General features: G+C 32.9%; 5 protein-coding genes and 2 long non-coding RNA genes across 10 annotated transcripts; 3 read left to right on the top strand and 4 right to left on the bottom strand.

The window, feature by feature from the left end:
* Nucleotides 1-39,367: 39,367 nt before the first annotated feature.
* LOC148606472 (protein yippee-like 1) lies at nucleotides 39,368-57,505 on the bottom strand. 3 transcript variants are annotated; one of them, XM_088544171.1, is made up of 5 exons: nucleotides 57,008-57,110; nucleotides 47,857-48,082; nucleotides 46,899-46,942; nucleotides 45,836-45,944; nucleotides 39,368-44,336 (listed from the first exon to the last, which is right to left on the bottom strand). In XM_088544171.1, the coding sequence occupies exons 2-5, from the start codon at nucleotides 47,959-47,961 to the stop codon at nucleotides 44,247-44,249; spliced, it is 348 nt and encodes a 115-aa protein (XP_088400297.1). In that variant the 5' UTR covers nucleotides 47,962-48,082; nucleotides 57,008-57,110; the 3' UTR covers nucleotides 39,368-44,246. The 3 variants fall into 3 exon arrangements, with proteins under 3 accessions (XP_088400297.1, XP_088400296.1, XP_088400299.1); XM_088544170.1 differs by lacking the exon at nucleotides 57,008-57,110 and adding an exon at nucleotides 57,366-57,505 and having other exon boundaries at nucleotides 43,102-44,336; XM_088544173.1 differs by lacking the exon at nucleotides 57,008-57,110 and adding an exon at nucleotides 57,226-57,304 and having other exon boundaries at nucleotides 43,102-44,336.
* A 5,582-nt stretch (nucleotides 57,506-63,087) lies between these two features.
* Nucleotides 63,088-70,958, bottom strand: LOC148606471 (3 beta-hydroxysteroid dehydrogenase/Delta 5-->4-isomerase type 3-like). The gene is made up of 5 exons (XM_088545691.1): nucleotides 70,860-70,958; nucleotides 70,273-70,422; nucleotides 67,494-67,658; nucleotides 66,229-66,441; nucleotides 63,088-64,589 (listed from the first exon to the last, which is right to left on the bottom strand). Exons 2-5 carry the CDS (start codon nucleotides 70,403-70,405, stop codon nucleotides 64,024-64,026), a joined length of 1,077 nt encoding a protein of 358 aa, XP_088401817.1. The 5' UTR covers nucleotides 70,406-70,422; nucleotides 70,860-70,958; the 3' UTR covers nucleotides 63,088-64,023.
* Nucleotides 70,959-71,677: 719 nt separating this feature from the next.
* On the top strand, nucleotides 71,678-84,653 carry LOC148606470 (aspartate dehydrogenase domain-containing protein-like). The gene is made up of 8 exons (XM_088545814.1): nucleotides 71,678-71,833; nucleotides 73,091-73,226; nucleotides 74,977-75,061; nucleotides 76,773-76,916; nucleotides 78,934-79,045; nucleotides 81,672-81,792; nucleotides 82,275-82,432; nucleotides 84,481-84,653. Exons 1-8 carry the CDS (start codon nucleotides 71,788-71,790, stop codon nucleotides 84,516-84,518), a joined length of 840 nt encoding a protein of 279 aa, XP_088401940.1. The 5' UTR covers nucleotides 71,678-71,787; the 3' UTR covers nucleotides 84,519-84,653.
* Nucleotides 84,654-95,010: 10,357 nt separating this feature from the next.
* On the bottom strand, nucleotides 95,011-102,175 carry LOC148606469 (uncharacterized). Its single transcript, XR_015914983.1, has 3 exons — nucleotides 102,100-102,175; nucleotides 98,116-98,184; nucleotides 95,011-96,526 (listed from the first exon to the last, which is right to left on the bottom strand). It is a non-coding gene; the product is annotated as an uncharacterized LOC148606469 (long non-coding RNA).
* LOC148606468 (uncharacterized) lies at nucleotides 97,075-106,412 on the top strand. Its single transcript, XM_088544207.1, has 3 exons — nucleotides 97,075-97,234; nucleotides 97,917-97,992; nucleotides 102,323-106,412. Exon 3 carries the CDS (start codon nucleotides 102,425-102,427, stop codon nucleotides 103,874-103,876), a length of 1,452 nt encoding a protein of 483 aa, XP_088400333.1. The 5' UTR covers nucleotides 97,075-97,234; nucleotides 97,917-97,992; nucleotides 102,323-102,424; the 3' UTR covers nucleotides 103,877-106,412.
* Nucleotides 105,857-120,745, bottom strand: LOC148606467 (uncharacterized). The gene is made up of 3 exons (XR_015914984.1): nucleotides 120,619-120,745; nucleotides 118,931-119,037; nucleotides 105,857-106,656 (listed from the first exon to the last, which is right to left on the bottom strand). It is a non-coding gene; the product is annotated as an uncharacterized LOC148606467 (long non-coding RNA).
* Nucleotides 120,746-130,551: 9,806 nt separating this feature from the next.
* On the top strand, nucleotides 130,552-143,038 carry LOC148606466 (uncharacterized). 2 transcript variants are annotated; one of them, XM_088545950.1, is made up of 2 exons: nucleotides 130,552-130,708; nucleotides 140,458-143,038. In XM_088545950.1, exon 2 carries the CDS (start codon nucleotides 140,620-140,622, stop codon nucleotides 142,339-142,341), a length of 1,722 nt encoding a protein of 573 aa, XP_088402076.1. In that variant the 5' UTR covers nucleotides 130,552-130,708; nucleotides 140,458-140,619; the 3' UTR covers nucleotides 142,342-143,038. The 2 variants fall into 2 exon arrangements, with proteins under 2 accessions (XP_088402076.1, XP_088402075.1); XM_088545949.1 differs by lacking the exon at nucleotides 130,552-130,708 and adding an exon at nucleotides 132,269-132,398.
* Nucleotides 143,039-144,179: the final 1,141 nt, after the last annotated feature.

The raw sequence follows: 144,179 nt of genomic DNA, 5'->3' as shown, positions 1-144,179 counted from the left end.
ATCGTCTGAATATAGCTGAAATATTGCTGCTAGGACGTTTAACTCCAACAATCCATCAATCAATCATTGACCAGCTGAATATAGATTCCTTTGTTCCATATCCTTTCTTACTCTTTTACTTTCAAGACATTGATTGCGTTCTTCCATAAGCACTGCCATTTAAACAAACAAATCGCTTACAAGATATGTGACCAGACAGACAAGCATTTCATTCTCTTGAATATAATTTTATAACTGATGTAAAGGATCGTGTAAAAAATGTACATGTAAAACGTGAAATGTATATGTGTAATCCGTTCGACAAAAAAATCATACTAAACAAAAGAAGAAAAACTTATCATTAGTCTAATAAACTTATTTAAAGCAAATACACAGAGAAAACAACAAATATCACCGATGATCCTTTAAAACGTAAAATAAAAATAAAAATATTTTTAAAAAATCTATGAAAAGTCATATGAAGCAAATACAGATACAAAAATAAAAACATGTGTCATCAACCACCATCAAAAAGTAAAATTAACCCAGAAAATGTAAACATACAAACATTTGTACCCAAATAACGTCTAATAAAGTATAAGAAGGGAAGTTTTAATAATTTTACTGTTTTCTAATGTATTAACCTGCGAAATATACATTTACTGTAACAACATTTTTTGTAACAATAATTTGGAAAAAAACAATTTGATAGTTAATGGTACTGTACTATTTTCTATTACAAACAATGGATTTTGTGTTGTTTATGGTGATAGATTCTCTTAAATACCCAGGGTGTTCTTTATATTAGGAACAGACCTCCTTTTAATTAACAACATACCTCTTTGTTTTTATTAAGAACAGACCTTTTGTTATTAAGAATATACCATTTTTTGTTATGAACAGACCTTTTGATATTAAGAACAGACCTTTTGTTATTAAGAATATACCTTTTTTTTTATTACGAACAGACCTTTTTATTTTATTAAGAACAGACCTTTTGTTATTAAGAACAGACCTCTTTTTAATTAAGAACAGACCTTTTGTTATTAAGAATATACCTTTTTTTTTTGTTAAGAACAGACCTTTTGATATTAAGAACAGACCTTTTGTTATTAAGAATATACCTTTTTTTTATTAAGAACAGACCTTTTGATATTAAGAACAGACCTTTTGTTATTAAGAATATACCTTTTTTTTTATTAAGAACAGACCTTTTGTTATTAAGAACAGACCTTTTGTTATTAAGAACAGACCTTTTGTTATTAAGAATATACCTTTTTTTTGTTAAGAATAGACCTTTTGATATTAAGAACAGACCTTTTGTTATTAAGAACAGACCTTTTGTTATTAAGAATATACCTTTTTTTGTTAAGAATAGACCTTTTGATATTAAGAACAGACCTTTTGTTATTAAGAACAGACCTTTTGTTATTAAGAATATACCTTTTTTTTTTATTAAGAACAGACCTTTTGTTATTAAGAATATACCTATTTTTTTTATTAAGAACATACCTTTTTTATTAAGAACAGACCTCTTTTTTATTAAGAATAGACCTCTTTTTTATTAAGAAGAGGTTTTCCAACAATACAGATTACACGGAAATGGTTTGGAAATAAAACGATTATTTGCGTTTCACAAAACAAAGAAAAGCATGTCCGTCCTCTGGAAACAAATTCCATAATTGTATGATATATTTTTTCTATGAAAAAAGATTGTCTTCTCTCGACTTGGCCTGCTGAATATCCTATCGCAACAATGAAAATGTCGTCAAACAATTTATAAGCATGAATTTTAAATCCAATTATTATTTTTGTAAGTATCTCGAAATAACCATTTTGCTTTAGTAAGACATTTCAGTGCAGATATGCAGTGGTGGAGAGATCTGAAATTGAATTATTTTCTTATTGAAAAAAAATGACCTTTTCCCATTTAATTAAATAAATAGTTCTGTGGCTTCAATTGAATACATCAACTATAATAAAAAAAATATTCATACTCAGTTCTAAATATTTCTTGACTGTTTTCATTTAAAACGTGAATTTTCGAATGCAAGATATATATTTAATCGTCATACAAATTGTTTTACTTATTAAAAATAAGTCTCTGTAAGAATCATGCAAAACGGAAAATATCATCAACGTGCATTTCGAAAAAAAAAAACACCAATCTGACGATTTAAATTCACTCGAGGATAAGTTCTCTATTTGAAAAACCACTGACTAAGTGTCCCTGGATTTGTTCAGAAATATTTTGATAGAACTTTAGGAAAGTGGGGTTTATGAGTTATATGCCCTTGAAATGTTCATTTTCAGTGCATTGCAATGAAATTATACCGCGGTTTACCGAAATAGTATGGATAATCTTGTCTTATTTTCATGATCCTGATGGTGCAAAACACAGTGGTGTTTTAATTCAATGTTTCACCCACTGCCTAACTCCTATAGAGACTAAAACTTAGTATTATAATTTTAGAAATTAAATGACAAAGTGGAGGCTAAGTTCATTACCTGAAACAAGAACCAAATATAAGTTCTAATAGTAGCATCAACAAATTTAAGATCTTACTCTGACTTACAAAGAAGATGACACACAAAATAGATGTTCAAGCAAAGGACATTTTACTTGGTTTCTTTACACGATTACTAAAAATTGAAGAAAGATGAGAACTTAATTTAGGTTTGGTTGGGCAACAAATTGTATTATACAAAACTTACATTGAGATGGCACAATTTAACTTCTATTATGTTCAAAGGATGATTTTGGAATAACTTCATGCCAATTTAATGAACTACTTAGTTGTTCTTCGGGATCCACTTTAATTACAGGTGATAGTAAGGGACGGTACCATTTTTTCGGCACAAGTATTTACGGAAAAACATTTCCGCATCAGACAAATTCAAACCAATGAGATTGAACAATTATCAAAAGTATTCGACACATTCGTAGAAATGTTTAAATTTGAAATTATAATGTTATAAAAATTGCTAATGAAAGAGGGAAAAGTCTTCGAAACGCTTGTCGTGTTTGCGCCAGATAGTAGATTTAACAGTGGAATTCTGAAAAAAAAGACCGTGTGAATATGTTTGTTTTGTGTGGTTTTGTTTGGGGTATTTTTGTTATTGGTTTTGTTACTTTTTGTTTTTATTTGTTTTGTTCTGCTTTTGTTCTTTTATTTGTTTGGTTTTGGGTTTTTGTCTTTGTTTTTGTTTTTGTTTTTGTATTTTTGTTGGTTTTTTTTTTTTTTTTTTTTTGTTGTTGTTTTTGTTGTTGTTTGTTTTTGTTTTTGTTTTTTGTTTTTTTTACTATTATTATTATTCATCCCTGTCACATGCGCTTTGCATTGTATTGTTGATCTATATAATGAAATATATTATCATTCATTCCAATATTCTGATCTTAGAAGATAATACACATTGAAAATCCAATAGTTTCTCTTGTATTTTTGTGTACAGAGCTATGTACCTTTATTTTGAATTCTCTAGTACATTCTGAATAATATTTATCTCCAAAGGGGGGCACGTGTTATATGAAAAGGCATATAATATTTTCTGTTGACTATAACATTTTAAACAAAATATCAAAAATAAAAACGTGTAACATTTCCAATCATGAATCGCATCTGCATGACTCTTACCTCGAATGCTACTAATAAGTTAATCTTGATTTGATTCAACAATAATATCTTTTAGAATTCATCGACATTCAATAAATATTTTATTTGTATGTCGTCAGTAATAAGATCTGAAATTATATTAAACTAGATAAAATATACAGTTACATTTGTAAGGAGGTAAACCATTGTAAGGGACATTGCTCTTGCAATCGGTGATATGTTTGTATTTTAATCAATACACCAAAGCCTATTAAGCTTTCATTTGAGACAGAATGAAATCAGTCCAAGTTACGTTGATGCATGCATGAGATTGATGTAAAATGCTGAATACAAACGTTCCAATAATTTGAAAGAGTTGTGTCCCTTGCCTTAGGTCTACCTCCTTAATGTTCAAACATGCATCAGTTGTAAGATTACCTGCCTGCAAAACATAAACAAATATCAGTTTATAAACATGTTTGATTCCTTTCTGCACATGATACATGTTCCAAATAGAATCTTAGAAAATTATAAGTTTAACATAATAGAAATTAAATTCTGCGAACTATAATGTTAATAATAGAACTTATTTGTCCAAACATAATACAATCTACTTGGTTTTTGTCATTAAACGCGATTACTTAATATGGTATGAATGATTACTTCTTAATCAAATTTGAGTTTGGCTTGGCAAAAAGTTTTATTATATAAAACCTTACATTAAGATTATCCAATTTGATTTCAAAATAGGAAAATTTAATTATTCTTAAAGGGAAATGTTGCGCAGAAATTTCGAAAAGTCTACTGCAAATTAAATCAAGGATATTTATTGTTGATTTCTTAAGAGGATTGTCCCTCAAGTACAAGTAGACTAAATTAAAATTGGCACGAGTACAGTGTAATTGCACTTTGTTGGGTATTCACGATAACCACATGATTATCCTACTTATAATATAGATTTTCTTAATCATCTATTGCTAATTTCAACTTAACATCGGCAGATTAACATTTATGTTATGACGTTTTAGTCGGAGAAAATCCAAGAGTGTTTTGATAGAATTTTTCTGCATAATTTGAAAAAATATAGTTATTGTATTTCTACAGTTGATTTTATTTTAGTATTCCTTTTTGCTTAAGTGAGTTGATAAATATAGAATCCTCAACAAGAATAAGTTGATAATGGAAATTTCTCATATCAAGAGAAATAGGTTCTCATAGTTTTAATATAAAGGCTTTCCCAAAATATTAAATCTAAGAAAAATCTCGAGATGGGAGAAATTTCATAATCGACGAGGTGAAGTAAATCTTGTATCTTTTCATTTACAAATCGAAAAATCAGGCGTTATTCGGCATCTATGTCATTGCGGAAATTTTATGACGTCTGAAATGAAATGAGAACAACGTTAAAAATGTTACAACGTCGTTTTCGACCAATGCAATTTTATATACAATGCGATACAATCACACAACAACCTTCTACCCTATTTTATTTCGGCAAATTATGCCTGAGAACTTGAATCTATCTAGAAATGAGAATATTATTTATCGACCCAGTCAGGAGTTGTGAAAATCGATTAGGAATTGAGAAATAATCCCATAAAAACTTATTTGTTCAACATGTCATAGTTTTCGTTTCCTCTTTCTTCTACCCCGGACTTGACTTTTTATGAGCAACTCGGTGGGTGTTTCTAGAAAAGCAGAGGACGTTTATCCTACCGATGCACCTGGTCCATGCTTCCAGTTTTTGAATGAGTCCGAGTTGCACATTTGCTTTTGTTACTTTGTATGTATTATTTAAATTATTTCATGTTCTTTGTTGTGTATTTCTTTTTTTTATGTCTGGTCTGTGTCTCTGGATTACATTCTTTTGATTACCGCTATAACCTTGGTGACCTTGATTACTCCTTCAACATCACCAAAGAGAGCCTTTCATTTCTTGACATCAATTGTTAAATTTAAGATGGAAATATTTCAACCTCAGTTTTTTACAAACCCACGGATGCACATTGTTACTTAAGCTGTCATCCTCAGTCATGCAAAAATGCAATTCCCAAGTCACAATTTCTGAGACTTTGCCGTTTTTGCAGATTTCAGAGCTCAATGTAACACGATGAAATCTAATGTAGTCAAGAGAGGCTATCCGAGCAGAATACTGGATCGAGCAATCACGTCTGTTTCCCAAGAGATATGAGTATATAGAGAAGAGGATGAAAAACACGTGGTCGTGTTCAATTGGTCTTAACATATCATCCTCAAAATGTTGCAATCCAGAACATCCTGATTTGCAACTTTAAATCGATATTTCTTGGAAACGAATACATGTCGTCAGTATTCTATGATTCGCTTTCAAACACTGCCTAAAAAAGGGAAATAATCTAATTAAGCGCACCCTGTTACGAGTTCATTCAGGAGTGCCTCTAGACGCCCCCTGCCAGTTATATAGGCACTGAAAGCGAACATGATGTTCGACATGCCCCTTTACTTGGTCGCCGGGCCAGCAAATGTCTTTAGATTAAAAGACCGTCGCCTAATCTCTGGTTTGCAAACGTTGCGAAATGGTTTCCGTGGAGACCTATCGGAGGTTGGGTGATCGTTAAAGCAATTTTTATCTTGCACTTGATAGATATTTCATAATGCTCAAGATCAATTTTGAAGGGCACCTTGTCTCTGTGGTAGGGGTTGAAAGTTTTATCTTGAATACTTTTTGTCTCTGACGAATGCCGTAAGGCCGAAAATTTGGCCTCATATTTAGTAATTTGTTTGTACGTTTTTTTTTCATATTTTATTTGTATTTAGTTTCATCTTTACGTTTTAAACATGGCTATCGTTCGGAAATTCATTATTCTGATTGACGTTTAATTTGAGCCACTTAACAACATAGATTATTTTAATGATACATTCACATGTAATGCAGTTTAAAACGACTAGTGGAAACTAAATGAGGTAAGACAGACAAGTAACATGACGAGTCCGGTTCACTATTCTATATTTTGTATTATATTACATATCATATTTGGGTATAGCTAACAAATAAACAAATCAATAGTCTTTTTTCATATTCTCGACTTTAACTTCGTTTTTTTAAGATTTTAAGCAAAGGGGAGTAACTTTCTACAAATTTGTCATCCGACAGACTGGTTTACTGTCAAATTGGAGCAATGGATAGCAGTAGACTTAAAAATCAAATATTCAATGTATTAGAGCCGCGGTAAGTACTTTGACACTTTTAAATAATTAATTTCAAACTATCCAGGTACTTATCGAAATGAAAATAGTTAAAGTTTCCAAAACAAATGTTTACTGTTTCCCTTTCCCCCAATGAGACCGCCGGATGTTGGTGGGTTACGTACCTTTGAAAACCTTGCTAAAATGGTTTGCATTCCGTAAATATGTCTCTGTGGTAGGGATTGAAAGTTTTATCTTCAATACCTTTTGTCCTTGCGAAGGCCGTAAGGCCGAAACTTGGGCTCACATTTATCAATTTGTTTTTACGTTTTATATTTTGAAGCTCCTCCTGAACTTTTCAATGAGTTAAAAGGCATTTTGACGAAAATTTAAAAAAATACCATTTATACAAGTATTTGGAGCATGAATGATATTTGTCAAATACTATTAAAATGAATACTACATTTACTATACTAGCTAAAAGTCTGATTCAATTGAAGCTAACATATCATATTTTTTATTTTTTTAAAGATACGTTTGCTTTTTGTTTAGTCAAGTTTACGTTTTTGTATGGATTTTTTTATTTTACCAAAATGTCAATATTTATTGACATCACGCCAAGCGATAGGCAATTTAAAAACAGATAATTGCGTAGTATTAATTCCATCCTATGTAACGTCATACAATCGCTGTACGACGAAACGTTATGGAACAAGGCCTGGAAAACAATTTTGAACAAACGTTTATCACTCTCTTAGAGAAAACTTTTGCAGTCAAAAGGCTACTACTTTTAAATCGACGGTTGCATTAATCAACAGTATAACATTGACATTTCTAGACTACACCATCCTCCAACAGATATTTAATGAGGTGATAAGGCAAACCTGGGCACAGTAAAAAGTACCTAGTATGATAATCATATGTTGCTCCAATTCTATGATAATTATATGTTGCTCCAGTCATATGATTATCATATTTTGCTTAAATTATATGATAATTATATGTTGCTCCAGTGACATGATAATCATATGTTGCTCCAGTGACATGATAATCATATGTTGCTCACATTATATGATAATCATTTTATATGATGTCATATGTTGCTCCAAATTATATAATAATCATATGTTGCTCCAATCCTATGATAATCATGTGTTACTCCAATTCTAGCATAATCATATGTTGTACCGTCATATTATCATATTTTGCTTAAATTATATAATAATCATATGTTGCTCCAGTCACATGAAAATCATATGTTGCTCCAGTCACATGAAAATCATATGTTGCTCAAATTATATGATAATCATTTTATATGATATCATATGTTGCTCCTAATCATATAATAATCATATGTTGCTTCAATCATACGATAATCATGGAGTAATCATACATGATTTTGCAATTATAATTTGAGGTATTTTTGTATATTGCGCCACATCTTTATAAATGAAAACTTATGTTAAATTTATCTGTGATCTTATTTATTATGACTACATTTACGCGAAATCAATGTTATAGTAATCGACTATATGGTTTCAAGCAAGGGACAAAATATCTAAAGCATTGTGTTTCACAAATGGAGATCTATTTTCAAACTTTGCATTTCGTCCATGCGTTTCAAGTACGTACTTCAAGGAAATGTAATGGTTATTTTTTGTGTCATCCTGAGATTACTTCAGCACTACAGACATTATTTTGGATATATTCGGAATCAATCTATATTTGTTATCTCCCACGCTTAGAATTTAAGGACCATAAAGGAATTACATATCTTGGATAAAAAATTGCAAATTTGGCAAATGAATATGGATTCATACACCAAGTTAAAAGGTTTAAAACGTAACTTGTTCGTTTGTGGAAATAATTGCTTCTAAACCCAGCTGTTAAAATTGCATAAGAGGTTTTGTCACGTCACTTTAGTTGGAACACTTTTTGACATTGAATGGATATGAGTACAAAGATTAAAATACATAAAACTTATTTACATGCTTGCTCAAATCATGCGGCTCTGGGAATCAAAAGAATAGGCAGCGCCAAGCTTGTCATTAAAAGCGACTAAATAGTGCTAAGAACCCTAGCCAAGGTATAGTGCGCTCTGTCCACAGAGCAACTGGGTTGTGTGTCCCAGGTGGTGGAATGGGGTAACCCTGGCATTTTACAGGCTGAGGTCGGGTCGTCAGGCCATATTACGGAAAACCTTACCGTAAACTATAGTGGTGCAATGTGTTTCGAAAGATGCCACGTTGCACACATGTTAAAGAACCCTGATATTCGATAGGAGTAGGAACCTTTGCGCTCCGCCAAAGGATGCTAAATTGCCCGACCCTACCCATCCCTCCCTATTTCTAGTGGCAATAAAACAAATTCGACTTTATTATTCTTGTGTCCCATCTCATTTTTCATTTCATCGTTTATGGTATCATTCATTCATGTTCATCACCTAAATATAGCTGAAATCGGGCGTTAAACCCCAACAATCGATCAATCAAATCATATGATAATTATATGTTGCTTCTATCATATGACAGTTATAAGGCAAACCCGAGCACAGCTAAAAGTGCCAAGTGTGAAAATCATATGTTGCTCCAATCCTATGATAACAATATGACGTTCCTGTAATGTAAATTAAGTACGTACTCTTTTGAAACTAGTATTCTAGTTAGATTTTTAGACCTTCAAGAAATAGTTTTACAATGTAGTATTTGAATAATTATTGGGGACACTCCTATACATTGTTTACATTCTCTCTGCGATATTTCACTTCTGTAGGATAACTTTTTGTTCCTATCATTCTTTTTCCCGCCTTGCACGATACAGATTTTGACAAGTAATATTTAACATGTCTTTCAAGTATACGTTAAGTATGTTCCAAGTAGATATGTGGTTTAGGGTAAGCAATACTTGGTCAATGATATTGGGCTAAAACTATCACTTATAATGCATAAACATAAAACTGTGTATTTGTACCTTTATCTGATACATTGCTTAATACGTTTATCTATTACGGTAGGATTACTTTTTGCAAGTGTTATATATATATGACTATCGTCTATGAATCAAATAGAATACAATGCTATAATACACTTAAAACCTTTGATAAGTTTTATTTATGATACAATATATTGTATTTATACAGTTCACTTTGTACAACTAAAATAGTTGTTTATTTCACCAAAAGTCCTATTTATTATCTCTTGCCTCTTCCTAGATGAGTTTTTTTTTCTTTTTATGATGAGAAATATTTTCTTTTGGAATTATTTATGATCGACAAGGTAGTTTCCCTAATTTGAATTTTCCATTTTCCTTCTTAAAAAGAGGCAAAGATTTCCTTCACTCAGATATCCGCCTTGGGTTTATAGATTTGATATTAACATAAGAAACAAAAGTCAATCAGTTTACGGGAAAGTGAAATAAAAAATACCACATAAATCAGATAAGACAAGAATGTAGAGTCAAATAAACTTGCTGTGTATCGTGTTGCTATAACTTAAGTACAATAAGTACAAGAATCAGGTAATGGCTGGCATATCATTTTTCTCAATTTGGTCTTTTGTCTTAAATATATTCAATACATCTAGCGAGCAAATGAAAAAGCAATTCAAATATATTCTGGACAATCTGTGACGAAGGTATTTTCTTACCAGTTATATAATGGAAAAAGTGCGGGAAATATTCCCGCCATTTTTCATAGTGTGCTTCAACAAAATTTTACCTATCAATAAAAAACTTCACAAACACTTTGATGGTTATTTATGGATGTTATATGCATAAGGTGCAAATACTGGGATAATGCAATCAAATCTCTGCGTTGGGAAAGATGCCACGTTCCTCGCACGTTAAAAAACCCTACTGTGGTATTCTCCCGGAGTAGAAACCATAGGGCTCCGCCACAGGAGGCTAAATTGCCCGACCCTACCCCCATCTCCGTATTTACAGTGGCAATCAAAATTTGTCAACCCCTTCATCCTTGTGTCCCATCCCATTTTTCATTTCATCATCATTTCATGTTCATTTTATCATCCACTTCATGTTCATCGCCTGGATATAGCTGAAATATTGCTGCTCAGGCGTTAAACCCCAACAAACAAACAAACAAACCCACTCAAAAACATGATGTAACGTTGTTACTCAAAAAGACGGTACACCTAAATACAAATATTCTTGGTAGAGATTCCTCATACTTTGTAAAAAAAAACATTCCAAATTATTTTCCAAATTACCGAAGAAGATGAATTCAAAATGATAGAATTTGTATTTACATCATATTCGTCCAGTGTGGTAGACGCCTTTTCCAACAAACGACCGGCATTCTGATGGGAAAAACTGTGCCCCTCTACTTGCTGAATTATTCCTTCACTCTTGTAAAGCTGACTTTATAGCTGATCTGATCTAGATCCTCGGTTTCGTTTATATAAATGACGTATTATCGTTAAATTCTGGCTTCGGGGATTGTTTACATCTACCCCCAAAGAACTTTGGATAAAGAATACTACAGACAATATGAGGTCAGCCTCATAGCTTGACCTTCACTTAGAGATAGCTGGTAAAGAAAACTATTGACCAAACTATACGACAAACGCCATGACTTTCCATTATCAACTTTCCTTTTATCTGTGGCAACATCCCTGCTGCACCTGCGCATGGAATTTTCAATGCACAACTCATACGTTATGCCAGAGCTTCCCGTAACTACGCAGACTTTTTGTAGCACGCTAGACGTCCTATAATTAGGCTCCCGGTACAGGGTTTTGTTGTTACAAGAATAATGTCATCACTACACAAGTTTTATGGACGTCATCATAAATTCGTGGATTGTTACGGTGTATCCATCCGCACCATGAAAACTGATTTGTTCAATGTGTCATAGTTTGTATGAACTGTAACTTTTATAGGATTGTTGATGTTTTTGGTTTGTTTTTGTTTTTGTTTTTTTTTTGTTTGTTTGTTTGGGTTTTTTTTTGTTTGTATGTCTGTATGAATATCTGGTCGAATAACTTATTATTGGCTTCCTTTATTGTAAAGAGTTGATCATTTGTTTTATACTGTAAACATTATTATTTTTGCGGTTTCTGTGTCCATTGAAAGGATGTGGAAATTCCGTGAAATACGATGATGCTTGTGGTCATATAATTTCAGGATGGTCCAGGTAGTGATATCTATTGATCAGTATATAGTTTATTGCGTTTTATGGATGAAATAGTAAAAATATTACATGTTTGGTTTGTATAGAAAATCATTAATGAGGTGTAACAAAATCGTTTTAATAATGTATCCATAACATCAGGTTTAATTATTGAGGACGAATTCCCCATTGTGGAAACTTAATGCAACCTTTTTCCTTAGAAACACTGAGATCATGATTTCAGTCTGAGAGGAAGTTCAAGCTTATACCATCAAATATTCCCCTTTCCCTATGCTCCCCTTCCCCATCCCACAATTGATATATTCCCATTCTCCAACAGAAAAATCCTCATCCCTCATACAATCTCAATTTCATATTAATTTGGCTAACATCCTCCATCACAAAAACGTTTAAAAACAAAATTCCCTCATATTTCAAAAACAAATCCATACCAAGTATTTCATATTCCTATACTTCACCCATTACATGCAAAATTTTCAATTATAAAAGGCTATTGCAGAACCTCGAGATCGAGGACTTCAAGGCTAAGCCACCTGACTGTTCTTGCAAAAACTTTCTATTCAAATATGGTCCTTCTGGTCACGTCGTTACGGAAGATTTAACCATCATCGAAAACGAATATCTGCCTAATATCCTTTCTAAAGGTTCCAAGTACCGTGAACCACGCTCCATAAATTGGAATTATAACTTTAAAGTTCTTATGGATGCCGTCGAGGACTATGCAAGAAAATGGATAAAACAAGAACAAGAAGGCATTGATTCTCTGTCACGGCGGTTAAAGGCCGTGAGGTCTTTAATTTTGAAACGAATGAAAGTTTTATGTAGGTCAATGAGTACCAAGGCTACATCGGTTTTCAAAGACCCTGATGTAGCAAAAACATTGTCTACTACACATGAAAAATATGTTTTTTATCAGAGGTAAACGTAGAAAATAATAGCAGCGATAGGACCTATACTGCTACCACACTCTCCAAAGAAGAGATTGTGGAAAACCATAAATCTGTGCTATCCTTTGTTGGTCTATCTACCAAGGACAATGATTGTGATTTACCGTCTATGTACTGGATTCCTAAGCTCCACAAGAATCCATACAAACAACGTTTCATAGCTGGATTTGCAAAATGCACCACCAAACCTCTTTCAAAACTTTTAACTTCTATACTCACAACTGTCAAAGAGGGTCTGCAGTTCTATCATAGCACTTCTTACTCCCGTAGTGGTATTAATTCAATGTGGATCCTGAAAAATTCGAAAGATGGAGACAATCAGTTCAAGACTATTATCTGAATATAATAGCATTAAAAGCTATGATTTTTCAACACTGTAAACTCCTATTGCCCATAATCAGTTAAAATCCCGACTTAAAAATATTATACATCGTTGTTTTTCTAAACAAAGATGGTACACCTAGATACAAATTTAAAGTTCTTGGTAGAGATTCCTCATACTTTGTAAGAAATAATTCCAAATCATCTTCCAAATATACAGACGAAGATGTTTACAAAATGCTGGAATTTTTAATCGACAACATATATAAAGGACACTACAGACACTGTGAAGTCAGCCTCATATCTTGACCTACACTAAGAAATCGATGGTAAAGAAAAACTATTGACCAAACTTTACGACAAACATGATGACTTTGCAATCAAAATTGTCACCTATCCTTTCATCTGTAGCAACAGCCCTTCAGCACCTGCGTATGGAGTGTTCATATCACAACTCATATGTTATGCCAGAGCTTGCCAAAACTACGCAGACTTTTTATATCGCGCTAGAACTCTAACAAATAGGCTTCTAGAACAGGGTTATGTTGCTACAAGATTGAAATCACCACTACAGAAGTTTTATGGTCGTCATCATGAATTCGTGGATCGTGTATCCATCTGCACCATGAAAACTGATTTATTCAACGGGTCATAGTTTTCCTTTCCTCGTTTGTCTACCCCGGACTTGACTTTTTATGAGCAACTCGGAAGGTGTTTCTAGAAAAGCAGAGGACGCTTACCCTACCGGTGCATCTGGTCCATCCTCCTAGTTTTTAGTTGAGTCCGAGTTGCTCATTTGCTTTTGTTACTTCGTATGGTACTTTGTATGATTTTAGTTACTTTATGTTTTTTGTTGTATATGTCTGTTTTCCATGTCTGGTCTTTGTCTCTGGATAACATTCTTTTGATTACCGCTATAATCTTGGTTCCCTTGATTACTCTTATCAAATATTATTATTACCAAATTAAATTTTGTATTTGTTTAATTTTTCAACATTTTAGCTGTTAATTGTAGTTAATTTAATATATTTGTTCATATCAATTTATATTTTAAAACTTAGTTCCCCATCCTCCCCATTCAAAATCCTCATCCCCCATATACAGTAGAATGGGAAGCATTCCCTATATAAGTAATGTAACCTGGAAACATAAATTGATAGTTTTAGTATGTGTAGTGAAATTCTGGTCGGCAACTGGTAATGTGTCTCAAATTCCTTTTCTTACCTGTCTCAAATCTTTCACGAATAGTTCACACTTCAAAGTTTTATAAAATTATGAAGAAAAATAAATTCTAGGTCATGTAAAACTGTAGAAGGTAAAATTATTCTTGAAAATAGTTATATTAACTGTGAAAAAGTATATACTCAGCTTCGTCCTCTTACAAGTTACACTGCATATTATTCTGGCTGCAAATATAGAAAATTAAGATTATGAGTGGACGTTAAATGCAATGAATATATTTTTTTATTAATCTTTGATGTGCTTGTCTTAAAATAGCCAACATTTGAACCTGTGTAATACTAATAAATAAAATAATTCTGTTTCTCTAATTTAATTTACATTCATTTGAGGAAACAATTTATCTAATTGTCAGGAACATGATTTCATATTTCAGTCATAATTAGTATTTTCTTTCGTTATGAAATTGCTTTATTTTTTAAATAATAAGTACTGGCAAAATTAAGTTAGTTTACAGAATATGTTTTTGCTGCACATTGGGAAACTGGTTTTATTCTGCTGCATTTATTTTTCGATTCGATTTTTCGATTTTTTATTATATTCTTCAAATATTTACTTAAATTGATTTGAAATGAATTTTATTGTATGTCATCATGTACAAAATGATTGGTTTATGGTTATAGCGGCTGCACTTCAGACACATCGTTCTTTCAAAAGGGTCTGAAATCTTAACTGTTCAAGGTAATTATGTAGGAAGTTACGAACGTATTTGGAAAATGATTGTTTAAATCATTAACACAGGCGCACCATGTGTTTCCGAAGAAGTTTCATGTGTTCCTTTGGTCGAGACATCATCCATATAACAACATAGCGTAGCATCATCAACATATAATTAAGTACAAATATCTTTCTTCCTTCATTTGAAAAGCCTAAAATCATATTAGCTTTAATGACTCATTTTCAGTAGTTTTATTCATAATATCATGAATAACTGCTCGGCTCAAAATAATGCGCAGGAAAATGTCTGAAATTCACTTAAATTTTACATTTGCTAACATATTAAGTACAACAGTCGAATGATGTAACTACAATTTCATTTTGTCGCATTTGCAGCCATTCTGTTTAATTTCAAATAAATCTTAGCTTCAATTAATGTGAATGTTTTGTCATAATCAATTGTGATATTAGGAATACTAAAGTTCACTTTAATCCTTGCAAAATTAAATGTGTCAAAATAATTAATTGCAAAGGATGAACAAAGTTTTTACTTTTGTAAAGCTGATATCGTTAACTAGATTTGTTTACCATGATTTGCACTACACATAGTATCTGCTAAGATTTCTAAATATCTTTATGGTAGTGTATAGCACACTACGATCATAGATTATTCATTGACTTCAATTTTTTAAAACATATGTCAGTTATTTAAAGAGGCTCGTGGGTCTTAACATTCTTGCCAACTGTGTGATAATAATGTTTTCCGAATTGCGTCACTGTCGTCGGAAAATCATTACTTCGTGAAGATTTGTCAAAAAGGATTTACTAATGACTCCGTTAAACACGATCTGTTAAAATAATTATTTTTCTACGTACAATAAAACTGCAATGATCATACAAACATGTTTTTAAACGTGAAAACAAAATCCTGTAATATCATATGTGGATCTTTTCCTAATTAGCATAATTGTATAATCTTCAAAATAATCTGATTCTAAACTCTCTTCTAATTTCTTCTTTTTTTAAACAAAACCTGCTACAAACAATTGAGGTAAATCTTTGGCAAGGTGTAAATTTCAACGCAAACAATGTATGTACATGTAATAAGGATGTGATTCATAAAACCTGACGTGCCAGTAATGAATCCTTTTTTATTTTCTTTTAATATGATATACAAAGAAGAAAATGCATAGTTTCATATCACTTTCTTTTTCAATCGTATAAAATAAAATCAACCAAACACTGTAACCGTATGGAATGCAATTTTTATTTAGTTTGAAATATATAGCAGGGGTGGGTTAAAATGCTTTTAAAAGTACATGTAGTTAAATCTTTTTAATTACGTCTGAATTCTTGTCATTTACATTACATTGCAATTTCTTTGATTTTTAAAATGTATTTGATTTTTTAAAATACTTTTGAAAATGTAATTAATTACTTTTCAAATACTCTATGTTTTGAAAGACTACAATATGTCACAAATGAACAAACAAATCCCTAAACAGTCCAGCAGACATCATTCACAAAAACAAATTGTGGCAAAAGAATTTTTCCTTAGAACTTATCACTTGAAAAATAGGGGAAAAATCATTTCACTTTTAAAACTATTTATAATTGTTTGTTTGATACTTTCTTAATCACTTTCACACCGTTTCTTATTTCAAATAATGTTGTTATTTAGGTGTCTAAATATGACCTCAGGGCACAGAGGAGACCACGTTAATGACTTGCAAGGTAGATTAATATATTAAACAAAAACAGAAACAAAACTATATAAAGTGTAACAAATGATCAAAGGTGTAATCAATTTATTTTGATGTCTGTCAATATACTCTTTTCAAAACCATAATTGATAGTATATAACTAATCAATATAGGTTTATTGTAATATTGTTCTAAATATGATTATTTCAATTTCTTTTTTATTATAAATTATTCATATTGTTTGATCTTGCCCTATTAGCTTACATAACTACCTCAAGAAAACGGTATCAGAAAGATCAATTTATCACCAAATTGCAATGCATTTGAAATGTAATTGAAAAGTATTTTTAAAAAATCTTTTTTTTCAAAAAGTATTCAAATACTGTCAAATATGTATAATTGAAAATTCTTTCAATTACAAATACTTTGCAATTACCTACAAAAATGTATTTGAATGCATTTTATTGCCTCTACTGATTTCAATTACTCCAATCCTGATAATCTCATTTGATGAAGTAATAAATGGCAGTACACAGGCAAATGTGCCACACATGAGAATCATATGGTTTGCATCATATGATTATCATATAAATCGAGCACCATATGATAGTCATATGTTTCGGTATACATATGATTAGCGCATGGTTATCATATGATAATCATATGTTGTTCACGAACCTATGATTATCATATGTTTTTAAACCAAAATTACCATATGAGAATCATATGACTATCATATGTTCAATATCATATGATTGGCATATGATTACCATATGATTATCATATGTGGCACATTTGGCTGTGTATTTTTAACAAGAGTATTACAATACAAATAAACAACAGTATAGAAAATTTGAAAAAAAACTGTTTAATTATCTTCTACATCTTTATATATGTTTGCAGCTGAATTTGCTCAATCGTTTCATTTTCAAGCAAAACTCCATTTGAAGTTCTATAAAACGCGGTTAAATCCATTTCATCTTTAACGCTGCCTCATGCATCATCGGTCTAGATTACTATGCCAAAAAAGCATTAATTATCGTAATTTCCGATTTCTGTCAACGACCTGGAAGTTAAATTCAAGTTGAGTGCAAGAGCGTCATTTAGATGACAACTGAAACTGACTTTAAAAATTTGACCTATTCTCTTTCAGTAAGAAGTCATTTAATGAGTAATTATCTTATTCATGTAATTTCATTTCCATTTATACATTTAAGGCTGTAAATATCATTAGATATTTCTATATGATTAGAAAAATGACAATTTCAGATCATAATAAGTCCCGAAATAGGACAATGACATATACGCAAACAAGCTCCGAAAGCGTCTGACTTTCGGAATTCAGTTTTAACGAAGCCGCCACTCCTCTCAGAAAAAGTCGAAACAATTGAACGATTGTACGAGACATTATCAGATTGTCCAACGAGGTTTTATTTAAATGATGTCTGAGAATTACGAAAGGCCTCAATGCAGCGGTTAGTAAGAGAAAATATGAACGACAGCCGTTGCGTGGAGATTGATACGCAGATGAAATGATGAATAACACGCTTCCTGAAAACGGGATGTTAAAAGTTGTAATGTTTACAGTCATCAGTTTTGCTGACAATAGGACATTCACGTGTGGTATCAATCTAGTTACAATCAGACCAATCAATCTTTCCTTTCGGTCCCTGCATGAAGGATCTCACAACATTCCATTATCTTTTCTGTTCCGGTGATCTTTCAGAATCAACAAGTTTTTCCCTTTGGAAAATTCTTTCAAACAAACTTATGTTCTCCTTTTCGCACCATGGCGTTGCCTTGTCCGTGGATTTCCTCTCTTTTGTAAAATTATTTTTTTCTACTGTATTGATTTTATTCATTAATGTTTTAAAGTAGCACTCCAAATAAGAATCATGCAAAATACGATTCATGGTTGGAAAACTTACATATTTTTATTTTCGATATTTTGTTTAAAATATCATAGTAAATAGAAAGTAACATGTGTTTTTTCATATAACCCTTGTTCAAAGGAGATGCAAATTATAATAAATGTACTGTTTAAATCTAAATTAAGGGAGATCACTCTGTAAATGACACTAAAATACAACAGAAACTATGGATTTCCCATGTAGATTATCTCCTAAGTGCAGACAGATTTGAATGAATAAATATACAATTCATCGTATAGACCTATTACGCAATCTATCACAAAAATTAAAATATGTAGCCTTTTTGATTTACAGAATTTGTATGGTTCTTACAAAGACTACTGCTTAACTGCTTTTGCAATTCATGGTATTGAATTTGGTCTTTGCAATTAAGTCAGCCGGACAGTATTATGCTTTTTATTTTGGATAGCTTAACAAACACACTTTATTACATCAATTTGAAAAGGAATAGAAATGCATAAAAGCTTTCTATACTGTTAAAAAAATATTAGTTATATATGAAGTTATTCGGTAAAAGAAGAAAACATTTACAAGCTTTGTCAACAATTTTCAGACATAAAAAATAGCACAAATTATTAAGGGTGAGTTTTGAAAAAAAAACGTCAACCATAGGAAAGTAAACCATAAAGTTTGAACCATTTATCTTCAAAACATCATGAATCAACGTAAATATGGTGAAAATAACACGATGAGGCAAATTGAAATTACCGATTTATATTTTAACAATTTTTTTTTTTTAAAAATGCCCAAAATAATGTCAAAATGTAAATATTTATATATATATATTATTTATATACATGTTAACAGGCGCGCCCAGGAAGAGATTAAACTGATGTGAACAATGAGAAAAAAAAACATTTGTCATTTCACTTAACCTTTTGAAATCTTACTAGGACTTCCTACATATTTTTTTTATCTATTTGTAGATCAATACTTTGACTACATAAACTGAAAGCAGTAACGCAGGTTGTATAAGTACTCAAAAGTAATTTGATCGTTAAAAACAACAATGAACACCAACGACAAAATTTTCTGCAAAATTATAATCTTAATAAACAGCATGTAAAAATAGTTTGTTTCACTAGATGTGAACAAAAACTGAGACATTTGTCTACTACATTACAAGGTCACCAATTGCTATGACAACTATCAAATTATTTTTTATAGACCTTGAAATATTTTTGCTCTTTTTGCAATTGACTTCAATGCACAAAAATTAACATTATTCTAAAACTATTTTTAAAAAAATCATCATGAAAATACCAATTGGGTGTAAGACACCAAATAAGAATATTTCTGCCCCTTTTCAACCACTTGTGGAATAGTTGTCACTTTCATTATCGTGTAGAAGGCGTGGGGGGTTTCAAGAAAGAAAATGTTCCAAAAATGGTAAGAATATTGCTTTATGTTTTTGGTTTTTTTTAATATCTACTGCAGTGTTATGTTATTGTATTTGAATGATGACGTGTAAAGTTGAACATGAAATATTTTGTTTGTTAAGATGAGGTAATGATTATTGTATGACTTCCGCATCTCCATCTGTAAGAGTAATCAAGAAAACCAAGATTTTAGTTGTAATCAAAAGAATGCAATCCAGGGACATAGACCAGACATGTAAAACCGACATACACAACAAAAAACATAAAGTAACTAAAATCATACATACAAAGGAACAAAAGCAAATGAGCAACTCGGACTCCACTAAAAACTGGGAGCATGGACCAGGTGCACCGGTAGGGTAAGCGTCCTCTGCTTTTCTAGAAACACCCGCAGAGTTGCTCATAAAAAGTTAATTCCGGTGTAAACGAAAGAGGTAAGGAAAACTTTGACACGTTGAACAAATCAGTTTTCATGACGCAAGCGGATATCCCGGCCGGATAACGATCCATGAGTTTATGATGACGTTATAGTCTCATTAGTGGGAACATAGTCGACTTTTTAAATAAAAATCTCTTCAATAATAAACAAGTGCAAATAAATAAATAACTATGTTTTGTGTATTACATTTATGACAGATTCTAAGCTTAACTCTTCTTGTCCTTCAGGTCTAACGAGCCATGGCATTGATATGATGCTGAGCTTACAAATTATTAGAAACCATAAAAGCATCTTTATATGAAACTAACGGTCATCAGGAATGAATTGATACAGAAAAGTTTGTCCCAGTGAGACGTGTTTATGGGTTGTTCAGGGTTCGACACTAACTGTAATCCGGTAGTCCTATGCGTACCTAATTTCTAGGAGGACTACCTTGAAATATCAATGGGTAGTCCTTTGGGCTACCTAAATTAGTTCTTAAAATTTCATTAGTCCTAAGAACAGGACCACAAAATTACCTAATTATCTATCACATGGTCCTGTGGGCTATCACGAAAAGTTAGTGTCAAACCCTGTTGTTGTACCAAGCCATTTGTTCTGTTTAAATCTTACCAGAATTGTATCGTCATTGTATACTTTTCTCAAATGAATACAAATGCGATATGATGGTGAAATTATATGTATTCCGTTTTCAGAGGACTCGTTAAACGTTGAAGGTGATTGAAAGATAAGTTCACTCTGGACTTTTATAATAATGTCTACTTTGAATTGACGTTACACAATTTCCTACACGGTAGGATACTTAATGTGGCTGTCATTATTATTTGTATTACTAGAGATAAAAAAAGTCATCAACAAAATTTGTTTCTTAATCTCAATAAAACGACGTATCTTTCAAAACAAGGTTGACAATAAAATAAAGATCAATGATAACAATAATGAGTAAAGCTTGGTTTTAAATATCAAAAGACACATAAATAAGAGGATGCAAATTAAGTATTAAAAAGAACAGAAACAGATAAAATCAGAAAATATAAGCATTGAAAAATCAACTTTACGCCTCCTGAAACTCAGTTAAACCCTTATTAATTAAACTCAATTTGGACTTCGAAATAAGTTCCTATTAGACAGACTCCTTGCAGGTCCGGGTGTCAAAGGAATAGGCCTGCAGCAGCGCTAAGCTTGTCGTAAAAGGCGACTAAATAGTGCTCAGAACCCTAACCGGGGGCTAGGGCGCTCTGCCCACAGAGCAACTGGGTTGTGTGCCCCAGGCGGTGGAATGGGGTACCCCTGGCGTGTTACATGCTGGGGTTGTCAGGCTATAATACGGAAAACCTGACCGCAAACCATAGTGGTGTACCGTGTTGGGAAAGATGCCACGTACCTCGCACGTTAGAAAACCCTACTGTGGTATACTTCCAGAGTAGGAACCATAGGGCTCCGCCACAGAAGGCTAAATTGCCCGACCCTACCCACCTCTCCCTATTTCCAGTGGCAAGCAAAATTTGTCGACTCCATTATCCTTGTGTCCCATTCCATTTTTCATTTAATCATCATTTCATATTCATTTTATCATCCACTTCATGTTCATCACCTGAATGTTGCTAAAATATTGCTGCTCGGGCGTTAAACCCCAACAATCAATCAACCTTTTAGACATGAAAAGTGACAAAAAGTGCTTTGGTAAAATAAGTTTCATTTTATTTTTTTGCGAAATGTATTATGGAACGTCTATAATGTACCCAATGGTGAAAATAAAGGTAGAGTATCATTCGATCTATAAAATGATGAACATTATAATCAAAAGGCTATATGAGTTTTCTCCCCTTGAAACTTTAGAAAATATTGACTACGTGATATTGCGGAGAAACTCTTCTAGAAATGAAATTATTGACCGATTTTAAAAGTTTCGTGTGTAAATTTGAAATAACTGGCTCAGAATGGAAGAAAATAATTGTTTCTGATATATTTTGATATTTATGTATAACGTCGTTTTTATTAATTCGGTTTTTAGTTATATATGTGCCATCACGAAAATAGTACTTTTACATGTTACATTTAGATTTGAAATTCGCTCTTGGCAATACGGTAGCACGTTTTTGTCTTAATTATAAGAATTGAATGACAGGTTAAATGCAACAGAAGAATAATGTAATACTGAAATCTCATTTCTTCAAGATTGTTACCAATCTGTCTAATTTCAAATAAATTGTTGATTCACTGCAGGGTTGACTGCTTGTACCAGATTGTTTTTGTGATAGTGGAGGTAGGAAAAGTACTTTAAATGTGCCTTCCATTTAAAAAAATCAAACAAATTTCAACATGTAAACAAAAGAAACAGTAATATAGTACACATAATAGAGAATGCAATGAAATTGATGATACATCTGGGAAATTCGCTTCAGATAATACGAATTGGAGTATAACAGGTGTGTGTAGAGGCTAGATATACTTTATATTAAAATAAATTAATTTGATATAAATACTGTAATCTGATTGGTTAAAATAATTTTGTTATATCTCAATGGATAAAAAAATATTGACACGCCCCTATTCCGTTTAATTCAGAGCTACTTTTCTCATGTTTAAAGATAAAAATATGTTCTAAATCGTGTGTGTGTGTGTGTGTGTGTGTGTGTGTGTGTGTGTGTGCGTGCGTGCGTGCGTGCGTGCGTGCGTGTGACCTGGGGGGCACGCTCAAGGCCCTCAATGAGTCCAGCAAGGCAAAGCCCTGAGGGAAACTCCTGAATTTTAACGATTTTGGAGCCAGTTATTCAGAGCCTATACTACGTTCATGGTATGCATATGTGATAAATAACCTTTATTTCATCTTTAAAATGTGTGTTTTTATTTTTGTTACTTTTTCCGAAAGTACGCAATTGCGTATTTGCGTATAGGCAGCTACGCCCCTGGGTTATTAAAGTTTAATCCGCAACAAAAAGCATTATTCTACGAATATATAATGATTTATTCAGTATAGGAAAACGTCTCCTATTTTGATAGAGGTGCACATTTAACGACAGTCAACAAAATACATTCCTTTTTTTTTTGGTAAGAACGCTATAAATCGACAGCTAAATATCCGTCTCCCATTTTGATACTAGTACGCTTTAATCGACAGTAATATATCCATCTCCTTTCTCGATATGAGTGCGTTTTAATCGACAAAAAACATCATCTTCCCCTTTTGATAGGAGTACGCTTTAATCGACAGTAAACTGCCATCTTTTTCGATAAAAGTCCGCTTTAAACAATAGTACACCGTTAATCAGCCTTGTCGATAAGAGTGCTCTTTTATGAACATCTACCCTTTTCGCGCTTTAATCGACAGTAAACCATCCTCTTCCCCTTTCTGATAAGACTGCGTTTAGATATAAAGTAAATCATCCTCTTCCCTTTTCAATACGAGTGCCGTTATCGACAGTAAACTATCTTCTTCCTTTTTTCGATAAAAGTGCATTTTAAACTTCGGTAAAATATCCATTTCTCTTCTTCTGTTTTAATTCCGAGAAAACCATCCTTTTCCCTTTACCATAAGAATGCGATATAATCGACAGTAAATCGTGCGTCTCCCATTTTGACAGGAATACGCTTTAAACGAGAGTAAAGTGAAATATTTCCGTTTTCATAAAAGTGCGCATTAAACGATAGTGAACCACCATTTTCCCTGTTCGATACGAGTGCGCTTTTATTGAGAGAAAAATCACCAACTTCCCGTTTCGGTAAGAGTGCGGTTTAATCGACAGTCAATCATCCTTTTTTTCTCTTCGATAAGAGTGCATTAAGATGACATAAAACGTAATAGGAATTCAAATAAGATAATTCTTTTTATAAGAATTCTGAATAAAGTTTCATTTATTTCGTCTGAAATTATCGCTGAAGACTAAAACCATGAATTACGTATATCGTTTTTAATGGCTTAGTAAATAAATCAATGGCTAAATTTGAAATTGAACTGTCTGCAACAAATAAAATTATTATCGTTACAATTTCCAGACATTGAATCGGTTATGAAAGGCAGAAGGGGCTACAGACCTTGAAGCATATTTAATTTTTTTATCTAGAGTAATCAAGTAAACCAAGATCCTGGTGGAAAAATAATGAAATCCAGGGAGAAACGCCAGACGTGGAAAACAGACAAACACAACAAAGAACATAAAATTACCAAAATAGTAAATTCAAAGTAACAAAGGTAAATGAGCAACTTGGACTCCACTGACAACTTGGAACATGGACCAGGTGCACCGGTAGGGTAAGCGTCCTCAGCTTTTCTAGAAAAATCAATCTAGATCTTCCTATGTATTATTGTTATAATGCTATTTAAGAGAGGTTCTCTTTTAAACACGCGTACAGAACGCCACAATTTGAATTTTAGAATGGTTTGGGCTTTTGGTTACGGTAAAAGTTAACACCACTTCATTATAAGTGTGTTCTCATTCTAGCCGTATATACATTGGAACCATGGAGGAGTGTGTTTAATATTTATGAAAATCTAAGCACCCATAAAAGGGAAAAGTTAATTGGTACAATGTAGTTTCATCTTAATCGGTTGTATCATATGTCGGTTTGTTACTTCATATTATCACTAAGTTCCGGTTTGCCCTATTAAAGAGTCCAGCCTTGGTTTCAAAACAAAATCTCGAGGTGAGAATTTCCTAAAATTCTGAGTGTCGTCTCAAAACGTCAATTTCTGGTGATCATTGATTGGTGACCAATCATTGATTTAACATTTGGTATACAGCTTTATGTTGTTGAGTGGTATTGTGTGTGTTATTTTCTATTGTTTTCTACTTTCCGTCGCAAAATATTACCAACCCTTCATAGAGCGATTTGATTTCCGGTATCCAGCCTCTATGTGATGTGTTTGAATCGAATGAAAGGTTTTTGGTTTGGTGTAGAAACATATCGTATCCATAGTGGCCATAACATTTTCGGTGTGTCTTTAGTTGTCACAGAAAAAGTGTTCAGAATCATTAACTTTTCTGTTCCTATACTTTTGATACAATTATAATAATGTTGCTACACGATTGAAGTCATCACTACCAAAGTTTTATGGTCATCTTCATGAACTCGTGGATCGTTACGGTATATCCATCTGCACAACGAAAACTGATTTGTTCAACGTGGCATAGTTTTCTTTCCTATTTCGTCTAACCCGGACTTGACTTTATGATTCTAGAAAAGCAGAAGACGCCTACCCTACGGTGCATCTGGTCCATGCTCCCAGTTTTTAGTGTCCGACTTGCTCATTCACTTTTATTAATTTGTATGTTTTATTTTATGTTGTGTTTGTCTGTTTTCCATGGTCTTTGTCCCTGTATTACATTCTTTTGATTTCCTTAATTACTCTTTCATACGAAATAATTCAAACTTTAATTTTCTAAATACCTTACATGAATCCTCCTGTCTTTTGATCTTTTCCTAAGTAATTATACATCAAATAGATGACATCTTCCTTATTTGATAAAATACAACATTTATACACAATGGTATTATATAACACTATAAAGACAAAATATTATCTAAGACCTTATTTCAAATTGTTTACTATTCCCAGAACATTTAAGCTATTTGAAATGCATGTTACTAAAGTTTAAACTGCAACTTAAATATCATACATTTTCTTTTTAATATCCTAATTAATCTTAAAAAGATCCAATGCACTTAAGAGAAATGGAAATAGGACATTACGCAACGAATTAATATCTTTGTTTAATAGTGTTCAATCAGTAAATGATAATGTTCCAAGAATGCGCTGAAGAAGCACTTTGAATAAGATATGACTATATTGTATAATGGTTGTTTTTTTTTGCGATTTTGTGAAGAAACAAATCATACCACATGCGTTTGTAGGGATACATTTAACTTTGTTTTTGAATATTTGTTCTATACAATTCATTTTTTATCTCAATCTTCCGATTGGTTCTATTCTTTTGCTGCTAATAAGAGCTACTCTCTTATGGTTGGTGAGCCAATGTTTAAAAAGTCTTCAAATAACGAAGCTTAATGCACCAAAATATGATACGGCTATATTTGATATCATTTTTGGGGAAAATCATTCTTCTTTCAGATTAGAGTTGTCGTACAAACGTATGGTAGTCAAAATTTGTAAAATTTTGAGTTTTGTGAGGGTGCCCTGTTTCCTCCACAAATACAGGCTGTTCAAAAGTCAATTTTGAGTATGAAAACATAAAAAAAATAATAATCTGTCTTTCAAAATAAGCATTAAGCTTGAAATAAACCCTCCATCGATATATAATTTAGCCGTAATATATTCCTGTGCATAACACGTGTCCAGCAAACTGAAATTTGCAGTATTTATTATTCGTTTTTGTATTTCTAACATTTTTGTATATAGGTCCACTGGGTCGACAATGAAAGATGAGGTTTAAGTAACGCGAACTTCTACAATAGAAATACTACGTTAGAACGTTCGTGCAAAGCGAAGAATCCTTGCAGACTAATATTAATACATATAAAAGTGAAAAAGTAGAGCAATATATGGCAAAATGTCAATTGAAAAAGTATGAAAGTGCTTTCATTACAACAAATCTGAACTAATTGCAAGATTAATTAACCTTATTTGGTACAATTACGGTTCAAATAAAGGTCATTTAATCTTTGGCTGACGACATCCAATTTTTACATATGCTGAAGTTAAAGGAAATAACAATAGTTGTTGTTTTTATTTAACGATATAAGGTAAATGAGCGTTTGAGTTTTGTATAATAAGTGAAAAAGTAATCAAGGGAACCAAGGTTATAGCGGTAATCAAAAGAATATAATCCAGGGACAAAGACCAGACATGGAAAACTGACATACACAACAAAGAGCATAAAGTAACTAAAATCATACATACAAAGTAACAAAAGCAAATGAGCAACTCGGACTACACTAAAAACTGGGAGCATGGACTAGGTACACCGGTAGGGTAAGCGTCATATGAATAATGTCATTTGATTTGTTTTTAATCACAATGCACTTTCCTTGTGGTCAATATATATTTTTATTGTTAAGAGCTCAGAACTGCTTTATTAAATACATAATTGGTGATACATAATAATAGATTTGAGTCAGCAAACTAGAAAAAAACACATATAAAGAAATTTTGCAATCAATGTTCTTTTTAATATATATCTTGCTAGCACTTGAAATAGTAAGCCTGACCAGTTGCAGTTGATTGGCATATGACGGAGTCTGTATGGGTTCTTCATTTTATCACTGAAATTCGACTGCTCAATACTGTCCTGTCACATTTTTTGCACAATTGTGAGATTTCTGAAGCAAATGTGGTTAAACAGCTTTGTTATTTTATATCTTCTGCTAATAAATAATTCTTGTATGTCCCTAGTTTGTTCCTGGTAGGATTCAATTAAATGTGTTGTCAGTTTTTGAAAATATATTGCAGCAAAAGTTATTTTCCTTCATAATGCATTCTTTATGATTAACGAAACGTGCTAAATTAAACAAATACTTTTTTCTCCAGTCGACTTCTAATTAGCGACCAAGAAGGTTCTACAATTGTTAGTTTGCAGCAAAGATAAAACATAAAAGGTATTCATCTTTTTGGCTTTATGCGAAGATTTGTTATTTTAAATTCGTCAATATTGGTGGAATAAATCCCAAGGACGTTATATTCGTACCATAGTAATCTAACTTATAATTATCTTTATATAACCATAAAATGATATATATCTCCATATTCTCCAGGACAGGTTCCAATTATGCTCCATGTTCTTTTAACTATTGAGAATTGATCATTCGGAAAAAATAGATTTAACGTCAACCATTTTTTTTAGTAGACGATCTAGTGGTAGTGTAATCTCCATTAGCGGGATAGGTTTTGTATTCAATCACAATCTTTGACAGTCTCTTTATTTTCGCCATGCCCCTCTTTCAATTGGCATATAAGAGATAGAGCGTTGTGTTTGTGTTAGAATGATGTGTCAGATTCAGTGTGACTAACTAGAACAAAGCAAGTTTGATTGTTTCTAGATAATATTTTTATCACGCTAAAATGCATGAATTATCTATACCATATAATGTAATAATGCAATCGATCCACAAAAATAGCATAATAACATGTTGTTAGAAGATTAAGAATAGTATAGTTTTGGAACAAAAAGTCATTACTAAAATAATTAACAAATAGTGAAATAGTGGAAATGATTGATGCTTGCCTTGCCTTACAACAATGTTGCTCTCAACGATATCTGACAACGTTTCGTTGCATCTTACATCTAAGCTAACAACTACATATATTCGTTTTGATCATTTAGATTAATAGACATTTATACTTGACTAATTTACCCAAGAATTCAAACCGAAAATGATGGTCGACTTCAGCGTTTCTTTCTTACAAAACCAAAATGAGCCTGGTAAAAATACATCGATAATAGTTGCGGCATCACACTTCATAACATTATCCGAACAATGAAAGTGTAAACAACTTTATTGGGGTGTGAAACAGATCTAATGGAGAACTTGGTCAAGAACAAAAAAGAAGGTGGACATGCTTTGACAGTTTTTACTATAACGCAATCGCTACTCAGAGTTTTCCCTTTTTTAACTTTTTACTTTGCATCGGATTTTTGCAAAATCGCTTCCGTCTTTATCAAAACGGTAAAGTCGAAGATCGTATATATGACAAATTGCATCAGCGTGCGAACAATAATCTGTTTTCATTTATGTCAAGATGTTCAACTTTAGTACAAACTTTTAATCATAAACTTGATTTTAAATTAACAATAAGGACAAGTAAGACTAAAGTTACAGTGCAATCAAATTAAATTTAATTTAAGTAAAAGACTAATTACATTTATGGTGATAAATTGCTATTAGAAATGGTAAGAAATAGGATTCATTATGACCTTGTCTGATGGTTTTTCTCTTACGAAATTTATAAAATTTATAAAATGGTTTAACGTTTATAAGGATATTTCTTTGAGACTCAATTTCCACATAGATATTCGGTGAAATATATGTGTTTTATTGATGTTCGTGTCAATTAAAACCTCATTTTCATGAAAATAATTTTGGCAAATAGGTTTAGATATTATGTAATAATGCATAATTCACCATAAATGTTCTTTTTAACAAATTCATGTTTGTATCAAAGACTTATGGACTTTAAATTTATATGTATGTTTGCAATCTAAGTACTTGCATAAGTTGTATTTTGGTGTTGTTATTTTGGCACTTTTGATGGCGGTACATCATAAACAAAAATACAGCTACACCCAAAATATCACAATTTACGCTATTATATGCACCAAAGTAATGTTTCAGACGTATTTACTGATCCGTCTTATTTTACCGTGCTCTGATAATGTCGGACCTAGAGTTTCTCAAAGTTTGATTTTTTTTCAGCATGCGATTCTCATTGAGCATGCTTAATCTGGTACTCTTAGGTATACTTTAGAAAATTGAAAAAAAAAATGTAAAATGGTAGGAAACTGCAAAACAAAATATTTACTTTTCAAAGAGAAATCAAGTAAGCCAAGGTTATAGCGGTAATCAAAAGATGGAATCCAGGGACAAAGACCAGACACGGAAAACAGATATATACAACAAAGAACATAAAGTAACTAAAATCATACATACAAAGTAACAAAAGCAAATGAGCAACTAGGACTCCACTAAAAACTGGGAGCATGGACTAGGTGAACCGGTAGGGTAAGCGTCTTCTGCTTTTCTAGAAACACCGCCGAGTTGCTCATAAAAATTAGACAAACGTGGAGAGGAAAACTATAACCCGTTGAATAAATCAGTTTTCCTGGTGCAGATGGATACACGATAACGATCCACGAGTTCATGATGACAACCATAAAACTTCTGTAGTGATGACTTCAATCTTGTAGCAACATAACCCTGTTCCGGAAGCCTATTTGTTAGAGTTCTAGCGCGATATAAAAAGTCTGCGTACTTTCTGCAAGCTCTGGCATAACGTATGAGTTGTGATATGAACACTCCATACGCAGGAGCCGAAGGGATGTTGCCACAGATGAAAGGAAAGTTGACAATTTTGAAGTCATCACGTTTGTCGTAAAGTTTTGTCAATAGTTTTCCTTTACCATCGATTTCTAAGTGTAGGTCAAGATATGAGGCTGACTTCACAGTGCCTGTAGTATCTTTTATCTCAAGTTCTTTTGGGTAGATGCGATGTATCAAATCCCCGAAATGTTAAGCTGAGAGCAGTATAATTATATTCATTTCATGTACAAACTTGTATTGAAAATGCTTCAATATTTGACCATTTGGTTAACAATTTCTTGTACGAGGAATGGTCTTAAATTTTATTGACGTGTGTTTCGTGTTCTCCAAATTGAATTAAAAGTAACTTTTACATCATTTTAATGCATTTACTTTTCATTAAATATTATCTCTATTTTGTCTTTTCTTAATATTGGGTCACCTAATACAAAAAAAAAGGAATTTACCAAAGATATACTAAAAGCAAACAAAACAGAAAGCTATCACTTGTTCTCAATAACAATTATTGTAAAATGATAAATTTCAAACAAGAATGCATTAAATAGATTTGATGTTTAGATGTGGTTTAATTATTTTTTTACCAATGTCGTATCCGAAACTAGAGAATAAGCTCACTCTTTGTCGTTTTAATCACAACATAAAAGACATTGATGAGGCATGTTTAAATTCAAGAGTAACGAAAATGAAGATAAATGTTATACTAATGTTCCATTGTGTCATGTTCAAAGTAATTAATCTGGTAGTGATAAATTAGAAACGATATATCATATAGCATATTTTGACATTGTCAGAACTTCGTCACACGTCCTTGCAAATTATCTTCAAGATGATCTAAAAGCAATTTGCTCGAATATTTTAAAAGTACTCATTACCTTTTTATCGTTACATTTTGACAGTTATTTCATTTATCGTCATAATTGTTATCAAGATTTTATAAAGCAGAAAATTAATGTATCGTGGTAGTATTTCCTAAATTATACCTTACTGCTCTCAAATTTGCATTGTCACGTCAAATGTTCGTCATAGATAGGCAACTGTCACTGCAAAAATCGATTACAAAACTATAGTGGGATACACTTTTACTGCTATCATTAACGATATATCTGTTTTTACACCATATACACTTATCTTTCACAAAAATATAAATTTGAATCATAAATAAATCATGCAATATTTGGTATGCTGAACACGTGTTGAGCAGAATAATAATCAAACAAATAGGACATTCAATATCCAAAACGAGGCCAAAGTCAACACCGATTGATCATTGACATGAAGTTGATATTCCTCATGAAGCTGCATTATTTTATTGTATACTAATAGGTTTGTTGAGTTATAACTAGATTGGATATTCAGTGGAAGATATTCGAACAATCCTTAATTGAAAAAATGATACATGTAACATTTAAAGGCTTTCAATCTATCAGTTTGCATTATAAAATTACATTTACTTTTTTTGTATTCTGGTAATAACAGGTTATTTGTAACACAATATTTTGTTATTTCATTCCAAAAAATAATGTGCTTACAGTGCCTTACAGATGTTTGATCTGTACATGTGTTACAATCTTCGATTCCCAAATCGCTACAACTAATTTCCAAGCTTAGTATTACAATCTAAATAGTAAAGACAATGATAGAGCACGTCTCTCAATATAAACTGGAAAAAATTAAAAGTGCTTTAAAGCAATCTAGAAAATGACGATAAACGATTCAAAGATATTAAATGTTCCCTTGAAAAAAAGCAAATTAATGTTTCAAAGATAAAGCGTTTGTTTTAAAGTTATGCAATTCGACATATGACGAACAGAGAAGAAAATAAATACTTGTGTCCGTTTTAAATACAGAAAGTCCCTGCGTCTTTCAATTGTTCTGAAGGTCGTTCTAAAAAAAGTAATCAAGGGAACCAAGGTTATAGCGGTAATCAAAAGAATGTAATCCAGATACAAAGACCAGACATGAAAAACAGACATAAACAACAAAGAACATAAAGTAACTAAAATCATACATACCAAGGAACAAAAGCAAATGATCAACTCGGATTCAAAAAACTGGGAGCATGGACCAGGTGCACCGCTTAGGTAAGCGTCCTTTGCTTTTCTAGAAACACCCGCCGAGTTTCGGCAAAACATACCACAGCATTATAAATATGGGGGCAGTTAAGAATCATAAAAATCCAATTACATGGCAAAACGCTACAAAAGAGAACGAGCTGATCTACATACGAAGTTAATAAAACAGCATGAAAACACTGACCAAGAAACCAAGAAAAATAAGACACCTTGCAATAACAAAACTAAAACCTTTCCTATATAAACTCTCACATTAACAATCAAGAGTAAAATCAGGTGTTCCTGAAGGATAAGTATATTCTACTCCACTACTGGCACCTATCACAGTGCAAGTGATTTAAATCCGGTTGGTGCTTTATTTGATTGGTTGTCAATCCGGTTAGACGTGGAATCCGACGCTTACCCTACCGGTTCACCTGATCCATGCTCCCAGTTTTTACATGGAGTCCAAGTTGCTCATTTGATTTTGTTACTTTGTATGTATGATTTTAGTTACTTTATGTTCTTTGTGTATGTCTGTTTTCCATGTCTGGTCTTTGTCCCTGGAATACATTCTTTTGATTACCGCTATAACCTTGGTTCCCTTGATTACTCTTTCAGATATAATGTATCATCTATGAACCAAGATTCTAGCGGAAATCAATCGAATACAATCCAAGGGTGAAGACTAGAAAAGGAAGACACACACAACAAAGAACATGAAATAAAGAAAATAATCCTTATTACTATTTGTCTAAATATGTTTTATGCTCCATACAAGAGACGTTGTATAATTACAATTTTGTGAGCATTTATATTTCAACAAGATATTTCGAATAAAAAAGACACACACTTCAATAATCAAAAGTTGTCATACTGGTTTGTAGAACTTTCAACCATAAAATGGAAAATGTTTGGTCTATGATGTTTTAACCTTGCTTCTCAGAAAGTGTTTATTGGCTCCAACCTTAACAAGTAACATCGCACCAATTAAAGACCCGAGGAATATATCGTCTGAACTTCTATATATTCTAGGTAAGTGTATGTTGCCTGATGGTGATTACGTTTTTTTTTTTGGTTTTTTTTTTTTGTTTTGTTTTTTTGTTTTTTTGTTTTTTTTTTTGTTTTTTGTTTTTTGTTTTTGTTTTTTTTTTTTTGGTTTGCAATTACATAATCGGAACTCCTTAACTGGTAATTACAGAATTTATATAGGCAGAAAATATTTGCAACGTACCAAAAGTCATTTCTCCAAACACTAAACCATACCATCGTTTTAAATGTAAACTTTTGAACTCAATCATCTTTAATACGATTTACCTTCTGGAAATATTCATAAAGCTTCTTTTCAGAAATGAAATTTCATACTCCTTTAGCTTCTGATCAAATGCAGAGTTTAGTCTTCCTTATTTTACAAGTCACTTGACAAAAGCTAGTGATTGGATTTCATGAAAAACAATCTCGGTAAATTCTGGTCTTGACACATATTTTTTATTGAAATTATTGTGCTATGTTCTTAACTCTTGCCTACAAAAACGTGTTTGTCTTTATAATGATGCATGTAGTATATTATTAATGATTTTTCTATTGAGAGGTCATGATTGTTTTCAGCTTATTTAAGAATCCCTTAAGATAAAGGAAACAGTCATTGAAAGTATATATATTTTTGTTGTTTTTACAGATCAAATTAAAGAACCTTACAATGAAAATAAAACACTAGTACATTCGAATGCTTCTATAAAACTATTCTTGATTTTCTTTTTTTTTTTTTTCTTTTTTTTTTCTTGCATTGATCATATGGTTTAGTGCTTTATAAATCAGAATTAACCCACCTTTTATTTTGAAATGCACGTATCAAGTCAGGAACATTACGGTGGTTCTCAAACTTTCCGGTTTTATCCGATTATTGCCATTTGTTATACGGACTTTCCTTTTAGACTATTAGTTTTGACTGCTGCCTAGATTTCATAGGTTCGTAATTTTTATGATTTCTCTTCTTTTGTTAATGGTTCAAATAAAAGGTATAATTTTTTTAGTTCTTTCGTTGTGCTGTATATATACACATAATACTACAAAATATGTGTTATTCGAATGCATGGAACGAAATGCCATGAATTTGCTTTTTTGAAAACTATTTTTATGCACACTATTCTTAAGTTAATATAATGTTCAAAAAGTATGCCGGCCGGGCTATAATGAATGTTTATGATAACGATTACATTTTGTGTAAACTTGTTTTATCTATTATTTGGAAACGGCGTGCTATGGTGTTAGTGCGTTCGAACGACAAACATTTTAATTTCTTTTTAAATCTTCAAATAATTTTTTGTCATATGTTAATTTCTATCTCATGATAGATGTCTTTGTGATATCAAATTCAAAGTCAAAGTCTCAAAAAATAATTGATAATGGCATATGTTTTACGGCAATTGTTCGTTTCCGTGTTTCCGTAATCTTATTTTGTCAATTTCGGGTATTTATCCTCTATTTCATGTGATTTACTACGCTTAAAACATGATTCTTAGTTTAAAAACGATTGATTTTGTGTCAATGTCAATAGTGTTCAACGCGTGTCGAGGAATTGCTTAATTATTACCGGATAATACTCACTGTAAAATGACAGGTGGGGCCGCTGGCGGAACAGGACATGCTTACCCTTCCAGAACACTTAATGTCACCGCCTGTTTATAGTGGGAGTTTAAAATGCTAGTGCTTTATATTTTTGTGTGATGTCTTGTTTCCATTATCTTCAGTTTTAATGTGTAATCTTTTTATTCGGTTCGCTACATTGTGTATGTAGATCGTCTCCAAATCATATGTTCATGTTTGGGCCACGTTTTTGGATTTTGACGTAGTTGAATCATCCCACTGCTGACGTTTTAGATTTTTATCCGATATCCATTACTTAAGAACATTTCAAATGAAAAAAAATCCAAGGAAAGATTAAAGGATTTTGGACACAGCTAAAAATAATCAATAATAGATATTTTGCCAAACGAAACTAGTATAAAGGACAAATAATTTTATATAAATCATTTTACTCGCGACCACTGTCTGTCAATAAAGTTCAAATTTCTTTCACCTAGAACAAATGTAGTACAATAGACGCTCACCTTCCAGCGCACGTGATCATAAGTTTAAAGGGATGCCTTGCTATTTGTTTTATGTGTGTGGGGTGGTATTAAGTGTGTGTGATTTTGTCCTTTGTTTTAAATGTTTCGAACAAAGACTTGTTATGTAAGATTATATCTTGAAACACAAGTACAGCATACATAACTTTACATTATTTGAATTTTCTATTATTATTATTATTATTATTTTATTTTTATTTTAGAACATTTATATATGCCACTGCTGGTGGGCCATAGGTCCCACAAGAATTTACCAACCCCGTCATCAGACTTGTCTGACAACGACCTATTTATCAAATTTTTACTAAAATTGCTGTAGCACAAAATTCGAAACCCTTAAAACACTGAGGCGTCGTTCCATGTATTAACATGTGACTATAATAATGAAACACCTTTGACATACAGTATTCTGGTAGAATTTATTGATACTTATATTGAATTCATATTAAGATATGTTTATGCTCTTATGTTTTCAGCTCTTTTGTATACAACTTGCTTTTAAATTATGAAGTTTATACGCATTTGGTTGTAATGTTGGTTAAAAGGTATTCCTCAAAGCACGTGTACAGTATACCTAAATTTGCAATATTACTATGATTCGTATTTTTGAGTTTTTAATAATTGGTGTCAAATGAGAAATTAATTCAATTTACCATTTGTAGATGTATTAACTAGGGAAAGAGGGATAACTCAAACTTTATTTTAGAATAAAATTAATTTCCAAAATATGTAAAAATATATATTTCATTTAGCTTGATATGTCAAAAGAGACTATAACAGAACGATTTTTCTTTAATTACCTAATATGAAAACATCTTTTTTCTACCATTCAAGTCCATTAATTTTATAAGTCCGAAAATCAAATATTTTGTTTTAGTTTCATATGCCCAAATGATCATATGCCCAATTCATTATGAGCGTAAATAATATATTATAATATTTCGACAAAACGTTTTTATACTTTAAATTTTCAAACAAGACTTCTTATTTTTATTATATTTTTGTTTCACTCTTTATTTTATATTATTTTTACTTTTTATTTGTTTTGTCATAGTTCTTTAATGGTTTCAAGGATATTTTTTTTTATCTTACGTCTCCTCCATAGATTCCAGTGAACAACGATTTCTACTTGTCGTGAAAGCATACGATTATCATCGTTACAGTCTTTCTTAATTTAATTGATTTACCATTATTATAAGTCATTATTAACTTCCTTTTCTAAATCTCTTAATTTATTGGTATAAAATGAATCCTCTCAGGCGAAAAAAAATTCCAATGTAAAAATTCCCCACAAAGCCGATACTGCCATATTGTCATTTTCGAATCATGTTCACTTCAGAGTACATGTTTACAGTTATATAGATTCATTTAGAGAAATGAAAATATCTTTTTCTCTACAAAATTCTCTACAATGAAGACTTAGCTTTACCTTAAGTTATAAATCACTTAACAAAGGCTATATTGTTAGAAAAAAGTCTTGATTACTCATATATCAAATATTTCAAGCAAGTAAAAGATCTTGAGGTCATGTTTACATAATTTCAGCAGATGTTTCTAGAAAAGCAGAGGATGCTTACCCTACCTGTACACTTGGTCCATACTCACAGTGTCTAATGGAGTCCGAGTTGTTCGTTTACTTTTGTTACTTTGTATGTATGATTTTAGTTACTTTATATTCTTTGTTATGTATGTCTGTTTTCCATGCCTGGTCTTTGTCCCGGGATAAATTCTTTTTGATTTCCGCTAAAATCTTGGTTCTCTTGATTACTCTTTCAGTATCAAATTTTGTTTTCAGATAACAACAAAACATTTTTAAGATTAATTTTCAGGTAATCGGGCTAATTCATAACACTATACTCCGTTATAAGTACTTTTCCAATTACAGTCTTCGGCATTCTGGTATATATATGTCGTTATAGCAAGAAACAAACCTGATGCATATTCGGCTGAAGTAGAATTGGTACAATGATAGATAAACATATTTAAAAGACCATAAAAAGAGGTAGGTACTGAAACCATATAGAATAAATTAGTCAATACCATTAAATACAAATATCGAAGTGAAACCTTCGAGAAAATACTTCATTTTGGTCATAAAATTGCTATGGAATGTTGTTATTACGTAAATAACAAAGATTTTAAAAATTATTTTTGAATATAATTATCGGACTTTATCGTATTGTTAATGATATTAATGATATGCCATCGTTAAAGTATACATTTAAACAACACGTGCTACATGTATCTTTAAAATAGACAGCCGACGCATATTCTCGCTTTGTTAATACCCAAAACTGATTAAGATTTTATTGGCGAACTGTGTGATTACTGTACTATGTTTCGCATTTCAATTATTTCATTGGTCCAACAAGTATACTATTTCCAATGAATCAATATATAAAAAAAAATATTTAATACATAAAATTGATTGAAAATATTCCGGACAGTAATTGCCCAGTCAAATGCGATGTTGTAAGCTAAATTGGTTACATTGCCATGGTTAAGCATCATGGATGTCACGTAATGTCGAAGCGGACTCAATACCGACTGCGTCGAATCATGTAAGTTTTGGATATGTACGATTGATGAAAGGAGTGTGCAATTAAAATATGAACAAAATAGGTTCATTTTTTTCATCGATCAAATTTACTCATTTTTTGTATATTATTTTCTATTCAGCTTCATATTTTACGAACAAGTATATGGCGCTTTGATGTTAAATCTGTAAATGTATGGTTTATGCAGTGACCGAAAAAAAAACCGATTCAAACATGTGGTATTTGACTCACCTTAGATATTTTTTTTAATTCCTGATGCGCATTCAAGAGAACCAATAAAACACTATTAAATCCCATATAATGCGCCGAGGAAAATAATTAACAACTGCTTTTACAGAGTATTCGTTATTCGAAATTGCAATATATAACGTTAAAACACCTATTTATTTATACATTACGACCCTTGTTCCTCTTTCAGCTCCCGGGATTTTCCGGATTATCACTCGTACATGTAGATATCTTTAATACTGCTTTTTTTATATACATGAATATATTTCCATTATAATGACCTTTTTAATATATGCACGTTTTAATCTGTCACGTGTGATTACTCCACACGTTATAAAAAAATGTGGTGTATCAATGTCCACCATAAACACATCTTTTTTAATGATTAACTTTTTTAACGTTATTTTTGGTTCACTGCTTGAACAATGCAATATGAATTAAGGATATGTAAGACTCGCTTAATTGATTGGATGGTGAAAGATGTGATAACACAATAACTCTTTTGATTGGATGCCTGTATATTTAGATTTTTCTGACATTTTCAAACCTATATGTCTGCCTTTGCGTGCCTTTGGTTAAAACTCACCTTTAAACACGGAACATCACCACTGCATGTGATAAACACTCGGGATTTACTTTCTTTTTCAAATCCAAGATGCTCATTAAGTTTTTTTTTGTTTCCTTCCATTTTGGAATATTTGGTGACCATACTTTTACCGTTTCATTTGCCTCGTATTTGTCATAGTATCTGCTTATGTATATGTACCCTCCTATGTCATTTCCACGCTCTATTTTTGAGTGCAGAAGACTAATGCATAGATGAGAAAATGAAGTAGGATTTTTCTTATTCAGGATAAACACACCAGTTTACTTAATGTCTATGAAGATAAAATTAAATATCAACGCAACATTCACAATATTAAGTGTTTATTGCAAAGCTGTCCATTTTAATTCATTCATACGAACAATAACAGCACTAGTCATTCAGCCTTCACAGGGATTTCACAAACCCAAAAGTTTAGGTACAGTTTAGAATAGTTACAAAAAGAAATGGAAAGTTGAAAGATTAAGAAACAAGAAAGGAAAACAAAAAACGTTTGAAACCAAAAAAAAATGAAAAAAAAAGAAAATATGAAATTACAAACGTGGGAAGTTTTGTTATGCAAATTTTGCATATTTTTGTAAATTTTGTCATGTATCTGCAACAATTGAACTAAAAATCAAGGGACATATCAGTAAAGTAAAATTAATCATGGCATATTTTTTTTTTCTTAATTTTAAATTAACATTAAAGTATGAGAACAAGTAAAAACCAGTCAAACATTAGTTTCTGGTGAAATAACTATCGTCATATCTAACTTTTAAATAATAAATAGAAACAAATAAACTTCAAACAGCAATACAGCTCGAACATCTATGAAAAAAAATTCAAAACCAACAAAAAATACAATCTGTCAGATTTAAGCATAGACTTCCAATACAATGTATCACCTTGTCACTTCAAATGGAAACATAATACTACATGTGTTCTTTGTAAAATGTTGCACTACATCAATTAATTTGCATATTTCATTATATCAATTAATTTGCATATTTCTTTTCTGAAGAAATGCATGTATATTATTCAGTGAAAGTAATAAAAAGTAAAGTAAAATAAACGACAGTCCTATGATGTTAACCCAACAAAATTAACTCTAATTTTTTCATGTTTTTTTTTTACACATAAAGGCCTGATATAGAAAAATGTTATCTTGTGCACTTAACACACGTTCAAGCAAAAAAGTGTCCAAAATCTTAACAATTTTGTTATCTGTATTAGTACATGAAATCATTACAAAAAGTTTAGCAATATTTGTATATGCACATAAATTAGTTCTTTAGTCCAATGCATAAGTTTTCCATATGTTATTTTTGTCCTGTTAGTCCTAAACATGAAAATGATTTAGAAAAAAAAACATCGACTTTTAAGTGTTTTGAATACATGAAAAATATATGTTGTAAATTTTCCTGTGTACTACGTCTGTACCAATAATAACAAGTAAAAAACAGTACTACATATCATTCATCGAAACCCCATGCTTAAACCAGAAAGATTGTATGGCATATATCCTTAAAAATTAGGATTAACAACAATCAACATTCTTATACATGTAATAACTATCACAATAAAATAACTATCACATTTACACCAATCAAATGTCTCCTCTAATACAATTTATGCAAATGACTTCTGAGTTTAAAATGGAGTATGTGTTACGGAATGGTGGAGTGCGTATGTTGATGATAAAAAAATAAATCTGAAGTTGTGATTCGTTTCTCCATAGACTTCACTGCAACATAAATATGGAATAATGTGTATTCAAAGATTGGTCAGTAGTGGTTTGTTTATTGAAAAATGAAATCTTTCAACACCTATTCTGGTAGTTATTGACATCCTGAAAAGTAAATGCCTTTGAAATGCTATCATTTGAAGGTTCTAGAAGAAACATGAGCCACAAATTATTTACTTTACATAGAGATCCTTGTTTGATAATTTAAGGAGGTAGACCTTGGGTAAAGGACACACCTCTTAAGAATCATTGGAACGTTTGTATTCAGCATTTTACATCAATCTTATGTAAGCATGTAATTAACTTGGATTAATTTTATCCTGCTTCAAACGGAAGCTTGAGAGGCTTTGGTGAAATTGAGTATGATGCAAACATATCACTGATTTCACGAGTTATGTACCTTACCCTAGGTCTACCACCTTAAGCTAAATTCAAAGCCAACTGATTGGAACTGCAGAATTACTTATTTTCTTATTAATTCAAATGACAAAATGATACAAAACTCTCAATTAAAAATACAGCAGATGCAATGAAATGTTTTACTAATGGAGTCGTCCCTTTTAAAATAAATATCAAAATTAAAACATGGTCGATAAAATGAAATGCAGGTTGTTTCTTCTGAAATGAATGTCCTTATTCCTCAAGAAACAGCTTCATCTCAGAAATCACCAACATAAACAATATCCAGAGCAGACAGCTAGGTAGCACTACAAAAATATATGATGATCCACATGAGACAAAAACACATGATATGAAAGACATCTATTTTACACAAGCACTATATCAAAACATTGTCAAATGATGAAACAGAAATGTAACATGTCTACAAATTACAGCCTCATTTTGAATATTACCTCTTTAATATATATAAGTGGGTTTATTCTCAAGAGTGACAACTAACAAAATGTTAATCAGTGTCATGTGTTCCTATTTAATCCATATATTAGGATGAGTTTACGTCTACACCTGTAAACTTCGATATGAACATTCATATGGTTAGAAGGGCTATAAACCATGTGCAGACGTATCTGCCAGCTAGAGAAATGCAGGTTTATGTCCTTTTAGTCATAATAGAAGAAGACAGAATACATGCAGTACTCTCACATTTGAAATTTATTCTTATCATCTTTATCATTATTTTGATTCCATTAACTTTCAAGTAATCTAAAAAGACTTTCACCAACTTGATACTAATGAAAACTGAAATCATACGAAATGTCTGTAGAAAATACACAATTTTTTTTTCATTCTGCATCCCCTCCAGAATTCTCTACCCAGAGTTATCAGTTTGCTCCCCTCATACGGAAGTTAACGTGACCAATAACTCAGTGGAAGAGAGTGTCCCTCCTCCTTGGTTTGATTGTGGTTAATGTCAAAATGAGACTGCATCACTTTCAATTGGGTATGTAAGTCTCGTTCTAGTTTCATTTTCTTTACCAGAATTTATGACGTAGAATGTATTGAAAACCAAAGACTGATCTGCACTTTATTGTTTACTTCCGGGTACCTGGAACGCTGAATAACAATGCAAAATCTTCTAGTTTATGTTTTTTTTCTTAATACCTTTATCATGTAGAAAGATATTTGGTTCTTTTTATCTGTATTTTTTTTTTACACAAAAAGATGTTTTGCCCACAACACTGATCTCAATGCTCTCTAAATGACAAGTCTCCATGCTTTTGAATGGTAGACTAGGACCAAATCTCGTGCAATCACAGGGTCACATGACGAGACTTACATACCTTATTATCAAATTCCAATAATGATCAAAAGATATAAAGAAATGACATATTTACAAGTATGATGACAACAGATGACTGAGATTCAGTAACAATATAGTTATCCTGTGTGGTTATACAACTGAAAGACTTGTGCATTTACTTTTACAATGTCACTTTATAATATTGCATTGTGTTGAAAGGCCAAACAAATATCATCCATTTTTTATCATAAGCAATATCAGTTTTATTTGCTTTTATCTTGAAACACTGATGACAATAAGTTTCAGTTTAATTTGATGAAAAGGTCAAAAACTGAAGAATTATAGTTTGTCAAGAGTCCTCCAATACAAATATGTGTAAGAATCAGACATTCTGCAAATACATGTGGTTTATTTGCTTTGACTTCATACTGTAATTTCATGGTATAACTATATACATCACACTGACAAAATGAAATGCTTAAATTCACAAGATTTCACACATTGCCTGATTCTTACAAGGACCAGTACTGTAGATATTTTGTTTGGCCAATGATATTAGCCTGTTTTAGGCATAACTATATACAAACTTGTTGGAAAAATTCTTATAACACATTTTCTTTTTTTTTCCGTAAAATATACAACACATTTCATCACATCCTTTATGATGTAACACTCTATCTTCGTTCTTTTTCATATTTCTTCAGCACCAAACATTATTTCCTTCAGTCTTTTGGTAATTAGTGATATAATGATCACTTTTATTACACTTTGATAACACAGACAAGTTCAATATTCAGCACTAATATTTTGATAACAAAGGTCAAAACTTAGCAGTATTTCTCCTTCCTCAGATATGCAACACTTAAAATATTTTAGCATTGACACTGGATCAAATATTAAAATGGAAAAATCACTCAAACAAGATCATAAGGATGGATTGAGGATATCAAACTCTCATGTTTTCCCCCTACTGACTTCACTAAAAGCAATTAAGCACACATGAGACAAAATCAAAAATACTGACTTTAGATAAAGCAAAATTCAAATTTTTATGCTTAAATTTCAATCACATTTTCTACTTCTCAATTCCATCCTTACTTCATTATCACATTTTTAACTTCAAACCATAAACCAATCATTGTCTGGATTTCATTTCTTACTTTGGCTATTGGTGAACAATAAAAGACATGTTCTAGCTTTGGGCCCTTTCAGAAATCAGATGCAAACATGACTGGCCTGATTCAGTTAATCAAGTGATTGTGTAACAAAAATCATGGCATTATGGTAAAAATTAATTTCCTGAGATAAAATTATGAGATCGCAAACCAAAGCTGTGAAATTAGAATCAAGCTGACACGCACAGATCTCATTGCTGCGTTCATTTGGATCTTGAACAGAGATTACTGAATGATTCGTGTCTATCAACAGAAATTACTTCTGTAGGACAATTGTGACAAAAGGATCTGGCTCCCATACTCCATTAAAACAACATTAACACACTGCTGGAATACAACAGATCAAGGTTCAGAATAATGGAAATGGAGTTGTCTTTCTTTGCACACCAAACAAAGTTTGAAGACCCGAAAAGTTGAGTTGTCTTTCCTTTAACACAGCCACATTAAATATGTTCAAAATTCAGCTACACAAGGGTAACAACACTACAAAAATAAATCTAGGATCTTTCCAAAACCATCATATGAACACAAGTCATTTTTGACATAAAACCAGCATAACATGTCAATAAAAAAGGGGGACTGTCAGTCCCATCCATTGTCTTTAATCATGTGGGCTAGTTCTATGATAAACTTTCCTTCCTTATATTTCTGACTAGATTCAAAGGCATGTTCCTGTAAAATTAATGAAAACAAACATAAAATACATGTATGAATATGGTTAAACTACATGTATTAAACCTGCTACAATATTGTTGAGTATTTCTTTAAACTGCTGAAATTTGTTCAACACCAGTTATCTATCATTTATACCTCATTCAAGGAATATTGGTTTCTTTTTACATTTTATACATGTGGCTGATCACATTTTTCAACCAAGTACATACAAAAGTCCCTTATAATTTAGATTCTAATGGATTCAAATTTGATTTGTTATAAAGCTTAATCCTGTTCTGGAAGAGTAATCAAGGGAACCAAGGTTATAGTGGTAATCAAAGAGTAATCAAGGGAACCAAGGTTATTGCGGTAATCAAAGAGTAATGAAGGGAATCAAGGTTATAGTGGTAATCAAAGAGTAATCAAGTGAACGGAAAACTATGGAATGTATGAATCACATAGTTTGAACGAATTGGCTTTATAATAATAGGATAATTACTTGGAAACAGTGAATGACCAAAATATAATCACGAGTGCCAAAGAATGCCCAGATTTAACAAGTGTGTGGAACTTGGTCCAAGCACAAGTTAAATCCTCAAGCGTTCTTGGCACGGGTGATTATATTTTGGTTATTCATGATAACCAATTGATTATCCTATTTATTATATAGATTTTCTTCATAATTTATCAATATTTTTAAACATGAATTTAAAATTAAGTGATTGGCAGATATCAAAAAGTAATCAAGGGAACCAAGGTTATAGAGGTAATCAAAAGAATGTAATCCAGGGACAAAGACCAGACATGGAAAACAGACATACACAACAAAGGACATAAAGTAACTAAAATCATACATACAAAGTAACAAAAGCAAATGAGCAACTAGGACTCCATTAAAAACTGGGAGCATGGACCAGGTGAACCGGTAGGGTAAGCGTCCTCTGCTTTTCTACAAACACCGCCGAGTTGCTCATAAAAATTCAAGTCAAGGGTAGACAAACGTGGAAAGGAAAACTATGACCCGTTGAATAAATCAGTTTTCCTGGTGCAGATGGATACACCGTAACGATCCACGAGTTCATGATGACAACCATAAAACTTCTGTAGTGATGACTTCAATCTTGTAGCAACATAACCCTGTTCCAGAAGCCTATTTGTTAGAGTTCTAGCGCGATACAAAAAGTCTGCGTAGTTTCCGCAAGCTCTGGCATAACGTATGAGTTGTGATATGAACACTCCATACGCAGTTATGATGTTTTAGCAGGAGAAAGTCCGAAAGTAAAATTACTGAATTTATTTCACACTGTGAAATTGATAAATTTATCACAATGGGAACATTCGATAAAACATTGCTATCTATGTAATAAACAGTGAATAATCTAAACATCTGTCTAAACAAGACATATAAACTAAAATCCTGTTAAACAAGAACAAAACCAAAGTACCAAAGGGTTTTAGTCTATACATATTTTGCTCTTTCTGAAGGTGTGTATGACAATTACTTATATTTCACTTACATATTTCCACCCAAGAGTGGTTTTGCAGCATTCACAGAATATATCAGCTACAGCATGTAGACCTGTCAATAAGACTCTCTCTTCAGCTGGTCCACACCCTACATTGACACTAAAAAAAACAATGTTATTAAAAGGATAAAGACAAAGCCAAAACAAATAGACACCTCAGGAAACACTGTTTTAAATATAAATGTGTATTTTTTTTAATTGACTATTTTGCATATTTGTCCTAAGTCCTTTAACATAAAATTTCATGTTGACATTATTTGGATGTTTAAATGCTAAACATGTGTTGCGCACATAAATATCCAAATAAAAATGCTGCACAACTACGAAGCCTTGTGTTAGAGGACTAATTTGTTCTCAGAATGCTGAGTTCTCTCCAGGATCATATAGAGCTATGCATTACAGCAATATAACTTTTACCACTAGGCAATTAGAAAAAGATTTTGGTAAGAATGTACTATGGGTATATTACATTTCAGGAAAAGTCTTATCAGCTGTGCTATGCCAGATGTATGGGTAGTTCACAGGAACTCCTACATTGGGGCTGCTTTAATTGGAAATGCCTGTAAGGTACCACAGTATACACAAAGTTACATATAATTTATATGGCTTTTTTACTGAATGTACATGTATATAAAAAAAATGTGTCAAAGACAAAAATTGCTGAATTTTATTAAACAGGATGTAGATGTGCAACAGGCTTGAAATCCCACAATATGGGACCTGTATCTGATGCTGCATGCCAATTATCAAAAGGCTGTGATAAGTAGTTGCAGAAAAAGGTGTTACGTAAATAATTTACCCACCTGCCCGCAACCCACCCACCTGACCATTCAACATTCACCATACTATAACTCAAAACTATGTGAAATACAGCCAACTTATGGTAACAGAAACAAGTTGGAGCATATTTCATGACATATTTCCTCGTACTTTACTCTGACCTATATGTAGTTAACATAGAAAAATATAACCTTCTGATCTCAGATGTAAGAACTTTCCTTTAATCTATTTTTTTTCTGACATAATTAAAGTTTACAATAAATAAGCTACTTACACAGAGTTAAACAGATAAGCCCTGCCCTGACTTCCTTGAAATGACTGTAAAATAAAATGAAGATTATCATTTACAGTAGATTTCATAATCAAAGAAAGATTACTCTATCTCTGAACCAAAACAATATCTGAAGAGTTTTGTTTAATGAAATGTACGAAAGATATACATACCTGAACCAACACAAAGTTTGTATTATTAAAATATCATTTATACAGCTAAATAAATTTTTGTTGACTATTTCATTTTCATGCACTTTACAGTTCTAATTTTCTTTTTTAAAATTGGCAATGCATGCTTGAACAACCCACGCAATCATGAGTTGCTTTTTTTTAAGTTGCAACAATTTGAATGGAAATTCATGCAGTGTGTCTATTCCATTTAGTAAACTTTTAAATAATAAATTGATCCAAACATAACTCTTCATTCAATATTAAGTGTAGCATAATAACTTAAAGAATTGTATTTCATCAACAATAGATGTCTTTAATTTGACATTTTTGTTAGGACACCTACATTCAAATATTGCATTCAATATCAAAATACTTCATAAATATAAAATTACACAATTAGAGGAATTTCAACACATTAATCCTACTCATCAGAAATGCTGAAGTTTCATCATATGCAGGAACTCCCAGTATATAGAACAAAAATGTATCAGATGTCCCTTTGTTCAAGTAAAATAAAGGTCAATGAAATATAGTCAAGAAGGTTCATTTGAGTGACATTTTGATACTTGTTTTGCCAAAAACAGTGGCCATAAATTAAAAATCATAAAGTGAAAAAATGGCTAATTTCAACAAACAAAATATGTACAAAACAAATTAACAAATTTCTCCATATTTTCAATATGTATTTAAGCTTGGTGCAGTTTGAATACAGCTACCAGACCTGCTTTCACCACCATGGAAATATGATTCAGAAACCTTTCTTAAATGATAACTTGTACACGTCATACCTTGGATATCAGCTCATCGTGGTTAGCGAGGTGGGCCCTGCAGTGGACACAGCTATAGGTTCGGTGGCACTTGTTCGGAAGATATGCTTGGAAGGTTTTCACCATGTTGGCTATCTTTATACATTAAAGTTGTCAAACCTTTGACAATCCACAGACCAAACCTTCACACCACAGTTAGAGAAAAGTGTGAATATATCAGCTAGGCTAGTCAACAGCTAAACAAATCCTGAAATAATAAAAGGTCACTGATAGTACAGATGTCCAAAGGAAGTAATTCTTAGATTTTGAAAAACAATTAAAGGCCTTGTTTAAATATTGTTCATCTTACCCTTACCTACATTTGTGTATAAACAGGAAAAAAATCACCATATACAAAAGAGTTAATTGATTTAAAAAAGGTGGTTTTCCTTGTAAAATATATACTTTGTGTCAATTTATATGTACTGGTTTTGGAAATGAAATACATGTGCATTAAATCCAGTCATTGTAAGAATCAGGCAAAATTGATAAATCTGAAACCCTACCCATTAGACAATATGCATTAGTATTTTTGTTCAAAGAAGTGATCTCTTTTTGAAATGACAACTAATTGATTTTTGCACAACTGAATATAATGGGGAATTTTTTTATTAGAATGTAAGAAAACCAGTGAAAGAAATTAGCAGTAGACCTACGAACCAAGACTTAAGTAAAATGAAGCAGGTCTATGATGAAATCGTCTCAATTTCCTTTGAAATCTACAGTACGGTCTACACAAAATTATGAGTCTATGTTGACAAAAAAATAAGTTTCTAATACTGGAAAACTCAGTGCATTTCGATGAAAGCATACCTCTGTTTACCAAAATGATATCCAAAATCATACATGTATATATCAAGTCTATTCCAAATGAAAATTAAACAGTCGAAGACTCCATACAATGTTTGATCCACTAACTGATTCTTAGAGAGACTTACACTTGATGCTCTCTGCCCACCTGTCTATCCAAAACCATTATGGAAGGTTAAGAAACAGATAATTTATTAAGGTTTGCCCAAACTTATAATGAATCCAAAGGAAGAATTTCATTATCAAAGGGCAATTAAATTAAAATTTTTCACAGAGGCAGAGGTCTCCATTCGATATAAAGAAAAAGATTTTGACTGTATTATCTGCATTTTGTTGTTAATTTCCATTACATTGCACACGACATATTCATTTTGAAAAGTGGAATAGCACTCAAATAACTTTATCCTTTAATTTCAATGATTAATATTTTCAGTTGACCAGTTCATTGATCTTGTTTCACAAACTGCCTATTTATTAATAAGATTAATACTTAAAAATAATCCTACAGTTCATGGAGATTCTATCTACATAAACATGTATTTACAACATAAAACACTGGGTATAAGATTAATGACAAAATGTTTGTAAAAACTGAAGTACATTCTTGTCTATGTGGGGTGCTCCACTTCAACAGTATTATCCTTCTCTAACACTAGTCTAAAATGTTATCCATATACATAACTTCCCTAGCCTTTTTATTTTTTGGGGGAAAGCACCAACTTCTTACATATACTGCATCCATTGTACATGTATCAGGTTTACCCCAATAAAGTAGTGCTCTAGCTAAGAATTATGCAAAGTCTGAAATGTGAAACACCCCAAAAAAGACTACATATTTTCATTTTTGTTATTAAGTTGCTTTATAGGTCTATATGGAGATAATCCACACTGAAAATTCAACAGATTCTATTTAATTTTAGTGTCATTTACACAGTTATCTCCCTTGATGTTGAATCTACAGTACATTCTATATAATTGTTATCTCCTAAGAACAAGGGTTATATGAAAAGTCACATGTTAATTTCTGTTTACTATAACATTTAAAAAACTATCAAAATTAAAAATATGCAGGTTTTTCAACCATGTATCACATTTTGCATGATTCTTAGCTGGAGTGTTACTTAAACATTTGCGCCAACAATACAAAAATTGCTTTCAATTTCCCTATACAATTACCGTTGATCTTTTAACATGACAGCCAAACTTGTACAAAAACAATAGATTTTGAAACAATATATTTGAACCAAAACTACACAACCTCGACCTTAAATTGTTTCCGTCTTCCTTTATAATGTTTCTGTTTCAAATCTATGTCAAGTTTTATTGAGGTCTAGAAACGTGATGGATAAAAAAACGTGACACAGCAAGTTATATTAACAAATTAATAAAATCTGTCAAGTGTGAAGCAATGACTAATGTACAAAATATAGAAATCTCAGAATGTGGTCAATATTATTATAGCCCTGTTCAATCTTAAATGTAAATTATAATGATCATGGTAAAGTATTAAATTGAATTGATTTCTTGGAAATTTTTAATAAAGATTTTTGGTAGATACATAAGAATGTGGTCAATATCATATACATGAACATGAACATGTATAAACCATTATCTGTAAAGAGCATAAAAACTTAAGTAGGTATAGAATATATTGTACCATAACGTCTTCTTGTACTTATGTAGCAGTCTTTGTAAAAATCATGCAAGTTCTGTAATACACCCCCAAAAAGGCTACACATTTTTATTTTTTGTTAATAAGTTGCTTCATAGGTTTATATGATAAAATGTATTACTGTTCATTCCAATCTGTCTGTTTATTGTGTTTTAGTATCATTTACAGAGTTATCTCCCTTAATTTTGAATCTACAGTACATTCTGTACAGTTAATATCTATAATGAACAAGGGTTATATGACAATCCACATCTTACTGTCTGTTTACCTTTTAAACAAATTATCAATAATAAAAATATGTAGGCTTTCCAACCATGACTTACATTTTGCACGATTCTTAGATGGAATGCTACTTACATGTACAATACCCAAAATGAGGTTTATATATGTCCAGTTGTAACTGTACTAATTTTGGCCCCAATGAAATTTCCCAGCAAAACTAAGTTTTCCACTTTTTCCCCAGAAATTTGATTGCCACAAATACAAATTTATTTAACTTTGTTTTAAAGTACATGCACTGGTAAATGCTGTATAGACCATTAGTAAATAATTATACTTACATAATACTCAATTAATATCATTTTTACATGTATGAACAATTTGTCAACTTGATTGTCAAGGGCAATAAATTTTAGTTACAAATAAAAGAATCCTTTACATATGTATTTACTAATATTTAAATACAACTTTTTTTTTACAACTATTTTTGTTTTATGCACAATGCAACTATCTGCAAATGTTAAATGTATTGTAAGTTTCTTAATTTTAATATCAGTTTACAATTAAAAAAAAAAACAATTGACTGTGAAGATGCATGGTTTTTTTTCATTTATTAGAACCCTAGGGCTTGACATTTTTTTTTATTGGAAGGAGTAGACAAATTAAGTTCTTTCCAACAGAGGGATTAGAAAAAGACACGTTTCCCAAGAAAATTAAAAAAGTAAAAAAGATCTGAACCTAAAAACCAAATCGACAATTGGCATACTGTGCACAGTGAATATCAGATTATTTACAAACAAGTTTGTATCATCACCTGTTTAGAATTATAAACTTAAATATACAAATAGAAAAGACCTTGACATGTTAAATAAATATACATGATAATACTGAACTAGATAAACTCCTATCATAACATAACAAATACATAGTTATCCCCCCTTTTTCTTTAAATTTAGGTTAAATTCATGATGAGAATTTTGATATTACATAAACAGTACTATAAATCAAATACAAGTATCCTGTTTTTTTTCAACATTAATGCAATAATTACTCGGAAATTCAAAAGCAGGAAAATCCAGCATTGTACATGCTTCATGTACCCAGATAATTAATATATTAAAAACAGAACATACATGGGCATGTTGTATCATACATGTATCTACAAAACCTAATAAACACTGTTCTACAATAAACATCATTTGAAATTTAAATTTTTTTTTCATTTTAATTTTTTTTCTACATTTTTTAGGCTTCTTAATACTCTTCATGGGTTGTATGTTAATTATTAACCCTTCATAGCTGGGGAAAAGGGGGTATACTGACTAGAAAATCATGACAAATTTGGTTCCATGATTGAAAAATTTACAAGCTTGTACAAACAACAAAAAACAAAAACAAAAACATATGCACTCTACCTAAAAGATATTATGACTAGTTTCCAAACTAACATTTATTTAAGTTTTATACAGTGTATGTATATAATGAGCAAAATTGATTTACTGATTACACTAATAATAAAGAACTCAATAATATCAGTTTCTACATAGAACTATCATGAACAAAGGTCAAACTTCTCAACCTCCAATCTTATCTTTCCATCAAACCAAAACTAACATGTACATGTACATAAGCCCATGGCATACTTGTATGGCACTGATGACCCAGAAATCTCAGACATAAGTTCATGGTTTTAACTTATACAGGAAAATAAGATGTATGTATGTTGATTATACTTGAATGGTGACATTTATTTGATCTATTGCAGAAATCACTTGATTGATCACATGCAATTCATCATTTTACTGTGAAATTTTCCTGATGACTTTCTGTTCAATTTTATTCTGTGCAAAAAAATAACAACATGACACAGTCTTTAAACTGAATTGAACTCTGAATGTTTTCAGTTTATTGTCAAGGGGTTGATTCCACTGGGATTGTCACAATCTGTGTTTTGTCATACATGTAAATGTCAGACATGTCTAACAGAAACAACATGGAGCCGACACCAGCGTTGGATCATAAGTCAGGCATGTACTACAAACATGTACATATCAATGTCTTGCTGAGATTACAAGACTTCAAAAATATGAGTAAACTGTGTTTTTCATAAATAATTCTGTGATACATGATCATTTGTATGTATACATGTATGTTGGATGAAACAGATCCAGATAATGCCGATCTGGAAAAGCTGAAAGTCATTTCGATTGTTACAAAATTCAGTCAAATTGTTCACTCTTGCACTTATTACAGATTTTTACTATATGTACATTTGTCACAGCCAATTATATTAGACAGGACACATACATGTTGTTTGTTTACTTGTTCTACATTAATACATGTACATGAAATAGAAAGACATTCCGTTACTACAAAAAACTGTAAGTAACTACAACAATACATTTTGCATGAACAGGTACAGTAGTAAATTAATACATACATGTACATGTATTACAGCAAAGTATTTCAGTGTTCTAGAATTCCTATTTCCCGTTACCCGGGGCAAGTGAAATTTGGGTCAGGGAAAGTTAGGTACTTAGTTACACTTTCCCGTGGCAAGTTGAAAACTTCATATGCTGTAAGGATTTGTTTTATTAGAAAAGCAGTCAGTGACTGTGGGAAAGTTGATTTTATATGGATTTTTCCCAAGGAAACCGCAATTTCTGAAAAATCCTAGAACACTGTAAATGTATCAGCCTTGCTATCTAAGTCTAGTGACCCCCATACACAGTAGATATCAAAACAACTAGAGACATCACTACATGACAACTTGTCCTTCAATGCCCTATAACATAACCATGAAATAAAACAGTCAATCTTATTTATATGTACTGTTTTTGTTTTTGTTAAAATATGACCTTGTTTCTCATTTTTGAACTTCGAAACCTCAATCTGTTAACATGACAATAGTGGTTTTCCCCGGATTTTTTATCAGACTCCATTCTTATTGTCTCAGACGGAATTTCCAATTTCTAAAGCTCAATTACATCACTATGTTTTAGCTTAAGATTATTCAACTCTGAACGAGAAAGACAAAGCCATATATTAGTTTCTAGAGCATGACTTTGACCATAAGCAAGCTTTGTCCATCAATAAAATATTCCTCAGTCCATTCAGGAATCAGTGATCACATCATCCCGATCAAAAGGGACAGATCAATTACCACCTGTATAAACTTTATTGATTTTTACCTGTAAAGTACAGGTATATACAGGTAAACTCTTCCTGATCTTTTGTTATGTCTGATATAATACATTATCAGGCCACAGAAAATCAATTTTTAGTGTTTTAGTCATTAAAACGAAATTAAGTTTAAAGTTATTGATCTTATATTTATATTTTATCCCAGCCTAACAACAGTACAATGTCAATGACAAATCTTAATATGTTTTGAATAAACAGAGATGGTTCCTCCGTAAACAAACATCTAAAAACCAATGTTGGTTGTTCCTGGGTAAACAAACATCTAAAAATAAATGTTCTTTTAAATTTGGACAAGCTAAGAACTTATTTTGTTTGAGAGGCAATGGTTCTAAATGTACATGTACTTGCATTTACATGTATCTATGCAAAAACAGAAATTTACATGTACATAAAGGTTTTCATGTTATTCTTTTATAAACCTAAAATTTAAAACTTCTCTTTTTTTTCAAAGAAAAAATTGGTCTACTCTTTGATATATTTATTTCCATGTATTATGCAATTTGGTGGTAATATTTTGGTTAACCTATACAGATGTGTAAATACATCCCTGTTTCTTTTTTGGGTGTATAAAGAAATATGTACTATGCACTAAATAACCTGTATCAGTGAATGAATCATAAAGGCTTAGCCTTTTTTGAGATGCAGTCTACAAGTACATATGTGTTGTATATCAAATTTACATGTACAATGTACATTGTATGTACATTGTACAACTACATTGTACAACTAAACATTCATGAGACTAAGTGTTAATCAAAATAGATCTTATAAAGTTTGATTTCACAGTTATATGAAACACTAAATATAAGTTAAATGAATGTTTCTTTCATGAAGGGTATTCAACGGGTCTTAGTTTTCCTTTCCTCATTTGTCTACCCGGACTTGACTTTTTATGAGCAACTGTTTCTAGAAAAGCAGAGGATGCTTACCCTACCGGTGCACCTGGTCAATGCTCCCAGTATTTAGTGGAGTCCGAGTTGCTCATTTACATTTGTTACTTTGTATGTATGATTTTAGTTACTTTATGTTCTTTGTTGTGTATGTCTGTTTTCCATGTCTGGTCTTTGTCCCTGGATTACATTCTTTTGATTACCGCTATAACCTTGGTTCCCTTGATTACTCTTTGATTACCGCTATAACCTTGGTTCCCTTGATTACTCTAAAACAAGGAACAGGAGCGATACAACATGGAGCTGTTTTTGAAGACAGACTGTTTAACTAGACACAACAGACATAATCAAAATCAACAGTCAATTGTGTCCAGATAAACATTATCTCTATAAGGCCATGTACAATGTACATCTTGTTTTCCCAAACATGTCCATGTTCATTGTGTCACTCCAGTTTAAAGTGTTACAATACCTGACATATGGTTTGTACATGTACATGTAACTAGAAAAAAAAATAGTAAAACACAAAAAGTACATCAAAACACAATCATTAACATACATGTACATGTACCTAGATACATATGTAAGTCTTAAAACTAAATGAGTTACTAACTGGCCAAAAATACAAATTTGATGATTTTGAATTTAAAATACTGTGTGAAAACAATCTAAAAAAAACTGGCCATAACCAATTTCATTAGGTCAGAACAATGAACAACAATGAGATCTGTTGAACGAAAAATCAATGTAATTTGGCCTAAAACCATGTATTGCTTAATAACACATTATGTACCTGTGTTATTACTTTCATGTTGACCTATATTATTAAGCAACAGATCAATATCAATAATTAGGCCAGAGTGACCCACTTCTACATATAAATTAGTACATATCCTGTACAAGAATTATAGACATTTACATGTACATGTAGCTAGGCCAAACAACATAAGCTACATCTTGTATATTAATTATAACAACATACTTATGTTTATGTAACAGTGTGTATAAATTTTGGACAAGGTCAAATCAAATTACCTGATTAATTTGACCCCTGAGTACTCTAAACATATTTATTTTTCAGTGGTGTACTAATTGGGCTACTTTTGCAAGTGTGAAGACAGTCCTAAGCCTGTGACACCAATTTTTAACACTATAAAATGCTCCTCATATTTCAAAACAGCAAAAATGGATACCAGTGAATATTCTTGACAGAATCTGTGAAAATTAATAAATTTGCAGAAATCCAGAGTCCTTATAATCTAACTTAAGCACTTAAGATCTATGTTATGCAGTTTGTGCTGGGTTGACTCATTGGTCACTTGTCCAAATACTTCAATATAATCTTATCTAAGACAAAGATTAAATACTGGCCTAAATGACAGGTTTAAGCTTGTACAAAAGACTTACAATTCTTCAAGTTTTACTAAAATTATGTACCACGTAGATAAATAAATGGATATTCAGAACCTAATGTTACAGAAATATTATTTAGGTACATTTACATGTACAAAGTTAAGAGGAATAGTTGTGGTTGGTATTATTTATCTTATCCTGACTTGAAGTACATTGTATGTACATGTACATGTAGACATATAAAATTAAAAGTACATGTCTTAAAAAAATCTTTACTCAAGTGGAAAAACAATAGTCACTCTTTGTTTTCAATAAAATGGTTGATGCAGTAAGTGGATGAGTTAAGTGGATTTTAATTTCAATATGACATATACATCTACATATTGTATACATATGTACAAATTTTATGTAGCTGCTGTCAGTAGAATTTGTGGTAAAAGGCGGCATAAAAAGAATTTAAGGCTAAGCTAATCAAAGGAAGACCACTTAAGAGGGTAGAAATTGTAAAAAAAAAAAACAAACAAAAAACAGATTCATGTTAACAATTAAATTGACTATAACATTCCTGATTCCATACCTTTCCTCAGATCTCAAAAGCCAAAATATGAACATGTAAGAAGTGAAATCACATGCAATACATGAAAACACGTTATTCACATATACATGTACCACACAACAATTTTTTTTATTATTAAATGGTGGTCAGGCATACATGTATAATTTCTGTGAAACATGAAAGATGATTCCTCTGTTGAATCACCATCATCAAAATTGAGAGATCATAATTAACTGGTGAAAAAAATTATGTATGAAATTTTGAGGTACAAATGTTCTGCTTCTTGTGGTAAACAAAGACCGTGAGCTTATGCAATATTGAGTTAGTGCTAGCCAAAATATTACATGACTTTACATGTAAACACACATGTAACTGATTTCATTCAAGATCGTTACAAATGTATGACCATGATGATTTATACAAACTTACAGTTGAAAAGGTGTCTATTCTATTCTACAGCCCTCCCGGTTTAGTCACCGTGTGCCAGTCAAAACAAAGCCCTTTGTTTTCTTTGTTTACAGTTCAATGACCCATTTCTTCATTTGACCAATATATGATATGACCAAAATAAAATCATTATATCAGTCTAGACTTCATTATTATAATCGAAAATATGCAAAAAATTACAATAAGAATCAACAGTTTACCATGAAACGTTTTCCTTTTCTCCTTATTTACAATGAAAGGCAATACACAAAATCCCAGTATGGCGACCAAAACAAAACATATCTGATCGAAAGACAAAGTCAAGGTGCTTATTACGCGAGTGACAACACATTTAGCTTACCTCAAATGGAAGATATCGACTCTTAGAAGCAAACTGCAAAGTATTTTTGCTAAAACTTGAAGAATATCTCCAAAAGTTCACAAAATCTTCTGCTTAACTCCCGAGGTCGTCGCAGTGTTTTTACGGAAATGAGGTGACGAAATGAACCACGTGACTTTTCCATTCGCAACGTAAACAAAACCATGTGATTTCAATCAGCTGTTACATTGTCAACAAACAAAATGTATTAAAATGTTACCTCCACAACACATGTGACCCTATTTTACCACAAAGAAGGTCGATTTTCTATATATGTATATTTATTATAACATATAAAAGACAGATCAATTATATAGGACGGCTTAACCTCTGAGCAAACAATAATCTATGGAAAAATCATTTAAAAAGTGAGAAAAAAACCAGAACCCAGACAGCATGCCTTCGTTGGGCCAACGTTGGCTGATGATTGGTTCGTTGGCTTTTAGTTGGCGTTGGCAATACTACGTTGGTCCAATATAGTGAGTGGCTTGTGGACATGTCAAGCCAATGGTTAAACATACCGTTTTGAAATTTTAAATACTTTCATATCATAAAAAGGTTTTACGTTGGCCCAACGTTGGTCCAATATTGGCCCTACTATTCAGAATAACCTTAGCATTTAATATTTTTCTTTAATAACTTTTTAGAAGCTGTACTTGAGAGTATTATTAAATTTCACTTTTTAAATCAAAACCATGCTTACATAATTTGTTTTTTTCTACATAAGTCCAACCCAGAGCCAACGGTGTGCCAACATTGAACTAACGTCTAAACAACTTTGGTGATACACATATTAAAACAGATTTCATATTGAAACAAGAAATCAAATCCGGACATACTGAAGAAAAATTGTGTTGCATCTAAACTGCGATACTAAGTTGGACCAACGTTGGCCCAACGTTCAAACACCAAAAAAATATAGATAGATATATTTTTACTTTTAAAAAAAGCTTTGTTGGCTTTTTCAATAATACTGCTATGTGCATGTTTAATATTTATGTAACGAGTATTCGTGTTTATCATTTAGTACTTAATAACACACAAACTCATTATGACTAACCAAATCTAACTTATAATAACAATAATTTACGTGATTATCTCCCCGTTAGTTTTGTAAATGAGAGCATAATACGCCTTATTCAAATAAAAAGTTGTTTTTATTTCGAACAAACGTATACATATTTTCAATGTGAATTCTACCTAAACATAAAACAGTGACAAGCATTATCATGTTTCTATCAAATGCAAATGATTTGCAAATTTTCAATATCTATTATACCAATGCTTGTTATATCTGCTAATTTGATAATAATTTTTTTGTTTAAATCTTATCAACTGCAATCAACTTGTCATTGGTACATTCTTACTGTTAAGAATATATATGATACACTGAGGGGAATTTTGAGTGCGATCTTTGATATGTAGTGCATAGCATCAGCACTCTGTGACATAACAATTAAACAAATTATAAAATTTAATTCTAATATATCTCAATGAATACCATGTTCAGACCGCTTGGTTGGGTAAACATTGAATTTATGTTGGGCCAACATTGTGTATTCGTTGGGTCAATGTTGGCATTACGTTGGGCCAACGTTGGCTCAACTACTGCTTTCCTCCGTTGGGCCAACGTTGGCACTCTTTGCACTTACAACGTTGAGCCAACATTGGGTACCCCACGTTGGCCCAACGTAAATGACTCCGTTGAACCAACGTTGGCTCAACGGAGGCATACTGTCTGGGAAATAGCTTATTTAATTTTGATAATGAAACGTGATCATACTCAGCCACGTGATAGTGTTGACAGTGGTGGATCCAGACAAAAATTGGGGGTGGTCCCAAATGGATATTGATCATATGAAAAATTGTTTGATGATCTTTAATTGGTATAGAATATACTCTTAAAAAGTTAAATATAGTGTTTATTTAAGAAATGTTTTGTCAGACTATCGTGTGCATGGCTCCGACACCAACATAACACACCCAAATCATCAGATCCAAATAAAAAATAGTAGATACGAGAGGACCTGTTTAGAGGGGTGAATAAACGAAGCCTGTATAAAACTATCTTCCGGCCATGAATTTAACACTGAAAATGTTCTGTTGCGACCACCATACTTTTGTAATGGGAAATCCATACATGTAGGTCTTATTTGGAACGAAGCGGTTACGTAATACTTGATATAGAATTGATTCTTCACTTCGTCCAAAATTGAGACGTTTTCTGGGCTGTATATCGTCATCTTGCCCCGACTTTCGTTCGGAGCCAGGACTGCTGGTTTGATGACCTAAAATATATTAATCTGGAGGTCAACATTTTTCGGGAAGGCGTTGAGGTAGAGGCTTCATGATTTACATTATAATGATAAAATGATACATACTCTTGTACATATGTTGATATATATACGAAACGATGAAACATTACAAAAAAACTTCGATCATCTATGCATGACGAAAAGACAAAGACGGAAACAAAAACATCACATATAAAGTCGAAATCTCACACACACGCCTAAAATTGTTTAACATGCTAGCTGTAGTGTTCATTTATTTTTTTTTTATACACGATGAAACAAAGGTAAACCGGTGCAATGCACTATGGGAATAATATTAGCCCGGTGACCACATTTCAGAAAATGTAATCGTCATAAATAACATACGGCTATATTATGCAACAATCGATTCATGAAAACCTCTATTTCTTTTACAGTGGTCGTCAAATTGACAAATGGTGCAGTTTTCATTATTCGAGTTCAAAGGTCACCACCCCAAAAATGCAATTTTTGTTGTCAAAGTTCATTTTGTTACATGCATTCAAATGATATCGTTTTAAAATCATTTAACATTTTTAATTATTCTCTTTTTCTTTATGTAATTATGTATCTGCATTCTTATATTGTAAGCTTAGTGTCTTTACATTAAAAATAAGCGAAGGGTTTTTATAAAATTTTCAAAATAGGATGTCAGACGTACGGATTAAGAAATAAGCTCTGAGTTTATGCACCCCTCTCTTGTAACTCCATGGTAGAAAGGCTTATTTGCCAATTCTTAATAATTTCTATATTCTACAGCTAATTATGTTCAAGGTAAAATAAAGAATTATACATTTGTATATATATCAACTAAGGTATCGAAACACAATAATAAAAAATATAGAAGTCACCTTTTCATATTCCTTTTACTAGCATAAGCTCTTTTTCCGAATATTGCTTTATAACATAAAATGAGGGTACTACGGGGGTACATACATTTCATTCATATTTTAAATTGCTTCTGTGATCATTATATCAGATTTCACTTACTTTTAAAAGTACAGACATGATTTTCATGAAAACGCTGTGGACTAAGGCATTGAAACAACAATACTTTGCCATTAAAATAACCTTTCTTCCGAATACTGCTTAAAAAACATAGAGAGAGGGTAGGACCGGGGGTTACATTTCATTCATATTTAAAAAAAAAGTTGCTACTCTGATACTTATATTAAAAATATTTCGCTTACAAAAGTACATAAATAATATTCATGAACAAATAATCGCCAAGGACGTTACGAAATCCCTTAGTCGATCACGATCATACGAGTGTAAAGTGGTGAGTATATATTCTTAGCACGAAGACGACAATTACACCAAGTATGGGAACAGTCATGCAGCTGATCGTCAGAGTCACTCATAACGTGCGCTTGATTGGTTAACACAGCGTTACGAAAGAGTTTCGGAAATTTTTGTAGTTTATATCAACAAAGAGAGTCAAATTATATCCTCAAAGCTACGTTGTCTTAGCTTTATAATGAACAAATGAAGGGTGTTACGGATATACGGAAAGTGCAATCTATTTCTACTGAAAGTCTTTATTGTTATAGTGTTCTTTAAAAAGTTTAAAACCTACCGGATTTCGACGAAAGTGTCACCTTATTTGTGATTAAAGAAGGGGACAGGGGCGGATTTAGGCGGGGCGTGGCGGGCGTGCCCCCCCCTAAAATTTGCAAAGCATGGGTTGTCAGGGGTAGATTTAGGCTGTTTTAGGTTGAAACTCGAATTTCGCGCTCGCCAATTTTACCACAAAGATATCTACATTGTACCCACTCCAGAAGAATATTTCAAAAAATTAACCTAAGATATAAGAATTTAATTTTATAATGTGTTTTCTAGTTACATCGCAGAGTGCTGATTCTATGCACTTCTTCCGAGTAAGAGCGCAAATTTTCCCTCAGTTTATCATATATATTATTTATAGTAAGAATGTACCAATGACAAACTGTTTGTAGTTGAAACGATTAAAACAAGAAAAACTAGCAGAGCATTGGTATATTAAATATTGAAAATTTGCAATTTTTTTTGGCATTAAATAGACAAATGGTAATACCTGTTACTGTTATGTGTTTAGGAAGCATTTACATTGAAAATATGTATACATTTGTTCAAAATGAAAGACATCTTTACAAAACTGCATATGGGGGAGATAATCATATACATTATTGTTATCATAAATTAGATTTGATTATTCATAATAATTCTTTTGTGTTATTTAGATCTAAATATTAAACGCGAATACTTGATGCATGAATATTAAACATGCAGTTAACAGAATTATATATATATAGTGATGCAACACAATATTTGCTTTTATACATCCGAATTCACTTCCTAGTTTTACTTTTCTTGAGACCGACATACATTTTTGCATAAAGAATAATATTAAATCTTTTTAACATGTTTGTTACCAAAGCTGTTTCGACGTTGTTTCAATGTTGGTTCAGTGTTGGCTCACTGGTGGCTATGGTTTCGGCAAATGTGGAATAATGCAAATCATGTGATAATGGTTTTGATTTAAAAATTGAAATTTAACAATATTCTCAAGTAGAACAAGCTTCTAAAACAAGTTATTAAAGAGAAACATAAAAATGCAATGGTTATTCTGAATATAGTAGGACCAACGTTGGACCATCGTAGAGCCTTCTTATGATATGAAAGTATTTAAAATTTCAAAATGTCGTGTTTAACCATTTGTTTGTCAACTAAACACCATTTTGGTTAAAAAATAAATCAAAGAAATATTTCCGTAACTATCGACTACTACATTGGGCGAACGTCGTCTTGCGAACGCCAACTAAAAACGAACACACCAACCATCAGCCAATGTAGGCTCAACGGAGGCATGCAGTCTGGGATGTTTCCATTTAATATGCACATATTTTCATGACTTCCTGACCGACCAGTGCGGCATGCATGAGCGTCAAATAAACTTGCAATTTTTAAAAGACCTTACATATTATGATAATATGTGTCATTCCTTGTATTGAATGCTTTAAAAATTGCACATCCCTGTTCTCTCTCGACCTATCAACCCTCTGACTGTCAGCGGAACAATTTTTAACATTTAAAACCGTATCTAAAAAGGCCCACTAGATGTACTACCCAGGTGGTTTTACATGTACCTCGGCTTCCGATCCATTCTTCAATATAACAATTTTGAAATGAACAGTTCTAACAAAACAATAACAATGCATAGAGTATTCAGTCGCACTAAATCGAGAGCGTAGAGATATACGTGTAATAAACCTATAGAAGAAAATAAAATTGAATGCACAAACTAGTCTATAAAACTAGTGTACTAATCTAATACAGAAAATAGCATTCCAAAAACTCATATACCAGCGCTTGCCAGCCCATATGCGTCTCGGATGGACATTATACATTAGTACGTTAGTACATTGGCCGATCCTTGTTTTTTTCTGTCATTATGAAGTTTACTTTGTACCATCACCAGAAACAGACGGCTGACTACGCTTCGTTCCTCACTCCTGACCTACAGCTGACTACGCTTCGTACCCCACTCCGGACGCACAGCTGACTATGCTTCGCACCTAACAAAAAGCCCTCGGCTGATTATGCTTCCTACCCGATTCTCCAACGATAGAGTGAGGTACGAAGCTTCTTCAATCGATCGTGGGTTTCCAACGATGTAATGTCACCCTCTCGTCTGTTAATAGTCACAGCCGAAGATACACGTAAATTACATGTAATGTTCTATTATATTACAAGTATTCAGTTATGTGTTCTCAGCCATGCGCTTCAGTTATGTGTTCTCGGTCATACGCTTCAGTTATGCGTTCTTGGCCAAGTGCTTCAGTTATGTGCTCTCGGCCATACACTTAAGTTATGCGTTCTTGGCCAAGCGCTTCAGTTGTGTGTTCTCTGCCAAGCGCTTCAGATATGTGTTCTCGGCCAGGCTCTTCAGTTATGTGTTCTCGGCCAAGCGCTTCAGGTATGTGTTCTTGGTCAAGCGCTTGTTATTTTTGATTAATTTTGTTGTTTTGTAGTTGGATTTTTTTGTATTTGTTTGTTTTTTTTAATGTTTTGTTTTGTTTAGCTTCTATTTTACATGTAAAAAACAGTTGTCTCTTTAAATTGTTGAACTGATACTTATGATCAGCCAAATAAGAAACTACCCCTTTTAGAAGTAACAGCCTTTAAAAAATATATATACTTTTAAAATTGACTACAATATTGTATAAACTTAAAACATCACCACTTTTCGTTTTTATTCATTCAATTGATTTTGTCTTTGTTTTTGTTCTTTGTTTTTGTTTTTGTTTTTTTTTTTTTGTGTGCTTTCTTCTAGAAATCTAAAAATCCATTCACTTAGTCTTTTTATCGTCACTGAACAACGATTTATAATAATCCATAGAACGTCGCTGACATTCCTCTGGGAGGTAGAGAGGCTTGTATCCTAAAAGTTTATTTGCCTTACTTCCATCATATGTTGCAGTCATGTTCATAAAAGTTAATGTCGCCAAAGTTACTGGAATTTGAAGTCTTTTAGCCGACGAAAACGCCAACAAGATACACTGAACAATAAAAAGTAAGGTATATAAAATCCAATATGGAATAAAAGACCGATATGTAACGATGTTAAATTCGTCGAAATATGCCTTACAAAATCCTAACATAGATTGCTCCGGTGTGTCGTCTTTTAAAAGAAAAGCTTCACCACCAAAGGACGGCTTTGAGATCATTGTTCGCAATGCGCACGCAAATCCCCATGCTACATTTCCGGCATAAACGATATTGCACTTCCCGTTGCCACTAAAGTCAACCATTATTTTGCTCTTAATAGCAGTTTTGACTGCACTGGACACAAAATGATTGTCGAGTTCACCATATATTACCATCGGCCGTAGAGAGGCTGTCCTTATAGTTTTTCCTAGATAAAAAAAAAACAAAGCACTTAGGTTCAAGAACATTATGAAATTAATTCCGATAATACAAGTATTTCAAGTGTAAATATTTAGGAAGGTGTTGCAAGATAACCTAGGTCAATGATGATACATTTTTTGTCTAAATTGATTTTGCTTATCTGCATTGGCGGTTCAAAAAGGATCCGTTAGTTGGAACTCTTTTTATTTGAGCATTTTGTTAAGTTCGTGAGTTTTGAGGGCAAAATTGGCCAATAATCACTCCAGCAGTGCTAGAGGTTGTCTAGCCCCGTGCAGGTCCGGGTGTCAAAAGAATAGGCCTGCAGCAGCGCTAAGCTTGTCGTAAAAGGCGACTAAATAGTGCTCAGAAACCTAGCCGGGGGCTAGGCGCTCTGCCCACAGCGCAACTGGGATGTGTGCATGCTGGGGTTGTCGGGCTATAATACGGAAAACCTGACCGCAAACCATAGTGGTGCACCGTGTTGGGAAAGATGCCACGTTCCTCGCACGTTAAAGAACCCTGCTGTGGTATTCGATAGGAGTAGGAACCACTGCGCTCCGCCACAGGAGGCTAAATTGCCCAACCTTACCCATCCCTCCCTTTTTCTAGTGGCAATCAGAATTTGTCGACCCTACTGTCCTTGTGTCCCATCCCATTTTTCATTTCATCATCATTTCATGTTCATTTTATCATCCATTTCATGTTCATCGTCTGAATATAGCTGAAATACTGCTGCTCGGACGTTAAACCCCAACAATCAACAATCACAGAGGTTGTCTAGAAAGCTATTTTCTGACTTGGTACCATCCTAACCTCTAGCATCTGACATGTTGAAAGCCACCGCAAATGTGAATTAGCTAAACATGTGTTTTAAAATATCTCAAGTCTTTTATTTATATAAAATAAGTTTAACCTACCGGAAATCAAGCGATAAAAATCCTGTTAAATACCTAGAAAACATTTGTAACGAAGACAGTTATCGAAGCGACCATCCATTTTGAATTAAGTCACTGATTTTACGTATTAGGAGAGTTCTTCGTAATGTCATCACTTACCTGTGATTTGGGTTTGGTTGGCAAAAATCCATTGAGTGGCACGGGGCATCAACTTTAAATCAACATAACTTTTTTATTTTTTTAAGATAATTGAAAAATTCTTTTGGTTCCCAAAATTGCACATAAAATTCTTTTTATCCATTTCAATTTTTAAATAAATATTCAGTAATTAGACTTTATGTGCATGAGATTTTATTTATAACTTTATATGAAAATGGAGGTTTACAAATAAATATCATTACAAGTTTATTTTTCAAGTAAAAGATTTATAAATCAACGTACAAAGTATGAATTATTTTTTCTAAATGAAACATTCCACAGAACCAAAATTGGATATAAAGTAACAATGTTATAAAGTTTTGAAAATTGGGATTCTAATCATGAACTTTTCAATTGTTTATTCATTTGTTTATTTGCCAACCAATTTGACACTTAATGATATGCAAATTAGTGAATATGACATCACTAATGAGATTGGCGAACTCTCCTATATACAATATGTTTTTGACAAAACGAACTTAAAGTTGGTAAAGGCAATTCGTGGTAAAATATTACTTATACGACAACCGTGCTTTATATACATATATGTACTATTAGGTAATTGGGTGCCGTTCTTTCTCAACACAGCTCTTTCTGCCGCTTGCTTTGAGAGAGCATAATCCCCAAACAGCAGTTTAACTGGCTTAGTGTTGTCTTCTGTTCCATTAATTGTGTTGTCATACCCCTGCATAACATCTATTGAGCTACAATATAGAAATATCTCCACGTTTTCTTGTTGACATGCCTCAAGCAATACCTCCGTCCCTACAAAGAAGACGTTTTTGGCAATCAGATTAAAATACACGATCTGACATGTGCCAAGTCAATGGAGGGTAGCGTATAATTTAAGATTTAATTCTAATTAGATTGACATTTTTGGTAAATACACATTTGTTACTTCAAGCGGTTTTGAGGAGATAATAATTAAGAAAACGGATATATAAGAGATGGAGATCAAAATCATATCTCCTCCAAATAGACATCATACGGAGTATCATTTAAAAATGGAAATCGGCCATACGCTTCAGTTATGTGTTCTCGGCCAGGCTCTTCAGTTGTGAGTTCTTGGCCAAGTGCTTCAGTTATGTGTTCCCGGCCATACGCTTCAGTTATGTGTTCTCGGCCATACGCTTCAGTTATGTGTTCTTGGCCAAGCGCTTCAGTTATGTGTTCTCGGCCATACGCTTCAGTTATGTGTTCTTGGCCAAGCGCTTCAGTTATGTGTTCTTGGCCAAGCGCTTCGGTTATGTGTTCTCGGCCAAGCGCTTCAGTTATGTGTTCTTGCCCAAGCGCTTCGGTTATGTGTTCTCGGCCATACGCTTCAGTTATGTGTTCTCGGCCAAGCGCTTCAGTTATGTGTTCTCGGCCACACGCTTCAGTTATGTGTCCTTGGCCATTTCGTTTTAGACTATTCCTTTCGACTACTGCCTTGATTTTATCAGTTCGGTAACTCTGTTATTACCCTCCATGTGAGTGTTCTTCAAACCAAATTTAGTTGGAGTTATTTTTTATAAATTTGGTTTTGTTTTTGACTTATTATTTTTTTTTATTTTTATTTTGGTTTTCTTAGTTTGATTATTTGTTTGTTTTTCATCCATTGTTTGATTCCAGTGGAAGATTCAGTCGGAAGGATCCGGAGGTCGGACTCCCTTTCACGTTTTTTTTTAATTTGTACCGTTCGTGCAAAATGTGCGCATATTGGTAAATAATAGCCTATTCTTCTGAACCCCCTCCCCTTCTAAAAATTAATGGATCCGCCCCTGGATTCCCACTATGAAAACGTATCTGAGTGATTATGAATCTAAATACCAGTTCACCTTTCCGATTCACTTCATCAAGCAGTTCCTTGTTCGGAAACAACGCAACATCAATGTAAGCAGCTACATGAATTACGCATGTCACACCAGGTAAGACTTCCTCTAAATGGTCTTTGTCTCCAATATTGCCAAGGAAACTAACAACTGGAATTGTGTTTGGATATTCTAAAAAAAATTACAAAGGCATTGTAACATCGTGGTTACTTATATAAATGATAATTGCGTAAATTTAAATATTAGCGCACAAGAGTACCATGTTTCAAAACATTGGAGGGGATTAACACAAATTGCGGATCCAGAAGGTGAAGGGGATTGGCACTCCTCTTTTTTTAATGGAAATTTTGTAATTTTCATGTGTAAAATAGACAAAAAATGGTAAATAATATCCTAGAACCCGCTTTTTTTATGAACCCCAGCTGGCACCCCTCCTTTTCAAAGTGTCTGGATCCGCACCTGAACACTAGGTGCACACACTAGCTGCAGGAACGAAGATACTCCTAAAATGTAAGCGGTTGTAATTTCGTTCTTCGTGAGGTCTTTAATTTTGATGAAAGTTTTAAGTAGGTCAATGAGTGCCAATGCTACATCAGTTTTCAAAGATCCCGATGTAGCAAAAACATTGTCTACTATACATGAAAAATATGTTGTCATACCAGCAGACAAAGCCCAAAACAACATTGTTTTTGTCAGCAAAACGTTTTACATCCAATGTTTTTTGGAGACAATCAGTTCAAGACTATTATCAGAATATAATACCATTAAAAGCTACGATTTCTCAACACTGTATACTTCTATTTCCCACACTCACTTAAAATCCCGACTCAAAAACATTATACATCGCTGGTTTTTTTTTCAAAAAGATGGTACACCTAGATACATATATATAGTTCGTGGTAGAGTTTCCTCATAAAAATTTTGTGAAAAATAATTCCAAATCATTTTCCAAATATACAGAAGAAGATGTTTACAAAATGCTGGAATTTTTAATCGACGACATGTTTGTCCAGTGTGGTGGAAGTGTTTTTCAACAAACGGTCGGAATTCCAATGGGAACAAATTGTGCTCCTCTACTTGCTGACCTATTCCTTCACTCTTATGAGGCTGACTTTATAGCTGATCTGATCCGAAAGAAAGAATATCGTTTAGCAAGATCCTTTAATCTCAGTTTTCGCTATATAGATGACGTATTATCTTTAAACAATCCTAATTTCGGGGATTTAATACATCGCATCTACCCACAAAGAACTTGAGATAAAGGATACTACAGACACTGTTAGGTCAGCCTCATATCTTGACCTACACTTTGAAATCGATGGTAAAGGAAAACTATTGACCAAACTTTACGACAAACGTGATGACCTTTCATTCAGAATTGTCTACTTTCGTTTCGATCTTCTGTGGCAACATCCCTTCAGCACCTGCGTATGGATTGTTCATATCATAACTCGTACGTTATGCCAGAGCTTGCCGAAACTACGCAGACTTTTTGTATCATGCTAGACTTCTATCAAATAGGCTTATGGAACAGGGTTATGTTGCTACAAGATTGAAGTCATCACTACAGAAGTTTTATGGTCGTCGTCATAAACTCGTTGATCGCTATGGTGTATCCATCTGCGCCATGAAAACTGATTTGTTTAACGTGTCATAGTTTTTTCTTTCCTCTTTCGTCTACCCCGGACTTGACATATTAGGAACAACTTGGCGGGTGTTTCTAGAAAAGCAGATGACGCTTACCCTACCGGTGCACCTGGTCCATGCTCCCAGTTTTTAGTGGAGTCCAAGTTGCTCCTTTGCTTTTTTTTACTTTGTATGTATGATTTTAGTTACTTTATGTTCTTTTTTGTGTATGTCTGTTTTCCATGTCTGGTCTTTGTTCCCGGATTTCATTCTTTTGATGACCACTATAACCTTGGTTCCCTTGATTACTCTTGCATATCCCAACAGGTAAGATGGGACCAAGTCAGAAATAGCTTTCCAGAGAATCTCTTGCACTACTGAAGTAGAACGCACAGCATAAATAACAAGAGCTGGTTTTGAATACTTTTGGTTGAAGATTACAGACGTGAATTAAAACAACGAACTGCAGAGAGATGAAACTCCCCAAGCATAGTCAGATAGCAGTTGAGATAACTTTTGGCTGTCGAATCCATCAACCCAAATCGATGTAAAAAGAAATGGTGTGTGCATTGCAGTGTCAATGGGAATTTTCAGTTTCGACGGACACATGTCAGTACTACATAATCATTATTTTTTATTCATTTGTTCCTTTTTTAAATATACACGTCCTGAGCTTTTAGGATATAACAAAGAAAGACACTGTATTAGCGGTACCATGTAACCAAATCCTAGATGTGCTCGAATGTCGCTGATTAAAATTTGAGGATGGCCTATTCAAATATATTGGACAATAGATACACCATTTATCTATATCTATTTCTACAACAAAGAAATTTTTCTACCACTAACACAGAGAAAGTAGTGGAATTTTAATTTAAACTTTAACTTCCAAATTATATAGACACAAATATTACGTGATGCTAGCAATTACGAAATTTAGAAATTATTTGCAGAATTTTCAACTACATGCCAGTGCAAACATCTACATGTACTTTTACTTGCGAGGCCAGGAATATTAAAAACTTGTTCGTCAGTGTGTTTTAGTCTTGGAATACATGTACTAGTCAGTGTTTTCCTTTCTTTCTCGTGGCATGATATTGGTGTCAAATTATGCGTACCATTATTGTCTTGCGCTGAAAATTTTAATTCGTTGACTTACCAAGTTTCTTTTCGAAAATCTGCATATCTAACACACGAATCTCTTTAACTACATCTGCCATGTTCTCCTGCAGAACTCTGATTACATGTTGTCCAACGCATCCATTCCCACCAGTTATTAAAACGATTGCCATGTCTTTATTTGTCTTGTCTGAAAAATTGTGTATAAGTGCAATATTTGTCCTCCCCCTTTTTCACCATTACGTGGCGGAGTATCATACCCTATTCTTTTTAAATAATCAACTAATTTTTATTAGCATAATAGGGTGTAGGACCCCTCCCTTAATTTATTTTGGATCCGCCTTTGTCAAAGGCAGGGTTCCAAGGATTTTGAATTAGTTCACGACCAAGCACCCTGATTTATCAGTTTGGCTATATATAGGTTTACGAATTGGCTTCTTAATTAGTAAATCTTTGGTAATTATGCACGACCAGTATTCGTTTACACAGCCTAGGATTATTTCTGGACGTCATTTGATGCAAGTAAAATATTGGTAATTCCTTTTACATGTATGTGCTTGCGCGCCAATATCGTGATACAAACACGTTTGAATTGGTTTATTAATCAAAATGCAACTGTCGCCTTACCTCTTGTCACTTTCGTATGTTTTCAGCCACATAACAATGTTATAATCTCTATAAAAAATGACCTTTAATGTTGACATGTTTTGCTTGGCTATATTTAGACATAACGAGTTATCAAGTTCGGTTAGCGGCGGAATTTAAAAACCGGGTATAAGGCCAAGCAGAAAAATAATTATGTCCGTTTAATATTATATGGTAAGTAGGTAGGTAGGTAAAATCTTTTTTTTTTTTAAATTATTTACATACACCCTTATGCGAGGATTTTGTTTTGAGTGGTGCTCAAATAAATAAAATGCTTCGCCGGGATCAGCTGAATACTACCACAGATGTCAAACCCTGAACAGTTGGACACGGCATTCAAACTTGATACAGCTTTAAAATATGATAGCGACTAGACATTTGACACAGGATAAGAATTTCACCAGAATCAAAGTAGCATTTTTTATTTTATTTATTTATTTATTTTTTGTTTATTTTTTATTTACTCATGCCCAAAGGGTTATTTTTTTGTTTTGTTTTTGTTTGTTTGTTTTGTTTGTTTTGTTTGTTTTGTTTGTGTTTTTGTTTTGTTTTGTTTTGTTTTGTTTTTTGGTTTTTTTTGGGGGGGAGGGTTTGTTCGTTTTTGTTTTTTTTTTTTTTTTGCGGTCGTATAAAAATGATAGTTTAACGACATTTTATAAAACAAAAATACCAATTAAGATGTGCTTGGGTGGGCACAATAACATGGTCGATAATGTAACATTAAAGAGACATATTTGTTTTTCTTAAAATTAGCGATAAAGTGACGATATGCTTTTAGTCCGTCCTGGCGTACTTCGTTCACAAATGATTTGAAGTTTCTTTCCCCTTTCTGAGTTGTGCCTCGCTGTCACATTTTATTTCAGTTACATGTATTAATGTGTCTTAAAAGCAGTGTCAGTTTGTTGATGAAATGACAACAAAGAGACGTGTTGGCGTGGTAGGATATGGACATTTAGGTATATCAATGTTTCAGTTTTCTATTCCATTACAATGCACTCGAAAGACGACTTCCACATTCTCCATTTACGTCGAATTTGGTTGAAAATGGTTTATGGTTTTATACTTTACTCGGCTTTACATATATAACATATCATTCATATTTAAAATAAAAATATGTCTACTGTTTTATAGACACCTACCGATATTTAAAATGTGTAAAATAACTTACTCATTCATATCACACAGCACGTCAGCAGCTTCTCTGTAAAATTTGAATTGTTAAAATCAGATGACATTTTATATCCAGATCACAATGTTTACATTGTCAAATCGACCTCGATTTTGTTACCTTGACGATTTTCGTTGTTGGTAGTTTGAGGAAAACAGATTTACTGAAATTCCATCAAGTCAGGTTGCTTTAGCATTTGACATGCTTTTGATCTCTTTTCAAACAAAACCATTTAATGTTTTTGGAATTGGAAATGAGTCTTTTTCAATTAATTGTGTTAAATCAGGCAGTGTATTATCAAATTATTTGCCGAACTCATTACCAGTATTACGAAAAAATGAATTAAAAGAGACAGCTATTTTGTCAGACTCAGTCATAATTACATTATTTGATTCAAAATATGCAGTACTTGGTCCACTAGATTTTGATGGAAGAAATCAAGTTACTGTTCCCTTGGCTCACAATGAAATAAACATTGCAATGGCCCTTAATCATAATTCTGTTGACTCCAGTTGACATAAATATGCTTGGAGAACTTTTCAAGAAAGGCAGTGAATGGAAAAGTTATCTATTCACAATAAATCAGTACTTACCAGTCGGAAATCCTGGGTTCATTGATACTGTAAGCCAACTCTCAACAACGGGCTAATGAAGTGTGGTATTTAAATCAAATACATATGCAAGAGAAACCACCACTACATTTCCAGAATCCAGTACTAAGTGTAAGCAGTGATAAAATACAGTGTCAATGCTTTGAGGTTCAAAATTGCATCTGTATCATTGTCTTCTTTTTATATAAACAATCTGTGGAAGATAATAATTGGACAATTAACGAAATGTTAGTCAGCCTTTTAAACTTTTGAAATATATGTTATTGCATTGTATAGCCAGACAACCAAAGATTTTTCAATTTTATCGTGATATTGTGACTAAGTTGACTAATATATGTATTGTTGCAAATAAATGAGTGATTAGTGATCTGCAAATTTTTTCAATCAGCCACTTAAAAAATAATTTGATAATATCAAACTGCTTTCATTTGTAGGAAAATATTTAGCGGAAAAAATATTAGAAGACAACAGACTAGAGTTGGCTTTTGTTTGGAATAGAACACAGGCAGCATTAGATGAATTTAAACTGAAGGATCTTGTTCTAGAAAAACTGAGCGATTTTCCCACAAGGTATGAATCCTTTTAACTGATAAAAAGATCTATAGGAGTAAGAGTTCATTAGATGTCCCAATGGTAAACATCGTAAGTATTTAATATAGTCCATGAACAGATCTGTACAGCTACAGTCCTTGAACCGATCCGCGCAGCGATTTGACGGATCGATGACCGCTGACTGATTGATCGCTGACGGATCGATGACCGCTGACCGATCTGACCACAGTTTTATAATGTAAAATAGAGGATCATTTGTTTAAAATAACAGAAATGTGATAAAAGATTTAAAGTGATGTTTATTGCATTATATGAATATGCGTAAAATTGACAAAGAAAACAATGAAAACCGTTAAAAAAACCTTGACCGCTTTGTGGTTACGTGATGCAATCACCAGTTTCATGGATCGGTTTGACTGATCAGAAACTGATTGGTGACCGATGACTGATCACAATTTTTGTTGCAAGGATCAGTTCAGGTACTGTACAAAATGTGACAGATAGATGAAGATTAATTTAGAGAACCAAGATTCTAGCGGAAATCAAAAGAATGTAATCCATAGACAAAGACCAGACGTGGAAAACAGACAACCACAACAAAGAAGATAAATAACCAAAATAATACATACAAAGTAACAAAAGTAAATGAGCAACTCGGACTGGGAGCATGGACCTGATGCACTTGTATGGTAAGCTTCCTCTGCTTTCCTAGAAACACCGACAAGTTGCTCAGAAAAAGTCAAGTATGGAGTAGACGAAAGAGAAAAGGAAAACTTAGACACGTAGAACAAATCAGTTTTCACCGTGCAGATGGATACATCATAACAATCCACAAGTTCATGATGACGACCATGAAACAACCAACAGTTGACTGATCACTCTTGGATAGATAATTGATGACCAGTAACCAATCTGATCACGGAATTGTAATCTGAATAACATATAATGAATTTATGACATGTTAAATTCATGTTTTGTTTTTTCATTTTTTATGTGGATGATATAAGAAAGTGGGTTTCATTAATTGCTAAAAAAAAAAGATCGATTGTTGGGATTTAACACCCGAGCAGCAATATTTCAGCTATATGCAGGCGAAACACTTCAACCAACTAGTAGTACTTCAGTGGCAGTATACTAATGTATACCATTGATATATCCCGGACTTGACTTTTTATGAGCAACTCGGCGGGTGTTTCTAGAAAAGCAGAGAACGCTTACCCTACCGGTGCACCTCGTCTATGCTCCCAGTTTTTAGTGGAGTCCGAGTTGCTCATTTACTTTTATTACTTTGTATGTATGGTTTTAGTTACTTTATGTTCTTTGTTGTGTATGTCTGTTTTCCATGTCTGGTCTTTGTCTATGGATTACATTCTTTTGATTACCGCTATAACCTTGGTTCCCTTGATTACTCCTTCTCTCCCAATCATGTTAATATGATGAAACACCTATAATTTAATGTTTGCCAAATTGCATTACAGTCATAAAAGTTCTGTTAACACATTCACTCTGTGTCAAAAACCAACATGTATGAAACCTAAAACACTGCAATATATAAACAACTAAGTGCCTTCATAAGAATCTCAAGTTAAGAATTTCCTCAATCTTCAATTACAACTGATCTGATCAGTCAAATTTATGAAGGATTTTAGGAACATTTTTATTTTGGATTTTTTTCATGAAACTGGGCACAGTGTGGAAAAATTGTCAGAAATGTATTCAAGGTTCAGCATCTATGTTCATTTCAAGGTATGTGATCCTTTTTTTGTAGATATGCTGACCTAATAGTTGAGGTGGCTCATCCCAAAATAACTCAGGAATGGGGACCACAATTTTTACGGCATGCAGATTATATGGTAAGTATTTTTACATGTTCTTCATGGGCATTAGATTAAAACTAGATACATTCCTTAGTAAATGAACATTAATAACAAAATTACTAAACTGAAAAATTCTATAGTCAAAAGGAATAGTCTGTATATTAAAGCCTGAAATCACTGTACTCCAACAACGTAAGTTAGAATTCCATTCCTCCATACCCCAACCTCTTCCTTCCGAGCGCCACATTGCATAACGCTCGTTATGAATTATAGTTAACTATTCACCTTTTATAACGTTTTACATAGTTTGTTTAGCATAACACGTCGAAAGGTGACCAAACCGAAGAAAAGTAAATGACCTACCTGATGAGAAAATCCAGCAATCCTGGAAATCCTTTGTAAAAGCAGTTAAAAGGAACTTCATATTTGGTTTTTAGCTTTTTGAGTGTGTAATTTCGGTTAATAAAATTACAGATTTTAAAATTTGCGAAACGAACATATAAATAAAGTTCATTTTGTCACAAACATATTGTATTCCGTAAAATTAATGATCTAATTCAAATGTTTTCTAGGTATTTAACAAATATTTAGGTTTTTATCGCTCGATGTCTGGTAGTTTAAACTTCTTTCATGTAAATAAAAGACTTAAAATATTTTAAAACACATGTTTAGCTAAATCACATTTGCAGTGGCCTTCAACGTGTCAGATGCTAGAGATTAGGATGGCACCAAGTCAGAAAATAACTTGCCAGTCAACCTCTAGCATTGCTGGAGTAGAAATCACTGCATGGTACGTCTCAGGTTTAAGCAGGTTTAACAGTGCACTTAACCTCCTGCTTCCATTATAGTTATTATTTCCAGTATATTTCAATACCAATGGACAGCATTATTTTGCCACTAGTCAAAATTGATAAAAATCAGTATTCAAAAACAATACAAAAGATATGGACAATAAGTAAGTGAGAATTAAAGAAATTAATTGTAGAGTAAAACCTGTCTTGGCAACCACCTCTTGTAAAAGACTGTGATTATAATATCCTTATGCAGTGAATTATATGTAAAATTAACCTAAATATAAAGACCACTTGTCTGAAGTTACCATGATTTTACTGTAGCTTCCTTGGAGATTTAATTCATTTGTAATAGGTTTGACTGTAAAATTACAATTCAGCAAAGAAGACACCACAATCAGATTTAAAAAATGGAGCAATTATGAAAATGATGCCTTAATATGTTGTGATTTTACAGTCTCCTTCATGTCAAAACTTGTGAGAGAGTAATCAAGGGAACCAAGATTATAGCGGTAATCAAAAGAATGTAATCCAGTGACAAAGACCAGACATGGAAAACAGACATACACATCAAAGAACATAAAGTAACTAAAATCATATACACAAAGCAACAAAAACAAATGAGCTACTTGGACTCCACTAAAAACTGGGAGCATGGACCAGGTGCATTGGCAGGGTAAGCATCATCTGCTTTTCTAGAAATACCTGCAGAGTTGCTCATAAAAAGTAAAATTTTAGGTTTTATCTGTCTCCGATAAGATAATCATCATATTTCTGTTATCTGGCCTTTTTATGAAGGAAGGTTGGGATGTTATCTTGATATACAATAGATTTGTTGTTAGATATAGAATTTCTGTTGTGAATGAATGTTATTTTATTTTAATCTCTAACCTGAAAAAGGTACTTCCAAAATATACAGTATTGATATGCAAATTACTTAATATGTCTCATTACAGATAGGATCTCCAACAGCATTGAGCAACCAGACTTTAGAAACTGCATTACGAGAAGCAGCTACCAACCACAGCCTTTTTATACCAAGTGGTGCATTTTGGGGTGGCGAGGATATAAAGAAAATGGCTGACAGAGGTACCTTACAAGTTAGTCTATATTGCTATTGTTTTGAGTGTCATGAGTGCTTAGTTTGTACTATTAGATTATTAAATTTTTTTTTCAACTCGCGGGAGTTTCTCATGGTGATCTCGAGATGAGCATGAGAAACTCCCGTGAGTTGAAAAATATTTGATAATCTGTTTATCACTGTTTTGCTGAATTGTAAAGTTTTAGTTTTCTTTTATTTTCAGTTTTCTTGACTAAAATATGTAAGATTTATAAGTGCTGCAAAATTTCCTTTCGGGACTAATTTTCAGCGACATGCTGCGTGACGTCACGTATGTTGTGCAGCTGTGATACACAGTTTTTTATTAAAAATCGGTTAACTATGACAGACGAGTTTAAAATTTGTGGAATAATTTTTGGATTTATTCATTCTAATTGGGTTAGTTACTGTATTTAATCATTTTCCATTGTGGACTAGAAAATATTGCCACAAATTAGCCTTTATTTCATATGCAGAAAACAACCAGTCGGTTATTTGGGTCGCCAAATATTCCTACATTGTTGCTTGTATGTCACACAGGGACATAGAAACTAGCAATAATTTTCATTGTGATTCGACTGGCGTGAGTTTGAAAATTATCATATAGCAAGCTGAAAGGGATTTGAAACAAAAAAGCGATAAATATTTATTAAGTGCAGAGTCAGTTTTTAATAGTCAGTTAAAAATTGAAGAAATTATGATTCAGGATCAGGAAAAACGCACAAATTTGACAATATGGACACATACAGTGTAGTATGTTGAATGTCTATTGTAAACAAATTGACTGTTTGTTTGTCTAAGAAATGTAAAAGGATACAGAAAAGTGAAGTCAGTTACAATAGAATGATAGAGGCAAATTGAGTTATCTCCCTTAGATATTTATATAATGTATACATCAAATTACTGACACTGAAAAAAGGAAATAAATGCTTTTTAGATTACATTTTGAATAATATTTCATGAAATGTTTATGTTTTTTTCTGCCATGATTCACCCACTGCCTGATTATTATAGAGAACAGCATACCTTGTTGTGGGATACAGAAATACCTGTGCATGTGTGTTTTTGTTCATCTGTGTGAAATTATAAGCACTTTCAGGCCTTTGTGTTTCATGTATTTTATGAATATGTAGTTTATTCATTAATGAAGCCTCCTTGGCAAGTAAATATGTTTAGTGCCGCTTCAACATTTTTGACAAATAACTGCTGTTTTAACTTCAATCTTTTGCTGAAATTGCCTTATAAACACTATCTCAGTATATTTGATCAAACTTCTTTGGAAAACCTATATTTTGTATTTTGTAGCCTCTTCAGCAAGTCGAATTTTTAATTCCAGACTTTGATTCTTTACAGAGTAATTGTTTTTTTAAATGGTTTAACATTTAACACGCAAGTGCTCACTCTGTTGCATTTATTTACTTTAAAATCATATTATTAAAATCATGTTTTATATTTAAGGAGGTAGACCTAGGGTAAGGGACATAACTCTTACTAATCATAGGAACGTTTGTAAACAACATTTTCATAAATCTCATATAAGCATCTTAATAACTTGGACTGATTTCATTTTGTTTGAAATGAAAGCTTGATAGGCTTTGGTGAAATCGAATATGATACAAACATAACACTGATTTCAAGAGTTATGCCCCTTACCCTAGGTCTACCTCCTTAAATGAAATTTTAATTATCTTATGAATTATGCATGTTGATAGAAATTTTATTTGAAAAACATCCTATTGTATTAAAATTCATTGGTAAGACTAAGGATATTTGAAGGGTGTTTGTTTTAGTATATTTCTGTTTTTGTGAATTTTTATGGATCATTAAGGTTGGAATTTATGATTTTGTCTATAAGAGATATCTTGCTGTGCATTTTCAGATATAAACAGTTTCACAGGATTATCAATACCATGAAAATTTTATTCTTAAAATGCAATAAAGGGGATGGGAAATGGGATAGATTGCAAAATGTACTCCATAAAAGACTTTTATTTATGTAAATCTTTGTTATTTTACAGGCATTAAAAGTGACAATGACAAAACACCCTACAAGTTTTAAACTAGAGGGAGACCTCAAAACAAAGTGTGTAGATTCACAGGTTGGGAATGAGGCTGTTGTCCTCTATGATGGTATGTTTAGTAGTCTGAGTTGCTTGAAACAGTATTGGTGGTCTAATGGTTGTGTAATTGCTCGCCGGAAAAAGATAAACCATCCAAGTCAGGTCATTCTGAAGAATTTGAAATTGGTAGTTTATGCTCCTCTGCCAAACACATGACATATAGGAGATTGAATGTTAACTGGTTGACTTGGAGTCAGAAAAATGTGTTCCAGTTGAGGGACATGCCTTTTTGCAGGGTGATGCTTCTGTGTGTTAGCTCATTAAAATATTAAAAATCTAGCTCAGGATATTAAACTAATACAAAGCATTGACTGTTTCATTATACCCCCACTTGGAAAGAGGGGGTTTACATATAGTGATAGGAGTGTCCATCTTTCCTTCCTTCCATCTGTACTTACTTCCGTTATGCAGAGGCGGGTGGGTCCGTCTCTTGTCTACTACTCCTCCTACACCATGAAATGGACGTAGAAAAGTTTATGACATATTTCTATTGTGCACCTCCTATTTCAGATTTTGATCGAAATCAATTTGAAGGTTTCACATAGGAAAAGGAGGTCTTTACAATTTAATTTAATAAATGTTCTCATCATGAAATGTATGGAATGTCTACATATCAAGCTTAACTACAATTAATCAATGAATGAATTGCTTGACACTATTTACAATCTGTTAAATAAAGTATTGACTTCCAGTATCTGTATGTTTTATGTTTTCTCTAGCAACCCATATAGATATTTTATATACAGTGTTAGAAACTTAAATTTTTGTCAACATAGACCCATCATAATTTTATGTAGACTGCACTGTACATTTCAAAGGAAATTGAGCCAATTTGTTTCATAGACCTGCTTGATTTTACATAGACTTGGTCCATAGGTCTACTGTTAATTTCTTTCACTGTATATAACACTGAAATTTTTGTACACTGACTGAAAATGAATTGTAATTGATATGAATGGAGTTCTGGTTTAGGCAGGATCCTGGATTATTCAGGGTTCAGATTAGACAGACTACTGGTTTATCAAGAGTTCAGTTTAGACAGGCTACAGGTTTATTCAGGGTTCAGTTTAAAAGGTTTTCAGTTTATTCTGGGTTCAGTTTAGACAGGTTTTCAGTTTATTCAGGGTTCAGTTTAGACAGGTTCTTAGTTATTTAGGGTTCAAATTAGACAGGTTTTCATTTTATTCAGGGTTCAGTTTAGACAGGTTAATGGATTATTCATGTTTCTGTTTAGACAGGTTACTGGTTTATACATGGTTCAGTTTAGACAGGTTTTGGTTTATTCAGTGCTCAGTCTCATACAGGTTACAGGTTTATCCTAGGTTTGGTTAAGACAGTTTACTGGATTATTCATGTTTCATTTTAGACAGTTTACTGGATTATTCATGGTTCAGTTTAGACAGGTTACTGGATTATTCAGGGTTCAGTTTAGACAGTTTACTGGATTATTCATGGTTCAGTTTAGACAGTTTACTGGATTATTCATGTTTCATTTTACTCGTTTCACTGTGTTTATACTGTTAAGCTGGGACTTCAGTACCAGTTTTTAAATAGTTCAGGCACTGCCAGTGGTATAGAGGGGATTCATGTTAGTAGTAGAAACCACCAAACTCCAGTACCAGTTTTAAACAGTTCAGGCACTGCCAATGGTAGAGGGGATTCATGTTGTAGTAAAAACCACCAAACAAACTTAAGTACCATTCTGTGTAAGAATCAGGAAATGGATGGCACATCATTTTCCTCAATTTAGTCATTTTTGCCTAAAACATATTCAGTACATCTAGTAAACAACCAAAAAGCTATTTAAGTTTATCCTGAAGGATCCGTGATGTGGATATTTTTTAACTGCTTATATAGAGAAAGAGTGCAGGAAAATTTTCCCGCCATTTTTCCGTTGTGCATTTCAACTAAATTTGACCTATCAATATCTTTAAGAGGAAAATTTTACAAGCACTTTGATGGTTATTTCTGGTGGTTATCAGGTATAAACACTTTGATGGTTATTTCTGGTGGTTATCTGGTATAAACACTTTGATGGTTATTTCTGGAGGTTATCAGGTACATGTACAAACACTTCAATGGTTATTTCTGGTGGTTATCGGGTACAAACACTTTGATGGTTATTTCTGGTGGTTATCGGGTATGAACACTTTGATGGTTATTTCTGGAGGTTATCGGGTATAAACACTTTGATGGTTATTTCTGGTGGTTATCAGGTATAAACACTTGGAAAATGCAATAAAATCTCTGTTTTTTTCCCTTCATGTGCCACAACTTATACACATTTTGCCTGATTCTTAGATGAAGTACTTTACAGTATGTAGTTCGGTTATGGGGTCTGTAACTGTTTTTGATATAGAAATAAAAGCGAGTGTGTTGGAATTTTGATATGCATGAATAACCTCCTGTCTAATTTTTATAGAGACTGCTATTTAAATGAAATATTATTTATTTCAGGATGTGTAAAGGGAAAAGTTCATAATCATTTAACAAAAACTTTTTGTTTTGCCATCTTTAATACATTTGTGCTTATTTGAAAATGGTATGAAAATATGTTCTTTTTATAAAGTACATTACCTCAGCAAAACAAGCATTTTCTTTTTTCTTTAATTATCTTAATTTCATTTTGATTTCAGGACCAGTTCGGGACCTTTGCCCTTTAGCCCCTAACAATGTCAACACAATGGCAGCAGCAGCCCTTGCAGCACATAACCTTGGATTTGATCAAGTTCAGGGGTCAATTGTAGCTGATCCAAGGTAAATTATATGTTGCTTGAGTTTAATTGTCATATTGTATAGGTGTGACTTGGAAATCATGCCTGTTCCTCCAATTCAAAGATTTATAAATGGTCAGTATTGGACTGTCTTTCATTAGTGCTCTAAGTTTCAACTCTTCAGAGTCTGGTTATCTAATTTGCTCAAATGTCATAGGATTGCTACAGACTACATGCACTATTGCACTGTATTGCTATTTTGGTACCAGTAAAAAGTGTAATTGGACTTTGACATTATCAAATCTGAAAGGAGCAATCTGATTAGGTTTGCATTCAGTATCCTAATTTTTCTCAAACATTAACATTTAAATAAAATCCTTAAACATCCAACACATCTACTGTTTGTTGTAAAAACACTGAATTCGATTTTATTTCCCAGCAGTTGAAACAAAAAAAAATAACTGTTTATCAAGTATCCATGCATGCATTATTCTTCTTTACTTATAATTAGTTCACTGCTTACAGGTTGACAGACTGGCACATTGTTGAGGTAGAGACTTGGGGCCCAGGATCAATAGAGGACAACACTGCATTCCATGTTAAAACTGTTCGACGGAATCCTGCAAAAATAGGGGCAGTCACAGGCAATGCTACTTATGCCTCATTCTTCAGCAGCATAATAGGTATGTAGCCTTGTTATTTAGGGTATGTAAGTCTCGTCATATGACCCCGTGATTTCACGAGATTGGGTCCTAATCTACCATTCAAAAGCATGGAGATAAGTTATTTAGAGAGTGTTGAGTTCAGTGTTAAGGGCAAAACATCTTTTTGTGTAACAAATATCCATAAAAATGATAAATATCTATTTCTACATGATAAAGGTACATGTATTAAGAAAAAGCTTAAAGTAGAAAATAGAAGATTTTGCATTGTTATACAGCATTTCGAGTACCCGGAAGTAAATAATGAAATGCAGACCGATCTTCGGTTTTCAATATGTTCTACGTCTGAAATTTCGGTAAAGAAAAAGAAACCAGAACGAGACTTACATACCCTATTCATTATTTGGTTGTGTTTTTTTACAAATAATTTGATTTGTTATAAGCCTTTAGATAGTTTTTTTCTCATCTGGTCAAGATAGCTTATTTTCCATAGACTAACTTGGTGCTGTGATGCTATTAATGTCAATTGGTCCACAGTCTGCAGTTCAAATAATTTCAAACTAAATAAGGCTTTGACAAAGAAACTAATCATAATTTTGACAGGAATGGATTACAAATTTAGTATCAGTCTTTGTAAGAGTCATGCAAATTCTGTAATATGTGATACACCCCCAAAAAGGCTAGATATTTTTATTTTTGGTATTAAGTTGCTTTATAGGTCTATATGATGAAATATATAATAATTTATTATTCATTCCAATCTGTCTGCTCTTTGTAGATAATCCACATTGATAATCAATGTTTCTATTGTATTTTAGTGTTATTTAAAGAGTTATCTCCCTTAATTTTGAATTCTACAGTTCATTCTGTATAATTTTTATCTCCTTAGAACATGAGTGATATGAAAAGTCATATGTTAAATTATGTTTACCATAACATTTTAAACAAAATATCAAAAATAAAAATATGTAGGCTTTCCAATCATAAATCTCAGTTTGCATGATACTTATCTGGAGTGCTACTTTAATAATAAGGATTGCTTTGATATGCTTCTTAAATATATTTAACCTTCTATAGAATTTGAGCTATTGATATCATCTTCTCTGTCTGTCTGGTTGAATTTGTGAAAAATAATGATTTCATACCCAAAGAAAAATGTTTTCCCAAGTTTAGGGGTACTCCCACCCTTGGGTTACACCTAGGGTTGACAAATTTCTTAATGCATACATTTACTTTCCCCTGGATTTTTTTTTATAATAGCTGGTCTAATTAATATAATGCACAAACTTTAATAATAAAAAAAGGGTATTTAATCAACTTTGAAAATTTCTTTAGTGGTGAATAGCAATATTTGCCTTTTAATTTTGAATTTCCAACAAAAAAGGTAAGGCAATTTAACAAGTAATTATTGAAACTGGAGGACTTGATAATACTTTAGCCTTAAACCTCTCTCTTTTTTGCCCACTAACCATCTTTATTATCATTTCAATAAAGTAATATCAAGAAGAATCCTATTCATCTTTTTCATTTGGCTGAAACAGTGGTAACTTTATACAGGCATTAAGTTTTTTTTAACTTCTAGCCTTAACTAGATCGCATGAAAATGGCTATATAGCAAAGCATTTTATGTTGCATCTTTTACAATGCCAAATAAATTTGTGTTTTTTTGTTGTTTTTTTTTTTTTTTTTGTCACTAGCTATATATGCTGAAAACATTCAGATTATACATGTAAGGTTTCAATTGTTTTATTAGTGAAAGTGTGGTCTAGGATCTATATGAAAAAAATATGTTTCTAATTTTGGGGAAAACCTTTTTTACTCATCTATTAAAAAAATAAAAATAATGATTCAACAGTTTTCCATTACTTAGCAAGACAGATTTTCAAATACAAATATTGATTTTCTTTGCTGTTGAAATACAAATATTTTTTGCCTGCCTGGAAAAAAAATTGTCCGACATCAAAACCCTCTCCCCCCTCTGGATAAAATAGTCAGGGCCTGATACAAATGTACCATACCTTTGATCCTGGCATATTGAATCTACACATTATACTATCTTCAATTTTCAGGTGCCCATGGAAAAGGACCAGGTGTCCATCTTTGTTGACAATCACCATGCCGACCATTTCCTCAGAATGTTAATCAAGAAGAAATATAACAGGAATTAAGAATACTCATTATTTTTTTAATTAAAAAATTAATATAAATTTAAATTAATTTAATTAAAAAATATGTCAATACAGTCAGGTTTTGTTGTCTTTCTTATAAGAATAGTTGTCCATTAAAGGGGACTTAGTCCACTTTCACTGTTTGCCTAGTTTTTCACTTGGCTACTACATGTACGTTGAAAATGATAAAATAATTCTCAAGGTCGTGACCAAAACGTTTAGGAGTTTTTGCCCTTGAAAAGTCAAATATTGGAATAATTTTGGGAGCAAATTCCCGGAGTATTTTGTTTAGTTTTTAGCTCACCTTGCCGAAGGCCACGTGAGCTATTGCCATCACTTGGCATCCGTCCTCGTCGTCCGTCGCCGTTAACATTTTTTTCAAAACTCTTCTCATCTGAAACCACTTGACCAATAGGAACTAAACTTGGTATGAATGTTTCTTGGGGTATCCAGCATAGAACTGATGTGGGGATTTTTGATCCGACGAAAAACATGGCCGCCGTTACTTAAAATAGAACATAGGGGTCGGTCAGTAGTTTTTTGCATATATCTCCAAAACAGTTAGATTTAGCTAAATTCTGACGTGGATAAAAGTGTCCAGCATGATGAGATCTATCTGAGGTTAAATTTTCATTTTAATCCATTAAGCCATGTTGGAGTTGTTGTCCTTTTTCAACGGTTTTTGCTATTTTTAATGTTATTTCTTTCAAAAATCTTCTCCTCTGACACTACTTTACCAATTGAAACAAAACTTGGTATGAATGTTCCTTTGGGTATCCTGCATAGAACTGATATGAAGATTTTTGATCCGTCGAAAAACATGGCCGCCATTACTACAAATAGAACATAGGAGTCAGACAGTAGTTTTTCGCATATATCTCCAAAACCGTTAGGTTGTGCCAAATTATTTCAATAGCTGAAATGATCCTTAATTTTAGGACTACGAAAGTCTTCAGGCATAAAAGTTGTCAGACGACTCCTTATAAGAGTTATTGCCCTTAAAATAGGAAAAATGACGGTTTTTTTTACAGTTTTCAGCCAATATCTTGAAAACTATGATAGATAGAAAGAAACTTTCAATTGCCGAAATGATCCTTATGGTAAGTCCTACCAAAGTCTTCTTGAGTCAAAATTGACAACTTCTTAGATTTATTGCCTTTGAAAGATGGAATTCAACCAGGTGATCGATTCAGGTTCCTGGGAGCCTCTTGTTCTCAGTCTTAGATAAATAACCCCGAGTTCATCTGGATTTATTCATATTGAATCCATTATTCATACAGGAGTTGTCTTTCTTCAACTAAATACACGCGTTTGGTTTAAAGCCATAACATTTCGCTTTGTTAGAAGAAACAGTTTCTTAAATTTATGATTATATGTACAATTTAAGGATTTACGATATGTACTGATGTACAATGTAAATAAAAGTGCCCGATAGTGTTTACAATACATGTACGTTTCTTGTAGCCTTCCAGCACTTTATCTGATTCTAATGGTAGATGTGTTTTTCTTTTTAACACACTGTGATTCTTGATTACTGAAGAATTTTTCCGTAACGTTATATGTAGCCTGCACATGCTAAATAGAACCGACAAGGTCCCAAAATTTGACGGTAGGACAGAGGAAAAGACTACTTGCAAATGCCTGGTTGATATCAGTAGTAGCGCCCCCTTTTTTGCCAGAGCCAAACCCTGCCCTACAAGAATAGATTGTTCAAGTTAACCGGCCTGTATTAATACAGAACATAGCAGTCTCATGAGTAAAGGAATGCACACTTTTATCGCCGGAAATATTTTCATTTTTAAGACGGAGAAAGGACCGCCATTCTTGATCATTCCTACATGTAAGTTTTTTTATTGCTGTGTTCAGGGATAAATAAAAATATTTATTGTCATTCTATTGTGATGCAAAATCATATTAAGTTTTTAAGCATTACATTTCAGTTCGTGGTTAAATTACGAAATTCATAGTACGTGTTGGTATTTAGTTAAAGTGGGTGGAAATTTACATTTGCCACATTCCGCCTCATAATGAGTAACCGACTTCTCAAATGATTCAATATTAGACAGGTCTCTCTAAATACCAAAATAAATTTTTATATACTATTCATACACTTTTATCAATGCGGTGTAATAATTCAGTGTCAAAGTGATTTATGAGTAGTACAATTTTAACAAGACTTTAAAGTTATCGATTCTAATATTCAATACATTGACAACCATACCTAGTGTGTCAATGCCTCCAGTGAGTCCGGCAAGGCAAAGCCCTGAGGGAAACTCCTGAATTTTAACGATTTTGGAGCCAGTTTTTCAGAGCCTATACTACGTTCATGGTATGCACATGTGATAAATAACCTTTATTTCATCTTTAGAATGTGTGTTTTTATTTTTGTTACTTTTTCCGAAAGTACGCAACTGCGTATTTGCGTATAGGCAGCTACGCCCCTGGTATTTTTTGTCACCTCTAAATAAATGAGTGATAAGTATTAATAGTCCCCCCCTCAACCTTGCGTTTATGATATTGCTACCTATTTTGTGCAGTAGTATCTATGTGAACAGTCTAGCTGCAGCTTGAGTTTTAAGTAGCACTCCGGATAAGAATCATGCAAAATGTTATTCATGGTTGGAAAGCCTACATATTTTTATTTTTGATATTTTGTTTAAAATATCATAGTAAACAGAAATTAACTTGTGGCTCTTCGTATAACCCTTGTTCTTAAGGACATTAAAATGACATAGAATGTACTGTAGAATTCAAGATTAAGGGAGATAAGTAAACTCTGTAAATAAAACTAAAACATAATAAAATCTATTGCCGTTTCAATGTGAATTACCTCCAAAGAGCAGTCAGATTGGAATGAATAATAGTATGCATTTCATAATATAGACATATGTAGCAACTTAAATAAAAAAATAAAAACGTGTAGCATTTTTTCTTTGGGGTAATGCATCACTTGTTACAGTTTTTGCATGATTCTTACAATGACTACTACTTAATTTGATTTTGACCGACTTTCCTCAGCCGTTACGACAACGTGGAATCCTACTGGTCTTCGGGATTCTTAATATCTTCTGGAATACGCAAATTGAGTTTTACTTGATTTTGACCGAGTATAGTAATACTTTTGGAATTTTGTAAATTTGAACCTCTCAAGCCTTCAGAATTCGCGGTCTAAAGTCAAGTTCCATATATTTTTCTATATCTAATGGTCATTTTACAAAATTATGAGGATGGGAGGGGGACTTACACCTGTCGTCGGTTCGTTTGTGATTTCAATCTTTTTCAAGTGACCCAGAATGGGGACGTAGAACACTTGCAATGCGACGTTTTTCTGTTTTTACAACGCTATTTTTATTCGTATAAACGTCAATATAAATTATACTATCAAAATGTGAATATACACGTACAAGCAGTTGCATCACATATGTATTTCATTTTTAGAACTTCCGTGCTATTACAGCGCTATACTTTTTAGTTGCAAACTTTATACAAATTCAGACAATAGGTGATTTCATGTCCAAAAACCACCGAACTCACTTTTATTTCTTGTTCAGAAGGAGTTTCTGATCAACTCATCAGTGTTAGTTTTCATTTGGTTGCGCTTTTGAGAAAAGCAAAACGTATATAGATTGTACACGAAATTTGCACTTTGATAGCGTTATCGTTCTTGATTTGGTTTGATTTGGATGGTTTTATTGGGAGATGAATCATGTGTGATTTTCTCATAAATACAGATCTGAACACAGAAATGATTATTGTTTTGTAAAAATATAGCATGTGTAGACTGAAAAGGCATCGTTTTCTACATCATGAATTGACAATGTCTGAAATGTGTATGGACTGGTACTTCCTTGTCATCGAGCAAACTGAAGCGGAAAATACCAAAAGAATCTTTTAAATAGAAGAAAATACCCGAGTCAGTTCCGGCACTGCTGGCCTACATGTGTCTTGTCATGTACGTTGTCTTCGTGTGAGTACTGCGACGAGTTAAATTACAAATAAATAAGTAACTAGTCTAAGAAGTGTATTAAGTTGCAGACTTCATAAATATCAGACAGCGGATAACAAAATCATAAAATTTACTTTAAATTTAAACCGGAACGGTCACAGACAATATATACTGCCGTAGTTTGTCATTCGATTGCTGCATTCTGAAACAAACAAAAAAATGATTGTTTATATACGAAATTAACAGCAGACCCTTTTTTGCTAACTTTAAGATAGTCGATGAGCATGCCAATACACACTTCCGCGAGGAAAATTCTTTTATTCTACTGAAGCCCTACCTCGCGGAGGTGTATATTGAGCATGTTCACCAACTTACCACAAAAAGGTCTATATACTGGCAAGTTGCCGATCTTTACTTTGGAAGACGAATGCATAGTTTTATAAAATATCTATATATCTAAAGAATAAAGACACCTATCTAGACGTACCGGTCATTTAAGTCTGTTTATTACAATGACCGTGTGGTGTTCCGAACAATAGGCGTAATGAACCAATACTGTGTAACCTGAAAGGAGCGTTCAAAAAAGATTAACCTTAATTAGAACCTCCCGGATTTTACTACTTGTTTATTTTTCAAAAATCAAAATAAAACAATTGAATTGGTGGTGAAATGACCAAACCACAGGACCATTCGGTGACATGATCGGGATAGTCCTACTGCTGCCTAATAAGAGATTATCCGCCATATTTTCCATTCGGAATCTGTGGGTGGGGAGGTCGTGTTTTGAAAGGCTCAGTGTAAATAGGTCAGATTAGGTTTTATCGGATTAAATAGGGTTAACACCAATTGTCACGTTTCATTGAAACGAAAATGATACGATTTTAATAATAGAATGTAACATTTTTAAACGGATTTAGAATATTTAATATCAAAATATTTAGATTTATCAAAAAAGAAATATGATTCTATTTTTACATCATGGTCTAGCCTCCCAGCCTTTTGAGAACTTTTATGTAAGGGAGATCTCTTGGTCATTCATTTATTAACCCTTTACACTTGCCAATCGAATTTCACACGGTTCTACTTGGATTTTTTTTCGAAATCTTGTCTGTACGTAGGTCTCTTGCAAACTGACTGTCGGGCGATTTGGTCATAAGGCCAGATGAAAAATGTCTGTTTAAGCTAGGTTACTCGAATTTATTTTTTTTGCATTCCCTATCACAATTTATTGGTATTTTTTTTTTTTTTTTTTGAAATGCGTTAAACTATCATTTCAGTTGAGAATTAAACATTGTCATGAAATTCTCTCATACGTGTCGACCTACCCTGTTTTTTGCATCTAATATTTATTTGACAATGACTGGTGGAACCATCGGACTAAACTGAGTATTAAGTAAAGGCACGGAAAAAATATTTTGAAACTGTTTACCTTGTAAATAATATATATATATAACGTAAACTTATAGAAGGGTCTGAAAAATTCCCAACGATGTTAGAACTGTCAAATTTGCGAAGCAAATTTTTGTCGTTCCCTCCGCGGGACTCGAACTCGTACCGCTGTGACATCTATGGCAACACCGCCTGCACTATATATGGATCTGTACATGATTGCAGTATTTACAACGGGCATGCTGTGAAATTGTGTTGCTATTGAAATTCATTTGAGGTATATTGTAGTGAGTAAAAAGTTTCGCAGCTGTCTCTTTACGAATCTTTCTAAAGTTTCACTTGTTTTATGAAGTGAATTAAGGAGGTAGACCTAGGGTAAGGGACATAGCGCTTGAAATCAGTGATATGTTTGTATTATATTCAATTTCACCAAAGCCAATCAAGCTTTCATTTGAAACAGAATGAAATCATTCCAAGTTACTTTGATGCTTACACATGATTGATGTAAAAGGTACCAGTATCGTATTGCATATCCCTGAGCGGGTGTACGTCAAAACATGGATGCTATAAAAATATAGTGCATTTTCTTTTTGCCTCTCTACAAACTAATGTTTTGTCAAAAGATATGAACAATGACTTATAAAATAGAGCAAACATCACACTGTAAGATGAAGAACTTTTTTAAAAAAAAAATCTAACATAATATCATAAAAATGTTCCACTGAAAAGGTTGGTTTGGTGAGTGCAAAACGAAAGTGAAAGTTGGGAAAATGGCTATTTATAGTTCAAGACTACTTTTCTGTCCGATCTTCGTGGACTCACCCTATTTTCTTTGCGGGAAATTATTTTTTCACATGTCCTTAGAAATGCTACATAAGTGAAAGTTTTATTGAATCAATTTACATATTTTTTTAAAAATCCTAAAAATATGCACTTCACTATAGAAGTCTATGGGAAAATTAATACGATACTGAGACCAAAATGCTGAATACAAACATTCCAATGATTTTTAGAGTTGTGTCCCTTACCTTAGGTCTCCCTCCTTTAGTAAAAGGAACCATAAACATACCAACAGGACTGTTTTATGCATCAAACAAGTCTCAATTATATATTTTCCATCCTTGCCTTTCCTTCAAATTGAAAAGCATCATTTACTCTGGTGCCCCAGGCGACCATTTGGGCATGCTTTTTTACAGCTGCCGCATTGGCCTACTGTCATATAATATTGTTATAGTTGAAAGACAAGTTATTAAATTTAACAACGACCTATCACATATTTTTGAAGGCCTTATATTGTTAGTCTAACCTACATTTTTTGATATATAAAACGTTCGTTTATATAAATTTATATGTTTAAAACCCTTCAAACTAAATTTTGGCATACTCTTCCATTCATAAGCTGTATTCCCACGTCCTAAAGTCAATATTTTATCAATCAACAATTTATTTACATATGGCTAGTAATATTCAATAAAAAAAAAGAATTTTTCATTGAAAGCTCCGTTGTTCTTTTCAATTGGTGATATGATAAAGCCGCTGATAATGTAACCAGTCAATTACGGAGTGCAGGATTGGTGAATGAACATAACGAAATTCGCCCCCGAGATTGAAATTCGTGATAATTCCTATATAGTCGCGCAAAATTACCACCTGCTGCAGTTATTTTCGTAAAATGGAACATTTCAAAAGTAAAGTTTTGTCAAATTGTTAATAGAGTTGTTTGGTTGTGGGCGATTTTATAGTTGAGGACAAATTTCGACCTATTTTAATGCCTTCATGAGCAATAATGTGAAAGTAGTTAGTATGTACAATATAGTCCGCTCTCCCCTCTGCACGTGGCCATTCCACTAGCAGTATATACTTCGTGGGGGTACATTCGAAACATTGAACATTTTATGAGCGACTCGGCGGGCGTTTCTAGAATAGAAAAGTACGCTTACCCTACCGATGTATCCGGTTCATGATCCTAGTTTTTGTGGAGTCCTGATAGCTCATCTATATTTCTTTCTATCTGCTTGCTTTTTTTTCTTTGTATGATCGTTATTCCTTTAATATGTTTTGTAAGTCCCGTTAGTTGCCTTGTTAACAATGTTTTGCTTTTATGGATGAGCTGTAAATATATTTTACACTATATTCATCATCATGGCTGAGTCGTACACGTGTTGCTTTTATGACTGAGGCTTACATGTGTTTGTTTTATGGTAGATCTTTTACATGTAATTCTTTTAAGGGTGAGTTACTATGATCCACATACAACCTTCTATATCCTTGTTTCTGACACCGAATACTATTAAAATGTTTTTTTTCTTTTGCAGTTTTGTCTTTTGTTAGACATGATTCAAATAAATCAGAGCTTTGCTTAAGCTAAACTACATGTACCTTCTCTTCGACCTCGATATAAAACGTATATTGTTACGCATTTCTTAGGTCTTATCAGGGGAAACAAAAAAATGGAATAAAAATCATCCGATAAAAGATTCAAATTCAGATAATTTTTTTACACTTTCAGCCGACGCCAGCAACACTAAAGAGCAACCTAAAATAAAGATATACAGTGTAGTACCATTTTACTTCTCGCTAAACTGCTGGGTACAAATGTTATTTGTAGTCAGGTTATTGATAAGCTCTGTTTATATTTTACAAGCTTTATCTAAATGATTTAAAATATTCTTGCATTGTTATTTTATAGCATGGTTCATTTTTACACTTCTGAAGTTTTATGGTGCCTGTTATGGATAAACAATACATCTCAAAATGGCTTTTCGAGACAAATTCTTTAATAAATCATAGACAACCCCGCTGCTGTATACACATTCAGTGACATAAACATTCATACTTGTTCATTCCGTTGTCGGGAAACGGGCAGTAAATGTACCTGCTCCTTTGTTTATATTTCGCTGTCAATAGTTAAAAGATCAAGATAATATTCAAACTATGATGGATTAAATGTGCAATAAATTTGTCTATACTGATAGTTGTAGTGAAATTGTTAAGCTAAACCTATGATAAGATTGTGAAATGGTAATACGACAAATTTCGAACATTTATCGCACAAAAAGAAAATGAAATTGTGTTTTCAGATAGTCTTGTTGAATTTTATTTTTTCATCGGTCCCAACTTCTTGGTGCACGTTACAATTACAAAGCTTTATTCCTATGTGGCTTTGGTTTTGTGCTGGACCTGATATGTTTATCCATCTTCCTACCTATCTATTTAATATGAAATTTCACTTGTATAAACAAACGATTTATCGAAAATATTTAAGTATATAGCACTAGCAAACAGATGTTGAACTTTTTGAACAGTGGAATAAGCTGTTGTGCTGAAAACATTTTATTTTATTTATTTTTTTTATTTTTTACCATGGGCTTGTTTCAATGCTGAGACGTTACGCACGCTATTGCGGCACATTCGGTAACATCAGAATTCGACGTTTGTTGACACTTTTCGTTTCTTGTTTGCTTGCTTATTGAAACACGGGTACAGTAAAGTAAAATATACAATATTTTTTTTATTGGTAGCAATTGAAACATCTTGAATATTTCTTAGAAAATCGAAAAGATTAATTAATTTGATTATCAGTACTACCGGTAAATTAAATTTACACATGCATGTGCACCTCAGCGTGGAATGCAACCGCCACATATATGCACACTCGGTCTGTCTCGAGAGGGAACATAACAACTTTCTTCTGCAATAAGTTAAAATGTACATTTTGATATACAGAATTTGGACCTTTCACAACTTAGTATCTCGATTGAAAGAGCTTTCTATCCATCAGAAAATCGGGCTTTCATCAGCACCCATTAGATAGCCGCTCATTGATTTTATTTTCATTTGCTCATTTGCGTTTTCCAAAATAAAAAATGTTTATGACTCCCTTTCCTGCATTCATTTTATCTATTAGCATTCTGCTTTCCTATACATTTTTAAAGTTCTTGCAACCCTATTTTGCGTTTCAGACATTCTACTCCGATCGAATTCCTTAACTATAAAAAATTATTCTATTCTTTTTTTTTTTTTTTTTTTAATTTTTTGGTTTATACTTTCGTTTGTTAATAACACTTGTTAATAACAGATACTCTTAGTCTTTTTATATCCCTTTGATTTCGATTTTTTTGTCTCTTTCAGTTGCATGTTCTTTACTTGTTATTGCAGAGACTAGTATAAGTGTCTGGTTCTTGTTATCTAAAGCGGAAATTATTTCCGTTTTATTTCCCCATTTCCCGATCGACGGAAAACGTTCAAAAAGTGAAAGTTCGACAAATCGTTAGACATTTGTTTTGTTCGAATTTTATCCGTTTTAAACAGTTTAAACCATAAAAAATGAAATATGTGTATTCCTAAGTGTATGTACAATTACAAAGTATCATTATTTCATAGAAGAAATTGCCAATGGATTGTAGAATTGCCTTATAGCATGACATTTTCTCAAGGAACCCGGAAAATATTGATATCTGACATTTCGCTAGACATTTTCAAAAAGAGGTAACTTTTTTGTTTGTACTGAAATTTTATCAAATTTTAATGCCGACGTATTATTGTTGAAAGTATGTACATTTTTAGGAAACATTAATCGGAAAAGAATATTGTGTAAATAAGTTCTTACATTAATAACAGAATTTGATTACTGAACACTTCTAGAAATTTGACCATTTACCAACACTTTCATTTTTGCATTGAATATTTTTTGGCCTATTATTAACGCAATTTCGATAATTATCTTAAAAAGAACGTATGAAATTATTCTTCCATGCAAAATTTGGCGAACTTCGTACCCTCTGCAATAGCGCAAATCACTATTTTAGCTTTTTTGAACCTACACTGTGTTACACCTGACATACGAAATTTTGACGTTTTTTTACAGGTTTTGGGAAGTTTAATGGATTATAAAGAACTAGACGTACCATGTGTGACAAATGTTCAGAACTTATTATTTGTCCTGATGCCAACAGTATACAGTTTTCACATAATCACAGTTTTGATTGCTAACAATAGTCCTTTATAGTTTAGATAGGTGTGTTTTTTTTCAACACAGCCGCGATAGCGTGCGCAACGTCTGAATATACTGGCATATGGATCTGAGTTAATATAAGGACCCGGGGCGTTGACGCCTGAGCAATGAGGAAAATGTCTATCCAGCCATGATAGGTTGCCCTTTTGACTCGCCTTTTATGAGTAAAAAAAACTAAAAAGGGCGAGCCGTGTTAAATTCCAAGGCGGGTGCTTTTTCAATTTTCGAATACCTCTGCCTGATTAGAGTAATATTCAATTTGTTTATGTAAACAAGCGTTAATGTTTCTTTACAATATTCCTACTGTAATGACAATGAACATAACGTAACTACATGTATATTAAGAATAATGAACCCTTGTGAATCTTTTTTGTTTTATTTGTGTTCTGGTTTTTGCACTGTATACTTGTCGGCTTAGCATTTTCTAGACATAGTTTACAACAACCACAAATATCACACATTCCTTGACGTACTTAGTAAGGCGATTTTGGTATTTTTCAATTAAGCCCTTTCTAGATAGATATGTTTAGATTGATTTTCTGTCAAAATAAACAACCGGACATTTAAAGATTTGATCCTTCCTTTGTCGATGTCCGATTTAACCTAGGCAGAATAGCAGGTGATTGATAAATATTTTTTCTGCGTCATTTCTCCATAAGACGCAATTAGTATTTCGGTTATAACTTGAAATTTCAGGAATTGTGAATTATTGCATAAAAAATCGACATGTTGTGCCCAGATTACAGCATACATGTTTACTTTTTTCCTGTTAAAACACTTTACGAAATGAATATGGTGTGTCCATATAACATCAATTTTATTACTATCATCATTATTGTTGTTGAAACGCTTAAAGAAATCTATATGACGTGTCCAGTTTACACCATATATGTTTATTTGTTTCTATTGCAACGCTAAGTCAAATCTATTTGGTGTCCAGATTGCAGCTTAGGGTTTTTGAGGAGTTAGGTTTTTTTTTTTTTTTTGTCTTTGTTTTTGTTTTTGTTTTTATTTTTTTTCTTTCTTTAAATAGGGGTATCACTCATTTGTGAAGGTGACACAGTCTGTCTAGTCTTGCCTGTCTGTATGTCTGTCCATCCCTCATTATTTGTAGAATCGGAATGAAATTTTCACATAACACTAAGTACATATACCAAATAAATTTTACAGTAGACGCTCTACATATTTGAATCAATTTTAGTTGGTTCGTGGTTAATTAAAACTACGAATTTCAATTCCAAACGAAATATGAAACTTCTGTTGGAAACGGAAATGCGCCAAAGTAGTATGTGAAATCTAAATAATTGCTTAAACTGAATTAATATTGACTAGTAACATATAAAAGAATCTTACAGTTTCTAACAAGTGTTTTATATTTTTTTTCCGCAAACTGAACTTAGAGACACGTACAGTTAGAATAATTCGTGATCGCCTATTTTCCCTTCACTTTCTACAAAAGTCATCTGTTACAAAAATACAATATTGTGAGCTATATATCTCGATAAACTTGGCAATCTCACTGAGAAATGTTTGAACTTCTATTTTGTTTAACCATTCACTACGAATCTTTTGCTTCAAACATACTTTATATTTCCGCTCTGAAAAAGAAAATAGAAAGTGAATTTAAGGCATATTAAACGAATCAACTAAATGTATATTTTCTTAGTTTTCAGTCAATATATTAAGAAACACAACGAGATAAAAAACACAACAAAATTTTGATACTTTACAGCGAAAGTAAAATAAAAAAAAAACAGATTTTCTTTTAAAATCCATAGATTATGTCTTTTTCTGAGTTAATAGCATAGAACACAAACTCGTAATATTTTTTAGTTTTTTTTTTAAACTGGGTATTTTTGCATAGTATCCGTGTATTTCTTTGAAAATAAATATTGTATCTTACTGTCATGGTTTCTGGTTTGTTTTGTTTACCGTGTTGTACTTCTACATGTAGCTACAATTACATACATGTATCCCAGCCGAGTTTCTGACCTCGCGATCCTTAAAAATCTTAATTATATGCTTGACAAGATATTAAAAATTCATAGGTATAATATTTAATCCTTTTCTCACGTCTTATCCTTTTATTCTTGTCAAATTTCACGGATTAGTTCAAAATTGTTATTTTCAAATTAAACAAAAATGCGACATAAATTTGACCGCATATACATGTATTTGTTTGAGCAGTGAAGCATGAATTTCTAGGCCATTTGAGGTGAATAGTGTTCAGATATAGATTCAGTAGCCATTTTGGGGTTTGTGGGCTATCATCCACGTGCATTTCAAAGTCAAGTTGGAAAGTATCGGTAAGTTCATATTTATGATTTTTATGACAATGCAATTACCAAATGCGATATTCATATTATATATGTTGAAAAGGAGAATCATGACATTTCTGACATGATGTACACTCAAGGGGGAAGACGAAAGGCTCGTTTTGTCCGTCAATACCCCAGGCTTTTCAACGGAGCGTCTGAATATAGCTGAAATATTGCTGCTCGGACGTTAAACCCCAACAAACAAACAAACAACAATCAACGGAGCAATCGATAACATAAAACTTGAGCTAGAAAAAATTCTGTATCTTATATTATTTAGGCATTACATAAGAATTCACCCTTAGAGTCTTAGGTTAGTGCAGATGGAATCTTGCAACTCAGTTAAGCTCGTCTCCAAATCTGCACATTTTGTATTAAAATATAACTGGCAGACCGGGAGGGGTGATGACAGGTTGTGATAGCAACAGCCGTCAAACACCATTACATGTACAAATGTACATGTAAATATATTTTAATTAACTGTTGCAATGATACGCAAAATGAAAAATCGGAATTAATCAATTTACCATTTATTTAAATATCACTGAAATACTTAATTATTGCTGTTGAAAATGAAAGTATAATCTGGTCTGCTGTGTTCGTTACATGTGAATGACAGGTGAAATTGATGACAGGTGACGATTTTATTGAAGATATTTAATGTTTACAGTGGAATAAATTTGACAAGTAGCCACTTTAGACCGTTACAGTGTGAGAAGAGAAATTAAACACAGATTTACAACTATGTAAGTATTTGTTAAATTGTAGTATTAGGGTAACCAATACTTAATTCAATTCTAATAAAATGTTTATTGCCATATAAAAAACTAAGTTTTTGTGACAAACATGTACAAATTTAATGGGCCCACCTGAATATTTACTGTCCAACTAAGCTGTTTTATAATTGACTGCCCGTGTGCTCATTCGAAGCGACTTCACTGCAAAATAAATGCATTAAAGCTGGCAATTATGAGATCTATAAATTAAAATTTCATCAGTGGTTAATATGTTAAAAAATGCAAATAAACTGTGTTAGGCAACAGACAAATGAAGCTCTAATGAAATACATGTACGATTTACACATGTCTACCCAAATATAGTAAACCACGAGTATTTATATCAGTGAACATCCAGGTTGAAACATATCGTATGTTCCCCCTACTCAAAATCAGAAATTGTGTCAAGTACAATAATCAGTATTTTTGGATTTATCAAGAAATACTTTTAGAATGTTATATATATATATATATATATAGACTGTTATATATATATATATATATATATATATATATATATATATATATATATATATATATATATATATATATATATATATATATATATATATATATATATAATTATTATTATTTTTGGGGGGAACACATTTTATATTTATCACATATAACTATTGAAACAAAAAATAAGGATTTTATATACATGTATGAATATTGATTTTTGCCATTTGAAGGAAAGATTTGACCTATAAATTTTGAAGCAGATAAATCATAGAGAAACTTACAAAATACAATAAAGATTGTTTATAGTTGCCATGGCAACAAATGGTGACTTCCTTTTCCTCACAGATTTGGCCTCATTCGTTACAAAATTCATAACGGATACCTATAAATCCCAGTTATTTTCTCATGAATAGTTCAAATACAAATTGACATAATAGTATATTTTAGTAGATTAATTTTAAACAGGAAACATTGCAACATCTTTCAAAACATGGAAACGTAGTTTCGTATGGTGTCAAAACGAAAATATATCTTTTTATGCATGTAAATTCACATGGAAACATTTTCCAAAATAATATGAAAACTATTAACTCTTAAATGTGTGAAGTTACATGAAAAAACATATCTTTACCATATGATTTTTACATGTATGTACTTGTTTTTCATGAATTACTTTGTTAATCCTAAACTTATGTTTTCCATACGTTTCTCAGTGGCGGATGCTGCCCACCAACCCCCCCCACCCCCCCCCCCCCATTGTAGAAAAAAGTGTTGAAAAATTGTGTGTGTTAAATTATGAAAAACGCTCACTTCGTGATTCTCACTGGTGATCCCTGTCAAGAATTCCCCCCACTCTTACCTAAAACTTTGGATCCGCCACTGTTTCTCGTGTTGGTCCTTAACCTTCGTTTTTCATGTGTTTTTATTTATAACATATTACAATGTACATATATGAAATTATGTGTTGCAATTTTCACTGTTTTATTCAACGGTATTAACTATCTGCATGTATGCTTGACAATTTATCAGTTGCGCTTGAGCACATTGTACATCCCGTCTTCTTTTTATGTGTGCAATAAGACTCATAAAATATAACTCGGCGAGTAGCGGATAAATGTAATGGAAAACGAAAGGAAGGATCTTCATAATGACAGATATTGTTTACAATTTTAACCCCTCAAAGTATCATCAAAATTTGTGTTCATGTTTCCCCAGTATTAAGTAGATGGACACAAAAACCTTAGGCTTGTATGAAAACAGAGGATTTAGAAATGAATCTAACTAAACTGTACCTAAAAAAATAAATAGTTTAAAATAAAATAATGATCATCCTTAAATTATTGATAAAATTTATTTAAAAAATAAACGTTTAATTACATATGAAAAAAAAACATCAGATACCTTTCTTTGTTGAGAGACTGTTTCGTAATCATACTATTAGTCATAGTTACCAGATTAATAAAAATAATGGGAAGATAAATGTTCCTATAAGATGTTTTAGAGTTTCTTGGAACCAGTGAATTATCCCCTGTATCTAATCAGTAAGTAATTGAATGTTAATTTCTCAAAAGGTGTCCATATCTTGAACATGGCATACCCCTTTCATGGTGTTATTTATAACAGCTGCCAGATTTATGACAATGTCGTGGAACTTCGGACAATCTCTAAATTATGATGGTGTAGTAAAAAAATAATTTGGAATTAACGCGAATTATCTCTATCATTCATCAGTAAATAATTTCATATTTTTTCTCTTTTAACAGAAAGGTGTCCCAACCTTAAAACTGGCGCATCCTTTCCGCTGCACCTTTTCTATATATATGGCAAAATGTTATTATAATTTGATACCACAGTTTACAACAGGTTATATCAACTTGCGCAACATTCTTGTTTAAACCCCCAAATATACATTTTTATAACCTAGTGTTGCATCAAATGTGCGTGCAATTTCGCAATATCTGTAGCAACGATCAAACTAAGAATGTTATCAAAGTTGTTATTTAACAGTCAAAATAGGATGACCGATGTATCACATGTTTATGAGGCAGAAATATTTGTCTTGCATGACAGAACATTTGATTTTACGGCTCATATAACTTTGAAATGAAAACCCCGGTATACCAAGCTTATTGATATGTTTAAGGAGAATCCGTTTGATCGACCAATCCACAACTGGCATGTTGTTCAATGGTATTTGGTAGTATCAGTCCGTTTAATGGTCAGGCAGGAAAGAATAAAATTGAAACTGACCGTTTTGGTTCCTTTTAGACAAACCTGGTAAATTCAAACAAGTCGACAAACAAATTTCAGGATTCGAACTTACACGTATTTTTTGTCGACAGATTCTTACTTACTGATTGGACGAAAACAAATGTGCTTTTTACTTTACATGTATGTTAAATGTGATATAAAAACTTTAAGCTTACGCAATAAATATATTACAAAATAATTGTCTATAAAGCAACAATGAATTTAAAGTAGAAAATGAAATACCCACAACTGTAATTTGTAATTCACAATCTTTCATATTAGCATGACCTTTTATCCCAATATTCTAAAACTACTTTATAACGAAATAACTATGTAATACAAACGGTGAAATGAATTAAAAGAAGATATACGTTTACTTATTTACATGTATAGGCAACCTTTATCTTAGACGGGTATTTACAAAAAGTAATCAAGGGAACCAAGGTTATAGCGGTAGTCAAAAGAATGTAATCCAGGGATGGAAAACAGACATACACAACAAAGAACATAAAGTTACTAAAATCATACATACAAAGTAACAAAAGCAAATGAGCAACTCGGACTCCACTAAAAACTGGGAGCATGGACCAGGTGAACCGGTAGGGTAAGCGTCCTCTGCTTTTCTAGAAACACCCGCAGAGTTGCTCATAAAAAGTCAAGTTCGGAGTAGACAAACGAGGAAAAGAAAACTATGACCCATTGAAGAAATCAGTTTTCATGGTGCAGATGGATATACCATAACGATCAACGAGTTCATGATGACGACCATAAAACTTTTGTAGTGATGACTTCAATCTTGTGGCAACATAACCCTGTTCCAGAAGCCTAATTGTAAGAAGTCTAGCGCGATACAAATAGTCTGCGTAGTTTTGGCAAGCTGTGGCATAACGTACGAGTTGTGATATGAACACTTCATAACAAAATATGTTAATACTATATTAAGTTCCTTGAGGGTATTTACCAACCCAGTGGTCAGACTTGTCTGACCCCGAATTATATCAAATTTTATTTGTCATATTTAGCAAAACATGCAGTAATTACAAATTTCAGAGTACCTAAAACACTGAGGCTTTATTCCTTGTATTGCACATGGTAGAACCTCTCGGTGATGGCTTCGAATCCTTTTTCTATAGTTTTGGATTTAAGTACTTCTTGTATACAATTAATGTTTGGATATAGATCTAATCATATATTCGATTCAAATACTGCTGGTGAGAGGTTACTCCTTGAAACACGTAAACAGCATATCGAAATTTGCAATATATATATGATTATTTTTTTTTGTATTTAAATCGATAAATAGTAACGTTAAACACTTGCTTGACTGAATACAACCTCCTTATTATTAGTCTGACCTGTACATACTTAGTTAAGTGGACGATTTGTATAGTTTCCAAACAGTAGAATCGAACGCAGCCATGCGGTGATCATCAGGTGTATATTATATTGACAGTTGTGTTTAAATCCCTAAAACACGCCCACCATTCTTAATGTGAATGATATGTAAAAACTTTAAACTTGTCAAATATTTCTCAAATACATGTGACAGTTCGACGTTGAAAGGTGAATGTCTTTTTTGTTTTTCCAGAAATTGTGTGCATTAACAAGCTGTTACATTGGAACGGAATTTTAAGTTCATTTTTTGGATTTAAGAATTTTATAGTTTGCTCTCGTGACTAGAACTAGCAAAATGTCAAGATTTTTTGGCAAAAAAGACAAGAACAAGGACACACAGAAGTTCTATGTGGAATTCTTGGGATGGATTGAAACTAAAGGACTGAGAGGTCGGAAGTATACGGAACCCGTCGTGGAAAACCTCAGGCGAAAGCAGACGAATTGGCAAAACCCGCCAAAGTTCACTCTTCAGGTGAGCAAACAAGAAATTAAAATTTCCCAAGACGTAGAAGAGAAGAAGAAACGTAAAATAAAAACTGTAAATTATCCTATCATTCCAACAAGAGATGTCACGTATGTTTCTCAAGCTACGAATCCGGACACAGGCCGTCCGGACGATATTGTCGCATGTATATATCTTGGATACGTCCCCCGAACGAAGAAGTACGTTCACGTTCATGTGTACAGATTTGACACTGCTGAAACCGCTACACAATATGCCAGACTTTTACACAGTATCATCACACAGCACTCAGACAGAACTAAAGAAATAGAACTCAATCTGGCCGCCAAAGGTTTGATCAATGAACCTCGTGTTATCGACTCCGACGGTACAAGTGATCAGAGAACGGACTCGGCCGCTGACTCGGGCGCTAGCACATTTAGCGAAAGCTCTTTTCCCGATATGGATGATATTGAACCGGACCTACAAAGTCTGAAGGAAGTACTTGCTTTTGATAATGTTACTGATGAATTTAAACAGAGACTTAATATGTCGAAGAAGGAAGGTGCGCCTATTCTCCTACCCCCTAAAGATTATGACACTATAAGCCGAGCGCGTGGGAACATGGACAAAGTCGAAAAGCGGAAGTGTCTTAACGAGACCATCGTTGGTCCGAACCGCCCTAGATCAAGAAACCGTTCCGATGAAAGCGGTGTTGATGTTTCATCGCCATCGGAAGACTCCGAAGATAGAGATAAGTTCACTTTCCTGGACAATAACGAAAACGAAAGCCCTATTTCATCTCCTCCTTTAAGTGCACGTGACGTGTACCCACCACAATCTCCACGAATGCCATCTACTCCACGTAGCACTCACGATCCACATGTGCTACAGCGGAATTTGTCATTCCACTCTAATTATAGCAATAACAGTTTCCGAAGCCGGGGTTCAGGGTCTTCTAACGACGGAAGTGCAAGAATATACAAGGGAGAAAGAGTCGAAACTGTCGATGATTTACCGCCTGATTACGACGACGAAGAACCTGTACAGATGCGAAAAGGAGGCCTAAACTGGAGAAACACGAACCTAAATGCATCTATGCCTGATCAACGCTATCAGCGGAATGCACATAGTGACAATTTGAACCAATCTATGCCGGCTCATGTATTTAAAAATGAACAAATGTACGCTGTCGTAAACCGACAAAGACCGAGCTCGACGAAAAATACTAACATTTACTCGCCGCGTTCTCAAGTTCAGAATAACCAGGTCCGCCGAGTACAATCTATGTATAATTATAAGTGATCTGTAAACTATTAACAATAACGACTTTCGAAAACCGTTCGCAACTGAGCGGAAGTGGAAATACCCCCGCGCGTGCTGGCAGTACCAGAAACTGACAATGACTCGCTGTAAAGATTGACAAGTTACATACAGGAAGAGCATAAAATCAAAGTGGAAATGAAAAATCAGGAACTGTGAATGTTTGTACATAAAATTGTTATAATTATGATAACAAGCATGTCAAACAATTGTTATATTATAAGTGGTATTTATTTATATTCTAAGTTTTTTCTGGTGTACGACAAGTGCTTTCCTTGATAGAGGAATTTTATTATGGTGCAATCTTGTAGATATTATTGTTGATTTACATTATTATAACATTTACATCAATTTGACATATTTCATTTTTCATTTCTCTTTTTATCTGTAAATGACATATTGATAGAGGTTCAGTATACTTATTAGGTGTTATTTGTTTATACAGAACATTTTCTACTTCCATGCGAAAGCACATCAGTGGCTTTCTTTTGTTTAAACATGTAATTATTCTGTTTTTGTTATGTTTTTTTTTTTCATTTTGTAATTATGAGAATGATACATCTCTATGCGGAAACTGTTTAGAAAATATTTAAATGGTCGAAATATGAAAGGTAAATTTTCATACAAGTTATTATTTAATTTTAATGGGTGTTCTTCGTAAAGTTTATTGTTGATAGGAGTTTAAATTCAGACTTTGATGTACATGTCTATTAAAGTAACGAGAGTACTTGCTATGTAAAAGGTCACGGCGTTACGATGAAGATTGGAATTCCATTCGGTTATAAAATTTCTCTCATATTTCCCCACTTTTGGTGGGTGCAGCTATCCATGGCATTTTAATTGCATGTCATGCATGATAGTAACACCTGAGACGGGAATCTTATTTTTTTGCAGTTTGTAATCGGGATGTTTGCATATTTGACTTTTGAAAATGTGTATTGCACAATTTTAAGTAATATAATGCAAGATTTTTTTGTTTTGTATTTATCCTTTCGCGCAAATTTTAATTTTTGAAACAGGTGTTCCCATTCGCCATGTGGAGTTATCTACCATGACCATTTTTGGAAAATGGCGTTCGATATTTCATTAGAAGTTATGATACCGAAAAATTTCGTAAAAATCAGATAAAAGAGTGTCGAGTATCACCCATTGTTCGATTAATCTGATAGTTATATGTTTTAAAACATAAAAGATCGTAAATCTCCAAGTTTAAAATGCAAACATTAGGTGTTCTAAATTTGATATGCTGGGGACTTGCCAAATATTTACCAACTATCCCGGTCGCACCTTGTTGGTCATGAAAGAGTTCTTAGATACATATGATAGACATGTGCTAATGAGTTGAAGAAATAGTTTGGTTTTTGATTAAGACTCATTGTTTTTGACTAGCCGTCTGCAATAAGTATATTTTAAGGACATGTTTAATTTATTCGGTCTGTAAAATCTGTTATTGTAGTAAAATTTACGAGGTTCACTATGAGCAAGTAGATTCCTTCCTTATAAATGTACTAAGCATGTTTCAAAAGAAAGCTCTGATATCATCCTTTTTTTTCTCAGGAAATATTTTGCGAAACACGTGTTTTCCTTTGTGTAAATTAATCTTAGATATCATATGTCTTCAGCTGGTAACTTTCAGGTAAAACTAAACCACACTACACGTAGTGCAGGAAATGTACATTGTAGAAACAACATTTTGTTTCGATCTTCTAGATGTCCATCGATTTCCACTCTGCTTTCAAAAAGGAACGCAGTCTAACCTAGTAATTGCGTTATTCTAAATTACTAAATGATAAGCAATGTCTTGCCTAAAATACTAATTCCACTCGACTAAAAGCTACAAAATAATTTATCGTGCCAGTACTTTAAGTATGCAAATTGTTATTTAAATTTGTTTACAATGTTATTTGTGTCATCTTGTTGACAGTTCCATATTTTGGAATTTTGCATGTTTTGTTTTTCCTCTTATATCATACACAAACTTTTTTGGTTTCTCTTTAGTTTAGGTTAGTCCATCAACTGGATATTTAAAAAAAAATAACTTAAAAAGAATGGATACAAGTTTATAGAAGTTTTTGATATTCTGTTTTCCTCTGTTTTCGAAAATTTAATTTTTGTCGGCTTATTAAATTCAATTTTTTCCACATTTCTGAATTTCAAATTTAACCAAACGGGTTGAAGGTTATGTTAACAGGGATTATAAAAAAAGTTTGTCTACCTCAATTGTCCTGCAATTATTGTACACCTTTCTTTAGACTATGTACAGAAATTGTACAATTTTCCATGTTTCGCATGTTCATCTACAATGTTGTTTTGTTGTATGTATCAACTTTTATTGCACATATCAACCCGTATCGTTTGTAATGTTGTAGTTCTGTTTTGATTACATTATTATATATTAATGATATACGACTCAAAATACAAAACACGTGATGACAGAGAAAATATTATTTGTAGTATACGAGAAGATATGTATGTGTTGAATTTTTGTTATTGTTTTGTATTAAAATATTTAACTTTATTTCATATTCTTTTTTATGAGGCAGGTGTAACCTGTTAGAGGTCGAAGTTGATATGTAGATATATCAGAAATCTCCTTGTCGCTATTTTCCCCCTCTTGTCACTGTTTCCAGATATTTTGATGGTACTTGTCACTTCTTGACACTAGTCTTCTTGTCGCAAATTAGTGAGACCAGTAATACTCAGTGTTCGTTCTAAAGTAAGAAAGACCTACTCTTATGACACGTCGGAAACGGAAAAAGTACCTGAATTTAAAAATATATATATATATATTAAAGGGCATATAATAAACGCTTTTTAGTGAGGAATATACGCAAATTCCGAATATATATGGGAAAGACTTCATGTCAGACTGATGCTTCCAATCTATAACTTTATTTCGCATTTTAATACCGTTATGGGGACTTTGTCTTCTATCACTATTAATACAAGGCTTATCAAACCAGAATAAATACACAACCGGAATAGGATTACGCTTATTCCTTCGCATGGGTATATAAACATAAGGCACTAAACCAGAATACTGAAAGAAAAAAAATCAGTCCAATAATGACCATAAGTGGTATACTCCAAACAGGTTCCTGTTTATTATATGCCAAACAAGATCAGCACAGAAATCATGGTCAATTTGCAAACACATTTTGTTCAGCTGACTTCAGACAAATGGTCTAACCTGTATTCTAACTTATTTTAATGTACAGAGGTAAAAAAAAATAATAATAAATATTAAGTGATTTGTTATTTACCGATACCCCTCATCTGAACTTTGAATAAATGATGTGTACACTTTCTTCGCAGTGTCTTTTTTTGTTGTTGTTCGTTGGAAGGCGACACAAAGTTTATGAACTTTGGTTCCAAGATATCTGTACATGTAATTGTGGAACATGTGACTTTTCCGAATTTTATGGAGAAAAACAAAGAGGAAAAAAATGAATTAAATCATACACGTACACTAATTATATTTCTTTGAAAAAGAGCAGCATGGAAATAGAGTCGATTTTACATGTACATGTACATTTATCATAAAACCAAAGTAGTATTTAAAATACCAGGCGTTTATTGGTGAAAGGAATAGTGGAGCTGGGTTATACAAGAAAAAAAAAACAAGTAAGCCAGCGAAAATCACTTCATTCCAAACACGACAGGTGTACATTGGTACTTTTTTTATATGCATGTACATGTACATGACTTTTGTACGTACACACTGAAACATTGAGGACTCTTGGCCATCGTTTAAGGGAAGACAAATTATAAGCTTTACACATGCATATGTTGCAAGTTGGAAAATGTCACCACAATTTCTTGATGCGCAAATTGATCAGATACACCACATGTGGCTAAAATCAATGTTACGATAATTCAACTTATGAAAAATTCAATATCACAGGAATTGGCGTACAATCATGTTATTGAATTATGTTGAACTAAATAAAAAATTATGAATTTTAAGCATTTTAATTATGATTCTTCCCACGTCTCAATGTTGTATCTTGCAAAAAAAAATGACATGTCATTGTTAAGATTGATATTAACTCAATGATATTGTACAATTTATGAATCAGGCGGTTTTGGGGGTCAAATTAGAGACATGTGCATCATTTTTTAGCTGCTACTGCTTCGGCATGTGTTGAAAGAAGTCGGTTTTAAAACTGAAATATTTCATTGTTTGAGTGAGGGAAACCTGCATTTTTAATAGAACAGTTAGACGTATATTCTACACAATGCTACCGTGGTTTTTGCTTTCGTATTACCCATTTGATATTTTTTTTCACTGAAAATACTGACATATTCTTCATAATTATGCACAAATTGTTTTTGTATTTAGTCTTCAATCTGAGAAATCTATATGATTTGTAAAATGCATTGTCATCTGTAATTACGAGCTTTTGTTGACTAAGTTTTATCAACTGCATGATACGTTAAAGGACTTGTACTTAATATTACATGAAATCGACACTTTTATGTCATTTATCGCCCAGGTAATTTACAAGTTTAATGGTCTTAGTAGGAGTCTGTTTATACATGGACTGGTTGTAAATTGTGCAGTTTTTGTTGTTGCTTAATATATTTGTTATGCATAGATTCATAAATACCTTTTAAAGCTAGTTACGTTTAGATACACATTGCAACTTTTTGGAGTTGAAATTTGCATGGTTGGAGTCCGCTTATGCAAAGAATAAATAACTTATTTATTTATATGTTTTTTTTTCTTTTGAATGAGACGATAAAAGAACTTTATGCGGTGGTTCTATAAATATTTTGAATCGACTGACCTGCTTCTTAAATTGTGTTCATTCAAAATCAAATTTTTATATGGTACGGTAGTTCATAATTTTTACATTGAATTGAATACAGAGCATATGGCAGGCGTCATATTTCAAGTTGCACACATTATATATGTCAACTAAAGATTCCAAGAGGTGCACCTGTCCCTTTTAAAAATAATGGCGTTCGCGTTGTCTATGACACCGGGCCTTACACTTGAACATTTAGAATATAGTTCGCGTACCTATATTTTACAGTAATATACCGTTACAAGTCTGCCAACATCTTCATTACTATGCAACACTGTTAGCTCATTTTCGTCAGGTGAGAAAAAAGAGAAAGTTACTCGCAGCAGTTACGGAAACAAAAGAAAAATACTATATACCCAATTGTTTATCATTTAACATTTGTCAACATTAAAATCTTTAGACTTCTTGAACGTGTATGTTGTTAAAAGGAGGATGACGCTTGTCCTACCGACGCACTTGGTCAGCAATCTTTATACTACCAATAATTTACCAACGTTAAACACACATATTTCTATTTTGTACTGAAACTGTACTGTTGTAATGACTACTGAAACAGTACTGTATTTTACAATGACTGTACAGTACTGTCTTTTACAGTGACGGTACAGTACTGTCTTTTACAGTAATGTTACAGTATGTGACGGCGCACAAGACAACACAGTCAATCATGTATTTTTGAAAATGTCTATGCGGTCTTCAAGGGTAGACCAACTGTTCATAGTAAACATTACTATAATTATACTGAAAAATGTAGCACTGAAACAATAATGTAAAACACAATACTGAAAACTTACTGAAACATATAGTACTGAAAATGTTTTGTAAAAGACAGTACTGAAAACATACTGTAAACTTTAGTAAAGAAACAGTACTGTGAAATTCAGTAATGGAACAGTACTTTAAAATTCAGTAATGAAACAGTACTGTAAATGATAGTAATGGAACAGTACTGTGTAAATGACAGTACTGTAATATTACTGTAAATGACATAACTGTAACATTACTGTAAAAGGCAGTACTGTAATGTCACTGCAAAAGATTACTGTTTCAGTAGTCATTACAATAGTACAGTTTCAATACATGATTATCTTAGTGTAGTCAAGTTTTTCGGTTTTTTTTTTGTTTTTTGTTTTTTTTGTATTGTTATCTGTTTGTTGTTCGTGCCGATTTGCAACTGTAATCGTTTTTAATCATATGATTTTCCCTGGTGTTAACGACAAATCTCTGTCCTTAACACTAGTGACACCTTTTATGGACAGTTGATCAGGTTTCCATTGCATTTGTTGTTTATATAGTTGCATTTTGTTTCGTATACGACACTGTTATAGGTCACTTGCATTTCGGTATTTGGGCTACAAAATACAAAAAGCGGGAAGCGGTGCGTGCTGATCCGGATTATATCTTATTGTGCGCCGAATGTGGGTCACCACTGTATTAAAGACTATGTTGCCAGATTAAATCTTAGGGCCGTGCCTTGTATAAGTAGTTCAAAGGAGCTTTGAACAAATTCCAACGCATAACAGTAAACATTGTGTAATTTAAAAATGTAATGTATATGCATTAGTAGCTTAGAACAAGTTTTATTTTGATTACAGGTGCGTAGGGGATAGTTAACATTTAGGATTTTCCTTCCTCCGCAAAAGTTGCAAGAGTTATTTGTGCAGCATATAAACTTTAAGATTAAAGTGCAGGGTCAAGATTTGCCAAACTATTTATCATAAAATTTACATTAGTAGCTCTTGCTTACGGAAGCCCTTTAGCGCCAGGTGTTCACTTATTTTTAAGTCGTTATTACGACTTAGTACTTCGTTTAAACAAGTGAGTATCTCATTTTAACGACATTGCTAACAACGCCAGTTTTGTCGCTATAACAAGATACTAAGTCGTTTAAACGAGATGCTAAGTCGTTTAAACAAGTTAGCAATGTCGTTTAAACGAGATACTTTGTCGTTTAAACGAGTTGTTGAGTCGTTTAAACAAGTTACAGTTAGCTATGTTGTTAAAACGAGATACTAAGTCGTTTAAACGAGTTACCGAAGTCGTTTAAACGAGATATATGTACTAAGTCGTTATAACGAGATACTTAGTCGTTATAACAACTTAAAAATAAGTGAACATGTGGCACTAATGGGCCCACACTTGCCCTATGTAATCTCGTGCCGCTTGATTACACGATGTACAATGTACATATACGTACACGTGTAGGATTTTCAACCAAAAGACAAGGCTTAAAACTGACTGTATCAAACTGACATCCAAAATTTACTGTGCTGAACCTACAGGATCAAACTGTCAGAATGAAAACTTAAAGGGCCAAACTGACATGACAAAAAATTGCCTTAACTTACAGGGCCCAGCTTTGAGGACCAAAACTTTTAAGACTAAAAGTTCATTAGAGTATAATAGACCGAAATACTGATGTCCGGGTAGGTATTATAATTATGTACATATATCAAGTTCAAAATCATAAAAAAGCAAATGTTAAAAATGATTTTGAAGAATAATCAGGAGATATTTTTTTTACAAAACATTTTTGTGTTTATATTCCCGATGTAGGTCAATTGTGGGTTAAAGTTTCGTTTATTTTGGACTAATAGTCAATTTGTGTGACAAATATGACCCATAAATTCCTAAGATAGTGGAGAAATTGCGGCAAATTTAACTTCAGTGAAATTTATTAGATTTGTTTAGGAATCAACTTGAAAGATTAGATCACTAACAACATTGTCACAATCTGATATTTATACAATAACATTTGTTTACAAACATTGTTTGTATCCATAGAAACTAGTTTGTTATGGTATAGTTTATACGGTACATACGTTTGATCAGTGACGGCCTAATTGCTTTTAAGGGTCTACAATTCGTATTTCAAGAATACTGTAGACAACTAGATATTATAAAATGATCGAATTCGTTATTAAGCCTATCGAAGATGTACCATCGGTTAAAATAAGTCAGGATGGAGTGAAACGTGAAAGTCAGAATCGGATATTCATTGACCATTTTAATAAGGGGGAAGGGGCTGGGATTATTTTGAAAAAAATATATAATCCTAATGTGAGCCAAAAAAAATCATCTTGAACATAAAATCCCACTTCTTCGATAAGAAAATGGTCTGTGTCTAACGCGAAAAGACAAAGTTCGGGATAATGTTTTGTTTTGTTCTACAATATTCCTTTGCAATCGGTAGACGGGACTGTTTGACCACTCCTGCTACAGTAACAATGGTCTTAATTTTTTTTTTCAAACAAAAAGTTCTTGATTTTTTTAGAAAACAGTACGCAATCCCTTAGGTAGCACTAAAATGATAATTTTCCAACATTTTGAACTCAAGAATTAAAAGTAAATCCATTTTGTTCTGAGGAAGATAAGCGAAAAACAATGATACAAGGTGCACACAACCCTTTATATACATGTAGTTTCAGAGAATTGGATCGGTCAACGTACGAACAGATCTTACTTCATGCATGTTTTTCATACGATGATTTTATTCGTGCAAACGAGAATGGGTGAGCAATTCCGATGGCATCCCTATGTTATGTCTCGTGGTACATTGAATGCTGGGCTACCTTTTACTTAGTTAGTTCGTAAAAAATAGACAGGGAAAACTTTGTGCTGAGAAAATCATATATGAAAACTGAGTTCATAGTTTGGGATCTGTTCAAATCCCTCATTTCACTTGTCGGACTTGTATGTTGTCAGCAGAACAGTTCTGGAAATGTCATCATGACAACAACAAAACCATTTTGAAAATGATATCCTGACAACAACAGAACAATTTTGGAAATGCCATCCTGACAACAGCAGAATAATTTTGAAAATGTCATCCTGACAACAGCAGAAAATTTTTGGAAATGTTATCTTGACAACAACAGAACAATTTTTGATAGTCTGCCTGGGCTTTAAAAATGTTTTCGTAGCTACACCAAAGAACGTCTTTCCCTTCCTCTTTAGAAAGGTTTATTGAATGTCTAACTTGGTACTGTACTGGACAGTTCCATCTCCAGAAAAGTTTCTTTACATTCTATCTTTACGTAGAATTATCTTGACATGCCATGACATCGTAACTTACTACTCTAAAGCAGTAGCCCATTAATGTTTCTAAGAATTCGACCCTAGAACCTTAATAGTTACAGAGTTGTAGGCCCTTAATTAACAGTTGTTAGAAAGTTTTAAAAAGGGTTCTAGCTGTTTATCAGTTGTTTATTGAAAGGTGTACTAGGGGTCAAGAAGTTTACCTACATGTACTTGTGGTGTACTTATGGCTTTAAAACCATTAACTTGAAAATAAAATTAATTTTCTATTTTTAGAACAGTCTTGTACATGATATTGACTTCATTATTTGTTTTTAGAATTAAAACAAAATAACAGTTTTAAAGTCCATTGAGAAACACACCACCGTTTGACGTATATTCCTATTTGTGTGATTTTCACTTAATTTAAGAATTAACATTCCGGAATTGAAACAACTTCGTGGTGACTTTAAGTGGTTTTAACCGCACAAATATTCTTATACAATCGAAGTAAAAACCAATAAATTCATCGATAACGTAAATAACATGTTTACTTCGATAGTTCCTTATTAAAAGTTAAATTATGTATTACATGTGCGATCCGGTGTACTATGAATTGACCAGTGGTTGGGTGTCTGGCATTACAACAACGGACGTTCTGTTCCACGCAGTAGTCACATGAGGCGAGCATTTCGAAATAGTAGGACATTATGGGAATCCCAAGTTGGAAGTACCTGATACCTGTTTGTGGACCGGTCAATATGTATTGGGCTGGGACCGGTGCATTTTAAATTTTCATTTTAAAAATTAAATGTCCTATCTTCTTAAATTACAAAAAAAGTTTATGTCTCATTATCAATTGAGCAAAAAGTGAGTGTCCTAACTAATATAGTTAAATGTATATTAGAAATAAGACATGATTTACAACATAGATACAAAACAGTATTATTGCTTGTAAAATATATAAGTCAGGTTTTGAGTTAATACTTGTTTGTCACTCTTACAAATTCAAATTCAAATCTAAATCTAAATGCAATCCATATCAAAAACCATGTTTTTGTTGATACATTTGTAAGAAATAGCTGCCGCCCTATCAGCGTTAACTTGGAGTCCTAAATATCAGGATAAAAGTAGAAAAAGTGTAGTTCTTTTGCATTTTGCACCGGTCCCAACCTACCCCCGATAATACTGACTGGTCCCTTAGAGTTTCTTTTCCTTAATTTTATTTTGGTTTTTTTTATCTTTCAGCCTGAGATTTGTAATGAAAGATGCGTTTGAATATCCGAAGCATTCCAAAAATTTTATAGCATGGTAGATTTGACTTTCACTCATTCTACTCCCACCGGTTCGTCTGGTACGTCTTTTACGCGAACAATTCGAAATAGACCATAACAAGAACACGATTCTGTTATACGACTGAAGCTACACCCACGGTTTCGTTTAAGGTGATTGTGCTAACAGTGCAGAATTTTACTTTTAAAGACAAAGCTTACTTAATATGTATTGAATGCAAACACAACTGTTTATGCTATATATACGCATCAGAATAAAGAATTAGATGAAGCTGAATTACCGAGTAGTCAAGATTGAAACATAATTTGTTTTAAGATTTATGGTGATAAATCTGTTCTCAATTAGGCACGTACACTTGTTTACAGAATGATTCACAAAGTTTAATATATGCATGTGCTAATATATATATATTTGTAGGAGCTCGTCTCAGTACAAATCGGTGTCAAAGGCTGTTAATCACTAACATCAGTGTAATTCACTGTACTGTTCCGCAAAAATGGGCACAACTCCGTATGAAAACAAGTTCTGCGATATTTTGAAAATTAAATTGTACAAAATCTGTAATGTTAATGTAATATTATATGAAAGATGATAAAGATGCTGGTTCTTTCTTAAGTGGACGTCTCGTGTCAGGTTGGATGGTGTTCTGACATAAATATTTCCGTACATGTAATCTTGTCTTCGAGATTTATGCCTGATACTTTGAAAGGCACGTACTAAATTTACTTAATAATTTTATCTTAAATTGGTTTTCCTTGGAGACTGATAGTACCAGGGTCAGAGACGGCCAGTTCGTGAATCCATGAAGATGAATTAAAAGCATTAAATGTGCTTATTTTCATAATGGAGTTACAGAGTTCAGTCCCCTGTCCTTACGAAGTCCCTGTAAAGATGTTTTGTTGAAATCACGGTCGATCATTCTCTTGTATACAAAACATCTCAATGAATGCAACACAATATAATTATGTAGAATAAAAGACCATTCTGTATTTAATGTCCATATTGTATAGAAAACTTTTCAATTATTTAATATTATTCGAACATTAAATTTTCGAACTGTACCTAGATAAAAGACGCTCAAATATGCTTGATGTATGCGGAATGGTGGCTTCTTTATGAAACATTAGGTATATAAAACATAGTACTATAATAGTAGAATGTTTTAAGCTGAGAAGTTTGAGTAAACAAGTTCTTTCAAATTCTAAATTCCATTCACAAAATATGTTAATGTGACCTTGATATTGGTGAATGCGGTTAAAAAACCGAAAAAAGGAGAAACGCCAGAGGTCAAATGTTTGATCTTGTTCTGGGCGTATTGATGGATTATCGTGTAGTAAGCGGATCATCTCCACTAAATATCTTGAGAATGTGTCCCTACTCTAATAATGCATCTTTTCACTTCTTAACCACAAGGCACAATAAACAGTATTATGTAAGAAAAGATCCACTACAACGCGACGACTGTGCATGACAACAATATTTGCCGGTCTGTCTGTTCGCCCGCAAAACTGAAGTTGTGTTTACAAGTCGACCAGTCGAATCGAAATCTAAGCTCACCTTGCATTTGCTTGCCGTCAATACGGGGAACTCATACGTGTATATGTGTAATAGTGTCCCTTTTGAATCACTGATTTCAAGAGTTATGTCCCTTACCCTGAGTCTACCTCCTTAAAAATGACTAAAAGAAACTTTTGGGTACACTATTTTTAGCCGAAACACTCAGTGGGTATGGTAATGAAAAACACACTTTTTTTTAAATTTGGCTTGATGCCTTATTTTCTATGTAATAGTAACTTGTTCTATCTTGCTTGTTACAAGTTATGATGTATTTCACAATTTTTAACGTGTCAAACCCACATTAAAGGAAACTAGTTCAAGTGTATAAACCTAGCTCAAAATTTTAGGAAACTGATATTTAGTTGGACATAAAATTTGAACTTAATGTACCACTATTTGAATTCTAATCATTTGATACAAAATTTCCACCTAATTAAAATGAATTTTAAAGGAATTTCTCGATCTAGTTCGTGACCTACATGTTTTACTACTAAGATTTCTTTGCGTCAACCATAGAAGATTATTTTTTTCAACCATCAAAGGCTACGTATAAGAAACGTAGATCAAATTTCTGTGGTTAGATAATTTATTTAGGTCTCCACAAATAAATATCTAATTATCGTCCAATCCTTATACTTAAACGCGCTATTTAAGTCCCATTCAAACTTCTACGTTTAAGGACCTAGGAATTTATCAGATTTTAAAATTATGAATGAAAGAAAATATTTAAATACACCTTTAGACTAACATCAATCTGTTTCGACTACAAAATTCTAAAAAAAAGTTCTGTTCATGAATAATAGTAAATTATTAAGACCTAATGTAAATACATATATTTTGAATTGATAATTAATGTACCAAAATTCTTTGTACTTTTAAAAGAGCTTATTTAGCCTATGACCATTGACGTCAATATCTTTGACCTACATGTCTATACTTCTTTTCATATTAGGCAACTTTAACTTTGAGCCACTGTATAAGTTGCGATCAAGGTTCATACATGGATCGTACAGCATAACCCAAACGATTTTAATAAGAAAATATTTATTTTTACGTGATTGGTTTCATTCACATAAAATTGTTTACTTTTTATTCTACTGAGAAAATAACAAGTGTTAAGTCTTTTTACATACATGCAGGGGGAATCAATAGATTTTAAAAAGAGGGATCCCAGAAAATAGAGAGTGTATCCGGCTATCACTTGCTCATTGTTACCAAACTTTTACACGAAATGAAAACAAATGTTTCCGAATAAATGTGGTTCCCAATCCCATCGGACCCCATCCATCCCCCCTCTTCCCTAGATTTCCCACAGACTTGCAACACATTGAATTTTCCCGACAATAGAGGTACACGTATTTCATAATGGTGAGATATTATTTAAAAAATACAAGTCATATTTCAAGATACGGAAGAGATGGATGAAGGTAGGAACATGTCTGTTAACAAGATGGATAAACATGTTTTGTTTTTGTTTATTTTTTATGGCCTTTTAGATGACCTTTAATCACCAGTAAATCAAACTCCCTCGCTTATTTTCCTTGTTGGCATCCTTTATTCGCTTGTCATCCCATCTTCAAAAGTGCATGATACCATGAACACGGATGACCCATACAAATATTGTCTTCGACACATAAAAGGACGACCTTGCATAGACAAGATACCTCCTGTATCATTATCCCAAATCTGTAGTTAGGTGTCACGTTGACAACTCCATTATACAGATATCTAGATTGAAGATAAACTCTCCTGCTTACAGTCCCATTTGACGGGAAATTTGGCAGGTGTTTGCCCATAGAATACAACTCGCTGTAAGCAGTCGGGAATATAAGCCCCCTCTAAATTACAAATGTCCTGCATGATATTATACATTTTCATTTGTGTTTCTAAATTTAGAAAAGATGACGGTACTGCAAAAGCACATTACTTTGGGTTGTAAATAGAACTAGCAACTTGCTTAGCCATACGGCACACAGATCATTGTTGATGTAAATATATATATTCACATGTTGTCAACAAAAATGCCAAATACGCGTAGAGTCATATTCTCCCTTGTGTACTGTACTTAAAATTAAAGTGGAGGATCCAGTGTTATTAGTTGGCTCCAGTTCAATCCCAATCCCTTTTCCATTTAATATGTGTAAAGAATTTTTCGCTGGCTAATTGGTCAAGAAAATCCCCATTTTTATCGGACGTTTAAGTCCACTTTGACTTCTTACAGTTAGGCTTCTGGAGCAGGGCTATGTTGCTGCAAGATTGAAGTCATTACTACAGAAGTTTTATGAACTCGTGGATTGTTACGATGTATCTCCATCTGCACCATGAAATCTGATTTGTTCAACGTGTCATAGTTTTCCTTTCCTCTTTCGTCTACCCCGGAATGGACATTTTTATGAGCAACTCGGCGGGTGTTTCTAGAAAAGCAGAGGACACTTACTCTACCGGTGCACCTGATCCATGCTCCCAGTTTTTAGTGGAGTCCTAGTTGCTCATTTGCTTTTGTTACTTTGTATGTATTATTTTAGTTACTTAATGTTCTTTGTTGTGTATGTCTGTTTTCCATGTCTGGTCTTTGTCACTGGATTGCTTTCTTTTGATTTTCGGTGTAACCTTGGTTCCCTTAATTACTATTTATTCCCACACTTACATGACAATGTGTTCAATGGGCATGGAAGATTTTACGTTTGGCAAAAACAGGAAAAAAGTATAAAGTTTTGTATAGTACACAAACTAAATATGTTTGGCAGTGGCATGTTTTAGGCTTATCCAGATCTTTAATTGGACGGGCCGAAGTTTTACAAAAAGTAGGCGAGTGAATACTGTTTAACGAAGAGTGTCAGAAGAAAATTACTGAAAAGTCAAAATGCAAGGTAGAGCCTGTATATGAAATTTAATGACACTCTTGATGCCAGTATAAGGGACATAACTTTTTCAATCACTGATATGTTTGTATCATATTCAATTTCACCAAAGTCTATCAAGCTTTCTTTTGAAACAGAATGAAATCAATCCAAGTTACTTTGATGCTTACATTAGATTGATGTAAAATGCTGAATACAAACATTCCAATGATTTGTACGAGTCGTGTCCCTTATCCTATGTCTACCTCCTTAAGCCCTGTTAGGAACATTCAAAGAAATATATATCATAGTGTGCGTCCATTAAAAAGATATTGTCAGCACAAATATTTCTTTTTTTTTTCATTTCAAGGCTCCTTCATAGGAGTACATGTATGATACACCTGCCTGATTTTTCTGTAGACTATTTTGAACAACTGTTGATAGGGTATTTTAACGAAACAGTTTGATCAAAACAAATGCCTATTACGTATTGTTTTAGTATACAATAACTTACTCACAAGTGCCAGTTTTGTTGTAATCGAAGCAATTCGGAGGTGTTTGTGGTGACCTCGGGTTGTATATTTTGGGTCCAATGTCAACGTCAGGTATTGTGTGATATTGTCGCCTATACAAAATGTACAACTCAAGAAATTAAAATGCACGTATGAATTCTTTCTCCTTTATGCTTTTTGTTTGGGTAAACAAATGTTATCAATTTAGTGATATTGTACATTTTGAACAGAAGGAATTTACCACATGAAATTGTAGTACGGCTACAAACAGGTCAAGGATAAATACGTGAACTGTTAGTCCTACATGTATATGTAGTTTTGCCTTTCGCTGTGGTTTGCTATTGTAGTCTTCCAGGTCAATCCTATAGTATATCAGATTTCCGATTATTTTAATTTTCTCGCTTTCCTATGGAGTTTTATATCATAATACCTTAATCAACTTGATGCCATACGGCGATAAGAGTTTTAAAAAATAATAACTAACCACCTCTCTCATTCATAAAATGTTGGACGTAAAGAAATAATTGGCCTAAATTTCATTCATTAAGTCCTGAAATTAGTTCTGATGCCAAACCTTAACTTTAGCAATTACATGGTTTTTACTTGACTTAATTTATGGGATTTTCACTACGTTTAAAAAAAATATATATATCTATTACAAGAGAAAAATAACATCAATTATCTTGCGTGCAACAAACAATTTCGTTTTTCAAAATAGGTGCATTTTTTTCAAGGTAAGAAAAACAACAATTAATTTGTTTTTTGACAACGGTATTTTGTGTAAGTAACTATAGTTCTACCATATAATGAATCATTCGTAATCACATGTAGTGCTAAAAGGAAAATTTTAAACATCTTTACTGATATCTTCCAAAAGCATCATTGTAGGACCAGTCTCCAAAAAAATCCAACCAAAATGGTTGCTGAGCGAAACGTGCATTTCAAAAACCGCTAATGATACATTTGCACTCTTAATTTTTGCATCTCCGTAAAATTAAAAATTGAAAATTTGGCATTTTTTCGCAGAGATTTTTTAAAAATTATATTTACTATGTACCAGAAATATGTGGCAAGCATGACTCTTAAATTTGACTGCACAAATAATGAAAATTCAGGTATAATTTTCTATAAATTAGTTTCTTTTTTTTTCTTTTTCTGACTATGTTTGATCCACAGCATGATTCTTTCAGAGACTGGTGTTTAAAAGTCCAATTGTCAATTCACGCGCATTTATGACCTTATGTGTGTAGAACCTTTGCCCGGTGTATCGATTGTCGCGAGGCTGAACGCTTTTATTTTCTCTAGGTCAATATAGTGAAAATACGGTTAACAATCCCGGTTGCAGATTTCAGACAAAAATGCGTTAATATACATGTAAACATTAACTACATTGTTTGTACATACAACCAAAAAATTGGAGATAGATACCAATATGTCTGTGCCAAGATACGATTAAAGGAAAACAAGTAGATCTTCCAGTACTAAAGGGGTGTTAGGAACTAAGCATAGGACGAAAATATGCGTGATAAAGGTAAAAGCTGGGATTATTAAGTAGACAACGTGTAAATACAAACAAATTCAACAGACAAAGTGGAAGTAATATTTCTTGTTAGATAGAAGCTTAAGTATACATTGTTACTATGGATAATGGATAATCCGTGAATGTTTTATCTTTTTGTAAACTTTAATCTTACCTTCATTCCTTTTCTTCCAGTATATATACACTGTGGGCAGTTCTTTTTGTCGGTGCATTCTATTCTCACGTGGGAATGTCTTTTAATCATAAGATACATGTTACTTGTTTAAAAAAGTAAAAGGAACATTTGACAGTGGATGTAAAAAATAGAATATAGATGAAGATGTGTAATATTTACAAAACTAAAACGCTCCAGTCATATCGTGGTGCATTGTGAAAACTAATATTTCTACAGGCATGTCAAGTGTCACGCAACTCTCTTTGCGTAAGACCCACGCAAATTGGAGCTAAATTTCGTCAAACTTCTTTCATCTGTTTTTTATCTACATCTTTCGAAATTATTCTAAACTCATTTGGCGTCCTCTACTGTCCAATACTACTGCCTCTAGTAAAATATTACCTATTCTGGTCTACAGTTACACATGTACAAGTAGCATTGACTATGTAGAGGTGGATCCAGAAATTTATAAAAGTTGGGATAGTCCGATCAAGGATGGTTCCAGGCGGTGATTTGCTCATTTTTGCCCAATTGTTTCACAAATTTAAATTTACCAACAGTAAGAGGTGGTTCCAATAGCTATTGATTATACTGATACCTCGTACTTACACCCCTTTACAGTAAGAGTAAGCCTACTTTGACGTTTTTGGTGTAAATGATTTAAGTAGATGCACTTATTACCTACTTTTTTTTACGTGTATAACTATTTGCTACTTTTTTTCTCCAAAGTCTGCAAAAAAAATTAATAAAACTTTCACCCCCCCCCCCGGGTCCACCCTCCACAAATTTAAGATTTCGACTCGTATATAGGCAGGGTCTTGTGTATCGTGACGTGGATAGGAGTCTTGAACCCCGTTTTGATCAGGACCTATGTTGCCTAGACGTTGCCTACTTCTTTGATTACTTTGTTTTTGATTACGTGGATCCAGGATTGTCTCATGGACATTTCATTCGCCTCTTTAGACTGTGGTAAACATTATGCTTCTTTCAGGCTTTGTTCCCTTTCATCTTGATTAGCTTTTCTTACATTCCTGCATGATATGGGTAAGATTGTAAAAAGTAGTTGGCCAGGTTCTCATGGTGTCCTTTTTTAAAATCTGGTATCTGATATATTGATAAACTTTAGCTATTCTAAACCTAAGGAATGGTGTTTCATTGAATTCGATATCAGTGAGAGTCTATTTTGCTTAGGGCAAATTTATACTAATTTGATTTATTTCAAATGTACTTGTACATTAACTGGGTTAAACGAGAGGCATATATATATATGTATGTATACATGTAAGTATAAATAGCTTAGTGTTGAAACAAGGGTATTATTATGTGAACAATTAATACAGTAAGAAACACTTTTGGACATTTTTTGTTTTGTTCTTTCATTTTTAATTTCGTTTTTTTTTTGTTTAAGTGTTTATTTTTGTTTTTTGTTTTTATTTTTTTTTTTATGTCTGGTTAAGACAGGTGCTCAGGTTATTTAGGGTTTGGTTTAGAAAGGTTCCCGGATCATCCAGGGCTCGATTTAGACATATTTTTTGTTATTCATGGTTCGGTTTAGACAGGTTCCCGAATTATTTAGGGTTCGGTTTAGACAGGTTTCCGGATTATTCAGTGTTCGGTTAAGACAGGTTCTAGGGTTATTCAGGGTTCAGTATAGACATTTTTCACTGTTAGTTGAATATAATACGTTACACAACAATACTTGTTGTGAAGTTGTTTATTTTTTCTAATTTTGTTTGTTTGTTTTTGGAGGGGGGATAAAGTATTTGTTTATTAGATTATATCAGATGTAATGGCAGTGTCTTTCTTTCCTTGCTAAACACTTCCTACAAATCTTTTGAAATGAAGATAAGTTACATATATATAAATATAAAAAGTACATTTGGACACTGAAATATCAATATTTATGACATTTTTGTAAGGACTGTCAGACAGCCCAGCATCTAGAAAGAAAGAGGGCTCTAAAAAGAACATCCAGCCCTGTTCAAACATGACCGCGTAGTATTGTATCATGATCTCCAAGTATTTGATGGCCCGATGCCGATAATCTAGGCCAATCAAGTTGTAGAAAGCGACATGATATTATTAACAAACAAAAATATCTAGACAAATGAATGTTTTTGTCCGTTCAAAAACTTAGTAACTGGTAGTTACATTCACAGGATGGTCATTAATCCGTTAATAGTCTGAACTTGAACTTTTTTTAAAGTGGTCATTGTTTGTACACGTGACACTATGTATCGTGATCTACATGTAACATGCATCTAATGTCATACAAGTAATCCAATATACCAGTATCATCCGTATTCTTTATGGCTACGCCACCAGTTGAACATCTTAAATTGTATTTATCTAATGTTACCTGCGCCTTTTACAGTAACCTTTTAAACCTTTGAACGAATATTTTAGGGTTGAGGGAACAAAAATATTAGGAGGAACACACGCGTGTTAAAAAGGCTTTTTTTTAATTTATACCCCCAGTAGACTCTTTCCAAACTTTGGGAGGGACGCATACGTTCATTGAAAATATTTGAAACCCTATCTTTGTGAAATTGAAGGATGCACATGTCCGGCACGACCAGTCGAATTCCCCACTGGTGTACATGTGGCTCTGACTGGTTTCCCAGCTTAGTTGGTCCTTCTTTCTAAACTTTGTCGTGTATATATAGGTACAGATAAGCTCATCGACAGATTATGTGATAATTCTGTCTGGGGAAATGTTAAAATATTCCCAAACAATATACCTTTTTATTCCATGTATACCAAAAATGTGTCAAACCTTTAACTTCATTTGTTCACTTGTCAGCCATTTTATTATTTCCGTAAACGAACGAAAACACATGTTCGATATTATCTTAAGAAATTGAAATTCCTAAGGTATTCAATTGAGATTTTCTGTCAATCCGAAATGTTCAGTGATAAAAAGCCGCCTTTCCATTTACAAAATACAAATCTCCAAATCAAAAGTTATGTTACGCAATAGTTTCTCTACATCTGTGGTAATAGTTGGTCTTTTAAACCAATCCCATTGTTTATTTCAAAGCGGATCAAACGATCCAAATTTTGTCCCTTTTATTAAAAAATAAGTACATTCACAGTTTGCCAGAAGTGCCCTTACAGTTATCTCTTGATCGGATTTCGTACTTTTTTTTTTAAATTTGTGTGATTAGACCTTGGTACTGCTTTCAGGTAGACATGCAAGCTTTTGAAATTCACCATAGACGTTATCCAAATATAAGATAATATTTACCCTTATCGAAACGTAGTTTGTCATTGTCTTTTTAAGGTTTCATTGGAATGTCTGTGAAAGTGAGTGCGTTTAGAAATTATTACATTTTTTTTAATTATTAAAGGGTCTTCAAAAAAACGTGTTTATAGTACAGACCAAGGACGCGATTTTTTTCCCTTGCAGATAGATTTACAAATAACACGTAACCACACGCACGCATTTTGTTATATGATGACTGGCTATCCTTATCAACCCGCCTTTTTCACTTACTTTTTTTTATTTTTTTTTTCAAATTTATCCCTTTTTTCAAATAATACATTTCGCACATACTTCTTGTTCACGGGTTGGCAATATTAGAAAGAATTCGACAATTTCGATATTCTTTTGCTTGTATACAAGGGTGTAATTCACTCATAAGATAAAAACAACGAACGGGTGTAAAAATTAAAAAAAATTACCTTATATACGTCATATACTTTCCATCACCAATATCCTCTTTTTAAAGAGGGATTTCTATTGATATCATGTTAGGCTACCTTATATTTATGCATATTTTTTTGGGGGTGGGGGGGGGGAATAAACGTTTATTTTACTATTGTTTTGAAATTACGATTGTTGTTTACGAGACACGGGAAAACTTACTGCGAATTAAAATGTCACTTTCATTTTGAGTTCTGTAACACAACGGGTCCACTAATGTATGTCTAACAGATACACATTTATTATGTAGATAACAGTGATATACCGAATTTTCCCTATGTAAGAGTTATCGATAATTCAGACTATTATTTCACTCTCTTACTTTCTCCCGCCAAAACGTTACAACACGAATATTAATCTGCTGTATACAAAAAATTAAAATTTACGTTGAAAATGGCAACAATTAAAGGAAAAATCTTTATAATAAATAGGATAATTGTTATCGTGATAACTAAAAAATAATCACTCGTGCCAAGAACGCATTAAGATTCCGTTCGTTAAGTCTTAGCAGTCTTCGGCACTGGTAATCACACTCGTTCCAATTAATTATCCTTTTAGTATTACACATTACAATGACTTCTAAATATTGAACGTATTTTTTCTCTAGGTCTTACAAACTATAAGTGCATACACTTTTCATTACATGTAGATGTACATGTGCTTTTTTATTTTAGAAAATGTACTTCCGGACTGTCGATTCCGCTCGATTTAGACAAATTAACGTTCATATTACACAGATAAAACATGCGCTTAAGGATATGATTTGATCACACAGATGTTTCCTCTTTCTAGATTCTGTTTATGCAGGTTTTACAATATTAACATATTACGGATTAACAACCTGTTTCTTAACCTAATCCGGATTCTCCGTAATCAGTTGTTTATCGAGCAGATCCCTAACTACTGACGTTTGGTTTGACTTTTAACCGCGGCTTAAACTCTGGTCCATAAAAGTGTGCCAGAATTACATATATTTTAGCTTGCTCAAGGGATTAACCTTGTGGGGCTTTACATTAAACAGGTCTTATTTAATTTTCATTCATATTAGGGTTAGAAACATTGAATTAGCTTCGTTTCTGGATTATCTGAATGCCTGCAGGTACAAACCACCCAAGTTGCTTGATTAAGGCACATTCACATTCATCAATGCATTTATGCAAGAATGCGATTTAAAGAATTTGTTTAATCTTAATTGAAATTAAGTTGAAACTTTTGATCTTTGTTTAAAACTAAGTATCATTAAGTTGATCCTTTTTATTGAGTATACTGTTAACGTGTTCTATCTATGTAAACATAGATACTCATGTACGTTCAAAGTGATTGTGTATTTGCTTTAAACCTACTGGTTGGATCCAGAAGTCTATAAAAGGGGAAAGGGTTTCATCTATAAAGTAATGAAAATGGATTTATAGTATAATTTACTCATTTTTCCCAAATTTTGCACAAAATAAGCAAAATTTGATTTGAAACCTTTTGGGGATATACAACCCCGGAAACCCTCTCGCTGGATCTGCCATTGTTCAATGGACCATAATGCGCATATATCAACAATTTTCGCTTTAAATATTTACAGGTCCATGGTGAATACAGCTTGTAATAAATTAGGGAGGGACGATTGACCCCGACTTTTTGGACATTTTTGTCAAATTTGTGAAAAATGTGGACAAAAAGGAGTAAACGATAGAATTGTAACCCCTTTTTACAGTTGTATGATATTATTTCATGCCATTAATTTTATTAAACAATACATGCATGAACCCGTCATTCTGTTCATCCAATCCTATCCTGGTGCACCATGTTTTCAATGTGATAACATGAGAACAGCTCCAAGAAGTTTCTTAACTTTTATACAGTCAGCTGACCTATTATCAAGTTTTGAACATTTGCCATCACACTTTTAGTGGTTTCCAGATGACAACTTAAGAAGGAGTTGGACATTTTTATTAAAACCTTTTTTTTTTGCAAAACAGTTTACGGCTATTAAACATGCGCTTTGTTTGGTTCTAAGCAACATCCCATATTTATTTTTCTACTTGAACTTTTGGCAGTTTCCCTTTTATGGTTTGATCTTCTTTGTACATGGATTATTGTCCATAACGTTGCAAGGTATTGTTAAATGTATCTTTCTACAGGCGCTCTATCGTTTAATAACGTAATACATGTCCCGCCTATGTTCGCATAATCGTAAAGACAGAATATTGACATTTCAATAAATAACCGGGTCTTAAATTAAGTTGTCTCTCTTTGTTCGTTACTGCATTGAACACTGTACCATTACAATGTTTGTGCAATTATGGGTGATACTGAAGTCACAATAAACAATTTTTGAAACTGTCTGTTTTTCAGAATGCTGCTAATAGTTGTTAGTTTGAATACATCAATATTAGTAATGCAAAGATGTTACTTGTTAAAAGGTATCAAAATATTCTGAAGATTCCTTCCCTTTTTGGCTAGTATGAGGCAGGTGTTACATTGTTCCTGTAAGGGAACCAAGTTGAAGGTATAGATATCTAAAAATCCGTTCCCGCTTGTCGCTTATTCTAGAAATCTTAATGCTTTTTGATGCATCTTGTCGCTAATTAGCAAGTCCGCTTTCACTTTAAAGGTATGTCAGAATATATGAATTAAAATAATTGAAAACCATATAATAAACGCTTTTTAGTGAATACTGAACTTCCAAAAGACGTGACTTCCTGATAGACTGAAATCAGGCACTTAAGTCCATATTAAGTTATAACAGAATTATCACGACTGGTTTATTCTGGCAATAACTGTTATTGAACATTCGTGAATGATAAAAATTCCGGAAATTGATAGGCTACAGTCTTAGTAAGAATCAGGTAATAAAGTAAATTCTGAAACTTGCATGTCAAAAACCCACCGATCTGCCGATATATTTTCACTCAATTTGAACTTTTACTGGATATGTTTGGACGTTTCATTAGAATGTTAGAAAATTAAAATTTTTGACATAGTTGTCTGTCACTGAAATGTTCATTTGAAGTGCATTCTAACGAAATCATAAGTAAAATATTACAACAAAAATATGGAACATCTTATCTTTAATTCTTGTTTCTGGTAGTACAAATAGTCCTTTTACACTGTCAAAGTGGGCATTATCTTAGTACATAACACGCCATATAAACTCAATCCACTTCCTAGAATTAAGCTTATAAATTTTCCTTTGCTGAAAAGTTCTTTTTTTTTTACAAAATAGATCCATAATCTACTTGTAGTTGAACCTTTTTTTAACTCTTCTTTTTATATGTTGATCTATAAAAATCTTATCACAAAGCGAGCGAACGTTTAGGTCACCGATACTTTAATCCATACATTTTTATCCATTCCTTCTAACGACTGATCGCTTCATTTTGATGAATTTAAAAACATCAATGAAATGTGATGAAAACAACTTGATAATATTTAAAGAACATAATTAAAATTTGTTTGTTGTGAATACATCTTCAAAATATGTATTTTAAGATGGTCTGTTGCACTCGAGGTATCCTCAAAAGGTGAAATCAAAGTCGTATTGAGTCACATTTATTTTTTGTATTATCACATGTAATTTTATGGCTTTGTTATAATCCCTATTTGAAGTACTATTTCAAAATTTGCACTGTCACAGTTCGAATATGAATTTGTATATTTTTAGCCATTAGTTTTCTCCGAAGTAGAACACTTAACATATTTACTGACGGCTGATACTAACCAACACAGATATTGACTATCGGTACTTACCTACACAGGTTACGACGACGACGACCAATCCGACACACTGACAACTGATACTTAACCGACACAGACGCTTGCTACCGATACTTACAGACACAGGTTACGATGACCATACAAAAAACTGACAACCAATACGTGCCGACACATTTTCTGACAACTGAAACTGATATAGACACTGTCAATGGTACTTACCGACACAAGTTCTGACGATTGGAACAAACCGACACTGCCACTGTCAACTGATGCCTACCGACACAACTTCTGATGACTAAAACTAACCGACAAAGACACCAACGACTATAACTACACGACACAAGGATTGACAAATGAAGCCTAGAAATAGACCGGAAGTAACGAAAAGAAAGAGAAGTAAAGTGTTCAACGTACACACAATAAGAAAGAGAAGTAAAGTGTTCAACGTACACAGCAATAAGAAAGAGAAGTAAAGTGTTCAACGTACACAGCAATAAGAAAGAGAAGTAAAGTGTTCAACGTACACAGCAATAAGAAAGAGAAGTAAAGTGTTCAACGTACACAGCAATCTGGATTTTAAGCTATAAAATATCAATTGTGGAGAAAGAACTATGTGCTCTGCATGTTCGGGTATATCGAATTAGATGCATTTTCCCCATTTTTACAGTAATTGCTTATTGAAACCGCTGTACTAACACTAATCTAATTAAAATTAGACCTATAAATTGTTCCATTCGGTCACTGCATGTAGGCATGTAGGATCTAACAACATTCCATTCTACTTTCTGTTCAGATGATGTCATGATTTTGAAAGCATTATTCAAACGGAGAAACCCGAGGATTCTGAAAAGGTCACAAGAACAGAAAGTAGAATGGAGTGTTGTTATATCCTACATGTAACATGGAACAATTGATAGGTCCGATTTTAATTAGGTTGAACTAATTCACACACGTAGGAAACTTCTTTTACTTTAGTCAATGTTTATCTGTGTGTCTTTTTTTTTGTTTATTTTTTTGTTTCACTTTGTTCACATTAGATCTCAGACAGTCATAAACGCTTTTATCTTATGCCATGTGTTTTCAAACCTAAATTGGGTTTTCAGCTAAATTTAAATCAGAGCCTGAACAAAAAGATGTGTCACTACTTTCTAAAATGTAGGGGAAATAATTTCGAAGGTGATACATCAATCCCGCTCAGTCTAGATTCTATTTGCAATTATTTTTTTCAATAATTTGATTGAAAATTGCTTCCTGAAGCAATTACAATTCAAGGTTTATAGTTATTACTGGAGTTTTTTTTCATCTGAACACACATGTTGATACCAATAATGTGAAACCATCGCTACTGGTATAACACATTACAGCATTCGTCAAAACTTAAGGTGATCAGCAGCTGATCCAGATTGTGTATAACGTCACCACTCGTCGTAACTTCGGCTGAGTCCGTATCTTACTCAAAAGCGTAGCGGATTCACCTATGATTCCCGATAGGGTATAACAGCAGCGCTCAACCTAACTTCCGTAGGGTCCCGTACCTTACTCAAGAAAGTAGTTAATTCACTAAAGGATTGTCGATTGGGCACAATATTAGCACTGGTCTGAACTTCGGCTAACACTATACATTCCTCAAGGAGAGTTATAGCGGATCCACTGATGGGTTCCAGTACGCTGCAATGTATTGCACCACCATTTCATTACAAAATGTTTTATCTGTGGTACTGTTTTCTCCCGTTTCCAAAAAGTGTTCGGTCTTGTCCTCTTTGTACTCACTCATGTATACATGACTCCGCCGGAGTGTACGGTCGTAAGCATTGTATGCTTGTGGTCTGTTAATTTAAGGAGGTAGACCTAAGGTAAGGACACAACTCTTGCATGTACAAATCATTGTAACGTTTGTATTCAGCATTTTACAGTAATCTTGTGTAAGAATCAAAGTAACTTTGAATGATTTCATTCTGTTTCAAAAGAAAGCTTGATAGACTTTGGTATAATTGGATATGAAACATATCACTGATTTCAAGGGTTATGTCCCTTAACCCAGGTCTACCTTCTTAAGTCCCGTGTCCGTTTACCTGTAATGCATTTAAGTATGTCGATGAGAGTAAATTTATCTCTCGAAATTTTCATTTCAGCATTACCAATGACAATACCATTAACCTCACATATCACATGTATTACATTACATAAGTTTCGACACCTTTATTTGCATATACAAATTAATTTGCATAAAATGATTCATGGTAATTTTTACCACTACATGTACATGTACCTCAGACATAATGGAATGCAAAGAATTGTATCGATTTCCGCCTTTATTGGATATTTCATGGTATTTTCTTGCGCAAGTAGGTTTTTTACGGCACTGGTTGGCTGCTCATACGAATAAATTTATTGAGATGTCGAGACCAACATTTGAATTATAGATTTCATTTACCTGATAACAAAATAGCTACAACGTGTATTGTATAGGAAATGTATGCCATCTTGACACTTTTAAAGTGTTTTCGAACCGGTTTTCTGTTGTAAAATGTTAGTTTGATGTCGAGGTGACAAGTTGAACCATTAGTTTTAAGTGTGAAGTGGCAATTTGAATTATTTTCGTAGGATTTGTATAAATACGGAAGCTGGGGGCACAATTTAGCCGGTCCAGCTGAGTTGAACGAACAAATTCTTGTGGTAAGAATTTTTCATCTAATAGTACGGAAAAATAACTTGTATATTGTACAGCAGCAAAACAAAAGCGTATTGAGAACAATTTCTAAACCAAACCCCTTTTTTTACTTTAAAGTTTCTTCGGTTTGAACAGGTGTTTGGTTTAGAGAGATGTTTATTTTAGACATGTGTTGGTTTAGACAAGTGTTTAGTTTAAACATGTGTTTGGTTTAGACAGATGTTTAGTTTAGACAGGTCTTTGGTTTAGACAGTGTTTGGTTTAGAAGATGTTTATTTTAGATATGTGTTCATTCTAGACAGGTATTTGGTTTAGAGAGGTGTTTGGTTTAGACAGGTGTTTATTTTAGACATGTGTTGGTTTAGACATGTGTTTAGTTTAGACATGTGTTTGGTTTAGACAGGTGTTTATTTTAGACATGTGTTGGTTTAGACATGTGCTTAGTTTAGACATGTGTTTGGTTTAGACAAGTGTTCATTTTAGACAGGTGGATATTTTAGACATGTGTTGGTTTAGACAGATGTTTTGTTTACCAACTCAGGCAACTGAAAGTTAATAATACATTTTATTGATATAATGAGACTTTAAAAATGTCTGGTTAAGAAATGTTTTCGGATCATTCAGTTTTGGTTTCAACAGGTTTCACTGAACAAATCAATCAATCAAACAATTGAATAAACAAACTTTTAATTATTTAAAATCAATGGAACTGTTAGTTTAAACACACTACCCTACACCCCAACTAACCTTTGCAGAGTAAGTTAGGCTGGTACAGAATTTGTTCGGAAAGAAACATCATTTTCCGCACAAGCAAGGGAGCGCTATATTTTAAAATAGATGGATGATTTTTAATGTGTTCTATGGTTAATTCTGAGTTAATTGACTCATTATGGGGAACAATGGCTTGTGTATTTAATCGTTGTATATAAGGTATAACTGTATTTTTTTTCTTTTGCTAGCCTTCTGGCATTTTAATATAAAAAAGATGTGCTTTGGCATTCAGCCATCATTCATTTGAAAAATCATAGTGCAAAAGGTTACTATTTCCTGTTGATTTACTGGACATGAATCGTGGAGCCAGCGACCGATGGGTCAGTGGGTATTGCCCACCCCTCCGGATCACATGAATTCATTTCCAGTATTTAATAGTCGGTTTCATGCTGTTCATTTCTGTGTGTTCTTTTACGTTTCTTTATGTCAAATGTAAACCGTTTTAGTTTTTGTCTTTTCAATAGATTTTTTCCGTTTTATGGTACTTCTATATTCCTGTTATACAAAACGGTTTGTTTGCCTAGAACGTTTTGTATCCATGGAAGATTACCAGTCGGCTATACGGCCGGGTAGGTCTGATAAGACTATACGTTATGTCGGACCTTATTTCAATATAGAAAAATCAATAAATAGAGGCATCATGTGTCGGAAGGTATCTTTTCAATGAAAACCATCTTTCTTCGTCTCCGAGGCATGTCATATTTTCTTAGATCACACAAAAGTAAAGATTTCGTGCTAAGTACATTGTACTGTAATAGGAACAGTTTAAATTCCACCAAATCACAAGATTAGATTTCTGAAAAATGGTTAGGTGCACGTTAAATTGCGGTGCGGTGTATAGTCCATATTCGTGGAAGTAATCAAGTCGGAATGTCTATACATGCATGTTTCCGAGAAACATAGGAAAATTTGCACCTTATACATGTAAGTAATACTACATTTAAAACTGACGTAATTTCAGTCTGTATTCACACAATATACATTTCATAGAGTACAATGTAATTAGAGGTTTTATTTAAATACTAATGAAGCAAACATTTTGTATGTTGTTGCATATCACAAGAATTTTACATGTGCGTTTTTGGACATGTGAGGTGGATTCCAGTTGAACGCAATAGTTGTGGCAGCAACAACCATAAATATGGAAGCTCAAAAGGGCACTAAGAGCTGTACGCAAAACAGATAGCTTAAAGAAAGTGAAAGTATCTTAAAATAAAAAAAAACTTAAAAAAAAACACATGGCACGCAATTACAATTTTCGATACAGTTTCTTTTTTTCGAACGCCACTAAGTTATCAGTATTTGGCCAATTGGGAAACGGAATTGCGATCAGGTGACTTGAGTTACCATAGAAGAGCGTCCTTAAAGTCTAAGGGTAAAAAGCGCAACTATACCGACTGCGTCGGAAAAAAAGTGGTAGGTTTGTTTTGTAATGAGACTACTTCGAGCTCGATGTCCTATTGTCAAACCACTAAATCATAATACTAGTAACTATATATAATGGTTTTACAATCCTTGGATATTTAAACTTTTTCGATATTTGTTTGAAAAAATACAAGTAAAATTTGATACTTCACCTCATACATGTAGATCAAACAAAATATTGACTCGAGCTGATGAAGTTCTATAGGAAATTATTTACTATCATTTGACAAAAGAAAATATTTATCATATTATCCGATTGATAGAATTTAAATGGTTGTTAAACATGCCTACTTTTCTTCTTCCATTTTAGACCCCCAATTTCTGGGATCTTGCCAAGTTCATTTGACAGAGTTTTTAACACTCAACTAAATCTTTTACCAATTATTGAATTAAGCTGTGGTCAGGCGAATACCAACCTTAATAGCTATTGTTCAATGTTAAAGTCAGGCAAAAACGAGTAACTTGAATTTGCTGTTTACAGTATACGTTAACTATCGGCGTGTTTTATTTTTCCGGAATAAACTCTCTTTAGGCACGGTTTGAAAGATTTTTGGATTTGAGAATAAGGGTGTTCCAGACTAATATTTGTTATTTTTTTTCCAAGTTATGTACAAGATTAACACATATTTTAAAGGGGGCTTAAATCGCTACAACTCTCTTTTTGGTAGAGAGTGTTACATGAAATACTACAATTCGTTGAATCGGATGTAACCCAGTATACAAGCTACGAATAGTGTACTTTATCTCTAAGCTGACAATGTATTCCAAGATGATTAAACTGTAGATTCTTGCCAACATTTGATTCTGAATATTTCTCTCTAAAATATTTTGTGTGGTCCTGTAGTACAATACAAATTAAATATAATTTCAACATTCAATTTTCAATTTGTATTGTACTAAAGAAAGATTAATCAGTTCATGTCTTTTTTTCGCGTATGTTTTTACTAGCTCTTAAAAGGCTGTCAATTGCGAACTGAAGTTCTTTTTTAGGTGAAGTAACATTTATCGTTTAAAAATCTTAGAGTTTCATACACGATAGATTCATATTGTGCTGAGACCAATGAAATGAACTTACATGCCACCTAAGCTTTTAATCAGGGTTAACAACAAAAAAAACAGCAAAAAACTTCAGTACTCCGGTATCTAAATTTAAGATGACTGTATGCCCATATATGGTCTGTTATAGATCATGCGTTTAAAATTTGACAATTTTCTAATTTAAATTTGTATTTCAAGGCCAAAGACACAATGGGTGCTGGTGTTACTTTTGTGAAAATTTGCTCCATCAAAGATAACATCAGATTTTAACATAACGGTGATTATCTCTTAGTTGACCCATGATGACACTTTATTTCTTATTCTAGACAATATAGGCGAATATTAACCGGTACAGTCTTTACAAACAAATCTGAATTAACAAAACATATGGAGTGGCGGATTTAGAGGGGTTGCAGCTTTTTATTTATCAGTGTGTACCATCAAGCACGATATTAACATACTTTTCCAACAAAGGGGGGGAGACCCAAACCCCCTAAACTTCCTTGGTCAGCCACTGAATCTGTTTCATTTAAAATGGTGCATAGCGAAGTCAGAGACCTCTCATGGGGATAGTAATTACGTAATCACTAATTATTTGCGAATATAACCACATAATCATTAAACATTTGCATTGTTAGTCAGCAAATATTTTCTCTAGTAATCAGCTAATTGTCCTAAATAATCATGTAATCACACAATTAAAGTAACCCACCAAGAGGTTCGACACATTTCAAAGATATTAAAGTTCATTAAAACTATCTGGAGTTGCATAAAACATACTTGGTATAGTCAGGTGACTGTTTTGTATGTGGTCCTGTAATTTTAATGTACCATGAGGTTATACTATCTGGAAACGACTTAAATTTCACGATGTCGATTTGAGATAGAAGTAACCTTTTGGTCCTAGGCTATTTGCTTCGGTCAAGGTCTTTGTTAAGGGTCTGTTACACGTATCGGGTGTCACGATTGTTTGTAAGGCAAATCATGGATAGCTCTTTGTCATAAAATTTATAGTATACATTGAGAAAGAAAAAAAAAGATAAATATTCTGTAAGTAGAACAGAAATTAACTAGCTTAATTGAAAGGAAAATACAAAAGTAGACAGGCGCGGCTCAAAGAAAAGACGTGCCGGGCGTTCCCCTCTCCCTTAATATTGGAAAACACATCATTTTGTTTGTATGTTCTATTGAAATTTTCATTGATTTTGTTTCGCTCGGCCTTTAATTCTATTCAGTGTATGCCAGACCCTAACCTTGATACTGGATCCGCCATTGGCAGTCACAATGTAACTGGTAACTGTGATAATGTCGAGTTAGTCGCCACACTCTTTTCGAAGCGGGATTTGATCTAATACAAATGTACGTGTATAGTACGAAACGGTTTAAGTGGCGAAAATACAAATATGCCAATACTGTCTCCTACCATACAATCAGTTGGGCGTTATGGATAAAAATAAACTTACTAACTGATTTTAGAATTCAATGTGTCACTAAGCAGCAGACGACGCCTACCCTGTCGATGCACTTGTTCGCGAACTCCGATTTCGTTTCGATTTGCTCGTTTATGGAATGATGGAGCAGGACCGTCCAGAGAAACTGATGTCACTCCCGTTTGTTTGTTTGTTTTTGCTTTTTAGCGTTCATGTTGCAAGGGCATGAGTTTTTTTTTTATTTCTGTTGATTTTTTTTATCTTCAATTTTTTTTCTTTGTTTTTGGTTTGTTTTTTTATCTTGTTGTTTACTTTGTGTATTTGGATTGCCTCTGTTTCCTGCTTTCGCTTTTACTTGCATCAGACAGCCACCAACTTGTTTTATCTAAGTTTTTTCAGTTTTACAAAACAAATGAAATTGAAGCGAACATGCTGTTTATTTTCTTTTGAGTCTGTTTTTATCTTGCTAGAAATGGTGTATTACTTTTATCATTTACCGCAGTCTGACTGTGGGAATATTTCATGCGATAGGTTGACGTGCCATTCTAATTGTAATGGCTTCGTATAATGTTTACCCTTTTTAGGGTGTCCATTTCATTTTTGTGTATTCATTGATACCTTTTGACATTTTCGTATAAAACCTGTGACCTAGCTCGATCTGGTAAGATAGCTTTTTGAAATATGCGGACCTATTGTTTATAATTACTGAACGTTAAAATTGAAGATATTTATCAAGATCACCATTTCAACACTTTAAGGATAAAAAAACAAAGAATTACTAAAATTTACGAGATTTTAATGATCTTTTTAACTTGTCGAAACGAGGGTGACGACTAGTGAAATGGAAATAAAACTTGACACATCATATACTGTAAATCAATTGACAGTTTTTGCTTGTGCGACAAATTTGCATTTTAAGAACGAAAAAAAAACCACAAAGTTTAAAAATTTACTTAAAGAAAAGTCTAGAAAAGGGATGTTGTTATTGTTTGATATACGAATATGTACTATTGTATTTTAAATGACATGAGATTTGAAATTAAGCAATATTTTCGAGTTTTTGCTGTAAAATTTTACAATTAATTAATACAATTTTGACAATATATAAGTATTTGATTAAAGGGCACGATATTCTCAGATTTTTGTCGGTTTATAATTTTGAGACATAATAAAAATTATAATGATGTTGTAATTGCATATATAAACAGATTTCATTCGAAACCATCATACCAAAATTAATACTTACTCTAATTCAAATGGTTAAGACCACGTATTTCAGTTCGATTATATAGCTTGTACAAATCTTTATCTTTGCCCAGGAGCAGAACATCTTTATAATAGAGCGAATGGTGACAAGTGGTCACTTTCTTTTTTGTTTATTTTGTCCCAAGCCTTTGCTTTAAGTCGTCATTGTGTAGATGTTTTATAGTTTCGAACAATGTATCCAGGTTTTTGTGTGTTTTCTACATTTTACCCATTATAATTATCCTTTACAGAAAGTTATCATTGATATATACAGGGGCGTATCCATAGGTTTTTGAAAGGGATTTCCAGGCTATTATTTGCTTATTTTCCCCAACTTTTACATGAATTTAACAGAATTTTCTACAAAAGGGAGGGCTTCCACTCCCAGACACCCCCTCAGAATCCGCCATCGAGATATAAATATATAAACTACTTAAGTACTAGCTCTTGTAAGAATCATGCAAAATCTGAAAAATGTGATACACCCCAAAAAGGCTACATATTTTTATTTTTGTTAATAAGTTGTTTTATAGGTCTCTATTATGAAATGTGTAATTATTCATTCCGATCTGCCTGCTCTTAGAAGATAATCAATATTGAAAATCCAATAGATACTGTTGTATTTGAGTGTTTTTTTTACGGAGTTATTTCCCTTATTTTTGAAATCTACAGTACTTTCTATATATTTTTTATCTCTTAAGAGCATGGGTTATATGGAAAACCGAATGTTAATTTATGTTTACTATGGCAGTTCAAATAAAATATCAAAAATAAAAATATGTAGGCTTTTCATCCATAAATCACTTTTTGCATGATTCTTAGCTAGAGTGCTACTCAATCAAAACATAACCTAGACCAAATCAATTCGGAATTCTACATCATAAATAAAGGACATCATTATTATTGTTTCCTGTATTTCATATTGTCCTTGGCAAAAATTGAAGGAAGAATATTTTTTTTTCAGAATAACTTTGAAGTGTCTATAAGCACAGTTTAGCTATTTTACGTATTTTGTACACATTTTTATTTTTCTGTGTTAGGTGAAGAGAACCATTAACTTCAAAAGAAAACACAATGTATTATGTACGGATGAAGTGCACAACTTATCATAAAACTCCTTTTAATAGCTAACAAAAAATACTGTGAGCAAGCTCGCAAAGAGAATACATGTATTTCCGCTTCAAATTGACTCAAATATAAAACCTTTAATTTGGATTTATCTCTCTTTGGAGCCATCCAACACTAATTATGTATCTCCATGCGCATCTAAATATGACATCCAACATTCTAATAAAATAGCATCACATTTACATGCGCGGTTTAGGAGGAGTTGCGCATACAAGAAAGGTTGACAGACAGACTGACAGACAGACGGTTTGATTCCTAAGCTATATACCCCCAATGTTTTTTTTTTTAAAAATGACCTGAATACCTTAATATTTTTTAACTTTAAAATATTACAACTACTTTTTTCCACATAAAATGAATGAGTAAATCGATTTGTCAAAGTGCAATGCACAATTGTGCACAAAAATGCAAAATTATGGCTTATAATTCTACACCTTATTACGAAGACGAACCCACTCTATTCATATTGTCAAAAATGATAAATTTTCCATCGGTTTATCAGAGACAAAAATCAGCGTATAATAACCTAGTGTAAAGTTACAACTAATGGATTACATTTAATTGTACAAAAATATACACCATTTTACATTTTTGAATGCAATTTTTATATCATACGTTATACCTGTACACCTATCAGTCTTTAAACAGATTGACACCTTGTAAAACAGGATTTTCTCAACATCGGTCTCAGTTACAGATCATAATCAATGTGATTCTGTTTTGTTTTCTATTTTTGCAAGATTTGCTTCAACATTATATAAAGTTTGAATGCACTTACGAAATATAAAAAAATAAGGTAAAACATACTCGATAACTGTGTCTCCGGAAGCGTTGTGAGTCGCACCTGCTGCATACATGTGCGACATACCTGTATTTTTAATGATATAACCAAAGACAAAGCTAGTCAGTTCAATACTTGTAATTAGGCGTAGGTGCATGTATTACTACGAAATCATGCCTGTGTTAGCTTCATATCTACATTTCGTTTTCTTTATTTTTATACCCAAAACACAATGTGGTGATGAATTGTGTGATACCCTCCGAGAAGTTGCGTGTCCGTCGTCCCATTCCCTGATGATTTCCAGGTGGTAACTTCAGAATATTTCATTAAATTGTTTTACAACTTTGCACAGTTGTTTAGTGCCATCAAATACAGGTTGAGTCAAATTTTCAGCAAAATCCAAAATGTAGTTTTTTCAGTTTTTGATGGCCATTTTGAACATTTTGCCATCCTTCTTTTTTCCCATTATGTGGCGGGGTATCCTTTAATGTTCCATTAGTGCCCATTTTTAAATGTAATTTTTTTATTCTTTTGTTTGTTTGTTGCGGTAATGACTGAGAGTGCCCACGTGAAAATTGTATTCAAATTTAAATGACAATTAATTTCCCCGTCTTCTGCAAATAATTCTTCATTTCCAGTAAGGTTCCCACTTGAGGGGCATAAAAAGATGTTAGGTTGACCTGACCACCAGTTTCCGGTTTTTCCGAATTCGTCCTTGCTTTTATAAACCACTAATCTTGACCATCTTTGTAAACATCATGTTTTAACCACAACATTTTGAGGCCTTATAGTTTTATTATAAAAATACCATTCAAGTATAACAATAAATCTCATCAATTTTGTACCGAATAACACGAAAGCTCGCTCAAGTTTGTTTATTATTGCTTTGATCGAACAATTTGTCTCTTTAAGCACACATTGCTTGACCTGCGGCGAATTTAAATAATAGTCTAATCCGGACAAATCATATTTGAAGCCGACCGGGTTAAGGGTTCATTAGACGAAGCTGTAAACAGAAACGAAAATTTTGTTTTTCTAAACTTTTATTTAAGGATACGATTTTCCATATGAAAGGTCATCGTTGTAAAAATTGTACTTTAATATAAAAACATTTTAACACATCATCACAAGATTTGGTCTTTGGTTCCGATATCTTTAGTAATCTCAAGTTGTTATACACAATGTTTGTTCTTGGACTTTCTATATATCTCGGTAATTCAATCTTTTCAAAAAATCATTTACATGTTATTATTGTACATTTATCTTTCTGATAGCACTAACTGTTGAAATAGAAAAGCCAGTTGTGATTTTAATGGCCGTGTACTTTTTATTTTGGAGGCTTATTATTTCAGTTTAGTCATTAGTTGGGATATATGTTTTAAAGATAGTCGTTTGCTGACCAATTGAGTTGTTTTGTTGTGCATTAAAGCCTTTCCCTTTCTCTGAGATAGGTATATCTTTCGATCATTAATAGCTTTCCATTTATCTCTAAATTTGTTCTGTTGACAACGTCAGCATTTAACATTAACAATATAGCCTTACAACAATCTAGTTCACCATCTGATTTAAATAATTAGAAAGATTCATAATAGGTCATCAGTTGTTCTTTTAAGCCATAAACAGGAAAGCTTCAGTCCGGAACGAGATCAAATCATCGAAAGCGAGGTTCGTAATTATTTCTCGAGGCAGTTATTTCATCTTAAAAAGATTTATGAGGTTTTTTTGTAATATGACCTAATACTTAAAATGCTCTTAAACTTTATTGACCTGCAGCGGGAGACCTTACAAGTTTAGGTGCTCCTATGGGGCCCCATTGTGAAGTAGTTGAAATGTCTACCCAAAATCTATATAGCCATCGAAGCGTGTTATTTAAATGTGAATTTATTCAGATATATGTAATCAAAAATCTTTTAGAAGTTCGTTATTTTCATTACAGGTTTAGAAGCCAGTGGGATTTAACATTTTGTGGATGTTCCGGAGAAAGGGTAGATTTTTTTCTTGATTTGACGGATTGAGAAAAGATATTGCAACACAATACGAGGTATGTGACTTGAACAAAAAAATCCTCTGATTGTGTTATTTCAAAAGATTTTCAATAATGGAAGGAGTTTATTTAGAGCGAAAGTGTTTCTATATTGGTTTTTGGAAAGATGACACAGTCGCTGATAACATTATTAGACAAGTTGCTACAAAGGTCCGAAGTAATGGTGGGACGAAATGTAAACTGAATCTTTCTGGCGATGGACTGAAAGTGACGACGTCCTCTGTAATGTCTGGACCTCATTTAAAAGATGTCATCCCGTTCAATAACATATATTTCACGACTTCGAATCAATATAACCCACAGTGTCTCTTGTTTATAGCGAAAGATGATCGCCGACGATATCGGATAACGGCTTTCCGATGCAAAACCGACACAGATGTCGCATTGTTCGTCTCGTGCTTCAAAGATTTGCGAATAGCGAGAAACGGCAAAGGAAATAATGTAGAATTAAAACAAGTAGAAGACGGTAATTGGACATTACGCGCGAAAAACACTGGAAACGATAAAAGACAGCTTAACAAAATCGTCGATATCAAAAGTGCTAAAACTGCTCCTATAAAACAAAATGGAATCTTGAAAGTCAAACACATGGACGTTAATTCAAACGTTAAAGTAACCGTTGAATCAGCATCACAGGACACGGACGTTAATATTCGGAGAAAAGATTCAAGTGAGGTGGCAATCCAAACCACTCTGCCTGAAACAAACGGAGAAGACTCGTTACATGTGAATTCTTCACCAGGACCTGAATTGAAAGACGAATTAAGTCACTTATCACAAGAGCTCAGAGATATAAAATTTGTGCTTGAAACTTCGGCTGGTTTAGGTGTCGAGGATAAGCCGGTAGGAGAATTAGACGCAAATGACAATAGAATCGATGCAGAAATAATTGAAGATTCTCCAAAACCGCCGATAACTACTGATCTAGTAGAGGATAAGGAAAACGATTCAACCGATAAAAGCATTTCAGATACAAGTGAAGATGAAGGAAAGGAGAATACTCACGATTCAGAGACAAAAAAAGACAAAAACACAATAGATGAAAATTTGAATACATCAAAAAATACAACTTCGTCGAAGTCGTCTGAAGGTGAAATAAAAGTAGCGGTTCCAGATTATAGGAATTCCGGAACACAGTCTGCCCCTAAATACGAACGTCGATATATTCCGAAAGTAAACGGTCATTCAGTACCGAATGGCGATACGCACCGATTAAATGGAACTCTGAATTCTACGAGATTAAATAGTGACATCAATTCCCCACGTACGAACGGAGAGCCAATATCTCCGCGATCGAATGGCGAACTGAATTCCCCTCGATTTTCAACAACATCATACAATACTTGGAAAGAGGACGTAGTTTTGAGGAAAAATGTTGCACCCCGTGGAAATCGTCCGCGTTCAGCGTACCTAAGCACATCAAGTTATGACTCAAGTCTCCACGGAAGTTTACGTGACCGAGATCCACATGTCATCTACGCCACATCTCGTACACATCACACACTTCCTCATCATTCATTACGAATTCCGTTGAGGAAAACAGCAAATCGTTCATCAACAATTGAGCGACCAATCGAAAAGGTATACCCAAGACCGAAAAGCGTTCATGGCTCGATCGTTTACCGACCAGCTACAACGGGACAGAGAGGGACCGTCTATGCAATACCTACCACGAAGAAAATAGTCGTGGATAAAAATCAAAACAGAGTCGAATTAACAAGACAATCTTCGAGTTCGTTGCCGAGAAGAGGCGACTCGGTTATTATAAAGACGTGATGATATTTTCAGTTGCCTAATGTCTCTGTGTTAAGCCGCCAGCTGTTGTTGGAATATATTACTTTGACATTGCCTTTAGGGAGGCACACATGTCAAACAACTTGGCCAGTCAGATTTTTTATATCTCATGGATGAGGAAAATAGTCAAGTTAAAATGAATGGTCTGAAACATCTATCTCGAGACTTTTCAAGCATAATTGTTACATTTAGTAAACTGCATGATATATCAATTATATTCAATTTTCAACTGATTTCAGTTCATTATTGGAATGTGACCAAAAAAGCTTTTGAAATCTTTCATTAGAAATCACAGTGGGTGATCTAAAAGAATGTGTTGTTGTATTACACAGCAAATTAAATAAGCCTTTGTTATATCATGAAATTTATATTGACACGGTTCATTGTTGAAATTTTCTGAGATAAGCAGTGCTTGACAGAAAGTTAAAAAACCTTGATGATAATCTCTATATCTAAAAACCTTTATAAGCGGATATTTTGTATGAAGATTGTGTTAGCGGTTCAGAGATTATCTCCCTTTGTTTAGAGATAATGTTGAGATTAGGATAATTATATAGTCCCAAGGTTGAAGTGCTGTGTATTGACTATTGTGTATATTTTGTTTATGTGATTCTACATTGTTTATAATGTTACATACAATATAATATACGATTATAAAGTTTGTAAACAAGGTTTTAAATTCATGTGTTGAAGACCTTTTAAAAAGATAGCCTGACACTTTGATAGGCGACACGGACGATAATTAAATTTTAACACTATACATCTTTGTGAAATGCACAAACCGTACCATCAAAAAGGTATTCAGTTTAACAAAATGAAAAAATGGGAGTTTGGCCAAAACGTACCAAACGCCGACTACAATTTATCGCCGTATGCAATAGACGAACGTTTTAACCTTCATTGAAACAGTCTGGCGATTTTGTGTATTCCGAACTTTATTGACATCTAGAATTATCCACATCCTTAGTAATATGTGCTTCAGTACAATGCGGTTTCATTAACTGAATTGAATGTTTAAGATACTTTTTCCCTCTCGTGAACCAAGCAGTAAAGAAATTAAAAATGAATCGTCGCAATTGAAAAAAAAAAACACAATACAACACAAATAATCAGTAAAAACAACATTGACAAAATTATTGTGAAAAATATATGTATATTTCTTAAGTAATGTTATGGCTTGTAGTTCTTTAAGTAAATAATTTTCAGTATCAAAAAATGGGTATGCATACGAAATGTTTGTAATATGCCAGAAAAGTCGTACCAATAGTTCACTTGGAAACAATGACTAGTCACAGAAACAACCTGAGTAAAAAATCCGTTGTTAGGCACAAGAAACAATTAAAATTTCTATCAGTAAGAAATGAGTATTAAAAGTCGGTAACAAACATAGAAAACCGTCGTATCAATTAATTGAACACACCACACACAAAAAGGACTTGTATATACGTATCAGTAACACGCTTAAAAGTAAAGTGTCAATTACACCCTCAAATATTCGTATCAGTAACTCTAAAATTCTCTCAGAATTGTAATATATTAAATTTATTCAAAGGCAGTACCGTTCATTTAATTTGACCGCGGGGAATCGTTTTCGTTTTGTCAATTCGATATGTCCTTGGGCACATTTGCATTTTAAAACTTCGAAACCTGTTCCTGGTGGGATAAAAATATCAAATCTTAATTATGTCTCCCCCGCTTTGGTGGGAAGACATATTGTTTTTGGCTTGTCTGTCTGTCCGTCCCAAAAAATTGTTAGCGCAACTCCTCTGAAACTACTGAACCGAATTTCACGAAACTAGGCATGTAGCAAGAACATCACA

The sequence above is a fragment of the Perna viridis genome, chromosome 9 (genome assembly GCF_037379345.1).
Source record: "Perna viridis isolate PV_CMFRI_1.1 ecotype Kerala chromosome 9, ASM3737934v1, whole genome shotgun sequence".
Taxonomy (NCBI): Eukaryota; Metazoa; Mollusca; class Bivalvia; order Mytilida; family Mytilidae; genus Perna; species Perna viridis.
This window is presented reverse-complemented; position numbering and strand designations above follow the sequence as displayed.

Bases quoted from the DNA above. Each gene is read 5' to 3' on its own strand.
- LOC148606472 (XM_088544170.1), bottom strand. From the start codon at position 47,961: ATGGTGAAAACCTTCCAAGCATATCTTCCGAACAAGTGCCACCGAACC. The intron at 46,943-47,856 runs GTATGACGTGTA...TTTATTTTACAG, and splicing joins ACGATGAGCTGATATCCAAG to TCATTTCAAGGAAGTCAGGG. The intron at 45,945-46,898 runs GTAAGTAGCTTA...TGTTTTTTTTAG, and splicing joins GCTTATCTGTTTAACTCTGT to TGTCAATGTAGGGTGTGGAC.
- LOC148606471 (XM_088545691.1), bottom strand. From the start codon at position 70,405: ATGGCAATCGTTTTAATAACTGGTGGGAATGGATGCGTTGGACAACAT. The intron at 66,442-67,493 runs GTGAACTGGTAT...TCTTCTTTGTAG, and splicing joins TGATGAAGTGAATCGGAAAG to GGACGGAGGTATTGCTTGAG. The intron at 64,590-66,228 runs GTACATATATGT...TTTTTTATCTAG, and splicing joins CGGCACCCAATTACCTAATA to GAAAAACTATAAGGACAGCC.
- LOC148606470 (XM_088545814.1), top strand. From the start codon at position 71,788: ATGACAACAAAGAGACGTGTTGGCGTGGTAGGATATGGACATTTAG. The intron at 71,834-73,090 runs GTATATCAATGT...TTTCATTTGTAG, and splicing joins GGTAGGATATGGACATTTAG to GAAAATATTTAGCGGAAAAA. The intron at 73,227-74,976 runs GTATGAATCCTT...CTTTTTTTGTAG, and splicing joins CTGAGCGATTTTCCCACAAG to ATATGCTGACCTAATAGTTG.
- LOC148606468 (XM_088544207.1), top strand. From the start codon at position 102,425: ATGTCAAGATTTTTTGGCAAAAAAGACAAGAACAAGGACACACAGAAG.
- LOC148606466 (XM_088545950.1), top strand. From the start codon at position 140,620: ATGGAAGGAGTTTATTTAGAGCGAAAGTGTTTCTATATTGGTTTTTGG.